The following is a 122294-nucleotide window of genomic DNA, read 5'->3' as shown; positions in this document are numbered from 1 at the left end:
GGCACGAAGCGCGTGCTTAGCGTCTTGCTGCTGCTCGTAGTTCTCTCTCTTTACTCTTTTTCGAAGATGAGGAGGCCGGCCATCGTTTCTTCCTGATTGTGGCGCGTTGGGCAGTCAGTTGGGACCCGCCAGTACTTTAGGTTGGTATGTCAGTTTGTGCTACCACCCTCAGGCGGTTGGTCATGCTCTGCCACCTCCCTCAACCAGGACCCGAGTAGGCCAAGCAGACGTGGCTGTGCGTCAGCATGGTCGTCGGAGCCACTCCTGAGCCCTGCCCAGGTGCCTACTCTGGTGACCGCCTGCCTCAGCGGCGAGGCCCAGGCTCCTATAAAAATAGGCTTTACTGAAAGTTGAGTACTGCCCAGATATGCATATCCCAGCCTCCTGAGAATTAAAAACAAACAAAAACAAGTCCTAATGATTCTATTCAATAGATACTTGTTCAGGGCATGGTTTACACCAGCTTCTGGTTTGGGTTGTGGGAATACAAAATAGAGATGAACGAGACAGCTCTGGTCTGAAGGAATTCACAGTATTCGGGAGGAGGAGACCGAGCAATAGTTACATAACCGTTACCTTGTTCACTTAGTCCTGCCCAGGAATGTCGGGGTAAGTTGCAGACAGGAAATGACTTTTGAACTGGATCGTGAAAGAAGACTAGGCATTTACAAGGCAGACACCAAAGGATATTTCTAGAAAGAGGAAAAACATGAATCTGTAAAGGTAAACTGGCCAATGTTGCAAAGGGTCTCATCAAACTAAAGGGTTTGGTGCCACCGCAGGTGTTAACCAGGAGAGTGAAGTCAGATTTGCTGTCATTTAGGAGTGAAGGGAATGGGTGGGAAGGGAGAAGGTTGAAGGCAGAGAGACTAGTAAGGGTCATTTGCAATAGTGGAGGTGGGATAGGTTAAGGTTCAGAAATAGGACAAAATTAGAAGAAAGGTTGGAATTCACAAGACTTGGTGAACAAATGGATGTGAAATGAGAATAAATTACATAACACGTTGTGAGGGACTTAGCACCATGTTAACCATTGTATATGTTCAATAAATGTGTATGTATAAAATGGTCATCAAAAATCATAGGATCCAATCATGGGCAACCAGTTTGCATAGAAATTTTGAAAGAAAGTCGAATGTGTGTGTGGGGTATTTGGGGGAGGTTCGGAAAAATTTTTTTTGAATTTGCCCTAGTAAGTTAAAATGAGCTACATAGGGGCACCTGGTGTCTCAGTTGGTTAAACGTTCGGCTTCTTTTTCTTTAAGTTTATATTGAGAGAGGGAGAAAGTGTGAGTGGGGGAGGGGCAGAGAAAATCCCAAGCAGGCTCCACGCCATCAGGACAGAGCCCAGTGTGGGGCTAGAACTCAGGAACCATGATATTAACACCTAAGCCTAAAATGAGAGTCCATGCTCAACCGACTGAGCCATCCAGGCACCCCAAGTATCTGACTCTTGATTTTGGCTCAGGTCATGATCTTATTTATGGTGATGAGATCGACCCCCATGGAACCTGCTTACGATTCTCTCTCTCCTTCTAACCTCAGTCCCCACCCCCCCTTGCAAAAGGACATGTGTGCTTGCTCTCTTTCAAAAAAAAAAATGAGCTACATAGACAAATGATTGAAGAGGAGGGGAAAATTATGAGCTGGTTAAAGAAGGCTTCATGTAGGAAGTGGAACCAGTTAAGCTGTGGAAGAAAGAACACTTTTTTAAGAGTTTATTTATTTTGAGAGAAAGAACAAGCGGGGGAGGGGCAGAGAGAGGGAGAGAGAATCCCAGGCAGGCCCCATGCTGAGCATGGAGCTTGATTCTGGGCTCAGTCTCACAATTGTGAGATCATGACCTGAGCTGAAATCAAGAGTTGGATGCTTAAACTGACTGAGCCACCCAGATACCCTGGGAGAAAGAACATTTTAGGTGGAGAACAAATGAAACAGAAGTGGGAACAATTCATGACAGTTTGGGGAGACTGAAAACCATCTTGGTTGGAGGGAGTTCTCAAAACACTACTTAGTAAGACAGTTTTAATCCCTGGTAGGGGAGAGTCTTGCAAATCAAACTTAAGAATTTTCTGTTTTGTCCTGTACTCAATAAGGAGCTGTTAAGAGTTTTTTTATAACCCTTTATAAGACATTTAGACTTTTTAAATTATTCACTTCTGAATATGTAAAAGCTTTGGGTACACCTAGTTAGTATGATTAATCAGGAATGACTTTATAGTCATAGTTTTGAAGTAGGTTTTGGAAAAAGTGACAGAAGAGGATTGGTTGGAGAGGGAAGTATCAGTCCTTTGCTATGAATTGTAATAATTCCGTGCAATGTAATAATTGTCTCAGTGCTTCCTTTTAGTAGTGCCCTGGTCCCAATTATTTTAAAATTTGATTATATTCTTAGCTTCAGGACCCTGACAACAAACTACACAAATAAGCCAGGTATAATTGTCCGTATTTGGGAAGTTATAAAATCCCACAGTTGAAACTGATGTGGAAAATCAAGAGGCTCACCCTGGGTATTGTATAGAGGTAGGGAGGAAGAAACAAGTCATGTTAAATGAGTGTGCCCTCATTAACTCATGTTAAGTGAGTGTCACGTGACTCAGTGTAGCACCTGGAGTAAGGAAAAAAGTACCATCTGCTAAAGGCAACTAATAAATATCAATCTTTTTTCTACATCATCAAGCCAGAGTCCCCAGTCTCCTTGATTTCTTTGCTATTCCTTATATACACAAGGCATATTCCTGCCTCAGGGCCTTTGTACTAGCTTTCTCCCTCTAAAACACTTTTCTTTAAGATATTCACATGGCTGAGTCCTTAACTTCCCTAAGTCTTGGCTCAAACTTCCTAAGATCTACCCTGACCATCCTTTAAGAAATTGCTCCTTCCTCCTTTCTTTCCTCCTTTCCTCCTTGCTCCATGCTCCTCCTTGCTTTCTATCTCCCTTCTGTCTTTTTTCTCCATAGCACTTTTTAGCTTACTAATATACAATATAATTTGCTTATTTTTCTTATCTGCTTCCCATGAGGGCTGGATTTGTCTTTGTTTTTGACTGTTTAGGTTAGCTACTACAGCCCCCTGTCTGGCATAGGTGGGCGCTCAGTAAATAATTGTTCAGTGAATAAATCAATCAATGAGAAACTATTCCATGGTTATCTCTCAAAATTCCATTGGCCTTTACTACGTTCTTTCCTTAGACCTCATACTGTTCTTCAGAGATATGCCATTCCTTAGAGGTAATTGTTCTGCTCTTGTGAATTTTTGTTGGTGTTAACACTAGTTCCTTTGACATAGATGAACACTATAATTGTCTAGTGAACACAAAGCAGATTTCATCTGTTAAAAATTGTTATTGAAGGAATGGTTTTCTTCAAGCCCTGTCCTCCTTTAAGAATTCTTTCAGTATTGGGGCACCTGGATGGCTCAGTTGGTTAAGCATCCAACTTCAGCTCAGGTCATGATCTCGTGGTCCATGAGTTCGAGCCCTGCATCAGGCTCTATGTGGACAGCTCAGAGCCTGGAGCCTGTTTCAGATTCTGTGTGTCTCTCTCTCTCTCTGCCCCTCCCCTGCTCACGCCCTGTCTCCCTGTCTCTGAGAAATGAATAAACCTTAAAAAAATTTTTTTTGATGGAAATGATGGAAGACTTCTTAAGAATGATCAGAAAAATTATGTATTCTGTCCTAGATTTTATCCAAGGTATAGAGAAGAGATAATCCACAAAGCAGGTTTGCAGGGGCAATATTAATAATTTTAAAAGTTGGTTCATTAGCATGGATAAGTCCCCCCCGTTTTACCCAACAGTTACACGTATAATACCCATTTACCCAGCTAAAGTCTGTAATAGTCTGTTTCTTTCAGGTTGCAAAGAGGAGGTGTGCCGAAATCTCCTTAGCCATTATGGACTTACTCTAACAATACACATGGAATTCAGGAAGATAGTTCATGGAACTATCTGAACAGGCATACAGTCCTTTAGATCACCAACATTAGAATGTAGAACAGCCTCAAGGAACTGAAACCTGGACACTTCCAATTGCTTGAGACACAATGGTAACTCCTGTTGTCCCAGGCATCTTGTGTTACTCTAGAATGGACCATCTTGCTACTCCTCTCTTCTCTGTGGGCATCTTACATTTGATAGGCTCAGCTTGTCACCATTCAATATGGAGCACCCCATTGGGCATTTTCACACCACACCATTTCCTAGGCACCTGACTGGACTTCCCCTTGCTCAAGGACTAATCATTTGGGGCTAGAGTAGGGAATTCTGTGGCTCAGACATGGCATATATATGAAGACAGAACTGCTTGTACTCACATCATGAGATGAGGTCTGTGGGCATAGCAGGTATCAAGGTCTGATGGAGTTTTCCACCAAACACCATCTCTCCTTCACCACATTTCCATAAACAATCGTTGGGTGGCAAATCAGTTATTCTTTTCGGTACATTGCTTCTTGTGTTTTTTTTTTATTGTTTTTATTTTTTATTTTTTTTTAAATATGAAATTTGTTGTCAGATTGGTTTCCATACAACACCCAGTGCTCATCCCAACAGGTGCCCTCCTCAATACCCATCACCCACCCTACCCTCCCTCCCACCCCCCATCAACCCTCAATTTGTTCTCAGTTTTTAAGAGTCTCTTATGTTTTGGCTCCCTCCCTCTCTAACCTCTTTTTTTTTTTTCCTCCCCTCCCCCGTGGTCTTCTGTTAAGTTTCTCAGGATCCACATAAGAGTGCAAACATATGGTATCTGTCCTTCTCTGTATGACATATTTCACTTAGCATAACACTTTCCAGTTCCATCCACGTTGCTACAAAAGGCCATATTTCATTCTTTCTCATTGCCACGTAGTATTCCATTGTGTATATAAACCACAATTTCTTTATCCATTCATCAGTAAAAAAAATTTTTTTTAAGAAGAATTCTTTCAATATTTAGGAGCATCCAACTTTGGCTCAGGTCATGATCTCGTGGTTCATGAGTTTGAGCCCCGTGTTGGGCTCTGCGCTGGCAGTTGGAGCCTGCTTGGGATTCTCTCTGTCCCTCCCTCTCTGTACTTCCCCCTACTTGCACTGTCTCTCTCAAAATAATATATTTTTTAAAAATATGTTAAAAATATTTTTAAAAAGAATTATTTAAATATTAAAAAAAAGAATTCTTTCAGTATTAACTGTTTACAGCTTTCATGTGCCATACACTCTTTTGAGGATAAGGGTTACACTGGTGAACAAGATAGATGTGCTCCCTGCAGACCTAGTTGGGGAGACCAACATTAAATAACCACACAAATAAATGTATAATTACAGGGGCGCCTGGGTGGCGCAGTCGGTTAAGCGTCCGACTTCAGCCAGGTCACGATCTCGCGGTCCGTGAGTTCGAGCCCCGCGTCGGGCTCTGGGCTGATGGCCCGGAGCCTGGAGCCTGTTTCCGATTCTGTGTCTCCCTCTCTCTCTGCCCCTCCCCCGTTCATGCTCTGTCTCTCTCTGTCCCAAAAATAAATAAACGTTGAAAAAAAAATTAAAAAAAAAATAAATAAATGTATAATTACAAATTGTGATAACTCTAGAAAGAAAAGTTGAGGGCCTAAGAGAAAATATGATGGGGGATCAATTGGGATTGGAGTTCGTGGAAAACGTCTACAATCAAGTACATGTGAGCTAAGACCTAAAGGATGGAAAAAAAAAAAAAAAAAGACCTAAAGGATGGATAGGATTCAGCTGTCAAGGAACTTAAACTTGTGTGATAAGAAAGACCGTAAATAATTATGAATAAATATGAAACTACAGATTGTGTGTTAGGAAACATTTTAGGAAAAGAAAACAGCATGTGCAAAGGTTCTAGGGTGAGAACTTAAAATATTTGAGAACTAAAAGAATTCTACTCTGGAACCTATCCCATAGTAACAAAATCAGCAGAGAAGGAGGTGATACATACAGAGGTTAGGAATGTTTATTGCAGCATTGTTTGCAGAAGCAAAGAAGAAGAAGAGGAGGAGGAGAGGGAGGGGGAGGGGGGGAGGAAGAGGAGGAGGAGGAGGAAGAAGAAAACAACTGCATGTCTATGACAGGAAGTGTTGAATAAATGATCTTTTTTTTTTAATTTTTTTTTCCAACGTTTTTTATTTATTTTTGGGACAGAGAGAGACAGAGCATGAACGGGGGAGGGGCAGAGAGAGAGGGAGACACAGAATCGGAAACAGGCTCCAGGCTCCAGGCTCCGAGCCATCAGCCCAGAGCCCGACGTGGGGCTCGAACTCACGGACCGCGAGATCGTGACCTGGCTGATGTCGGACGCTTAACCGACTGCGCCACCCAGGCGCCCCTAAATGATCTTTTTTAAGTAGGCTCCCTGCCCAACGTGGGGCGTGAACCCAAGACCCCAAGATCCAGAGTCGCATGCTCTACTGACTGAGTCAGCTAGGAGCCCCTGGGTAAATGATCTTATGTAGAATATTACACAGCTATCAGAATGAGTTAGAACTATTTCTTTGAGGTACTAGATGAGAAAAGAAATGTATACAGAAATATATCATCCCATTTTTAAAACCCTACAACCATAACAACAGCCCTATACACATATATATATGTATACACACATGTATGTATGTATTTGGGTATGGTTTTGTTTCTTTTGTTTTTGCACAAAGTAATCTTATTTGCAGCAAATAAGGAGATCATGGAAATAGCTTTCAAAGCTGTGACTTCCTAAGACAGGGTAAATGGGTACCTTTTTTTTTTTTTTCTTTTCCTGATTTAGAAAGTATTTGCAATTTATTTTACTTTTATTTTTTATTTTTTAAAATTTACATCCAAATTAGTTAGCATATAGTGAAACAGTCATTTCAGGAGTAGATTCTTTAATGCCCCTTACCCATTTAGCCCATCCCCCCTCCCACAACCCCTCCAATAACCGTCAGTTTGTTCTCCATATTTGAGTCTCTTCTGTTTTGTCCCCCTCCCTGTTTTTATATTATTTTTGTTTCCCCTCCCTCATGTTCATCTGTTTTGTCTCTTAAAGTCCTCCTATGAATGAAGTCATATGATTTTTGTCTTTCTCTGACTAATTTCACTTAGCATAATACCCTCCAGTTCCAGTTACATAGTTGCAAATGGCAAGATTTCATTCTTTTTGAGAGCGGAGTAACACTCCATTGTGTGTGTGTGTGTGTGTGTGTGTGTGTGTGTGTGTGTGTGTGTGGACATTTGGGCTCTTTCCATACTTTGGCTATTGTTGATAGTGTTACTGTAAACATGGGGGTGCATGCACACCTGTGTCTCATGGATAAATGCCTAGTAGTGCAATTGCTGGGTGGTAGGGTAGTTCTAGTTTTAGTTTTTTGAGGAACCTCCATACTGTTTTCCAGAGTGGCTGCACCAGTTTGCATTCCCATAAATGGGTACCTTTTGTTTAGGGTTAGGATGTATGTATGTATATTTTGTTTGGTTGGTTTTTTTGTTTATTATTTATTTATTTGGTTTTTATTTTTTTTAGTAATCTGTACACTCAACACGGGGCTTGAACTCATGAACCCAAGATCAAGAGCCACATACTCTTCCAACTGAGCCAGCCAGGCACCCCAGGATGAATAAATAGGGAAACCTTATAATTTGTAGAGGTGGGCATAAAATGGTGCATACACCTTAATGAAAAATGCCTGTACATATATTGTATATTATGTAAATAAGGCTGAGGCACCTTTTTGGGCAGAGATTTTAGTACTATAATGAGGTAAAGGCAAATGTGGGTCACTCCATAGTCCATCGGGTTTAGCTCAAATGATGTGGGGGTTTCGGACTGGTGAGAGGTCTTATCAGGGCAGTTGCTGTCACCTGAGGGGTGGTTTTGGATTTCATTTGCCTTTCCTTGGTGCATGCTTCCAGTGACCCAAAGAGCTGCTGCCTCCCTTTTCCCTGTTTGGATATATTTTAACAAGTATAGTGAAAAATGTAGAAAAATATTTTAGGCTTTTAGCATTTGTCATAGTCCCAATGGAATGGAAAGAAAATAAGACAAAAGGAAAAAAATTACTATGGAATAATGTTCAGAAAAACGTAGAATATAAAATACTAGCTGTAGAATTACTACTAATATGTAGAAATTGAATATAGGGACAAGGACTTAAAGGAGATTGTAGGAAACTTTATTTTGGATTTCTATTATTTTAATACTGTTTTTTTCAATGAAGTAACATTAAAAAAATCATAGAGATTTTAACATCCATGGATCACATCATTTCAAAAAAGATGTTTTGTTCTTTTGTCCCACTTTGAATTCATGTTATTTTGTTTTATGTACTCCTGTAAGCCACCTGAAATGTTCTCTGTGTCAAAGTGGGATATAAATAAGTAAATAAAGGTATCCTAGCTCTTGCCAGTTTCTTCCCCTTTTTAATCTTTCCCACACACTGCCAACATGTTATTACTTAACAATATTAGCATGTAAAATAGGAATGATAATAATAATACTTCATAGGATTAGGAGTGGATAAAATTAGTTAGTACATGTAAAGAATTTACAATGGTACCTGCTATAAGGTATATATTTACTTAAAGAGTAGCTACTAATAGTTATTATATCATATTTTTTTTCTTGGAAATTTGCTTGATCATGGAAGCTTATAGTGGCATTTCTGTAGGATAAAATCCAAATCCAAGAGCCTGCAAAATCTAGTTCTAAATCAGAGTCTAAATAAAAATGCCATTTATAATATCACATGTAGCTACTAAGCTCTTGAAATGTGGCTACTCTGAATTGAGATGTTGTTTTGAGAGTAAAATACACACTGAATTTCAAAGTACAAAGTTATGAATGTAAACTATCTCAGTGATTTTTTTATATGGATTGCAGGTCGAAATGGTGAAATTTGGATATTTAAGTTAAGTAAAATTTATTAAAATTAATTTCATCTCCTTTTGTTTTTTTAATGTGGTCTCTAGAAACTTTTAAATCACATATATGACTTATATTTTTACTAGATAGAACCACTCAAGATTTTTAAAGCAAAATGTTTTGCTACCTTTTCATCCTGATCTTTGTCCAATTGGTGTTTTAGATGCAAGGACAGTATACTTAAATTTATTTCTATTAACTTTTATTAAATAAAACTCATTATTTTAAAGTATTCAGATCTTATTAGATCTTAAATCTGTCATCTATCTCTCACAACTTGAGTACATTCATTTAATAAATACTGAGTGCCTGTTGTAGGCACGCTTTTAGGTATGTGAGATATTGGGGTGAATGAGACAACATCAGTTGCCTGTGCCCAAAGACATAGTCTGCTAGGGTGAAACAGCACAAGTAAACAAGATATTGTGGAATTTGATAAATATTACATCTCTGAGGTAATGACATTTAAGCCGATACTTGAAGGATGAGAAGGAGCCAGTCATGTGATTATTTAGGGGAAGAACATTTCAGACAGGGGGAATAGCTTTTACAAATGATCTGAATTGGAAAAGTACTAGACATATTGGATGGATACATGTGGCAAACCCTAAGATAGACTCCAATAGTCCCTGCCTTTTGGTATTCACACTCTCATCTAATCCTTTCTCTTGACTGTTGGCAAGATCTGTGGTCAGTAGACTATAGGAAAGGTGATGGAATGTCACTTCAGTGACTTCATTACAGAAAGTTCTGACTTCCATCTTGCTGGGAGGGCATCTTGCAGAAATCCACATGGCAAAGAACTGAGTGAAGCATTTAGCCAACAACAATTAGTTTGGAATTTAGGCCCTCAGACCAACAACCCTCAAGAAACTGAATTAGACCAACTTTGTAAACTTGAAAACAGATCCTTCCCCATTTGAGCCTTCAGATGAGACCCAGCCCTGGTTGATATCTTGATTACAGCCTTGTGACAGATACTGAAACAGAGGACCCAACTAAGCTATACTTGGACTCCTGACCTACAGAAGCTATGAGATGATAAATGTGTGCTTTAAGCCACTAATTTTGTGGAAATTTGTTATGCAACAGTGATTAGCACACCCACACAACTTGATAAATATGCCCGCTATATTTCCTTTGAAGTTATTGATGAAAGTGTTTTACAGAACTGTGCCAAGTCAGAATGCTGATTCACTCCACTAGAAGTCTTTTTTTTTTTTAGAGAGAGCATGAATGGGGAAGGAGCAGAGAGGGGGAGGGGAGAGAGAGAATCCCAAGCAGACTCCGTGCTGTCAGCACACAGCCTGATGCAGGGCTCAATCTCTGGAAGCTGAGCCAAAATCAAGAGTTGGACACTTAAACCAACTGACCACTCAAGAGCCCCAGAAGTCATTTCTAAATTGATATTGATCAATTAGTTAACACTCCCTGAGGCTTATTTGTGCAACAAATGCCATTAATTATGCTTCCATTTTATCTATATTTCCTTATTTTTGTATCATGAAATTTTTTCATCAAAAGCTTTGTCAAAATCCCATATATACTATGGTAATTGTATCCAAAGGGGATAGGGTGAGTCTGGCATGATTTTTTTTATAAATCCATTCTGTTTTAGTGGTTACTTTTTAAAAAATTGTTTAAAAAGCACACATTTTGAATAGTTCATTCTAGAATCTTACTTGGGTTCAGTACTGAGATCTTTTTTTTTTTTTTAAGTTTATTTATTTTGAGGGAGAGAGCAAGCGAGCAGGGGAGGGGCAGAGACAGGGGGAGAGAGAATCCCAAACAGGCTCTGTGCTGTTAGAGCCTGATGTGGGGCTCGAGCTCATGAACTGTGAGATCATGACCTGAGCTGAAACCAAGAGTCAGACACTTAACTAACGGAGTCACTCAGGCGCCCCAATGCTGAGATTTTTGACTTAGGGTTTGCAGATTCCACCATCCTTTCTCCTTGTAAAAATTAAAAACAGAGTTATCACCAGTTTTCTACAATTCCTAGCAATTTCCCCATTTTTACGCAAACTCAGATTTCATTCAGTGGTTTATTGGGTTAACCTGAAAGTTTCTTTATTCAAGGTTTATTTATTTTTGAGAGAGAGGGAGCACAAGTGGGGAAGGGGCAGAGGTGGGGGGGATAGAGGATCCAAAAAAGGCTCTGCACTGACAGCAGCAAGCCTGATGTGGGGCTGGAACTCACAGACTGAAAGATTATGACCTGAGCCGAAGTTGGATACTCAACCGACTGAGCCACCCAGGCACCCCAGGGTTTTTGTTGTTGTTGTTAATTTAAATTCAAGTTAGCTAGCATATAGTGTAGTATTGGTTTCAAGGGTAGAATTTAGTGATTCATCTTTTACGTATAATACCCAGTGCTTATCCCAACAAGTGCCCTCCTTAATGTCCAACACCCATTTAGCCCATCCCCCCCCCCACCTCATCTCCAGCAATCCTGTTTGTTCTCTGTATTTAAGAATCTCTTATGGCTTGCCTCTGTCTCTGTTTTTTTATCGTACTTTATTTTTCTTTTCCTTTCTGTATGTGCATCTGTTTTGTTTCTTAAATTCCACATATGAGTGAAATCATATGATGCTTGTGTTTCTCTGACTTATCTCGTTTAGCATAATACACTCTAGTTCCCATCCATGTTGTTGCAAATGGCAAGATTTCATTCTTTTTGATTGCTGAATAATATTCCTTTGTGTTTATATAGCACATCTTCTTTATCCATTGATCAGTGGATGTTTGGGCTCTTTTCCATAATTGGGCTATTGTTGATTGTGCTGCTGTAAACATTAGGATGCATGTACCCCTTCGAATCAGCATTTTTGTATCCTTTGGGTAAATACTTAGTAGTGCAATTGCTGAGTTGTGGGGTATTTCTATTTTTATTTGTTTTTTTGAGGAATCTTCATACTGTTTTCCAGAGTGGCTGCACCAGTTTGCATTCCCACCAACAGTGCAAAAGGGCTACCCTTTCTCCACATCCTCACCAATATCTGTTGTTGCATGAGTTGTTAATTTTAGCTATTCTGACAGGTGTGAGGTGGTATCTCATTGTAGTTTTGATTTGTATTTCCCTGAAGATGAGTGACGTTGAGCATCTTTTCATGTGTGTGTTATCCATCTGGATGTCTTCTTTGGAAACATGTCTATTCATGTCTTCTGCTCATTTCTTCACAGGATTATTTGTTTTTTGGGTGTTGAGTTCGACAAATTCTTTATAAATTTTGGATACTAACACTTTATCCATTATGTCATTTGCAAATATCTTCTTTCATTCCATCTGTTGCCTTTTAGTTTTGTTGATTATTTCCTTCATTGGGCGGAAGCTTTTTATCTTGATGAGGTCCCAGTAGTTCATTTTTGCTTTTGTTTCCCTTGTCTCAAGAGACACATCTAGTAAGAAGTTTCTGTGGCCAGTTCAAAGCGGCTGCTGCCTGTTTTCTCCTCCAGGATTTTGATGGTTTCCTGTCTTATGTTTAGGTCTTTCATCAATTTTGAATTTATTTTTGTGTATGGTGTAAGAAAGTGGTCCAGTTCCATTCTTCTGCATGTCATTGGCCAGTTTTCCCAGCACCATTTGCTGAAGAGACTGCTTTTTTTTTCCATTTAACCAGCAAGTTTTATCAGAGTCCTGGAGTATAACTTGTTCAAACCAGGAGTGGTGGATTCATGTAGAGTAGTCAGGTGCTCTCTTATAATCTTTATCGTCAGTTCCCTCTTACAATGTTTGTTTTACACTTTTTGTTCTAAATATTTTTCTTTTCAGTAGGAAAGACAGAAACATGTTATCCGTTAATCATTACACAATGAATTTCAGTAATGGGATATTTACTGTGTCCCTCTAAAATTCGCCTATTTACAATTCATCCTTTTAAAGTATACAATTCAGGGGTGTCTGGGTGGCTGAGTCAGTTGAGCATCCAACTCTTGATTTTGACTCAGGTCTTGATCTCACGGTTTGTGGGTTTGAACCCCATGTCAGGCTCTGCACTGTCAGTGCAGAGCCTTCTTGGGATTCTCTCTCTTCCTCTCTCTTTCTCTGCCCCAACCCCACTCATGTGCGCGTGTGTGCTCACGCTCTCTCTCTCTCCCTCTCAAGATAAATAAACTTTAAAGTGTACAATTCACTGGGTTTTAGTATATTCATAAAGTGTGCAACCATCACCACTATCTTAATTTTAGAATATTTTTGTCACCCTAAAAAGTCTCGTGCCCATCAGCAGTTGCTTCCCATTTTCTCTCAAATTACCTTCTTAGCCCTAGGCAACTACTAATGTACTTTGTGTCTGTAAATTTGCTTATTTTGGACATTTCATACGAGTGGAATCATACAATTTGTGGTCTTTTGTGATTGGCTTCTTTCATTTAGCATAATGTTTTCAAGGTTCATCATGTTGTAGAATGCATCAGTACTTCTTTTAATTGCTGACTAACATTTCATTATATGGATATACTATATTTTATCCATTTACCAGTTGATGGAACATTTGTGTTGTTTCTACCTTTTGTCTTTTATGAATAACACTGTTATGAATATTTGTGTCCAAGTTTTTGTGTGGACATATGTTTAATTTCTCTTGGGTGTATACCTAGACGTAGAACTGAGTTTATACCTAGGAGCTGAGTAATATAGTATATGTTTAACCTTTTGAGGAACAGCCAAAGTGGCTGCAGTACTTTACATTCTCTCCAGCAGTGTATAAGGGTTTCTCTTCCTCCACATTTTCATCAACATTTGCTATTCTCTATCTTTTTTATTATAGCTATCCTGGTAGGTGTGAAATAGCATCTCATTGTGATTTTTTTTTTTCAAGTAGGCTTCACTCCCTGCGTGGAGCCCAACAAAGACTTGAACTCATGACCCTGAGATCAAGACCTGAGCTGAGATCAGGAGTCAGACGTTTAACCAGCTGAGCCACCCAGGCACCCCAGCATCTCATTGTGATTTTAATTTTTACTTCTTTTTTTTTTTAAAGTTCTTTTTAATGTTTATTTATTTTTGAGAGAGAGAGAGACAGAATCTGAAGCAGGTTCCAGGCTCTGAGCTGTCAGCACAGAGTCTGATGTGGGGCTCAAACCCACGAACCATGAGATTGTGACCTGAGTCGAAGTCAGATGCTTACTGACTGAGCCACCCAGGTGCCTCTTAATTTGTATTTCCCTGATGGTTTATGGTGTTAATCATCTTTTCATGTGATTTTAGTCATTTTTTTATTTTGGGGGAGAAATGTCTATTTAAAACCTTTGCCCTTTTTTAAATTGGGTTGTATTTTTATTATTGAATTGTAGGAGTTGTTTTTTATATTCTCAGTGTAAGTCCCTTATCAGATACGTGCTTTATAAATATTTTTTTTTCCTGTGGATTGTCTTTTCACTTTCTTGATGGTATCCTTTGAAGCACAAACATTTTTAAACAATTTTAATAAAGACCAAAAGACCAATGTATTATTTCTTTTGTTCCTTATGCATTTGTAGTCATATCTAAGAAGCAATTGCCTAATAAAAGAGCTTCCTCAATGTCACAATAATTTTTTGAAATTATCTTTTCCTGCCTTCTTATTAACCAGGTCTCCGTTAGAATATTGTATGGGTTATGTGAGAACTATGAAGTCAGAATAACTGAATTTGAATATTGGTATTACCACATGATAACTTTGTAACCATTGGGAAGTGACTTTTTTTTTTTTTTAGGAGATAAAAGTTCATTGAATACACTGCAAGGAAGTGGCAGGCAGGATAGCAAAGCACAGACTATTGTCAACCTTTTTTTTTTTTTAAGTTTATTTTGTTGGGGGGAGGGGTATAGAAAGAAGGAGAGACTGAATCACAAGCAGGGTCTGCACTGTCAGGGCAGAGCCGAATGTGGGGCTTGATCCCATGAAACTTGAGATGATGACCTAAGCCAAAATCAAGAGTCAGACACACAACTGACTGAGCCACCCAAGCACCCCCAAAGGGAAGTGACTTCTTTAAGCCTCAGTTTCTTCATCTGAAAAATGGGAATATTACTCGGGTGCCTGGCTAGCTCATTTGGTAGAGCTTGTGAGTCTTGATCTTGCTGTTGTAAGTTCAAGCCCCACATTGGGAGTAGAGCCTACTAAAAAAAATTTTTTTCATGGGACTATTACTTACCTCAAAGGTTGTGTTGAGGATTAAAATGCTTAGCATAGAGGGGCGCCTGGGTGGCTCAGTTAGTTAAATGTTCAATTTCGGCTCAAGTCATGATCTTACGGTTCGTGGGTTCAAGGCCCGCATCAGGCTCTCTGCTCTCAGTGCAAAGCCCGCTTTGAATCATCTGTCCTCCTCTCTTTCTGCCCCTCCCTCTCTCTCTCTCTCTCTAAAAAATAAACATTTGAAAAAAAAATAAAATGCTTAGCATAGAGCCTTACCCATAGAAAGTACTTGATAATTGGTAGCTATTAATACTAGAAATCTTTAAATACAGTTTTTTAAACTATATTTAAAATAAAAATATTTTACTAGGTGTTTTTCTTGACTTTGTATCCACAGTAGTAACTTGCTCATGGTAGAGGTTTAATGAATATCTGTTAATTTGGTTTATAAAGTGTAGCAGCCCATTACATTAAGTGAGCTGTGATGTATTTTTTTAAAAAATGCTTATTTATTTTGAGAGAGAGAGTGCATGAAGGTGTGCACACGTGCAATCAGGGTAGGGGTAGAGAGAGAATCTGAAGCAGGCTCCGACACTGGGCTCAGTCCCATGAACTGTGAAATCATGACCTGAGCCAAAATCAAGAGTTGGAAGCTTAACTGACTGAGCCACCCAGGCTCCCTGAGCTGTGATATATTTGAACTTACTAAGAAACTAAGTAAAAAGAGAAAACTAAAAATAAGTACCACCCACTTCATTTGTGCGTGGATTAGCCCTTGCAGAAAAGGAAGATGGGAAGATTATATTTCCAAAGACATTTCAAGGGGGAACACTGCTTAATATACAAAAAGCAGGGGGCTAATTTAGAGAGAAAAATGGAAAAGTAAATCCCTGAATGGGAATTTGGTCAGTGGCATAAGACATTTTAGAAGAAATGCCAAAAGAGAAAAATTGTTATGTCAAGAGCAACAGACTGATTTGGCATGGCTGTTTCCCAAACAATTTGAGATTTGTTCTTGATTGAGACAAGAGTCCTTTGTCTAAAAGCATTCTCTTATCACTTGGTGAGACTGTCATTAGTTCCCTCACCCTTATTAGATAGATGTATGATTAGAGGCCTCAGAACACTCTCTGAGACCTTATGGTAGGGATTTTTGATACAGAAATTTACTTGTATTTTTTTATTTGTTTATCTAATAATTTAAGCAAAGTGGTTAGAGCGTACCTCCACTTAACAGTTTCCCATCAGAACCTATTTAATGATATCCCTTCTTCTACTCCACACTAGATTCTTAACCTCACTTGAATAAAAGAATCACGTTTAAATTACTGAACCCATGCAAATGATCCAATTTATGTTATCAGTTAATATTTGTAGAATGTATGAAAGTATGGTTAGATGAAATGTAAATGGTTACATAAATGAAATGGTCTTCCTTCTCTGCTTTCTCCGTACTCTAGTCTTTGTCCAAATTTCACCAGTTCTTCCAAATTGGTTCAAACAACAGTGTATTTTTTTATCAGATAATTTGAGATATTGGTACAAAGGCCATTTTTCCTACTGTATTATAAGCTCCTGGAAGTCTTAGTCTGTCTCTTGTCTTTATAGCTTCTGTAGCATAATGTTTTGCACAGAGTTGATATGTAAATATAAGTATATTAAATGAATCATGTAATTTAATGTATTTCCGGTGGGAATTTTTGGTATAGAATATTTAAGATGTTACTATTAACTATGAGATATTAACAACAACTTCTCTTCACAGCTTTTCTTGGTATCACTAAAAATTTATTGGTCGCTTCAATATACAGTCTCCCTTTTCTGCCACAGGCTTTTGTCCCTAAACATGGCAAGCTTTAAGCAGATCTCTCTTCTTCCTTATTTTTCTGTCTCTTTGTTCTGTTCCATTTCTCTCTTGCAGCTCTATTTATCTTTTCATTATGACTCATTCTATTTTTTATCATTCCTGCCTCTTGCCCCTTCTTACAATTCCTAATGCTTTTTAGAACTTTGTTTCCTTGTCACCTGCTCTTTCTATTTTTGTTCTTTCTGCTTGGCTTTCTCCTCCACTTGTCGCCACCTTCTCTCCTTGTCCTCAAGATACAGGGCTGGATTGGGTAGGGAGGAGCCCAGCTGGGCTAGGGGTGGAGCCACCAGTTCAGTGTTTAGGGACTCAGAACCTGAGAAGGATCACGCTCGTTAAGCATAGCTGGGGCTGAAGTCCCTATGGCCTTCCGGCTGGAGGCTAGCATTCTGGAGGACAGTTGGGACTTGGTAAGCCTAGAAGTTGTCCCTTTCCTTTTTTTGCTTCCCGTTTCTTCCTCCTTGTTTTGTATTTCTCACTCACAGTATCTCTTGACTATTAACTTTTTTCTTCCCATTTTTTATTGCTTACTATTCTATTTTCTCTCTGTGTAGCTGTCCATCAACTCTATTTAGTATTTGTTTGCTTTTCCTATTACCCATTCTTTTCGCACATGTATCTCTTCTCTCTCAAAATTTAACCTTATCTACCTCTTCTCCATTTTGTTCTTTCCTTTGTAGATTTTCTCATCCAGTTCTCTTTACATTTAGTCATTTTGTATCCACCTCTCTATTCTTTTTATCTTACTGGTTCCCAGAGATGGAGCAATAAGAGAGTAAATAAGGAGTCACCCTGCCTTTCCAGGGGCCTTTCTACTCATTCTCAGACCCGTAGGGTATTTTGATAGGCACTGAAGAGTTTGCTCTGCACAGATATTTAATAAACAGTGAAAATGGAGTGAGGTTGAATCTTAAATGTAAAAGACTTAATTTTATTCTCACTTTGTTTTTATTTAGGTTTTCTCTGCAATACAGTGGATACAATTTGTTATGGCTACTCTGAGGTAGGTTTATTTAATCTCATGTACTATAACTTTATTGTAAGCAAAACTGTAGAATTCTTAAGTTTTCTACTTTTTCCCCCTAGGTATTTGTTTATACTCTTAAGAGAGAAATGCTGTTCTTTACCATGTTGACATTTTCTTAATGTTTTATGTATTTACTTTTTATGAGAGAGAGCGTGCATATGTGTGCATGCAGGGAAGGGGCAGAGAGAGAGTGGGACAGAGGATCCAAAGCGGGCCTACGCTGACAGCAGAGAGACTGACACTGGGCTTGAACTCATGAACTGTGAGATCACAATCTGAGCCAAAGTTGGATGCTCAACCAACTGAGCCGCACAGGTGCCCCACCATGTTGACATTTTCTGATTCATAAAATGTAGCATCAACAACAATAAAAAAAGCAGATTGAGAGAGAACATCTGAAAATCAAAGGACTTAGGATTGATTTGCAAAGTCAGTAGCAAAGTGCTTGCTTTGGCAGCACATATACTAAGAATTGGAATGAAACAGAAGAGAGTAGCATGGCCCCTACACAAGGATGACACACAAATTCATGAAGTGTTTCATATTTTAGAAAAATGTGCAGCTTATTTTGCACCTATTATATATCAATAAAGCTGTAAAAAATTATTAGCAAAAATGAAGGTGCCCCAGTAGTCCTGTTTTAATGATCACCTTCTATCTGTCAGTGTTATAGGTTCAAGTTCACTTATTGCCTCTGCTGTATTCCAGAATACACAGAAATCTCCTGAGGTGAGCAGTCTCTTTTTTGTGGTGGATTTGAACTTTTAGTGACTTAGCCTTTGATGTTCGTTGTTTTTTTTTTTTTTCAACGTTTATTTATTTTTTTTTGGAACAGAGAGAGACAGAGCATGAACGGGGGAGGGGCAGAGAGAGAGGGAGACACAGAATCGGAAACAGGCTCCAGGCTCCGAGCCATCAGCCCAGAGCCCGACGCGGGGCTCGAACTCACGGACCGCGAGATCGTGACCTGGCTGAAGTCGGACGCTTAACCGACTGCGCCACCCAGGCGCCCCGATGTTCGTTGTTTTTTTGAGAGAGAAAGAGAGACAGAGCGTGAGTTGGGGAGGGGCAGAGAAAGAGGGAGACACAGAACCTGAGGCAGGCTCCAGGCTCTGAGCTGTCAGCACAGAGCCTGATGCGGAGCTGGAACTCACAGACCACAAGATCATGACCTGAGCTGAAGTCTGACGCTTAACCAACTGAGCCATCGAGGCACTCTGGGAGTTAAGACTTTGAAATAAATAAGAGAAATGTCACCTGTAAATAATGGAATAATTCTATGAATTACTTGTAAATTTGTCATTATGATACATTGAGATATTTTACTTTTTTAAAAAGTTTTATTTATTTATTTTGAGAGAGAGAGAGAGAGAGAGCCCCCTGCACGTGCAAATTGGGGAAGGGCAGAGAGAGAGGGAGAGAAAGAGAGAATTCACGCAGGTTCTGCACTGTCAGCATGAACACAGCCCCCAAATTCACAAACTGTGAGATCATGACCTGAGCCAAAATCAGGAGTTAGACGCTCAACCGCCTGAGCCACCCATTGATATTTTAGGCACAGTCAATAGTTTTCCCTTTTCTTCTAAGTAATTGTTTTTAACTGTAACTGACTGTGGAGAGATTGCCTACTAAATGTGCATTTTTTTTCTTTGCTATGCATTGATTATTAAAGTTAAGGAAACAGAGTGCTGTTTGAAGCCTGTATTAACTCTAAGCACAGTAGGGTCCTGCCAAGAGGGGAGTTTTCTGATATTGATATCTTGGTAAAATTGTTAATGGAGCTAGGAAATAGTTCAGAGACTTTGTTGTACAAAAGATACTAGTTTTGCTGTTCAGGCCTTCTAGGAAATTACGATACATCTTATGTAAAATTATTTATACCAAAAAGATCAAGTAAAAAATCTTCCTGTTATTGAGGTACAACTGACAAACAAAAAACCTTCATGATTGAGAGAGGACTAGGAAGAGTGATGTATTTCCTAGCTACAAAAAGATTTTAAGAGGGGCGCCTGGGTGGCTCAGTCGGTTGAGCGTCCGACTTCAGCTCAGGTCATGATCTCACGGTTCGTGAGTTTGAGCCCCGCGTCGGACTCTGTGCTGACAGCTCAGAGCCTGGAGCCTATTTCACATTCTGTCTCCCTCTCTCTCTGACCCTCCCCCATTCATGCTCTGTCTTTCTCTGTCTCAAAAATAAAAATAAACGTTAAAAAAAAAAGATTTTAAGAAAAATGTGAATACTGTTTCTCTACCCAGGCCAAATGGCAGAAAATTAGACAAAATGTAGTTCAGGACATATATGGGAGAGCTTTTGTATGTGGAAAATGTCAGGTTTTATTGGTCCACTTTAATAATCAAAATAGCTTTGTATGTTGAACACTTTCTGAGTTCTAAGCTGGGTGCTTCACAAACTTTATCTTATTGGCCCTCACCACTCTCCCATGAGAATAATGGTAATAGCTCCATTTTACCGATGAAGGAATTGAGGCTCAAAGTTATGAAATAATTTGTTCATGTTTCACAGTAAGTAGCAGAACAGAGATTTTCAAAAGTCCCAACTTTTTTTTTAAATGTTTGTTTATTTTTGAGAGAGCATGAGTGGGGGAGGGGCACAGAGAGAGGGGGACAGAGAATCCAAAGCGGGCTGCAAGCCCAATGCAGGGTTTGAACTCGTGAACCATGATATCATGACCTGAGCCAAAGTTGGATGCTCAACCAACTGAGCCACCCAGGTGCCCCTCAGAAGCCCAACTCTTAACTATAGTCCCCTTTCAAAGTAAACATTATGTTTATTATTTATTATATTCTAGACAGATATGCAATTTTAAATACATTTTCCATTCAATCCTTAAAACAACTTTGTGAGGTACATATTATTAATCTGATTTTATAGTGAGGAAATGGAATCCTAGTAAGGTTGAGGGACTTTCCTAAGGTCTTAAAGCCAGGAAGTTGTTAAAGCCAGAATTTGAGTACAGGATTGCCTTCTTCCAAAGCCTTTCACCATATATTCTTTTTAAACCACTGAAGTATGATACCTAATGAAGATAGAGTTTTAAATTTCAGATGTAGAATGTGACTCTGTAAGTAAAACTAGAAAATGGAAGTCTTGATACTATATTGTCATTGCCTGCCAAAGTAATTTTAGGCCACACATCTTCCCATGATTCAGATTTCCCTAATGTTTGTCTCCTTTGCTGAAATTTGAATTGATATGTGTTTAAATCAATAACGTATTAGTTACATAGTAGAGAGAGCTAAACAGAGATTCTCAGTCTCTGCATTATTGATCTGTTTGGCTGGATGAATATTTTTTATGGGAGGTTGTTCTGCAAATTAGGATGTTTACCAAACTTTACCCACTAGCTAGAAGCTAATCTCCTCCCCCCACCCCTGGGATTGTAAAAACCAAAATATCTTCAAATATTGCCAGATGTCTCCTGGAGGAGGCACAATAGCTCCTGGCTGAGAACCACTGCTCTAAAGGTGACCTCTCATATGATAGTGGGTTGGAGCTTTATAAAGATATGACCTGTAGTTTGGCCTAGGATGTGACCTTTAGTTTCTCTGGCTTTAGTTCTTATACCTTTCACACAACCTGAGCCTAAAGGACTTTAGCAATCACTAGTTCACTGGTTCCCACACATTCTGTTTTCTTGGTGTAGGAAACATTCCAATTTTTCCAGGTTAAGAATGTTAGTCATCTTCCACTGTATTCCTTTATTCTTCACCAAAGAACATTTTTAACAGCATAAAATGAAAGGCTAATATGAAAAAGACAAAAATAGTCTATTAAGTTAAAAACAAATATAGTAAACTGGAAAAATCCATGGGGAATCTTTGAGGGAACTAGCTGATAAAACAGTGACTCAAGAGAGGCAACCTGAAGAGAGAAGAAAGTGGCCCAGGCCAGCCAATGTTAAAAAACACTCAAGGGACTCCAGGGTGGCTGAGTTGGTTAGGCATCCACACAGGCCCAGTGAGGAGCCCAATGCAGGCCTCGAATTCGCTAACCATGAGATCATGACCCAAGCCAAAATCTAGAGTCAGACGCTTAAATGACTGAGCCACCCAGGCACCCCTAAGGATCACTTTTGATATTCTGTTGATTTCACTTGAATAGAAATATTGGGAAGCAGTTTTAGAAGAGTGTTAATAAGAACTGTTTTAAGTCTTTGATCTCACCAGGGAAAGCCTTTCATACAGAGCATTTCCTCCCCTCTTCACCTCTTATCCTGCTCTTGATTTAATTAGGTTCAAATTAGGCATGTTTTCTTAAAAGAGTTTTTGCTTTCATATTTAGGACTATGTCTTATGCTTTTTTGTGTCTTCTGTATTACCACACATTGTGCTGATTGTACTTTTCCTTAAACCATGGGTTACACCGTACTTTTCTTTGTATTACCTTTGACATGAAACACAAGCAGGGTGAAATTTTTCTTGATTTCAACAATGGGTACTCAGTTAATTTTTGTTGTTTGTGACTGATTTTATCTCCTGTTACTAGAACTCATGGTTTTGTAATCATGAGTGAAAATATATAAACCTCTTTTTATCCATTTCCCTGCCAAAGACCTGAGGTATGCTTTAATGGCAAACAGTTCTCTCTATATAAGGCTATTTATTGCATCAATAACCATAAATAAAATTACATTCTTGCTCACAAAAGCCTGTTGGCTGCTTTTCTCTTCCAGAGTTTGTGTTCAGTTTTAATTTTTTACCCATTAACAGTTATAACCTTGTGGGAGGTCATGGGCCAGTAGAATCTATGAATATGCCATCTGGATACAATTTTAGCAGGCTTACCCAGAGCAAAGGCTATATATGGTTAAAATAATAATCATATCTGATATTTATTAAATATAATTTAAAATGTTATTTCACTTGTTTTTGTTTCTGTTTGCCAAAGCAACTTGACCATTTACCTCTCTTTCCAGCGTATTAGTATCTTAGCTTTCCTCTCGTTTGGAAGAGGGTTATGAGAAAAATTCCCTTTTGTACAGCTGAGATTGGTTTTTATATTGAGTAGTATATGATGATAACTTTAAAAAATTTTTTATTTACTTTTTATTTTGATATATATCAGATGTAAATTAGAATGCATAAAACATGTATGTATTGTTTAAAGAATGATTATAACCACTAAGGAGAAGAAATAGAAATTGCCTATACCCCAAAACAAAGCTGTGCACCTTACTGGTTATAATTTTCTTCCTCACCTCTGGAGGTAACCGCTATCCAGACTTTTGGGATCTTAATTTCTTTGTTTTTATTTACAGTTTTGTCAGTAATGTATGTATTTCTAAACAATTTAGTTCAGCTTGTTTTTGAACTTCTTATAAATGGATTAATACTGTATATGTTTTTTAATATATATATTGTTTTGTGATTTGCTGTTTTTTGTCAATATTATTTGTGAGATTTACCCATGTTATGTATAGTTCTGGTTCATTTCATTTTCATTGGTGTTTAGCATTTTGTATTATGAATTTACCACAATTTATGTATCTAGGTTGCTATAAACAATCTTGTATATGTCTTCTGGTGCATACATGCACACATTTCTCTAGTGTATTTACCTAATAGTGGAATTGTTATAGGAGATGCATGTCTCCTAGATAAACCAAACTTTTTCCAAATGGTTCTGCTAGAAGGGTCTTTACCCGGTTGCTTCATGTTTCCATTAATACTTAACATTGTCAGACCTAAAAGATTTTTGCCATGAATGTATAATTTTTTTCTTACTGTGAATTTAATTTTCATTTCCTTGATTACTAATGAGGTTAGGCATATTTTCATATATTTATGGCCATTCGGACTTCCTGTTAAGCACCTGTCCAAATCTTTTGCCCATTTTTTTCTATGTATATATTTTTTATTGCTTTCTAAGAGGTTTTGTTTTGTTTTTGTTTTTCATATTGTTTTGATGCTGGTCCTTTGTCAGTTTTATGTGTTGCAAATATTTTCTCCCATTTTGTGTCATGTCTTTTCACTTTCTTTTTCTTAAGTAGGCTCCACACTAGGCACCCCTCTTTTTACTTTCTTTATAGTGTCCTTTGATACATTTTTCTTTTTTTTTAATTTTTTTATAATTTTTTTTAACATTTATTTATTTTTGAGACAGAGAGAGAGAATGAACAGCGTAGGGTCAGAGATAGAGGGAGACACAGAATCTGAAACAGGCTCCAGGCTCTGAGCTGTCAGCACAGAGTCCGACGCGGGGCTCGAACCCACGAACCGTGAGATCATGACCTGAGCCGAAGTTGGACACTCAACCGACTGAGCCACCCAGGCGCCCCGATACATTTTTCTTTTTAGCCGGTTGGATTTTTATCCTTTAGAGCCTTTTTGTTTTGTGTAGGAAAACTTTCTGGCCAGAAATTAAAGACATTCTCCTCTGTTATCTAAAAAAAATTTTTTTATGGTTTTTGCCTTTCATATTTAGGTGTTTAATCCAGTTGGAACTTACTTTTTGAGTATGTGAGATAGAAAGTAGGGGTTTGGGGCACCTGGGTGGCTCAGTCAGTTAAGTGTCCAACTCTTGATTTCAGCTTAGGTCATGATCTCATGGTTCATGAGTTCAAGCCCTATGTCGGGCTCTATGCTGTCAATGTGGAGCCTGCTTGGGATTCTCTCTTTCCTTTTCTGTCTCTGCCCCTCCCCTGCTCATGTGCTCACTCTTTCTCAAGAATAAATACATTAAAAAAAAAAGAAAGTAGGGGTCCAGTGTTATTTTTATCTATATAGATTCCCAGTTGTTCCAACATCATATTTTGAAAACATATCCTTTCTCCATTGATCCAAAAACCATCTCATGGGGTGTATGGCTGGCTCAGTTGGTAGACTTTGTGACTCTTGATCTCAGGGTTATGAGTTCAAGTCTCTACACCATTGGGTGTAGAGATTACTAAAATAATAATAATAATAATAATAATAATAATAATAATAAAGTGTTTTAAAAAAGCTATCTCCATCATGTATCAAAAATCTGCATATATGCTTAGATTTGTTTGAGCTCTATATTCTGTTCCATTTGTCTATTTGTCTATCCTTGTGCTAGTGCCACAGTATCTGCACTCTAGATTTATATTAAATTTTGACGTGTAGGACAAGTCGTCTTTCTCCTTTTTCGTCAAGAATGTCATAGTTATCTTGATAGTTTGTATTTCTGTATCAGATGTAGAGCCAACTTGTCAAGTTCCATGAGAAGATATGTTGAGGTACAACTGAGATTGCATTTAATCTGTATATCAATTTAGGGAGAACCAACATTTTTGTAATTTTCCATCTTAAAATCCATGAGCATGGTATATTTCTTCACTGTTGTAGATCTTCTTTGGTGTCTCTCAATGAACATTTTACAATTTTATCTGTAGGAGAACCAAATGTTTTTTTTAGAAAAGTGGGAGTAGGGAGGCGAAAAGGGAAAGGATACTAGAAAGTGACAAAGAGGGGCACCTGGGTGGCTTTGTTGGTTAAGCATCCAACTTCAGCTAAGGTCATGATCTCTGGTTTGTGGGTTTGAGCCCCACATCAGGCTCTGCACTGACAGCTCAGAGCCTGTAGCCTGCTTCAGATTCTGTGTCTTCCTCTTTCTCTCTGCCCCCTCCATGTATGTTCTCTCTCTCTTTCTCAAAAATAAATAGATAAAACATTAAAAAAAAAGTGACAAAGACAGACTTCACTGAGGGGGACAGAAATTGAGAGACAGCATACACAATTCATACTGGTATTTTTTTCCACTCTGAGTTTTCATTGATGAAATAAGGTGAATAAGGCCTGAGGATCTAATGTGTAGTGTGGTGACTATCGTTGTTATATAATTGAAATTTGCTAAGAGAATAGAACTTAAATGTTCTCACCAAAAAAAAAAAAAAAGGAAATATGTGTGGTGATGGAGATGTTAACTTGGGGAAATGCTTTCACAATGTACACATATATGAACAAAAATCACACTGCATGCTTTAAATATCTTATAAGTTTTCAGTAAAGAATAAAACAAATGTAAATTAAACTTAAGATTTAAAAAACCCTGTTTTTATTTTCTTTAAGTCCTCAACAATATCCCTAGACACTCAGCTGATGATCTCATTTCCTACTGTTAGAAGATGTTGGCTATGCAACTAGAGCACTTTTAATTTTCTATTTGTGGTGTGTCTCCATTGCAGAATTTTTCATCTGTCCATTCTTTCCTTTGACCCTAAATCTGAGGAAGGAATATGTATTCCTTGTGAGGAAGAAGTTCCCATGCTAATCTATCCATGAGTACTCTGATTCCAGGGCATTTGGGATAGTTGCAATTACAGATTCCTTCCTGCCTGGAGTATTCCTTTACACTCTCCACAGTCAGCCAATGGGCAGAGGCCCCAGATAAATGATGCCCACGTTTCTACTAGAAAGGTGTAACACAAAAATAATTGATTGTTACATGCTCTTGGCTACATCATTTATGAAACGAAGCTCTTGTTGCTTTGACAGATAAGGCCACTCTTTTATATGAGCTTTTCTGACCTCCTCCTGGGGATATGCCGGCTCATTGAGGCACTTCTCTATGGAACTTCAGCAGCCAATAAGGACATTGTTTGCTATAACCTGCAAGCAGTTGGACAGGTGAGTGGTACTACACTGTGATTGTATCTTGTAAGACAAGAATACTCATACCTAAATAAAAAGCAAAGATAGTTCATCTTGGGAAGTAGGACCCCTCTGTTTACTGTTAGACTTTGAAACAATAGCTCTTATTGTTTTCCGTATTAAAAAAAGAAACCACTACTTATCATAGAAAATGTGGAAAATTCAGAGAAGCAAAAAGATAATTAAAATCACCCAGACATAATCACTCTTTAATATTTTAGTATAGATCTTTCCAATCTTTTTCTCTGTAGGTATATGCATTTTAAAACAAAAGAAGACATTAATACTTTCTGTAATTTGCTTTTGTTATCCAACATACTGTGAATGTATTTCCATGTAATGAAACATTCTTTAACAGCATCTTTTGAGATTAATGCATGTTTTTTTATTAAAGGAATAGAGTAAACATTGGCTTTGGGAAATATTACAGATCATGATGTTTGGGTTATAGATCTTTCACAGATTTTATCAGTGGATTAACCCACGCAGTACCATCTGTATATATAATGTTTCTTCTGTATTTCTCAGACTTGCTATATGAAAAAGTAGAGGTTAAAAAGTCTGTACTCATTGCTAGGTATTCCCTTTAGGATTTGTAACTAGAGGGAAAATTTCTTTCAATTTAGTAGGAAATAACATGTAATTGGTGGTATGAAATCCAGGTACTAATATATGTTAACTATCTCATATGAATTTCAGTGTCATAGAAACATACTTTATTCAATCCTCCTAATACATCATAAATTGAGTAACATTGTATTGTTTCCTCAGATAAGGAAATGATGTAGTTTTGGAAGTAAAAAAAATCTGCATAGAATTCATGACCTGAGCCGAAATCAAGAGTCAGCCACTCAACCAACTGAGCCACCCAGCTGCTTCTGAACAGCATATATTTAAAATTTTTTTTTTCAACATTTATTTATTTTTGGGACAGAGAGAGACAGAGCATGAACGGGGGAGGGGCAGAGAGAGAGGGAGACACAGAATCGGAAACAGGCTCCAGGCTCTGAGCCATCAGCCCAGAGCCCGACGCGGGGCTCGAACTCACGGACCGCGAGATCGTGACCTGGCTGAAGTCGGACGCTTAACCGACTGCGCCACCCAGGCGCCCCTGAACAGCATATATTTAAAGTGTACAATTTGATCTTTTTTATGTATACCCCTGTCAATTCATTACCATAATCAAGATAACAAACATTTCTATTTCCATCATCCCCCAAAATCATTTCAAGTGTATTTTCCTTTACCTCATGGAGCATACGAATAATAATAATAGTTGCTTTTTAAAATACTTGTTGGGTATTTCCAGTATCTGGCTCATTTCTGAGTTGGTGTTTATTGATTGTCTTCTCCCATGATAATGGGTGACAAATTTCTCGTATGTCAAGTAATTTAGGATTTCATCTTGGACATTGTGAATGCTATTTAGCATAGGCTCTTGTGGTTCAAATCTTAGTCTAGTTCTGTAAACTTTAACTATGCTGGTTTTGGGCTGTCATGTGCATGCACATTGTAGGGGTTAGGTTGAGACTTATATGGCATCATACACAGAATTAGGACATCTGCTTTTCTGGCTCTGTCACTTTTGGGATTCCCCCCACACTTTCCTGCCTGAAGGGGGACCTTCTCTGGTGGCCTAAAAGATAGGTTTCTGTTAGAGTTTTAGGTTTCTTCATTGAGAAGCATCATGATTGGGGTGCACACTTAAGGAAAAGCTATAAGAGAGCGAGAGAAAAAAAATTTGGAAAGCTCACTTTTGTGAAGTTTACTTCTCCATGTATGACTCCCATGTTTGATTTTGTTTACTTTTCAGAGTCTTCCAGAAGTTGATTTTTATAATTTTCCCAGAGTTTTTGTTTGTAATCAATGGGAGGGATGGGCTGTAGAGGGCTAAAACACACTAGCTATTGTGATAAAATATGCATAACATAAAACTTACCATTTTGATCATTAATTTTTTTAAAAATTGTGGTAAAAAACACAGCATAAAATTTACCATCCTGAACATTTAAAAATGTACAGTTCAGTGGTACATTCACATTGTTGTGTAATATCACCTCCATCTCCTGAAATTTTCGTCATTCCAAACTGAAACTCTCTTTCTAGTGATTCCACTTCTCTCACCAAGCCCCAACCATTTTACTTTCTCTAGTAATTTGACCATTCTAGTTACCTCATATCAGTGAAATCATACAATATTTGTCCTTTTGTGTCTAGCTTATGTCACTTAGCCTAATGTCTTCAGTGCTCATCCATGTTGTAGCATGTGTCAGAATTCCATTACTTTGTAAGGCTGAATAATATGCTGTTGCATGAATGTACCACATTTTATTTATTTATTCATCCATCAGTGGAACCTTGAGTTGCTTCCATCTTTTGGCTATTCTACGTAATGTTCCTGTGAACATGGGTATACAAATACATGTTTCAGTCTTTGCTCTTCTTTTGAGTATGTGAAGTAGAATTGCTGGGTCAAATGGTAATTCTATGTTTAATTTTTTGAAGAACCACTGTATTATGGTGTCATCATTTTATAGTTCCACTGCATAACTGTCCTAATTTCTCCACATCCACATTAACACTTGTTTTCTGGTCTTTCTTTCTTTCTTTCTTTCTTTCTTTCTTTCATAGCCATCCTAATGAGAGTAAAGTGGCATATCATTTTGGTTTTGGTGTGTATTTAAAGATTAGTGATATTAATGATGTTAAATATCTTGTCATGTGCTTATTGGCCATTTATATATCGTCTTTGGAGAAATGTGTGTTTAAGTTCTGTGTCCATTTTTATTTTATTTATTTTTTTTTGTGTCCATTTTTAAAATGGGTGGGTTTTTTTGTTGAATTATAGGAGTTCTTTATATATAATGAGTATTAACTCTTTATCAAATGTATGATTTGCAAATATTTTCTCCCATTCTCTCATAGGTTGCCTTTTCACTCTGTAGATTGTATCTTTTCATGCGCAGAAAAGTTTAATTTTGATGTAATCCAATTTATTATTTCTTTGGTTCCTGTGCTTTTGATGTTTTATTCAAGAAATCATTACCAAGCCCAGCGTCAGGAAGCTTTTGCCCTATGTCTTCTTCTGGGAGTTTTATAGTTTTACCTCTTAGGTTTAGGTCTTTGATCTATTTTGAATACATCTTCGTATATGGTAAGATGAGGGTACGTCTTCATTCGTGTGCATGTGGAAATGACTGTCCTTTCCACATTAAATCATCTTGCCACTCTGCTTTAAAATCTTTTGGCTTACACGTGACAGTTTATTCCAGGCTCTCTATTCAGATTCATTAATTCTGTATGTCTTTTTTTTTTTAAGTTTATTTATTTTGAGAGAGACAGAGCATGAGTTGGGGAGGGATAGAGAGAGGGAGAGAAAGAATCCCAAGCAGGATTCAGTGCTGACACTGTTGGCACAGAGCCCAGTGTGGGGCTTGAACTCACAAAGCCATGAGATCATGAGCTGAGACAAAACCAAGAGTTGGATGCTTAACTGACTGAGCCACCCAGGCACCCCTATATGTTTGTCTTTAAGCCAGTCCCACATTGTTCTGATTACTGTCACTTTATACTAAGTTTTGAAATTAGGAAGTGTCAGTCTACCAACTTTGTTCTTGGGGTTCTTGGGTGACTTAGTTAAGTGTCCGATTCTTTATTTCAGCTCAGGTCATGATCTCATGGTCATGAGGCTGCTCAAAATTCTCTCTCTCCCTCTTCCTCTCCCCCACTCACACGCACACATACTCTCTCTCTCTCTCAAAGAAAAAAAAGGGGCGCCTGGGTGGCTCAGTCGGTTGAGCATCAGACTTCGGCTCAGGTCATGATCTCATGGTCCATGAGTTTGAGCCCCGCGTCGGGCTCTGTGCTGACAGCTGAGAGCCTGGAGCCTGCTTCAGATTCTGTGTCTCCCTCTCTCTCTCACCCTCCCCCGTTTATGCTCTCTCTCTGTCTCAAAAATAAATAAACATTAAAAAAATTTTTTTTTTCAAAGAAAAAAAATGTTAACGATTGTTTTAGCTAAAACAATCTCAGGGCCCCTGGAGTTTACATACGGATTTTAGGATGTATTCTACTGTTCAATGCAATGTTCTATACATGTTGATTATGTCAGGTTGGTTGATAATGTTGTTGAGTCCACTAAATTCGTAGTGATTTTCTTTCTACTTATTGTATTCATTACTGAGTGATAGTGATATTTCTGATAATAATTGTGGGTTTGTCTATTTCTCATTCCAGTTCTGTTAGTTTTTGCTTCATGTATTTTGAAGTTCTCTTATAGAGGCATAAACATTTAAGATTTTTATGCTCTCTTAATTAAATGAACCAGATGTCATGATGAAATGACCTTTATCCTTGGTAATATTCTTTGCTATGAAGTCTACTTTTTTTCTGATACGTATGTAGTCATTTCACTTTTCTTTTCAATTATCATTAGTATGGTGTATCTTCTTCCTTGTAAATTATAATTATTTATGTATTTATATTTAACATACACTTTTTATAGACAGCATATATTTAGTTCTTACTGTTTTATCCAGTTCAACAGTGTCTACCTTTTATTTGTGTTTTTTAGGCCACTTACATTTAATTTGATTTATACTGTTGTGTTTGAAGCTATCATTTTGCTGTTTGTTTTCTGTTCTTTGTTCCCTTTTCTTTCTTTTTCTGCCTTTTTTGGATTAATATACTATATTTTATTATTACCTTTTATCTCCTTTATTGGCCTATTAGCTAAAACTTTTTGTTGTGTTACTTTAGTGGTTATGTTACACGGTTCATAGTACACATTTTAACTTACCATAGTTTAACTTCAAGTGCTATGTCTTCTCACATATTGGGTGAGAATCTTACACTAGAATACTTTCATTTCTCCTCTCCTGGCCTTTAAGCTATTGTCTCGTATTTTTTTATATGTATATTATAAAGCCCACAATTACAATTATAATATAAATTATTATATTTTCTCAGTTAATTATCATTAGAGATTTAAGTAGTAAGAAAAAAATCTTTTCTGCTTTTTATTTCCAGTATTCTTCATTCTTTTGTCTAGATTCAGATTTTTGTGTGATACCATTTTTCTTCTGCCTGAAGCAAACTCTTTAACATTTCTTGTGTCGTGAGTCTGCTTTTGTATGTTTGAATGTGTCTGTTTTGCCTTTGTTTCCTTTAAGAAATATGATACTATTATTATCTTTGTTTCTCTGTGCATCTTTTTTTCTCTGGTTGCTTTTAAGATTTTCTATTAAAAATGAACAATTTGATCATTACGGGTCTTGGCATCATTTTCCTCATATTTCTTTTTCCTGGGATTAATTAAGTTTTGAATCTATGAGTTTATGGTCTTTGTCAAATTTGGAAAGCTTTTGTTCATTACCTTCAAGTATGTTTTCTGTTTCCCTTTTGCCCACCACTTCCATTACTTTTCAGGCATCCTCTTACCTATGTATTAAGCTGCTTAAAGCTTTCCCACAGTTCATTGATGCTTTTTTTAATTTTTGGATTCTTTTTTTGCTTTTTTTTCATTTTGGGTATTTTCTACTGTTACACCTTAAAATTCATTAGTCATTTCTTCTGCAGTGTTTAATCTGTATATTTTTAAGTTTCATCCATTATAGTTTTTATCTTTGGCATCTCAAATTAGGTCTTTTAAAAAATATCTTTCATGTTTCTACTTATTAAAAATATGGAATACAGGCCCCTGGGTGGCTCAGTTGGTTAAGCGTCTGACTCTTGATTTTGGTTCAGGTCATGATCTCACAGTCATGAGATAGAACCCCGTGTGGGGCTCTGCGTTGGCGGTGTGAAGCCGGCTTGGGATTCTCTCTCCTGTTCCTCTCTCTGTGTCCCTCCGCCATGCGCGCGCATGTGTGTGCGCTCTCTCTCTCTCAAAATAAAAAAAAGACTCTAATAAAAGGGGGAGGCACCTGGGTGGCTCAGTCAGTTAAGAGTTAGATGACTCTTTTTTTGTTGTTGTTTTAATGTTTATTTTTGAGAGAGAGGAGAGAAGAGAGCACGAGCAGGGGTAGGACAGAGAGAGAGGGAGACACAGAATCTGAAGCAGACTCCAGGCTCTAAGCTGTCAGCACATCATCATGACCTGAACCAAAGTCAAAGGCTCAACTGACTGAGCCAGCCAGGCACTCCATGAATCAGATGATTCTTAATTTTGGCTTGGGTCATGACCTCACAGTTCATGAGTTCAAACCCCATGTTTATTTATTTTATTTTGAGAGAGAGAGAGAGAGAGAAAGGGAAGGGCAGAGAGAGAGGGAGAGAGAAAATCCAAAATCTCTGCACTGTCAGTCAGTGTGGAGTCCAAGGTGGGGGTAGAATTCATGAACCATGAGATTATGACCTGAGCTGAAATCAAGAGTTGGACACTTAACTCACTGAGCCACTCAGGTGCCCCTAACTTGGGTCTTTTCTTTAAATTGAGGGCCACAATTCAGATGAAATATTTCAATTGGTCCTTTTATTCAGCTTTAGGAGAGAATGAAATACAAGTATCGCCCACTTCTCAAAAATTTGTGTTAAACCATTTTGCTTTTACGAAAGATCTACATGAATACCTGTTTTTGATAACCAAAAGGAAATAAAAGAAATCCAAAGGAGGAATTTTGCTTTTGTGAAAAAAGGCAAAAAGTGAAAATAGCATTCAGTGTTGTTTTGCAGCAAGCCATTATAGAGGCTGTGTATACTCCAACCAGAGAGAGTGACACCACCAAGCTCTTTCCCTGGGAATACATTCAGCAGGTCAGCATCAAGCTGCCCTAACTTTGAACTGTGTATGTGAGCATTTGTGCTTTAATCTCAGTTTATTTTGTACATCCATTAGCAAGATATGTTCATTAGCAAGGGTATCGAAAGATCTTAAGTGTGCCTGGGAACACTAAAAGTTTTTTCCATATAAATTAATGGTAATTATTTCTTCACTTTACACTATTTCAGCTTACAAAAGTTTTCATAGGAACACTGTACTTTGGGTACCAGGTTAAACCTGTAGACCCAAAGTTAGGAGACCTGATTTTTCATTTTGCTGTTGAGAATCCATACGACTTTGAGGAAGTCCTTTGGTTAGTATCCTTTGTTTTGTTTTGTTTCTGTAAAATGACCATCATTTTTGCTAATTGAATCTATTTCATAGAAGTTTTTGAAGTATTAAATAAGTGTACATATTTAAGTAAAATTTTGAAGTATTAAATAAGTGTACATATTTAAGTAAAATTAAAAGTTCTGTATGAATGTATGCTGGTTTTATGAATTTTTCTGTTTGAGCAAGGGAATTAAGATCATTAAACTAAGTACTGTATCAAGAGTGGTTGCTTCTTCCCAGTCCTGAAAGTAGATTCAATTTATTACTCAGTTTTGAAAGGTTTCAAAAATCTTGTTTTTTGGATAGTTTCTTAGGGAGAGAAATTTTTGAAACTTCTGTCTGACAAGATTGGTTGACTGTGCTGATCTGTTAATACATTAGAGCCTCCTTCTCCCAAAATTGGTTTGGAAATAGCCAAGATACTCTAGATGTTTTGGCTAGATACAGGATACTCAGAGCTGGTTAGGAAGGAGAATTGGCTCAGTACAGCTGCAGCACCTTTATGTCATTTCACTGAACTGGAACAGAAGGAATCAGTCATTTATTAAAAGCTCATAGGCCCTGGGGCGCCTGGGTGGCGCAGTCAATTAAACCTCTGACTGTTGATCTCAGCTCATGTCAAGATCTTACAGTTTGTGAGTTTGAGCCCCACACTGGGCTCTGCGCTGATGGTGCTTGGGATTCTGTCTTTCCTTTTCTGCCCCTTCCCTGCTTGTGCTTGTTCCCTCTCTCTCTCTCTCAAAATAAATAAATAAACTTAAAAAAAAAATCTCATAGGCCCAAGATAGGTTATGAGAAGAAAAAATATGCTCTAACTGTAGAAGCAGTCAAAATAAAGAAAAGAACCAGGTTAAGGGCACCTAGGTGGCTCAGTCAGTTAAGCGTCCAATTTTTCATTTCAGCTCAGGCCATAATCTCATGGTTTGTGAGTTCGAGCCCCACATCTGGCTCCATGCTGACAGCATGAAGCCTGCTTAGGATTCATTCATATTCTCTCTCCCTCCCTCCCTCCCTCTCTCTCTCTCTCTCTCTCTCTTTTTCTCTTCCTTCCCCTCCCTGGCTCATTGTCTGTCTGTCTGTCTCTCTCTCTCTCTCTCTCTCTTTCCCTCTCAAAATAAACAAACTTTAAAAATAAAAATAAAAATTGTAGAAATTACCCTGAACTAGAGATTAGGTGATCTTAGCCAATGCCAAACTAGAACTGCATTTTATGTAGTTCCACACCTCTTCTAAGAGTTAAGGTGCTAAGCATACAGCAAGACTCTTGTCTCTGAATTCTCCGTTTTAAAACTAATACCAAAGCCTGAAACTTTTTAAGTCTTGCTTAAATACAGTTTTTCACTAGCCCTAGATAAATATGCAGAGCCATTTTAAAATATAGCCTGTATTGATCTTCTGATAATCCATTTCTGTTGATCTCTTTAACTTGACAGCACATCCAGGCATCAGTTTTATAGAATCAAAGGTTCCTAGAGTTAGTTTCTAAGTCCCTGAAGAGATCACTTTCAGTCTGGTACCATAAGCTAAATTTCTTTTTAGACAAATTAAGATGAGAACATTTTTTTTTTTTAATTTTTTTTTCAACGTTTATTTCTTTTGGGGACAGAGAGAGACAGAACATGAACGGGGGAGGGGCAGAGAGAGGGAGACACAGAATCGGAAACAGGCTCCAGGCTCCGAGCCATCAGCCCAGAGCCTGACGCGGGGCTCGAACTCACGGACCGCGAGATCGTGACCTGGCTGAAGTCGGACGCTCAACCAACTGCGCCACCCAGGCGCCCCAAGATGAGAACATTTTTAAATAGATCTTCAGGGCCGACCTTTACCTTTTCCCTTATTGAGTTGGTAGGAATTATTTTCTATTTTCTCTTGCTTTAGAGCTGGGAATGAGATGTCATAATTGATTATTCTATTATTTTACTGAAAAGATTAAGGAAAATTGTTTCTTTACTCATAATACTCTGACACCAAATGTATTGTTCTGACACCAGCGAATTCCCCAACTTCCTAGACACCAACTAGGTGTCCTATGATTTAATTCTGACACCACCTGAAGTTAGCACAGATCCCATAGGTTAAGTGGTCAGTTCCACAAGACTACCCACCACTTCAGAAACAAACTGTAAGTATTGGGTCCCCACATTACCCACACTTCTGTCTGGCTTGACCATCAGTGGGAGTTCCCATGACCTCCTCCTCAGGTTTGATAATTTGCTATAACAGCTCAGAACTCAGTGAAATGCTTACATTTACCAGTTTATTATAAAGGATATAATTAAGGATACAGATGAATAGCCAGATCAGCCAGGTAAAGAAATACATAAGTCCAAAAGGGTCCTGAGTGCAAGAGCTTCTGTCCCTGTGGAGTTGGGGTGTGCCACCATCCTAGTACATGAATATATTCATCAGCCCAGAAGATGAGTCCTGTAGTTTTTATGGAGGCTTCATCCTGTAGGCATGACCATTTTTTTAAATGTTTATTTATTTATTTATTTTTGAGAGAGAGCACAAGTGGGGGAGGGACAAAGAGAGAGGGAGACACAGAATTTGAAGTAGGCTCCAGGCTCTGAGCTGTCAGTGCAGAGCCTTATGCAGGGTTCGATCCTACCAACCATGAGATCATGACCTGACCTGAAGTTGGATGCTTAACCGACTGAACCACCCAGGCAACCCTCGCATGATCAATTATTAATTGGACCTTTAGCCCCTCTCCTCACCCTAGGGGATGGAGGTGGGTAGGGCTAAACTTGTAAGCCTCAAGTCATGGTTTGATCTCCCTGGCAACCAGTCTCTATCCTAAAGCTATCCAGGAGCTCACTAAGAATCACCTTATTAGAACAAAAGATGCTCCTATGACCCGGGAAATTTCAAGGGATTTAGGAGCTCTGTTTAAGATGCTTCTTCTATCACTGCCATCACTCAGGAAATTCCAAGGGTTTTGGGAGCTCTGTGTCGGGAACCAGGGGGCAGATACCAAACATGTATTTATTATGTCACAAGAACAAACCCAAACTTGACTCTTTTTTTTCTTTCTCTCTCCATGTTACTAGCGCATCTTGGTACCTAGTTTAATACTTTTTAGGGACCTGGAGACTAAGACAGAAATACATACTTTCCTTAAAAATGGAACATTTTCATTTTTTAGTTTTTCTACATTCAAATTTTTTATAATTTATAAAATGAATACATGTTCTTAATAAAAATTAAAATACATGTTTTTTGTATACATAGGGTATACAAGTGAAAAGTAAAAGTTTACCTCTCTTTTCTACCCCTGATTTTCACAGTTCTTCCACTTCAGGTTAAATATCTCTACTTTTCCAAATTCTCCTCTAGCTGGTTCTTGAGAAAAAAGTTGGGAGTGGGAGAAGGTGGGACACTCCTTATTTGCACGAACAGATGAAGAGGTCCTAGATTTTCCAAGAGTCATAGTAAGGAAAGGATTAGTCACCTGATCTAAATAAATAAGATATACAACTTCCTGAATCTAGATTTCCAGTTTCATTCTTTGAGCAGGGAGACGCTTTTAGAAAAAATCCTTATGAAAACTGATGCCAAGATTTCTAGAACATAGTAGTTATTTCCACGGAAGCAGAATGAAAGAAAATGGACTTGGGCAGTAGTAGGAAAAAAAATTAGTTTGGGTGGAAACCTTAAGGATAATTATGCAGGAATAAATCATTAGGATCAGTTTGGTGTTTCCCCATCAAATGTGGTAAAATTTTCATCTGTGTGAAAAGAATTTGCTACTTTTTACGAAGGCCAGGTGATAGACGAGATAAGTGGTTCAGTGGCTTTAGACTTAAGGATTTTACAGATGAGTAAAACTAAAGAGAGATGTGTGAGTTGTCATACTGTTGCTAACCTTCTATTTTTGCTAAATTAAGAATACTTTAAAAACAACTACTACTACTTAATTTTATAAAAGAAATAATTCATACTAAAAAAACTAGGCAAAATATTATCTCCAACTAGAGGACGGACTCTTTAAATTAGTAGATTTAGCCATATGAAAAGATTATGTCACCTATGTTTTTCTCAGTATTTCTTAGGCCAATGACTATTTTGTCAGGGATCAGCATTAATTTCTAAACTAGCATTTGGAAATTATTGTACTATATAGGATTTCAAAGTCCTTTCCAGGTTTAGGATGTTAAAGCTTTAAGGACACGAGGATTTTTTGTTTTGTTTTGAGCTTTTCCTTCTCTACTGGGGTGGGTGTGGAATGCATGCTAGAGTCAGTATTCATCTCTTATAATATTACTTGATTATGTTCCTGCAGTTACTGAGTTCCTGCCTGATTTAGATAATGAAAAGAGTAGGAGACCCAGAGCTGGTCAGGGGTGAGAACTGGCTCAGTAAAGCTCTGGCACATTTATGTGTCTTCAGTGAACTGGAACAGAAGTAATCAATCATTTACCAAGAGCTAGTCATTTGTTCTGGAACTTACCTGAGAAGCAAAGTGAGTTTGAGAATTAGGCCATCAGAAATGTATTTCATTCTTTTATTAATAAATTGAGATATGGGACTTTCCAAATGCTGTGTGTGTGTGTGTGTGTGTGTGTGTGTGTGTGTGTGTGAACTCTGCCAGCCAATAGATAGATATCAGAGTGCCAGAACAACATTGGAATCAGAAGGCTTTGTCTAGCCTACAGCATCTGGCTCTGAAAGATGGAATCTGATCTGTAGCCCAAGATGCTGAGAATTTTTAATTCTGTTTGATGATTAGATATTTACCAAAAGGATTAATTTGGTTGTGTATGATTGTCCTCCAGATCAATCCTGGGATCAGGAACAAATTCCATGCTTTTTCCAGAAGGGTCTAGGAGTATTGCTGTACAGAGTATCTCTGTACAGTTTATCAGAGATAACTGCTTTGGAGAAGTAAGGGGAAAATGACAATGCCAGACACTGCCCTAGTCTGCTTCCCTATTTACTCTTGGCTATCCTAGTGTTTATTTTGACACAGGTTGAAGGGTCAGCAGTCATCATTTCTCAGTGAAAGAACCAAGTTTCATTTCCTAGAAGAATATGCTAGTCAGGGACTTTATACCAGTTTGGATTGCAAATGACATGAAGTTTGTGGCTTGGAGTTAAAACATAGAGCTTGGAGTCAAAAATATCTGGGTTTAAATCCCAGCTCTGGTACCTGTTAACTGTGTGATTTTTTAAGCAAGTTAACTTTTCTTTTCTTTTTAAAAATTTTTGTAATGTTTGTTTATTTTTGAGAGAGAGAGACAGACAGAGCACAAGCAGGGGAGGGGCAGAGAGAGAGGGAGACACAGAATGCAAAACAGGCTCCAGGCTCTGAGCTGTCAGCACAAAGCCCGATATGGGGCTTGAACTCACAAATCTCAAGATCATGACCTGAGCTTAACCGACAGAGCCACCCAGGCACCCCAGCAAGTTAACTTTTCTAAGTCTTTGTTTTCCCATGTAAGATAGGAATAAGGATAGGGTTATCAGGGTTGTCATGAAGATTAAATTAAGTAACAAATGCAAAGTTCTTGCCCATAGAATATTACTGTTCTTATTGTCATTATCTTTGGAGGTAAAACAGGATATCTCCTTATCTCCTTAAGAACAGAATTTACCTGCAGTCCTTGTGTTTCCACCCCATACTTACTGATCTATTACTTTCTGAATTTGTCTGGTAGGAAGTAGTCTATGAAACAAATTCTTTTATCTAAGATTAGACTTCATGGTATTTGCTTGTTAATATATTCTCACTGCCTTTCTGACCTTTTGGACTTAGCTTGCCTAACTCCAAGACCTAAATTGTACAGTGGTTGGGCTTTTATATAACATTATTATTGTGATTTTTAGGGTCTTTTATTGGTTTAAATATAAAAGGAGCTCAAATAAACTTTTGCTAATTGATAGCTGACCTCCCTGGATTTAATTCTATGCTTAGAGGCACTAAGGCCTTCTCCATGGGTAGATTTCTGATGCTAGCCCACTTTGGCTAGCATTTACCTCTTTTAGCCGTGGTGTACTAACCAACATCTGATTAATGCCATGGCACCATGTCTGATCTGTGACAGGGCAGATTTGTGTCATGACACATCCCCTTTGTTAGGGATAAGTATTCTTTTTTTTTTTTAATTTTTTAAATGTTTATTTATATTAGAGAGAGAGTGACAGAGCCTGAGCAGGGGGAAGGGTAGAGAGAGCCGGAGACAGAATCTGAAGCAGGCTGCAGGCTCTGAGCTGAAAGCACAGAGCCCGAAGCAGGGCTTGAATTCACGAGCTGTGAGATCATGACCTGAGCCAAAGTCAGACAGATGGTTAGCCGACTGAGCTACCCAGGCACCCCAAGGTAAGTATTCGTAACAACAATAGCAAAAATCCCTTGTACCCCAGCTGCATGGAATAGAAATAGCTTTATCAGTCGTTTTAAGTGTTTTAGGACGTCTTGACTCTACTTTAGAGTGGAGTTCTCTCATCTTATTTTCTGCTGCTCAGAAAATGGATTCTGTCTACATAGAGCCAAGAATGAGTTTGTTCAAAAAATGTCATCTGAGAGTATTAAAAAATTTTTTTAAATGTATATTTATTTTTGAGAGGGAGAGACAGAGTGCAAGCAGGGGAGGGACCAAGAGAGAGGGATACCCAGAATCCAAAGCAGGCTCCAGGCTCTGAGCTGTCAGTACAGAGCCTGACATGGGACTCGAACTCACGAACCACGAGATCATGACCTGAGCCGAAGTCAGATGCTCAACCAACTGAGCCACCCACGTGCCCCATCTGAGAGTATTTTTATACTAGATTGTACTCTGTTTCTGTTTCTATGGTAAGCTTGAGCTGCCATCTTTTCAAGACAATTTTACAAAGAAGTAGAAAACCACATTTGAGATTTAGGCATCCTCATTTTGTATAAGAATGAACTAATAAGTTATTGACATCATGTAGTCTCAGGACTCAACAAAAATAAATAAGGGGCCCCTGGGTATCTCAGTCAGTTGAGCGTCTGACTTCGGCTCAGGTCATCATCTTGCAGTTTGTGAGTTTGAGCCCCATGTCGGTCTCTGTGCTGACAGCTCAGAGCCTGGAGTCTGCTTCAGATTCTATGTGTGTGTCTCTCTCTCTGCCCCTCCTCCGCTCATGCTCTGTCTCTCTCTCCTTCGGAAATAAATAAAACTTTAATAAAGAAATAAAGGAAGGAAAGAAGGAAGGAAGGAAGGAAGTCGGTCTGGTTGAAAACCAAGACTTTGGAGTTACCTTTTGGATCTGTTTCGGCTGGTGTACAGGATTTTTCGGGCAAATAATTTCTTACGTTAATTTTTTACTAACTTAATAATAGAAGCAAATTGTTTCTGACACTTAACAGACTATAAATAAGTCACGTTAAAATACTAGTTTTGGGGGCGCCTGGGTGGCTCAGTTGGTTAAGCATCTGACTTTGGCTCAGGTCATGATCTTGTGGTTCGGAGGTTCGAGCCCCGTGTCAAGCTCTGTGCTGACAGCTCAGGGCTTGGCCCCTGTTTCAGATTCTGTGTCTCCCTCTCTCTCTTTGCTCCTCCCCTGCTCGCACTCTGTCTCTCTCTGTCTCAAAAATAAATAAACATTAAAAGAAATTAAAATACTAGTTTTGGTTTTTTCATCACAAATATAGGATGAAATGTCAGTATATATGTAAAAGTTCTTTTAGTTATAAAGTATTCTACAAATATAAGATTGAGTAGAAGGTTATTAGTCGTCTTTCCTGTTACAGATACGGTAACATGGTACCATGGTAGTCATTCAATAACTGTTTGCCTGACTGAGATTTTAGGAGAATAAAGATGATGGATTTGATGAGTTGCAAGTTTCTCAAAAGAATACAAAGTAGTTAAAATGATAAATTTATAGTCACCTCTGTTTGATATTGAATAATGTTAACATTAGTCATAATTGTCAAGGTTATTAACAGCAATACTCTCAGGCTTTAGCAAATTTTTAAATCTGAAAGCTCCAAGAAAGGTCTGATTTAGAATGTTTACATATCTAGTGTGAGGGTGGAGGAGTCTGTCAGATATAACGACATCCTGGTTCCCCCTACTGGGCTTAAATGAAATGACCTGTTCCTTCTTTTTTTGTTTTTGAGTTTTTATTTAAGTTAGTTAACATACAGTGTTATATTAGTTTCAGGTATACAACGTAGTGATTCAATGCTTCCATACATCACTCTGTGCTCATCCATCACAAGTGCACTCCTTAACCCTCATCACTTACTTCATCCCTTCCTTTACCCCCTCCCCTCTGGTAACCAACCATCAGTTTATTCTCTATAGTTTAAAGAGTCTATTTCTGGCCAACTAATCTTTGACAAAGCAGGAAAGAACATCCAATGGAAAAAAGACAGTCTCTTTAACAAATGGTGCTGGGAGAACTGGACAGCAACATGCAGAAGGCTGAAACTAGAACACTTTCTCACACCATTCACAAAAATAAACTCAAAATGGCTAAAGGACCTGAATGTGAGACAGGAAACCATCAAAACCCTAGAGGAGAAAGCAGGAAAAGACCTCTCTGACCTCAGCCGTAGCAATCTCTTACTCGACACATCCCCAAAGGCAAGGGAATTAAAAGCAAAAATGAATTACTGGGACCTTATGATGATAAAAAGCTTCTGCACAGCAAAGGAAACAACCAACAAAACTAAAAGGCAACCAACAGAATGGGAAAAGATATTTGCAAATGACATATCGGACAAAGGGCTAGTATCTAAAATCTATAAAGAGCTCACCAAACTCCACACCCGAAAAACAAATAACCCAGCGAAGAAATGGGCAGAAAACATGAATAGACACTTCTCTAAAGAAGACATCCGGATGGCCAACAGGCACATGAAAAGATGCTCAACGTCGCTCCTTATCAGGAAAATACAAATCAAAACCACACTCAGATATCACCTCATGCCAGTCAGAGTGGCCGAAATGAACAAATCAGGAGACTATAGATGCTGGCGAGGATGTGGAGAAACGGGAACCCTCTTGCACTGTTGGTGGGAATGCAAATTGGTGCAGCCGCTCTGGAAAACAGTATGGAGGTTCCTCAGAAAATTAAAAATAGACCTAAACCTATGACCCCGCAATAGCACTGCTAGGAATTTACCCAAACAATACAGGAGTACTGATGCATAGGGGCACTTGTACCCCAATGTTTATAGCAGCACTCTCAACAATAGCCAAATTATGGAAAGAGCCTAAATGTCCATCAACTGATGAATGGATAAAGAAACTGTGGTTTATATACACAATGGAGTACTACAAGGCAATGAGAAAGAACGAAATATGGCCCTTTGTAGCAACGTGGATGGAACTGGAGAGTGTGATGCTAAGTGAAATAAGCCATACAGAGAAAGACAGATACCATATGGTTTCACTCTTATGTGGATCCTGAGAAACTTAACAGAAACCCATGGGGGAGGGGAAGGAAAAAAAAAAAAAGGTTAGAGTGGGAGAGAGCCAAAGCATAAGAGACTGTTAAAAACTGAGAACAAACTGAGGGTTGATGGGGGGTGGGAGGGAGGGGAGGGTGGGTGATGGGTATTGAGGAGGGCACCTTTTGGGATGAGCACTGGGTGTTGTATGGAAACCATTTTGACAATAAATTTCATATATTGAAAAAAAAAATAAAGAGTCTATTTCTTAGTTTCTCTCTCTCTCTCTCTCTCTCTCTCTCTCCCTCTCTCCCTCTCTCCCTCTCTCTCCTTCCCCCCCTCTCCCTTTCCCTTTCTCTTTCCTTTCCCTCTCCCCCTCTTTGCCTTTTTGTTTTGATCTCATATGGTATTTGTCTTTCTCTGACTGACTTATTTCACTTAGCATAGTAGTCTCTAGATCCATCCATGTCATTACAAATGACAAGGTTTCGGTTTTTTTTATGGTTCCATTGTATATAATGGATACCTATTGCTTCTTAAAACTTGTTTCCTTGGCATGGAATTGTCAGTCTCTTTAAGTGGCAACAAGAGGAGAGAGAAGACAAAGGAATCAGATTGAGTTTCAAATTTTGCTGCCAATGTTGGAGAGCCATGTAATTAGAGGATACTACTCCCTACTATAGACCACCACTTCTCTCACATGTTCACTTTAGTAATGGTGGGAAAGTTCTGGGGATTTTTCTCTACAGATTAAAAAAAATTTTTTTTACTGTTTATTTATTTTTGAGAGAGAGATGGGGCGCCTGGGTGGCGCAGTCGGTTAAGCGTCCGACTTCAGCCAGGTCACAATCTCGCGGTCCGTGAGTTCGAGCCCCGCGTCGGGCTCTGTGCTGACGGCTCAGAGCCTGGAGCCTGTTTCCGATTCTGTGTCTCCCTCTCTCTCTGCCCCTTCCCCGTTCATGCTCTGTCTCTCTCTGTCCCAAAAATAAATAAACGTTGAAAAAAAAATTATTTTTGAGAGAGAGAGAGAGAGAGCAAGCAGGGGAGGGGCAGAGAGAGAGAGAGAGAGAGAGAGACACAGAATCCGAAGCAGACCCCAGGCTCTGAGCCTGTCAGACAGAGCCTGATGTGGGGCTCGAACTCCTGAACCACGAGATCATGACCTGAGGAGCCAAAGTTGGACGTTTAGCTGCCTGAGCCATACAGGTGCCGCTCTACAGATTTTTTCTAAAAAATAAACTTGCATGTATCTATGGCCTTGGAAGGAACTCAGTTATTAGATGAAAATTTTTTGAGTGTTTATGATGTGCCAGTCATTATACTATAATCTGGAGCACACATCCTTTAAAGTTTGATCATGAGAATCCAGAAATTCAGTCACATCTTCAGGCCCCACTTCTGGTTCTTTTGCAGTACACATCTGCAGTACTTCCTCCACTGCAGTCTTAAACACCTCAAAGCTGTACATGAGGGTTGGAATCAGCTTCTTTCAAACTCCTGTTAACTTGATATTTTGACCTCTTCCCATGCATCACAGATGTTTTTAATGTTATCTAGAATGGTGGATCCTTTCCAAAGGGTTTCATTGTACTTTGCCCAGATCTGACAGAGAAGTCACCAGCTGTGGCAGCTATAACTTTATGAAATATATTTCTTAAATAATAAAACTTAAAAGTCTAAGTTGCTCCTTGATTCATAGGCTGCAGAATGGATATTGTGTTACTAGGCATGAAAACAGTGTTAGTTTCATCGTACATTCCTATCAGAACTCTTGAGTGACCCAGTACATTGTCAATGAGCAGTAATATTTTGAAAGGAGTCTTATTTTTCTGAGCGGGAGGTCTCAGCCTCAGCAGTGGGCCCAAAATATGCAGTAAACCATGTTGTAAACAGATGTGCTGTCATCCAGGCTCTGTTTTTCCATTTCTAGAGCACAAGCAGAGTAGACTTAGCATGATTCTTCAGGGTCGTAGGATTTTTTCTGAATGATAAATAAACGTTGGCTTCAACTTAAAGTCACCAGCTGCTTTAGCCCTTAACAAGAAAGTTAACCTGTCCTTCGAAGCTTTAAAGCCAGGGATTGACTTCTTCTCTTTATGAAAGTCCTAGATGGCATCTTCTTCCAATATAAGGCTATTTCATCTATATTGAAAATTTGTAATTTAGTATAACCATCTTTATTAATTATCCTAGCTGGATCTTATGGATAACATGCTACAGCTTATAATCAGCACTCACTGTTTCACCTTGCACTTTTATGTTCTGGAGGTGGCTTCTTTTGCTGGCTTTAAAGTTTTCTGCTATAGCTTCTTCACCTGTCTCAGCCTTCATAGAATTGAAGAGAGTTAGGGCCTTGCTGCAGATTAGGTTTTATCATACGGCATTGTTGTGGTTGGTTTAATCTTCTGTCTAGATCACTGAAACTCTTTCTGTATTAGCAATAAGATTGTTTCACTTTCTTATCATTTGTGTGTTCACTGGTATAGCACTTCTAATTTCCTTCAAGATTTTTTCCTTTTCATTCACAACTTGGCTAATTGGTATGAGAGGCCTAGCTTTTGGCCTGTCTTGGCTTTCGCCATGCCTTCCTCACTAAGCTTAATCATTTCTAGCTTTTGGTTTAAAGTGAGAGACATACTACTCTTTCTTTCAGTTGAACACTTAGAGGCCATTGTAGGGTTATTGATGGGCCTAATTTCAAAATTTTTGTGTCTCAGAGAATAGGGAGGACTAAGGAAAGGGAGAGAGACCAGGGAATTGCCAGTTGCTACAGCAGTCAGCATACAGAGTTTATCAATTAAGTTCACTATCTTTATGGGTATGTTTTTTGGGGCCCCAAAACAATTGCAGTAGTAACATCAAAAATCATAGATCACCATAACAAATATGGTAATAATGAACAAGTTTGAAATCTTGAGAGAATTACCAGAATGTAATGGAGACACATGAAGTACACAAATGATATTGGAAAAATGGTGTCAATAGACTTGCTTGACACAGGGTTTCCACAAACCTTCAATTTTTAAAAGATGAAATATTTGTAAAGAGCTGTAAGCTAAAGCACAATAAAATGAGGTATACCTATATTTTTAATTATATTTAATATTTATTACTTTATATCTAAATAGCCACATGCATACAGTAACTCTTCTGTTGGACAGTGCAAATCTAGATAATGACTTTATGGTTAGCCACTGAAAGATGGGGACCTGGCATTTTACTGTGATCCTGTGCAGGCTGTTTTTATGTGAACTCTTACATCAGTCACCCAAATTCTTGCCACTGATCTGTTTTATAACACTGAGACAACATCCCAAATTTTTGTGACTTACTGATGTCTGTTGCCTTCTCTGTTATTTTTAAAAATAGCTTCTCTGTTAGTATTATTTAAATGTTACTGTAGGGCTTTGCAAACTCCTGTAAATAATGACTATTTTTTGAATGCTTAAACTATGTGCTGTGGACTACAAAAAGTACTTTATATGTATTATTTAATGTAATTTTTATAGTAATTCTGTGAAGGTAGAAATTTTCATTTTTGTTTTATATATGAGGAAACTGAGGCTTAGAGAGGTGTGGGTAAAGTGTTAAGAAAAATTCCTTTCTCTGTCTCTGGGGTCAAATTTCACTTTGGATTAACTTTCTACTCTATTCTTATGGAAACCCAGTAAGATGGAACATCAGTTGTGTTACCAGGCAACACTGCTTATAGTAAAAAATGACCTTTGATAGATGAAATATACCTAAACTAGGAAGAGTGTAAATGAAGTGTAAATACTTTTTTGGAAGTTATACTTTTATGCTTCTCTGGATATGGTGAATCTCGGAATTAGGCATGTTCCTAATAGAGATAATGGAAGCTAAATTAATGGACTGTATTTGTTCCTGCCTGGGACATAAGCCAAGGTGGCTGTCACATTTTGATAATGACAATGTAATCATGTCCCCGCATACTTAAGCTGTTACTTTTGAGAAGTCTGTGACTAGTTCTTGAAGTGCAGGAACTTTTAATGGAGAGAAATGCCTGATGCTGCCCAGTTGGTACACTGTCTCCTGGTCTGTACCCTTTCAGTGCAAAACATGGCTTACAGTAATCATGTGAGTTTGATTGGTTGAGCTTGGTGGGCTTTGCAAGAGATCAAGTAACTTGATCCACAAAATAAGTAGATGGGAAATTTCCAGAAGAAATACAAAGGCCAATAAATGAACATATGCTCAATTCCCCTAATAATTAAAGTATAAATTAAAATAATAAGATGGCAAAAATTTAAAAGATAATGCGAGTTGTTGACAATGTGAAAAAAACAGGCATAGTTGCTGGTAATATCAACTGGCAAAAAATTTTGGTAGGCAATTTGGCAGTATCTCTCAAAATGATAAATTTTGGGGGCACCTGGCTGGCTCAGTCAGTTGAGCATCCAACTTTGGCTCAGGTCATGATCTTGAAGTTCATGAGCTCAAGCCCCACCTCCGGCTCACTGCTATCAGCAAAGAGCCAACTTCGAATCCTCTGTCTCCCTGTCTCTGCCCCTCCTGTACTTGCACACTCTCAAAAATAAATAAGCATTTTTTAAAAAAATAGTAAGTTTTCATATCTTGTAGCTTTTTTACTTCCAGGAATCTGTTCTACAGAAATATGTGCACATCTGGGCAAAGAATTGCAAGGATGTTCATATATAATTTTTTTTAATAGCAGAAAGTTGGAACTCAAATATCTGCCAGTTAAGGAATAATTAAATAAATAATGGTGCATGCAAATAGTGGGAAAGTATCCATTCTTTCAAAGTAATGATCCCCAAGGGTATAAGTATTGAACATTGAGAGCTTGTTTATATTATATGCAGGAAAGCTGTTTGATACTATGTGTTCTTTGAAGGAAGAACAGACCAAAAACTATGAAGTATTACTGGCCAGAACAAAACAAAAAAGACAAAACCTGAGTTTGATCTAATGAGGTGGTGATATATATCTAACCATCAATATACAGGAAATACAGAGACAGAAATATATGATAAACTGTACCATACAGATGGAATCAGAAAAATCCAGAATGTGGAAGATTATGGGATTAAAAAAATATGACTTCTGTAAATAAATAATTAAAAAAATCCAAAAAGATGGAAGGGGAAACTGACAGTTAAAAGAGATTTAAGGGGCGCCTGGATGGCTCAGTTGTTTAAGTGTCCAGGTCTTGATTTTGGTTCAGATCACAATCTCCCGGTTCGTGAGTTTGAGTCTTGCATCCGGCTCTGTGCTGACAGTGCGGAGCCTGCTTGGGATTCTCTCCCTCTCTCTCTGACCCTCCCCTGCTTGTGCTCTGCTCTGTCTCTCTCTCAAAATAAATAAATGAATTTTAAAAAGAGAGAGATTTAAAAATACGCATATTGCAAAGGCAGGACTTCTGGAAAGGTGAAGTTGAAACACCCTCTGCCCAGTGAAACAGCTATTTAAGTCTGAAAATTATTAAAAAACAACCATGTAAAGTCCCTGGAAATTGTCCTATGGACGTATAACAAATAGACAAATATTCAAGAAAATTTACTAAGTCTTAATAAGAACAGTGAGTCATTGGCATTTGACACATGACTTGTTTCCATCCTCCTCTCAGATTTGTGTGATGAAAGCTCTACTCTAGGTGTTTTATTGTGAGTGGGTGTGGCCAAGAAGGTGGAAACTTGCTTCCCACCCAGCTCCTGGTGTGGGGCTACAGTTTCTCTCCAGGAGGGGCATGGGAAGACTGCCAACATCTTTCATCCTTTCCAGCCCAGTGCTCTGTTTCAGACAAGTGCAGCTAAGAGAACAGAGGTTTATTTTTCCTACTCAGCCACTAATAATAGAGCAAAGGTTCTGCCTCAGATGCAACATTTATACTAACTTAATTCCAGTGAAATTAGTCCTATATAGTTCCACCCACTCTCCTTTTCCTTTTTGTGCTATTTTTTACACATACTACATCTCTATATATTAGAACCTAACAATGCACTGTTACAATTAATGTTTCTGTAATGTCTTAATGAAAGCTAAGAGAAGAAACGGGGAAACAAACATTTCTAGAGTTATATTAACCTTCTACCATTTCGGTTCCGTTTATTAACCTTCTTACCATTTGTGGTTCTGTTTATTCATATGATTTAAGTTACCACCTATTAAAATTTTCTTACTGCAGTATAGCCTTATTCCCACCCTATCCTTTGTACTATTGCCAAATATAATAAAGTAAAAAAATAGTAAAAAAAAAAAAAAAAGATTCTCTCTCCCTTGCCCCTTTACCCCACTCGCACACACACTCTAAAATTAAAATAATTATTAAAAAAAACTAGTTTCTCTTGCCTGTGTTGGGCTCTGTGCTGACAGCATGGGGCATGCTTGGGATTCTCTCTCTCCCTTGCTCTATTCCTCTCTCTCTCTCAAAAATAAATAAACATTAAAAAAACTACAAAGTTTTATTAAGACAGTGTAGTACTGGTATAAAGATTGACATATATGTCAGTGGAATAGAGCTGAGAGTCCAGAAATAAACCTTAACACTTTGGAACAATTGATTTTTGACAAAGTGGCTAAAACAATTCAATGGGGAACCATAGCCCTTTTATTAAGTTGTGTTTAGTCAACTGGATATCTACATGCAAAAGATTGAATTTACCTTAGAGTATACAGAAGAATTAACTCAAAGTGGATTACAGGCCTAAAATGTAGGAGCTAAAACAATAAAACTCTTAGAGAAAACATAGAAGTAAATTTTTGTGGTCTTGGATTAGGCCATGATTTCTTAGATATTATACTAAAAACACAATAAAAGAAGGCTGATAAGTTGGACTTTATAAAAATCAAAGCCTTTGTGCTTCAAATAACATGATTAAGAAATGAATGAAAAGTCAGCTCACAAACCAAGAGAAGATATTTGCAAATTGTATGTGTGATAAGGGACTTGTATATACAATATATAAAGAATTCTTGTAATTCAATAAAAAAAACCTAATTTTTAAAATGGGCAAATGATTTGATAGAGACATTTCTCTGAAGAAAATAAGATGGCTGATAAGCACATAAAAAGATGTTCAATGTGATACAACAGAGAAGATGTAACAGTTTTACAGTAATTAACTTCAAATATTTGAAGGTTCATCTTACATTCATGCATATAATTAAGTCCAGTGGTTAGAAATTACTTGTGTCTTAGTTCAATAAAAGGAGGATATTCTGACAGTTATTTTTCCTTTTGAGGAAATAGGAAACTATTTGTCCAAAGGGTTTTAGGACCAATTCCCTCTCTGTTGGAAGCATAGGATTATGTATTAGGGTTACTCGTTGTAACAAAGAGAAAGAGACTCTGGCTATCTTAAAGAGAGAATTTACTGGAAAGATGCAAATTAGAATACAGAATCTAAGGAACACTATAGAACCTGGCACAGGAGGGGCAGAAACAGGATAGTTTCAGGGATGTAGGTAGCCTAAATTAATTCACAGTTTCTTCAGGTTACCCTAGCTGAAATAAATGGGCATTGCCTGTGCCCATGCTCCTCAAGATTGAGAAGTCCTAGGAGAAAGATTCCAGTTTGTTTGGTTGTTTATTTAAATGTTTATTTATTTTTGAGAGAGAGACAGAGTGTTGAGCAAGGGAGGGGCAGAGAGAGAGGGAGACACAGAATCTGAAGCAGGCTCCAGGCTCCGAGCTGTCAGCACAGAGCCCAGTGCAGGGCTCGGACTCACGATCCATAAGACCATGACCTGAGCCCAAGTCAGATGCTTAACCAACTGAGCCACCCAGGTGCCCCTCTAATTGGTCTGTTTAGGTTTTGAGTCCATCCTTGACTTAGGGAACTAAGGGACAGGCTTGGTGACAGGCTCACCAAGACTACACATAATCTAGGTGACATAATTCCACATAATGAAATTAACATGCTGTTATTGGAAGAAAGGGGAAATGGTATTTGGCAGACAAAAAACCCACACAAAAAACCCAAAGTCCATTTTAGAATGGATAACTTCCTATTTTTTAAATATTAGATATGAAAAAGGAGACTATTAACTGTCATATGCAGTGTGATGGCATTTCCCCCCGTATTTTTTATTGTAGAAAACTATGTAAAATTTACCACCACAACCATTTTTAAGTGTACAGTTCAGTGGTGTCAAATATATTAATAATGTTGTACAACCACCATCACCACCCATCTCCATAACTCTCTTCATCTTTTTTCATCTTGTAAAACTGAAACTGTGTACCCATTAAGCATTAACTCTGCATTTTCCTTTCTTCAGCCTCTGGCAGCCACTACTATTCTACTTTCTGTCTCTGTGATTGTGAATACTCTGCATACCTCATATAAGTGGAATCATGTAGTATTTGTCTTTTTGTGACTGGCTTATTTCACTTAGTCTAATGTCTCCGAGGCTCATCCATGATGTAGCATATTGCAGAATTTCCTTCTTTTTTAAGGCTGAATAATATTCCATTGTGTGTGTGTGTGTGTGTGTGTGTGTGTGTGTGTGTACCACATTTTGCTTATCTATTCATCCATTGATGGTCACTTGGGTTGCTTCCATGTTTTAGTTCTTGTGAATAATGCTGCTCTGAATGTGAGTGTACAGATACCTCTTTGAGTCACTGCTTTCAATACTTTTCTGTATATATCCAGAAATGGAATTGTGTATGTATCCAGGAACACTTTCACACCTGCCTGCCCACAGGGCTGATGTTAGTGGATGGATTGCTGTTATTGTGGTAGGGGTTGAAAATGATGGAAACAAACCACAATTTGCCATCCATGCCTTCCCTGGAAAGCGGCAAGCCTTCAGTAGGTTCCAGTGTTTCAAAGTAGTTGTATCGGACAGATTCTGCCAGTGCAATTATTGTTTAGGTGGGATGACAGATTCCTGGTGCTTCCTATTCCACCATCTTCTCTGAATCCTCCCTAGGATGGCAATTATTTAAAAATGCATGTGAGCACTCGCTTCAGTAGCACATACACTAAAAATGTGTATGTATGTGGACAAGGATTGGAAAATAAGATGAAAAAGAACATAGTTTACTTAGGAGTTAAAGATTTGGATACAGGGAGTTGTGCAGGGGGAAGCTTTATTTAATAATGTTTCTTTGCCTTACAACTTTGAAACTTTGAAATATACATAAGAAAGTGCATAACACTTAGAGTACGAGTTAACTGATAATTGTGAAATAGTATTTATGTAGCTGCTATACAGGTCAAGAAATACAACATTGACTACACCTCGAAAGCTTTCTTTGTGCTCCTTTGCACAAAGGAGCCAAGTAACAAACCAGGGACAGATGGTTCCCTCTTTCCAGAAGTAACCCAAACCCACTACCCTGATGTGATGATATCCTTACTTTCTTTGTGGTTTTACCTTCTGTGTTTGCATCTCTAAAATATATAGTTTAATTTTGTCTATTTTTAAGCTTAATATAAATGGAATTATACTATTTATATTCTTTTGTCTTGATTCTGTTATATGCAGCATCATATTTGTGTAATTCATGTTGTTTGTAGCTCTAGTTTTATTACTAATTTCCATTGTTATATTCCTTAGTCTGACTCTATCATAAGTTATTTGTGCATTCTACTGAGGATGGACATTTGTGTTGTTGTTTTTTTAATTAGTTTTTCTTTTTCACTTCGTTAATATGATTAATTAGACTGATTGATTTTCAAATGTTAAAGCAACCTTGTATTCCTGGAATTAACCCTACTTGATCTTGACGTTTTGTTCTTTTTTTATGTTGTTGGATGTGAGTTGCTAAAATTTTATAAAGAATTTTTTTACATCAGTATTCATGATAAATATTAGTCTAGTTTTCCTTGTTTGACAAGTCTTTGGTTTTCTTATCAGTGTATTTGTAGCCTTTTAGAATGAGTTTGGAAGCATTTCTTTCTCTTCAATTTTCTGGAAGTGTTTGAATAGGATTGTTATTATTTCTTTCTTCCTTAAATATTTGGTAGAATTCACTAGCGAAGCCATCTGGAACTTGAGTTTATTTTGTGGGAATTTTATACCAAGAATTTAATTTCTATATTAAATATAGAGCTATTCTTGGTTATCTATTTCTTCTTGATTAAAATTTGGTAGTTTGCATCTTTCAAGGAATTGCAAGTTCTTTCAATGAACTTCTATTTCATCTGAGTTGTAGAATTTATTAGCATAAAGTTGTTAATTACATTCCCGTATCATTTAAAAATTTTTTTTTTCAACGTTTATTTATTTGGGACAGAGAGAGACAGAGCATGAACGGGGGAGGGGCAGAGAGAGAGGGAGACACAGAATCGGAAACAGGCTCCAGGCTCTGAGCCATCAGCCCAGAGCCCGACGCGGGGCTCGAACTCATGGACCACGAGATCGTGACCTGGCTGAAGTCGGACGCTTAACCGACTGCGCCACCCAGGCGCCCCTCCCGTATCATTTTTAAAAAATTTATTTCTTTATTCTGAGATAGAGAGGGAGAGAGAAGGGCAGAAAGAGAGAATCCCAAGCAGGCTCCGCGCTGTCAGGACAGAGTCCAGTGTGGGGCTGGATCTCACGAACTGTGAGATCATGACCTGAGCCACAATCAAGAGTTGGTTGATTGACTGAGCCCCCCAGGCACCCCTCCCTATAATTGTTAAAAATAGCTGTAAGATATGTACTGATACCACCTCTCTCACTTTTGATATTGGCAATCTGTTTTCCTTCTGCCTTTTCTGGAGCAATCTGGATAAAGTTTATCAATCTTATTGATAAAACAACTTATTGATATGTAACTTACACATTTAACGTGTGCAATTCAGTGGCTTTTAGTATATTCACAGAGTTGTGAAACTATCATCACAATTAATTTTTGAATATTTTTATTACCTCAAAACCCCACACTTCTTATTCATCACCATTCAGTCCCCTTGTTCTTCCAGCAGTAGGTAACCACTACTATACTTCCTGTCTTTAAAATTTTGCCTATCCTGGACATTTCATGTAAATGGAACCATACATTTCATATAAATGAAGTCCTACAATATGTGGTCCTTTGTGACTGACTTCTTTCACTGAGAATAATGTCCTCAAGGTTCATAATATTTCAATATTCAAAGTTCGTAATGTGTGTTGTGGCACGTATTAATACTTAATTCCTTTTTATTGCTGGATAATCCCTTGAATGGTGATGGACTTTTGAGTTGTTTGCACTTTTTGGCTATTATAAACAGTGCTGCTCTGAATGTTTGTGTATAAGTTTTTGTGTGGACATGTTTTCATTTCTCTTGGATATATACCTAAGAGTGCATTTGCAAGGTCATATGGTAACCCTGTGTTGAACCTTTTGAGGAACTGCCAAGTTTCCAAAGGGACTAATTGTCTTATATCCTGATCAGTAGTGTATGAGAGTTCCAATGACTCCATCCTTGCCAACTCTTGTTATTACATCTGTCTTTCTGATTATACCCATTCTAGTAGGTGTGAAGTAGTAACTTACTGTTATTTCATTGATTGACTTTGAATTTCAATTTATCCTTCATTACTCAGACTAACTAACTTGTTCCTTATGTATTCCTTTTTATTTATTGATGTGTTCAGTTGGTAGTGCTTTGTATCTATGTTCATATTGCTCTGTAGTTTTCTTTCTTTGTCTTTGATACTATCTCTGTTAGGTTTTGTAATCAGGATAATTCTCTGTTCATGAAGATAAGCTGTGTAGTGTTGCCTCCTCTTTTTTTCTTCTGAAAGCATTTATGCAATACTTTGTAATCTCTTCTTTAAATGTTTGCTATAGTTTACCAGTGAAGCTATCTGCACCTGGGCCTTTCTTTGTGGAAAGATGTTTACTTATGAAAAGTGTATTATTTCCTCTTGTGTAATTTTTTGTAATTTGTTTTATTTAAGATATTTTCCAGTTTCATTTACAATGTAGAATTTACTGGCATAAACTTATTAATAACATTAAAAAATTTTAATGTCTTTAGGATCTGTGGTGGTAGCTTCTTTATCATTCTTAATATTGGTAATCCAATTCTACTGTATTTCTTTCTTGATCTTAGTTTAAATGATTACCAGTTTTACTGATATTTCTAAAGAACCATGTTTTGGTTTCACCGATTATTGCAGTTGTTTGTTTATTTTCTATTTTATTGATTCCCACTTTGTTATTTTCTTTCTACTTGATTTGGGTTCTTTTATTTTAGCTTCTTAAGGTGGAAACTTAGCATATTGATTTTAAACTCTTTAAAATTTTATATGTAAACATTTAAAGTTACAATTTTCCCTGTAAACATTATGATAGCTGCATCTCACAAATTTTGGTGTCCAGTACTTTCATTTTTATTCAACTCAACATATTTTCTGATTTATCTTATAATTTCCTCTTTGATCCACGGGTTATTTAGAAGAGTGTTTGTAGCCTCCAAATATTTGTTGATTTTCCAGATTTATTTTTGTTACTAATTTGTAATATAATTTTATTGTTCTCAGAGAACATAAATTATAAAATTTTAATCCTAAATTCATTGAGAATTGTTTTGTGGCCTGATATGTGATCCATCTTGTAAAGTGTTCCATGTATACTTGAAAAGAATGTGTAATCTGATTATGTAATGTTATTTAACCTACAGATTTTATTCATTGTCTCCTGATTACCGCCCCCCCCCCCATTAATGTCTTTTTTGGTCCAGGATCCCATCCAGAACCTCACATTACGTTTAGTTTTCATATTTCCTTAATCTCATTTAATCTGGGACAGTTCCTCAGTTTTTCTTCTTAACATTGATGTTTTTAAAAAAAATATTTTTGATGTTTATTTTATTTTATTTTTTTTCAACGTTTATTTATTTTTGGGACAGAGAGAGACAGAGCATGAACGGGGGAGGGGCAGAGAGAGAGGGAGACACAGAATCGGAAACAGGCTCCGGGCTCTGAGCCATCAGCCCAGAGCCTGACGCGGGGCTCGAATTCCCGGACCGCGAGATCGTGACCTGGCTGAAGTCGGACGCTTAACCGACTGCGCCACCCAGGCGCCCTATAGTAACCATTCTAACAGGTATGAGGTGATGTCTGTGGTTTTATTTGCATTTCCATGATGATTAGTGAGGTTGAGTACTTTTTCATACACCTGGTAGCCATTTGTATGCCTGCTTTGGAAAAATGTCTGTTTAGGTCCTTTGCCCATTTTTAAATCAGGTTATGTTATGTTATGTTATGTTGTTATGTTATGTTATGTTATGTTATGTTATGTTATGTTATGTTATGTTATTGCTGTTGTGTTGTATGAGTTCTTACATATTTTGGTTGTTAACCCCTTATTAGATACAGGTTTTACAAATATTTAATTCCATTATGTAGGTTGCTTTTTTATTTTGTTGGTTTCCTTTGTTGTGCAGAAGCTTTTTAGTTTGATGTAGTCTCACTTGTTTATCTTTGTTTTATTGCCTGTGCTTCCAGTGTCATATGCAAAATTCATTGCCAAAACTAATCTCAAACATTTTCCCTTGTGTTTTCTTCTGGGAGCTTAGAATTTTAGGTCATACATTTAAGTCTTTAATCCATTTTGAGTTGACTTTTGTGTATAGTATAAGGATCCAATTTCTTTCTTTTTTTTTTAATGTGGATATCTCGTTTTGCCATCACCCTATATTGAAGAGATTATCTTTTCTGCATTGTTTCCTTTGTCAAAGATTAGTTGACTATGTATGGTTAAGTTTATTTCTGGATTCACAATTCTGGTTTTTTTTGTCTTATATGTCTTTTTTTTTTTAACGTTTATTTATTATTGAGAGACAGAGAGACACAGAACGTGAGCAGGGGAGGGGCAGAGAGAGGGGGAGACATAGAATCTGAAGTAGGCTCCAGGCTCTGAGCTGTCAGCACAAAGCTCGACGCAGGGCTCGAACTCAGAAACTGCGAGATCATGACCTGAGCTGAAGTCGGTTGCTTAACCAACTGAGCCACCCAGGCCCCCCTTATATGTCTGTTTTTATTCCATATTATTTTGCTTACTATACCATACTTTAGCAATTGCAATAAGCATTATTTTGCTTACCATACCATATTATTTTGCCTACTATAGCTTTGTGACATAATATGAAATCAAGAAATGTGATGCATCCATTTTTGTTCTTGCTTGAGATTGCTGTTGCTATTCAAGGACTTTTGTGTTTCCATTTTTCTCAAAAAAAAAAAAATGCCATTGGAAGGGCGCCTGGGTGGCTTAGTCGGTTTAGTATCCAAAACTCTGGATTTTGACTCAGGTCATGATCCCAAGGTCATGGGATCGAGCTCTGCATTAGGCTCTGCACTGAGCACAGAGTCTGCTTAAGATTCTCTCTCTCTCTCTCTCTCTCTCTCTCTCTCTCTCTCTCAATCTCTCTCCTTCTGCCCCTCTTCCCAGCTTGTGCTCTCTCTCTAAAAAAAAAAAAAAAAAAATGCCATTGGAATTTTGATAGGGATTGGACCTGTAGTTTGTTTTGGGTAGTATGGACATTTGAACAACCTTAATTCTTCCAATCCATGAACACAGGATATCTTTCCATTTATGTGTGTCTTCAGTTTATTTATTTAATCAATGTTTTGAAGTTTTTGGTGCACAGATCTTTCATCTCCTTGGGTAAATTTATTCCTTTATTATTATTATTATTATTATTATTATTATTATTATTTTAATAGCAATTCCTTTCTTTTTTTAATGTTTCTTTTAATTTTGAGAGAGAGAGTGGGAGACAAAGGATCTGAAGCAGGCTTTAGGCTGATAGCAGAGTCCAGCATGGGGCTCGAACTCACAAATAGATCATGACTTGAACCAAAGTCGGATGCTTAACCAAATGAGCCCCCCAGGTACCCCTAACTATTTTATTATTTTTGATGCTATTGTAAATTACGTTGTTTTTTAAACTTCTTTTCATATAGTTTGTTGTTTGTATTTAGAAACACAGCTGATTTTTGTAGGTTGGTTTTGTATCCTGTAGCTTTACTGAACTTGTTTATTCTAAAAGTTTTTTATGGAGTTCTTGACATTTTCTATGTAAGAGATCATGTCATCTGCAAACAGAGACAATTTTACTTCTTCCTTTCCAATTTGGATGTCTTTTATTTCTTTTTCTTGCCTAACTGCTCTGGCTAGGACTTCCAGTGCAGTGTTGAATAGGAGTGGCAAGAGGCAACATCCTTGTCTTATTCCGATTTTAGAAGAAAAGCTTTCAGATTTTCACTGCTAAGTAATGATGTTAGCTGTGGGCTTGTCATATATGGTTTTTATTGTTTTGATTGTTTTGAAGTACATTTCTTTTATATCTAATTTGTTGAGAGTTTTTATTATGAAAGGATGCTGAATTCTGTTAAATGTTTTTAATGTAGTTGTTGAGGCGATCATGTGATTACTTTGTTCTGTTTATGTACTTGTTATAACTTTGTTAAATTTGTGAAGTGGAGCACAGTGGAAGTGTACATCCCTCTTTAAGGGGCCACATGGCAAGGTCAAGGACAGACTGTAGACAGAGAGGCAGGATCTGGGTCTGTGGGTGGAATGCTTTGGGGTGCCTAGGCTAGGGCCAGATCAACCAATTCAAACCAAAGGAGCAGAATTTTCATAAGCCCATGGAGGTATTATCCAAGGAGCACATAAAGCACACTGGTGCTGGGAGGCAGGGGATACTGTTGGTCACAAGGGCTACTGGGGAGATCATATCAGGAACTTACATTTACTGTTACTCGGTGGACTACTGTCAAGGACATGCACTCACCTGAGGGGCTAGTGTCAGTTTAAGGATATTGCAGACGCATTGGTTCAACAAAATGGAGGCCAAGGCAGCAGTGCCATGGAGTAGCTTAGGTAAGCTCTCAGCAGTGGTGTATCACATTTATTGATTTGCATATGTTGAAACATCCTTGCATTCCAGGAATAAATCCCACATGGTAATGGCATATGATCCTTTTAATGTTCTGTTGAATTTTGTTTGCTGGTATTTTGTTGAAGATTTTTGCATCTCTGTTCATCAGGGATATTGGCCTGGGATTTTCTTCTCTAGTAGTGTTTTTGTCTGGCTTTCAACAGGATAATATTGGCCTCCTAAAAGTATTCCATCCTCTTGAAATTTTTTGGAAGAGTTTGAGAAGATTTCACATTATTTTCTTTTCAAATGTTTGGTAGAATTCAACAGTGAAACTGAATGGTCTTGAACTTTTCTTTGTTGGGAGGTTGATAGTTACGGATTCTGTGTCTTACTCATTATTGTTCTGTTCAGGTTCAGTCATGATAATTTGTATATTTCTAGGAATTTATCCATTTCTTCTATGCTACTCAATTTGTAGGTGTATAATTGTTTATAATAGCCTTTTAGGATCTTTTGTATTTCTGTGGTATTGGTTGTAATGTCTTTCCTTTCTTTTTCTTTTTTTGACAGTAAAAAAATGGTAATTAAATGTTATTGGATCAATGATCCTTTTGTCCTATTACCCAGTTCATTATCTGTTAGTAACATTAAAAAATTGAAAGAAAATTTTTTTAATGTTTATTTTTGAGAGAGAGAAAGAGACAGAATCTGAAACAGGCTCCAGGCTCTGAGCTGTCAGCACAGAGCACATGTGGGGCTTGAACTCACGAACTGTGATATCATGACCTGAGCCAAAGGTGGATGCTTAACCAACTGAGCCATCCAGGCACCCCTAATTTTTTTTTAATTTTAAAGAGAGAGGGCGAGAAAGCTAGCATGAGTTGGGGAGAGGGGCAGAGGCAGGGAGAAAGAGAGAATCTCAAGCAGTCTCCACACTCAGTGCAGAGCCTGATATGGGGCTTGATCCCACGACCTTAGGACCCTAGCTGAAGTCAAGAGTTGGACACCCAACCAACTGAGCCACCGAGGCACTCCATGTTAATAATATTTTTATCAAATAATGTATAGTTGCCAAAACTTCCATAATATTTTCCAATAAAGCTGGTCAAAATCACTGAAGAAAATGTTTTTGACTGTAGTTGACACACAGTGTTACATTGGATTCAGGTATACATCATAGTGACTCAACATCTCTATACATTATGCTGTGCTTACTGTAAGTATAGCTACTATCTGTCACCATACAATGCTGTTACAATATCATTGACTGTATTTCTTGTACCATGCCTTTTATTCTTGTGTAATGTCTCCTCTTAAGTTTCAGATTTTATTTACTTGAATCTTTTCTCCTTTTGTCTTAGTCTAGGTAAAAGTTTGTCCATTTTGTTTAGATTCATAAAAAGCTCAGTTTTGTTGATATTTTTATTGTTTTTCATCCTCTATTTATTTATTTATTTTTTTATTTTTTTTAACATTTATTTATTTTTGAGACAGAGAGAGACAGAGCATGAACGGGGGAGGGGCACAGAGAGAGGGAGACTCAGAATCGGAAGCAGGCTCCAGGCTCTGGGCCATCAGCCCAGAGCCCGACGCGGGGCTCGAACTCACGGACCGCAAGATCGTGACCTGAGCTGAAGTCGGACGCTCAACCGACTGAGCCACCCAGGCGCCCCTCATCCTCTATTTAATTTATTTCTGCTCAAATCTTGTTATTTCCTTCCTTCTACTATTGGGCTTGGTTTGTTCTTTTTCTAGTTTCTTGAGGTGTAAACTTAGGTTGAGATATTCATTTTTCTTTATGTAGGCGTTTATTGCTCTAAACTTCTTAGAACTGTTTTTACTGTATCCCATAAGTTTTGATATGTTGTGTTTCTTTTTGCATTGGTCTCAAGATATTTTTAAATTTGTCTTTTGACGTTTTCTTTGCTGCATTGGTTGTTCAGTAGTGTGTTGTTCAGTTTCCACATATTTGGGAATTTTACGGTTTCCCTCTTGTTACTGATTTCTAGTTTCATATCATTGTGATTGGAAAAGATACTTGATATGATTTCAGTCTTCTTAAATTTGTTAAGACTTGTTTTGTGACCTAATATTTGATCCATTCTGGAGAATATTCCAAGTGCACTTGAAAAGGATGTATATTCTGCTACTGTTGGATGGAATGTTCTGTATATGTCTGTTAGGTCCATTTGGACTAAAGTGTAATTCAAGTCCAGTGTTTCCTCATTGATCCTCTGTTTGTATTATCTCTCCATTGTTGAAAGTGGGGTATTGGAGTCCCCTTTATTATTCTGTTGGTCCTTATTTCTCCTTTAGGATCTTTTAATAATTGCTTTATATATTTAGGCATTCCTCAGTATATTTTGGTAGTTCTTCACTCCTTTCTTCATCTCTTGCTTTCTTCCTTTGTGATTTGATGTTTTTCTTTAGTGTTAGGTTTGGATTCCTTTCTCTATATTTTCTTTGTGTCTATTCTAGGGTTTGGTTTGTGGTTACCTTAAGATTCATATATAATATCCTATGTATTATAGCAGTTTATTTTAAGTTAATGATCACTTAAGTTCAAACACATTCTAAAAGTACTACGTTTTTACTTGCCTCCCTGTTTTATGTATTTGATGTCACATTTTATATCTTTTTATTTTGTGTATCCCTTAACTATTTTAGGTATAGTTGATTTTACTGCTTTAGTGTTTTAACCTTCATATTAGGCTTATAAGTGATTGATCCACTACCTTTACTATGTTTGCTTTTAGCAATAAGATTTTTTTCTTTCATAATTTCCTTCCAGTTATGGCCTTTTCTTTTCCCCTTAAAGAAGGTCCTATAACATTTCTTTGAAAGGTTGGTTTCATGGTGATGAACTACTTTTTTTGTGAAATTCTTTATTTTTCAATTCTGAATGATAATCTTGCTAGATGGAGTATTCTTGGTTGTAGTTTTTTTTTCCTTTTAGCACTTTGAATATACATATCATGTCACTCTCTTCTGGCCTACAAAGTTATTGCTTGAAAAGTCAGCTAATAGTCTTATGAGTTGTCCCTTTTATGTAACTAACTAGTTGGTTTTTTCTTACTGCTTTTAAGATTCTGCTTAATTCTCTGTTTAAATTATTATGTGTCTTGATGTGGACTTCTTTGGATTCATTTTGCTTGGGGTGCTCTTTGCTTCCTGGACTTGGATGTTTGTTTCCTTCCTCAGGTGAGGGAAGTCTTTAAGTTTTCTGCTTCTTTCTCTATTTTTCTGAGACCACTATAATGTGAATGTTAGTATACTCAGTGTTACCCAGAGGTCCCTTAAACTATCCTCATTTTTCTTTTTCTTTGTAATGTTTTTTAAAACTATCCTCATTTTTCTTTTTTCTTTTTGTTCAGCTAGGATGATTTCTGCTACCCTCTAACAGATTGTTGATACATTCTGCATGTTCTTATCTGCTGTTGATTCCCTCTAGTTTTCATTTCAGTTATTGTATTCTTCATCTTTGATTGTTTTTTTAATATTTTCTATAAATTATCACTGTGTTTATTCTCTCAAGTTCAGTGAGCATCTTAATGACCATTACTTTGAACTTTTTATCATGTGGAGTGCTTATTTCCATTTCATTTAGTTGTTTTGCTGAGGTTTTGTCTTGTTCTTTCATTTAGAACATATTCTTCTGTCTCCTCATTTTACCTGGTTCTCAGTGTTTGTTTCTCTGTATTATGTAGACCTGCTGTGCCTCCTGGTCTTGATGCAGTGGCCTTATGTAGAGGGCATCCTTTGGGGCCCAGAAACACATTCCTCTCTGGTCACCAGAACCAGGTGCTCCAGGGATGTCTTTTGTATAGGCTGTATGTGCCCTTCTGTTGTAGCTGGCCCATTACTGCTATGGGTGCATGGTATGCAGGACTGGTCCCTGGCACAACTGGCTTAAAGGCCTGGCTGTGGCTGCTGTGGGTATGCTGGTGGTTGAGGCTAGCCCCAGGTGTAGCTGCATGCAGGGCCCAGCCACAGCTGTTGTGAGTAACTGGTAGGTGGAGCCAGTCCCATCCCTGGCAGGAGCTGCTTTGGAGGGGGCACCTGCTATGGCAGGTGGGTTGGGTGGGGCATGTCCACAGGGGAATGTTGAGGTTGGTTGAGCAGTGCTTGCAAGGTAGGTGGAGAGTGTCAGAACAGGTGCCCACCGGAGTTGGGCTAGCTAGATCGAAGGAGGGCAAGAATAATGACATTTACCAGCATTTCCATTCCTAGAGAAAGTTCCTATAGATTCCATCCTTCCATCACCTGCCCTAAAATTAGTCAATAAATCTTCATATATGGCCCAGGTTCTTTTAAAACTGCAGCCCTGGGGTGCTTGGGTGGCTCAGTCAGTTAAGTGTCTGACTCTCTCTCTCTCTTTATTTGAGAGAGCATGAGTGCAAGGTTGGGGGAGGAGCAGAGAGAGGGAATCCTAAGCAGGCTCCTTGCTCAAAACAGAGCCTGACACAGGGCTCCATCCCACAATACTGGGATCATGACCTAAGCCAAAATCAAGAGTCAGATGCTCAACTGACTGAGCCACTCAGGTGCTCCTAAGCATCTGATTCTTGATCTCAGCTCAGGTCTTGATCTCAGGGCCATAGAGTTCATGCCTAGCTTTGGGCTCTGCACTGGGGTCTTGTCTTCCTGGTGCTGGTCCCCAGGGCAGGCAGTGCCCAATGTGGTGTTTAAACCCCTTACTCCTCAGGGAGGACCTCCATACCTGTGACATCCTTCCTACTGTGAGTCAGTATGCTGAGGGTGTGAGTCCTGACCAGTCCATGTCTCTTCCCCTCCAACTTTTATTGATATGGCTTTTTCTTTATATCTTCAGGTATGGAAGAACTGTTCTAATCTTCAGATTGTTCTCAGACAGTTGCTTTGTTTGTAGAGTAGCTTTGGTGTGTCAGTGAGAGGGGAGCTCAGGATCCTCCTATTCTACCATCTTCATCAGGATCCTCTCATGCCCAAAAAAATTTTTAAGCAATTTATTGAGATGCAGTTCATGTAAGATAAAATTGACCATTTTTTAAAATTAATTAACTAATTAATTAATTTTAATGTCTATTTTTGAGAGGGAGGCAGAGCATCAGTGGGGGAGAGACAAAGAGAGAGGGGGAGACACAGATTCCAAAGCAGGCTCCAGATTCTGAGCTGTCAGCACAGAGCCCAATGCAGGGCTTGAACCCGTGGAGGTAAAAGATCATGACCTGAGCCGAAGTCGAATGCTTAACCGACTGAGCCACCCAGGTGCCCCTAAAATTGACCATTTTAAAGTGAACAGTTCAGTGGTAATAGTACATTCAACAATGTGGTGAAACCCCCATCTTTATATAGTTCCAAAACATTTGTCATTCCAGTATAAAACCCCTTTCTTGTTAAGCAATTTCTCCCCATTTTGCCTATCTGGAAACCACCAATCTGAGTTTAGTCTCTATGGGTATATCTATTCTGGATGCTTTGTATTAATAGAATCATTCAAAATGTGACCTTTTGGGGCGCCTGGGTGGCTCAGTCGGTTAAGTGGCCGACTTGAGCTCAGGTCATGATCTCGCGGTCCATGAGTTCGAGCCCCGCGTCGGGCTCTGTGCTGACAGCTCGGAGCCTGGAGCCTGTTTCGGATTCTGTGTCTCCCTCTCTCTGACCCTCCCCTGTTCATGCTCTGTCTCTCTCTGTCTCAAAAATAAATAAATGTTAAAAAAAATTTTTTAAAAAACAAACAAAATGTGACCTTTTGTCTGGTTTTATTCACTTAGCATAATGTTTTGAAGGGTCATCCATGCAGCATGTATCAGTCTTTCACTCCTTTTTATGGCTGAATAGTATTTCATTGTATGGATATATCACAGTTTATTTATCCATTCATATGTTTATGGACATTTGGGCTATTTCCACTTTTTGGCTATTATTCTCAGTGCTTTTATGATCACAGGTATACATGTAGTTGTTTATTTGTTTACAGTTCTTTGAGTTGTGTACCTACGAATGAAATTGCTGAATTGTATGGTAATTCTGTTTAATTATTTAAGGAAGCACCAAACTATTCCCATTTTTGGTACTCTTAATTTCTTTGTATAGATTCAAATTTCTGTTATCACATTTTTTCCGGAATGACTTCCTTTAACACTTCTTATAGTAATGGTCTGCTTCAGTGTATTCTCTCAGCTTTTGTCTGTCTGCAGAAGCCCTTAACTTTTGTCCGTGTTTTTTTTTTTTTAATTTATTTAAATTTATTTTTTATTTTTTTATTTTTTAAAATTTACATCCAAATTAGTTAGCATATAGTGCTACAATGATTTCAGGAGTAGATTCCTTAGTGCCTCTTACCCATTTAGCCCATCCCCCCTCCCACAACTACTCCAGTAACCCTCCGTTTGTTCTCCATATTCATGAGTGTCTTCTGTTTTGTCCCCCTCCCTGTTTTTATATGATTTTTGTTTCCCCTCCCTTATGTTCATCTGTTTTGTCTCTTAAAGTCCTCATATGAGTGAAGTCATATGATTTTTGTCTTTCTCTGACTAATTTCACTTAGCATAATACCCTCCAGTTCCATCCGCGTAGTTGCAAATGGCAAGATTTCATTCTTTTTGATTGGTAATACTGCACTGTGTATATATATACACCACATTTTCTTTATCCACTCATCCATGGATGGACATTTGGGCTCTTTCCACACGTTGGCTATTGTTGGTAGTGCTGCTATAAACATGGGGGTGCATGTGTCCCTTCAAAACAGCACACTTGTATCCTGTGGATAAATGCCTAGTAGTGCAATTGCTGGGTGGTAGGGTAGTTCTATTTTTAGTTTTTTGAGGAACCTCTATGCTGTTTTCCAGAGTGGCTGCATCGGCTTGCATTCCCATGTCCTTGGTTTTTAAAGGTGTTTTTGACGTGTATAGAATTCGAGGTTGACATTTTTTTTTCTTATTAAAGTTACCTTAAAGATATGCCTGTGTTTTCTGGATTGTATTATTTCTTATAAGAAGTGTGATGTCATTATTATCTTTGGTTCTGTGTACATAATATGGCTTTTTACCCTGAATGCTTTTGTTGTTTTCTGTTTATCACGGATTTTCATTAATTTGATGATAATGTATCTTGGTATGTTTTTTTCCATGTTTCTTATGCTTTATATTTTCATTAAATTTGAAAAAAAATGGTTATTTATTCAAACATATTTTGTTTCTCCTTGCCTCTCTACTCCTGGAATTCCAGTTCTATGTATATTAATTAGCCTTCTTGATATTGTCTCACAGCAAACTGAGGGTTTGTTCATTTTTTTAAGTGTGTTTTTCTCTCAGTGTTTCATTTTAGATATTTTCTATTTCTGTATCTTTAAGTTTGCTAATCTTTTCTTTTGCAGTTTCTACTTTGTCATAATTAAACTTCATATATTTTTCATCTCTGGAATTTCAAATTGGGTCTTTTTTATCTCTTCTATTTCTCTACTTGTCATGCTCACACTTTCTTTTTGGACATATAAAGTATATCATTAACATTTTTTATCTACTTATTTTCATAATTTGTCATTTCTGTGTCCGTTTCCATTGATTAATTTTTCTCTTGGTTGTGGGCCATATTTTCCTGCTTCATTGCATCATTTATAATATTTTTTTTAAGAAGGCAAGGTAAACAAATAGCTTAAGTATTTTATTTGTTTGAAAGTAAGCTCATTAACATTATATAATGAAAATGTACAAAGAATAATGGTGCAGTTTTTGGTTACATTTAAGTTAGACATTCATTAATAAGGAATCTTAGAATATGAATAGTCCAGAAATTTCTCTAAACCATATGGTCAGAACAGCTGTCTCTGAGTATTACCTTACTTTGAAAGGTACTGGCATACATCTGAATTGAACTCAGAATTTTTCAAAATAAGCCCTAATTAATAAAACTATTCTATATTCAGACAATTTTAATAAAACTTATTTTCCAGAAACAATAATAAAGGACAAAGCGACCACATTTTACAAAATGTGGTCCTGAACAAATAAAAAACGTATACTTCCACCTCCTCAAAACAGAGACTGCTTTCTTTTCCTCAACCTTGGAAACAAGGTGAAGAATAGTCTGCAAGCAAGTTTGGGCAGGGGTTTGCTAAAACAAAGCTCAAGCAGTTGAACATGGCACCTCTTAAAAAGAATTTGGGGAAACTTGAGCAGAAAATCCAAATTCTGTTTTTAATGACAGATACAGAGGTGAACTGGCTTCTCCCAAGCAGCAGTGCAGGACGAGGGGAGGGTGGTGGGTGGGAGTGGCTGGCCCAGACCTAAGGGAGACTTTTTCTTCTTTTTTTTATTTTGAAAAATTTTTAATGTTTATTATTTGTTTTTGAGAGGGAAAGAGAGAGAGTGCAAGCGAGGGAGGGGCAGAGAGAGGGGAGGACACAGAATCTGAAACAGGCTCCAGGCTCTGAGCTGTCAGCACACATGGGTCTCGAACTCACCAGCCATGAGATCATGACCTGAGCCGAAGTCAGATGCTTAACCGACTGAGCCACCCAAGCGCCCTGAGACCTTTTGTTTTTAGAGGTTCAGTGTTCAGGGAGCTCTTTGTGTGAATGAGAGGAGCACAGATTCCACATGGGTATTTTAAGGCATGGAGGCAAAGTATTTTTCAACACAACTAGGCAGAGTCCACGTGTTAAATGGTCCATCTCCATCCAGTTTGTCCTAATTCCTGACCATGCATTTGTAGAATTAGGACCACAGACCTTTGCTATGTGATTATAATTGTATCTAATATCCATCCTAACTTATGATTCATATTCTGTGCCTGGAAACAGTCCCTCTATTTAACAATAATACCTACACATAGAACAACCCACCGTTACAACTTATATGGTCACAAAACATTAGTGATTTTCTGTAGACCAGCAAATATTTTTGACCACAATTATTGTGCATCAAGTTCACAGCCAGAATCCCTGATATCAAAAATTTTTTTACAATATTAAATAATAATTTAAAATACACACTCACACAAACACACACATACTTCTTACAGAATTGTGCTTGGGGAAACTCCATTTGTTGAGTGCCACAGAGGGCCTACTTTGCTAAACTGCTAAACGTTTTGTTTGGAAAATCTATCACAGTAGGTCACAGATGTTTACTGATGAGTAGAAAAGAAAGATACACTTATGGCAACCAGAAAGTTTTAAGGTCTTTCAAGTTCTATAAAATAGACCTGCAAAAATGTTTAAGTGTTCTTAGGATGCAAAGTTGGAGCTGAAATGTGATATAAAACCAGCTGCAAAATATACAGCAGCCATCTCTTCAGGTCAAACCTGGTACCTAGATATGCAAGAAAGCTTCATGACACCTAGCTTGTTGGCTTTGTCCCATATTCTTGCATAATCTGATCTTATGTGGAGCCAGGCAGAGGGCCAGGCATGCTGCCACCTCAGGGAACCAGGGCTCAGCAGTGCTGGTGCGATCTCCATGGGCCGACTAAACGTTGCCCACCACTGAGGAGCCAGGACCAGGAGCTGATGGCAGGCAGCAGTGGCCCAACCTCAGGCTCTTCAGTGGAGCTCACAAGCCAACCATGATTTATAATATTTTATTAGATGTTAGACATTACAGATTTTACATTGTTGATTATTAGATATATATATATATTCCTTTAAATTTGGTTTTGTTCTTGGATGTAGCTAACTCTGAATCTGTGGGATCCTTTCCAAGGATTATTTTTGTAAGGCTTCCTTTAAACTTTCATTAGAGCAGTCTCTCATGTACAACTAATTTGGTGCCATTAGTGAGGCAATACGCCTCCTCCTCCTCTTCCTCCTCCTCTTCTTCTTCTTCTTCTTCTTCTTCTTCTTCTTCTTCTTCTTCTACTTCTTCTTCTTCTTCTTCTTCTTCTTTGAAGTTTATTTATTCAGAGAGAAAGAGCAGGGGAAAGGCAGAGAAAAAGGGAGAGAGACAGTCCCAAACAGGCTCTCCACAGCCCAGTGCAGGGCTTGAACTCACAAATCGTGAGATCATGACTTGAGCCAAAATCAAGAGTCAGATACTTACTGACTGAGCCACCCAAGTGCCCCAGGAAATACTCATCTTATGATTCTACCTTATTCTATAGTACTTTCATTTTCTGCTTATGTCTTAGGAAGTCTTTCTACTCTGGCTGATAAAAACACAAACTTATTCCTTTGAAGACTGTTCCACCTATTTCTCTAGGGTGGGTTTTTGTTTTTGTTTTTAGTAGGCTCCACACCCAGCGCACAGCCCAACACAGGGCTTGAACTTACAACCCTGAGATCATGACCTGAGCTGAGATCAAAAGTCAGATGCCTAACAGGCTGAGCCACCCAGGCACCCTGCTCTTTGGTGGTTTTGTTCCTGATCTTCATGGTTTTCGATCTCACATGCGTATATAAATACTTAATCAAGGACTTGAGGGTACCTCTGCAAATTTCCAGAGCACTGTATCTCTGTGTGGGTACCTCTTCTCTGATAATCTGCTTCATGTACTGTAGCTGCTTAGGCCTGTCCAACTCTGAACTGTCTCTTCACTCACCAAGACAGCCCATCCATTTGGATTCTCCCTCATTGCACGTGTTCCCCTCACCACCACCCCCTACCTTGCCAGTGAGCTGGGGCACTTGTTTGTTTTTCTTCTTTCAGGGATTACACTTCTGTACTGATTATTACCTAATGTTTGAAAACCAAGTGTTTCATATATTTTTCCCAACTTTTAGTTTTTAGGATGCAAGGAAAATTCTGTTACTTCATCAGAGATGGGAGCAGAAATTTTTACTCTTGGATTTTGTCCTGTTGATTCCTTGCTATATCTTCCCAGTTCTTTGATGCTTTTAAGAATTTAAAAACTCTTTTATCCAGCATGTTTAAAGTTTTTAATGGGAAATTTGGTTCAAATAGCCTAGGCTATCATTATTAGAAATGGAAATCAGTATGGTCTTTCCAATTAAAGAATAAAATAGAAAAAGTATTCTAAGATATCTTCATAAAAGTGGAACCGTTGGGTGAGAGGGTGTGGATAATGCTGTGGTTCCTCTAAACAGTCAAAAGGATAAAATAAGGAATCTGGGACATATATTAGGCAGGCCTGGGTAGAATTCCCAGACATGGCCCAGTTTTGCATGTAATGGATATTAGATGGTAAGTTACTAATAGACCATTAAGGTAGGATTTTTATAATAGAAAATAATGTAATAAACTGAAAGAAATCAGAGTGGGACAGTTATGATGAGTTGTTTTGATTTCCACCTAGATATTCTACATTTCCTCATCTTTTTACACTGTCAGTTACATCTGGTATCTGTACAAAGAGCTGAGGATGAGACACAACCAGAGTGGACAGAACACATTTGCACTGGTGAGTTTTATTCAGAGCTAACAGTTAACAATATGCTAAAATAAACCTATATATCCTTGATAAACAGTGTAAGAAATCTGCACTGGCTAGGTGAATTCATGGAGGTTAATAAAAGAAAAATCATGTTCTCACAGAGTTTCCATTCTGTTGACAAGATTTTTTTCTTCTCTCTTGCTACCAAAAAAATAAAAAGGTTTTGATTATAGGAAACATTATTTACAGTACTGTCATTATTGCCTGGTTCCATCAAGTAAGGGAAATCCTTATTGGCTCTATGCTAATCCATCATTGTTGTTAGAGTAGAGAATAAGATCTTAGGTAGAGTCAGGGAAAGTGCTTAGTTTGCTAACATGGGATTTGGGCTACAGGTACTGGAAAGGGAGAGTGTTCTGCTTGGCTGTATTGCTTCAGTATGTGTGGATAACAGATACAGTTTGCAGAAGGGCAGAGGAGTTAATGTGTGGCCATCAGAAAACAAGGTAGATCCAGGGAATAGTTTTCCTCCTTTGGTTCAGAGGGAGTTTGGGGCATTGTCTAGTATTACACTTACAAAAGAGAGGAGAACTCTAAGTCAGTGCATCTGGATTTTGTGTGTGTGTGTGTGCATGTATGCATGCATATTTTTACCTATCAGATAATTTATTATTTCAAGTGTACAATCCAATGACTTTTAAAGCAGACTTACCAGCTTGTATAATAGTGATCATAAATAAGTTCTAGAATATTTTCTTCACCCCAAATTCTTCATGACCATTTATTGTTAATTTCCTGCCCGCCCCCTGCACTAGACAACAGTTAATGTACTTTCTGACTCTATACATTTTCCTTTTCTGGACATTTCATATAGGTAGAATCATCCAATATATAGTCTGTTGTATCTGGTTTATTTCACTTAGCATACTTTTGAAGTTTACCCATCATAGCATACATAAGTAATTCATTCTTTTTTTAGTGTTGAATAGTATTCCATTGTATAGTACACTCAGTTTCTTATTTTTGATTCTATCAGTATATCACTAAGTGATCTTAGAAGACATTTTTATGATGTTAGCCATTTTCATTTCATTTTTTTTTTCTTTTGAGAAAGAGCAGGGGAAGGGCAGAGGGAGAGGGAGAGAGAGAATCTTAAGCAGGCTCCACACTCAGCATGGAGTCCATCACAAGACTCAATCTCACAACTGTGAGATGATAACTTGAGCCAAAATCAAGAGTTGGACCCTTAACTGACTGAACCACCCAGGCGCCCTAGCCATTTTCATTTCTTTGACTGTCATTATACATTTTAATCTTCCTATACAAATCTTACTAAGTATTCCAGTTTTCTTATTTCTTACAGTATCCATTATGCTGTGTGTTTTTTTTAAGATTTTATTTTTTGGTAATCTCTACACCCAGCATGGGGCTTGAACCTACAACCCCAAAGTTAAGAGTCTCACACTCCACCAATGAGACAGATGGGTGCCCCTGTTGTGGTTTTTTTTTTGTTGTTTTTTTTTTTTTTGTTTTGTTTTTTTGAAGAGGAATTTTTGTTTAAGAGCATCATGGAGTAATTGAATCTGGAAAACCTCCCTACATACCTTTCTCTAGCTCCTACAGATCAGTTGTAGACTAAATGAAAGTTGGTATACTGTCATGCACATGATGAAACTCAATAAAAATTTGTTGAATGAGTAAATGGTACTATTCCATTGTCAAAAGAGATTTGAGGGTGAATCAGGAAATCTGTCTTCTAGATGCAGTTCTATCATTTATCTCCTTTCTGATCTTGAGCACATCATCTCCTTTTCTTGGGTCTCAGTTTTCCATAAAATGAAGCATTGGTCTCTGTGATCTTTAATGTCACTTATAGCTCCAAAATGCTGTGATACTCTAAATCCTCATCTGAGTGGTTTCTTTTTTTTTTTTTTAATATATGAAATTTATTGTCAAATTGGTTTCCATACAACACCCAGTGCTCATCCCAAAAGGTGCCCTCCTCAATACCCATCACCCACCCTCCCCTCCCTCCCACCCCTCATCAACCCTCAGTTTGTTCTCAGTTTTTAAGAGTCTCTTATGCTTTGGCTCTCTCCCACTCTAACCTCTTTTTTTTTTTTTTCCTTCCCCTCCCCCATGGGTTTCTGTTAAGTTTCTCAGAATCCACATAAGAGTGAAACCATATGGTATCTGTCTTTCTCTGTATGGCTTATTTCACTTAGCATCACACTCTCCAGTTCCATCCACGTTGCTACAAAAGGCCATATTTCATTTTTTCTCATTGCCACGTAGTATTCCATTGTGTATGTAAACCACAATTTCTTTATCCATTCATCAGTTGATGGACATTTAGGCTCTTTCCATAATTTGGCTTTATTGAAAGTGCTGCTATAAACATTGGGGTACAAGTGCCCCTATGCATCAGCACTCCTGTATCCCTTGGATAAATTCCTAGCAGTGCTATTGCTGGGTCATAGGGTAGGTCCATTTTTAATTTTCTGAGGAACCTCCACACTGCTTTCCAGAGCGGCTGCACCAATTTGCATTCCCACCAACAGTGCAAGAGGGTTCCCGTTTCTCCACATCCTCTCCAGCATCTATAGTCTCCTGATTTGTTCATTTTGGCCACTCTGACTGGCGTGAGGTGATATCTGAGTGTGGTTTTTATTTGTATTTTCCTGATAAGGAGAGACGTTGAACATCTTTTCATGTGCCTGTTGGCCATCCGGATGTCTTCTTTAGAGAAGTGTCTATTCATGTTTTCTGCCCATTTCTTCACTGGGTTATTTGTTTTTCAGATGTGGAGTTTGGTGAGCTCTTTATAGATTTTGGATACTAGCCCTTTGTCCGATATGTCATTTGCAAATATCTTTTCCTATTCCATTGGTTGCCTTTTAGTTTTGTTGGTTGTTTCCTTTGCTGTGCAGAAGCTTTTTATCTTCATAAGGTCCCAGTAATTCACTTTTGCTTTTAATTCCCTTGCCTTTGGGGATGTTCATCTGACTGGTTTCTAAAGAAGATATGTTTCTTGCATTTTTCTAGCCTTGTCCTAGATATATGTTGTTGGAGAAGATTGAGAGCATAGAATGCTTTGAAAACTTTTCTCTTTTTTCTTTTTTGCTGGAAGGAGAATGGGCAGTGAGGAAATCATTGAAAACTTACTGTGAAGAGACCTTAGTTAGCATCCTGAACAAGATATTATAGTCTATCCAAGCCCTGTTCAATAGAACTTTCTGCAGTGATCAAAATATTTCATGCACTGTCCAGTTCAGTAGCCATTAACCAGTGGCTGTTGAGCACTTGAAATGTGGCTGGTGTGATTGAGGAACTGAATTATTTAATTTTAATTTTAACCACATGTGGTTAGTGTTTACCATATTGTGTAACACAGTACTCTGTTCTGGTGTTTTTTTCTCTTGTTTACATCTGGTAAGTCAATGCTTATAATTGATCTTCTGTATTTTAAACTTGTATAGTTTCTCAGCTCCCTACAATTTAGTAATGGCTATGGATATTATGTCCTTTTACGTGTTTGTCTACATAATCCTAGAATCCTAGAGCTGGAAGATACTGCAAAAAAATAATTCATTTCTCTCCCTCAAGCACATGAATGCCTAAAAAGTTCTACAGCCTTATATGGGTAGTATTTCAAGTTTGGTATGTGAGGTTCATTCACTCACAAGCTAAGAGACTGCAGTTTGGGAAAAGTTATTTGGCTAAAGAGGAATTCTCTAAAAAAGTTATCATAATGAGACCAGAAGCCGAGAATGGGAACAAGGAGAGATATTTTTCTGAGGCTTGGGTTCCTGTCAGGAGAACAAATTAATCTTTGAAAGAAAGGGAGGGAGAGACATAAAATTAGCTCATATATATATATATATATATATATATATATATATATATATATATATATAGCATTCTACCGTTTTTTGTCCATGGAAATGCACATACTGTACTTTATAACTCATGCCATGGCATGAGAAGACAAACCCTAGCCCCAAATTTTAACCCCACTGCCTTTTATTCTGTCATAGCTTTATATCAGGAGCCTTGAAAATGTTTTTTTCATTTTGAATTCTCTTTTAAATATCCTAGCAAGACTTGTGCCCTAAACTGTTATCAGTAAGGTTTTTTTTTTTAATGTATATTTATTTTGAGTGAGAGAGAGAGAGTGTGTGTGTGTGTGTTTGTGTGCGCACATGAGCAGGGGAGGGGCAGAGAGGAAGGGAGAGAATCCAAAGCAAGTTCAGCGCTGTCAGCACAGAGCCCTGCGGGGTTTGATCTTACACACCGTGAGATCATGACCTGAGCCAGAATCAAGAATCAGATACTTAACCTTCATGAGATGGAGCCCCAAGCTGAGATCAAGAGTTGGATACTCAACTGACTGAGCCACCCACGTACCCCATATCAGTAAGTTTTTTTTTATCAGAGATTCATTAACAGAAATATAAGAACAAGAATTAAACACAGGTTAGTCTGATTCATAGAGGATAGAATAAAAAGAGAAGGGACGTGGGTGGAAAAGGTCACCAAAGACTAATTTTACTTATTTCTCCTTTTACTTAAAGTCAGTATTGGCTGTCTTACTTGAAATCATTTGCTGTTCCTGATCTATAGTTTTTAGGGCACATCAATTACCCATCTCTGATTACTGATTAATTGCTCACTTAATGTTTATTGATCCCTAACAATGCCATTCTAGAAGATAATATGATCTCTTACCTCAGAACAGAAAAAAGCTTGTTTTCTATTCTGGTCTCACTTTAAGGTGATCTGTTCAAAGTCTTCTACCATAAACTTCTAGTGGGTAGATACCATTCTTCTGTTAAGTTATTTTTCAGTGTCTAACACAACTGGGGGTTTTTGAAATGCTCTTTCTTTTAGAGTGTGACAGGTATTATATCTAAGGGGCTTATTTGACCCCCCTCTATTATGCTAATCATGGCTTATTAAGTTTTCTGCTGGTGATCTTATACACGGATTTCTGCTCCACCCATAAGGTCTGAAAAGTCCACACCTCCCTGGATCTAAAGAGAAGAGGATTGAACTATTATTAGAAGATGGAGGAGTACTGTGTGATTTCTTATTTACCTTTCTTCTTAAGAGAATTTGTTGTATCCAAGTCTTATATCAAGCTACTTCCCTCAGGCTCTCTTTGTGGCTATTGTTGTTATGCTTTTTAGAATATAGTAATACAAACACAATTCTCTTATTGCCAATGCTAAGGAACTATCTATTTAATTGAATTTTGTAGCAAATATTGCTTGACACAACCAAGGTAGCTCTTGGGAATTTTTGCTCTATCAAGTGGTAAGTGATGACCTGATATTTAGTATATTATGATCAACAATATTCTTTTTTTTTTAATGTTTATTTATTTTTGAGAGAGACAGAGACAGAATGCAAGTGGGTTAGGGGCAGAGAGAGAGAGAGAGACAGAAGCAGAAGCAGGCTCCAGGCTCTGAGCTGTCAGCACAGAGCCCGATGCGGGGCTTGAACTCACGAGCTGTGAGAACATGACCTGAGCTGAAGTCAGATGCTCAACCGACTGAGCCACCCAGGCGCCCCATGATTGGCAATATTCTAAAACTTTACTCACATTTATTCTTTTCACAGGTTGTAGATTATACTTGTCATGTTGGTCAAATAGCCATCATTTTGTCAAGGTAAGGTTTTTGCTTTACTTTCTGGCTAGGTATAGACTCTCATTATTCTGTGGTCCAGGTTGGAGCAAATTGGAGGACAGTGCCCTTTATTTCCATTGACTGTATAACTCCTAGGTCCTCATAGAACTTTACTGACTTGGAAGCAACAAATATATTATCATTGGTACCATATTCCCAGATAGAATAGGCAAGCAGTTTGAGGTTACAGTTTTGAATTTTAGCCTCAGTTTTGCCATCAACTCTATGTGACTGTCAACAAATATTTGCCTTTAAGTCTTTAGACTTCTAATTCCTTTTTATATCATAAAGAGTTGTAATAGAAGGCTGTCAAAATCTTACCCACCTTTATAACATTGGATGAGAGTCTTACAACTATTAACCCCAGGAAAGGTCTGGATTTTACCTAAAACAGTGGTCATATCAGAGTTGATGTTAGAATTTTTAACTTTTATTTTTGGGTCTTTTCCTCTTACAGAGAGCTGGCTATAATTAGCTGGATAGGAAATTGGTTATTTAAATGTATGCTTTCAAAAAGCTCCCAGGAAGAGGCTGATGAGAATGAAGTTATTCCTGGTTGTCATAGAAAGTGAGCACAGAACTCCTTGTTAGATTTTTCCTTTCACTTTGACCCATTCCCAGAGACTCTCTGACAATGTTAGATTTCATTAATTTAGGTATGAAATGCATTCTCCACTCCACTTAGCAATTGGTTAAGGAGTATTTGTAAGGCTTTTGAGGTATTTTTCTTGAATAATTTATATGTGTATGTATGTATATATATATATATATATATATATATATATATATATATTTGTGGAGAGTGGTGGAGTGATAGAGTTAGGAGAAGAACAGAGTATTTTGCAAAGGGGAAAGGGAATAAAAATGTCTGAATATTAGGGTGATAAGTTTTTTTTTTCCTCCCAGCCTGATACCTCTGCTGTTGATGATACCTGTATTCTGTCTGGGCAATGTCAGTGAATGTTTCCGCAACTTCAGTCAGAGCCACAGGTAAGCAAGGACCAGATCTATCATTTTCATGGTAGACTACACCTTTTCTTTTCCATATATAGAGATGGAAAAGACTTTCTACCTATACTCTGGTCAAGTTGTTTGTATTTGGAACAAGGTTCTATGGTACCTTGGTGTAGTCTATAGAGCAAGGTATAGTCAAGGCAAAAAATACATAAGTAGAAATATAACACAAAGTTACTAGAAGATAATGTGTCTATCAGAAAGAATAAGGGGTTATGGGAAAGGGTTAGCAAAATGATAAGTAAAATTGCATACTTAGTAAATTTTGTTGCACCAAATGTGGGTATCTCTCTGTATCTTTAGCAGTGTTCCTGTCCATTGATTCTCTTCCTAGGTGTATTCTGATGTATTCACCACCGTCAGCCATGGCTGAACTGCCTTCTGTCAACACATCAGTCTGTACCACACTTTATTTTTATGGGATCACCATTTTCCTGACCAGCTTTCTCCTCAGCCTCCTTGCTATTGTGGTACGGTGCTACCTGCCTTTATGGACAGAAAGGGAAGATTGGGAGGGATGCAGCAGTATTCCTAGGGACTGGGAAAAATGGGATGGAGAGGCATTTCCTAAAGTTCTAGATCTAAGAAAGTAGCTAAGAGATATTGATACTTTAATTACTACCTCAGTTTTTGGATTTCTCAAGATTAAATGATTAATGGGGAAAGAGCCTGTATTAATTATGTGATAATTATGCTCACCCTAGAACTAATATATGTTCCTGTGGATCCTCATGGAAAGCCAAACCAGAAGATTAGTATGTGTCAAGTATATCCTTTATACAGGATAACACTCCAGAAATAGGAAATATGCTTTGATTTAATTTGATAATTTTCCAAATAACAAAGGAGTTTTCTTTTCTCAATTATTTATTGGGTGTAAATGCATATATGCTGTGTCTGGGGTTAAAGTGCTAAGTGTCTTAAGCAGTTACTAAATACTCATTTGACATCACCAGAATGATGTACAATTAAAATAATTAGCTATGGGACAATATGTTATTTACACGTAACTGCCTAGTATAAAATCAGTACACAAGTGAATATGCCTTTGTATTTGCCATATCTACTTTTCAGTATCATTTTTTCCTTTCTTCATATGCTAATTCAAGGATTACAAACTATCTGCCTGCAGACCAAATTTATCCTACAGAGATGTTTTATTTTGCTAGCACAGCTGGAACATGTGAACCAAATATAATTGCAGAGAATTTCCTTTGACAATTTAAAAATAAGTTAGGGGGATAGCTTAGTTCAAATCAGCAACTATGTAAAGAGGGCAAAATGGTTACTTTATATTAAGATGGTTTTGATAATCTACATTTAGAACTAATTGACAAGAGAGTCAGGTATCCCAGAGCCTGGCATCCTGGAGAATCTTGCTTCTTTAGAATAGCCTAAGCTTCAGTGGGCATTCAGAATCAGAACTGATTCTAGTAGATGAAAATATTCCTAAATAAGTAAAAGCCGCCTTTTGATTCCAGTGTCTGTGGGGAAAGGAAACTACATGGCTAAACTTAATTAAATAATTGACTTGTTCACTTAGAGAGTGGGTCTGGATTATTTGGGAAAATTTTAGATTTGGTCAGATTTGTTACCAAGATTATTACTTAATTTACTCCCCACAAAAAGCACTTTGGAAATCTAAACTGATTTGTATTCCATGAGCTTAACCTTATTCAGATAACCCCCCAAAAGAAGGGGGAAATGGTATTTTCCATCTAAGGACAATAAGACTTCCTAAATTTTTTTTTTTTCTTAGAGTTGAGAATTTAAGCCCAGCCACAGTGCTCAAGTATTTATTTTAAGGGTATTAAGTACAGAATGCTTTCTTTTTTTTTTTTTTTAAATTTTTTTTTAACGTTTATTTATTTTTTTGAGACAGAGAGACAGAGCATGAACGGGGGAGGGGCAGAGAGAGAGGGAGACACAGAATCGGAAACAGGCTCCAGGCTCCGAGCCATCAGCCCAGAGCCTGACGCGGGGCTCAAACTCACGGACCGCGAGATCGTGACCTGAGCCGAAGTCGGATGCCCAACCGACTGAGCCACCCAGGCGCCCCAGTACAGAATGCTTTCTAACATAATCTCTAGTAAAGTGTTTTAAGAGGGTCTGGGTAGATCTTAACTTTAACTTCCCGTGCATATATGGTGATTAGCCTCAGTCAGGAAAAAAAAAAAAAAAAAGCCTGAGTGTTGATGTAATGTTTATATATGGAATATGATAAACACAGGTTTATTTGTCCATTTCCTGGCCAAGCAGAAGTTCACTCTGAAGATAATTTTCTCTCAGAAGAAGCCAGGTCTCTAAGACACGTCTCTAATGGTAAAGACAGGAGAATGAGTTTTCTTGCTGTCAGATCCCAAGGGAAGTGATGCCTCTACAATGATAGGAGGCCACACCTGGGAAGTTTTACCAAGCCTCAGGCAAAGCTACTCAACTGCTGTACCCATGTTTAGGTCTTACTCATCCAAACCCAGACCCTATATAAGAAGTTTGTGAAATCGACTGGCTTTCTGGGGACCGAACAGTGGGCAGTGATTCACATCATGGAACAGCGAGTGCGCTTCTATCCAGTGGCCTTCTTTTGCTGCTGGGGCCCAGGTGGGTATCTTAATGGAAAAAGCTGGGTAATGATGAGGGCAGCTATTGGGTTCTGATCAAGCAAAGTGGTCTTACCAGTAAGGGTGACTGCAACTTGTAAAATTCCTGTCCAACTGTAGAACTTATGTTTGTCCCACTCATATATCAAGTTTCCCCAACTTTCTTGTTTTTCTTCTTATGTTTTAGAAATTATGGTAATTAGACATGAGATGCAATCCAGTAAGAGAGAAAATGTCCTGACAGAGCTCAGAGATCTTAACACCTGCCCTTCCTACTACACGAAGTGTAGTGAGGATCAGATTGGATAATGTTTATAAAAAAGCTTGGTAAATTCTGAAATGCTAAGAAGTGTAACTTATCTTCCTGTAGTGTGCCTTACCATCATTGCTACACTAATAACCTGCAAAGGTTAGTCAATGAGGAATAGAAGTTGGAGATTGGAGGCCCAGTGGTTTATGGAACTGGTTAATCTCAGTCCTAGTCTTCATTATGCCTGTGGCTTTATTTCTCACAGTGCTTAGGCATGTATACTGGACAATTATATGCTTAGAGGGCAGGGTTGTCAACAAGATTCATACTTTGTGTTTTCACAGCCGTCATTCTGATAATCATGAAGTTGACTAAGCCACAGAACACGAAGCTTCACATGGCCCTCTGTGTTCTCCAGGTAACACCTTCCACATCTGTTTTTATACCCTCTTACTCTGTTCTCTTACACTGCCATTACTCAGTAAGCACAATTTTTTTTTTGCCTTAGCATATTTATTTCAACATTGCAAAAGAGAAAATGTATTCTTTATATTTATGAAGAATGTGAAATTTTCCTCACAGCTGAGGTAGATACTTTGGTGAAAGTGCTGCCATGCATTTCAGAGCATATGTATCTCTGGTCAGCTTCATTTTATTGATAGTTTTTAAGGGATACGTAACAAAAAAACAAGATCTACTAGATAATGTTTTTGTGAAACACTGATAGTGACATGATTCTGTCCCATCCAGAGTGAACTGAATGGGGTAAATTAGCTATTCTAGGTAAATGGGGAAAGACGAATGCAGAAATAGAATGATTCTCTCTTTTCCTCTTTTATCAGATTTAAGAAGGCTTTTTGGGCTATCTGACTATACTGATAGGGCAGTTTTCTCAAGCCTAACCTGGGAAATGGAAGTAACAAGGAAGGGCATTGAAACCAGTTCATTTTCCTTATGTTTATGCCAAGAAATCTGACCAACTCTGTCATCCATGAAGAGTGAGTTTATTAGGAAGAGCTAGAAAAATATAAAAAACTGACACCAGATCTTGATGTTTGAGATAGAGGAAATGTAACAATGCTTTATAAATAAGGGGAATGGGGACTACTCCCTGGATCTCTGAAAACCTGAAGGATGGGCTCCATCACCCCTTCATCTCCTCCAGGCTCTAACAGCATCATCCCAGGGTCTGCTCAACTGTGGAGTATATGGCTGGACACAGTACAAGTTCTACCAACTAAAGCAAGAGACTCGGCGTGATGCAGACACCCAAACACCATTGTTATGCTCACAGAAGAGATTCTATAGCAGGGGCCTAGATACAGTGGAGTCTACCCTTGCTTTTGCTACCAGCCCTCCACCATTCTTTGAAACTGTAATACTGGAACATCCAGGAACCGGAGTTATTCCACACTAATGGATTGGGAAGCGTGTGGGGGAACATCTCCAGTCTTTTCCAACCATGCCTTGAACTATGGAAGGGAAAGAGGATGTAGTGCGTGGTTAGTGGCTTTTCTCATTGAATTGGGCAGGATCTCTCCAGTATTCTCAGATTCACTTGTGATTCTTAAAGTCTTATTCAGAGAGGTGAAGCCACTGTCCTATGAAATAGACTCCTATTACCTCAGTGAATATTAGATTTGTTTAAATCTCTTGTAGATAAATTCTAGGTTATTATTTATATGTGCCCTTTCCAGGCTCTCTACTCTGTGATTGTGGGGGAAGTAGGGTGACATACAACAACTTGCTCAGATTTTGCCAGTATTGTTACTCTAAGACCAGACAAAGAAAATCCTGGGTTTCTGTTCTTTGAAGGTTTCTGAGACTCAGAAGAAACAAAGACAATAACTACCAAAAAAGTGACCGTGGGATCCTCAGGCACATCCTACTCTGTTATTTGCTCAGTGCTGTTTCAAGTCTCAACAGTAGGGACCATCTGCTCTAGAAAATTAAGGCCAGGGGCGCCTGGGTGGCGCAGTCGGTTAAGCGTCCGACTTCAGCCAGGTCACGATCTCGCGGTCTGGGAGTTCGAGCCCCGCGTCAGGCTCTGGGCTGATGGCTCGGAGCCTGGAGCCTGTTTCCGATTCTGTGTCTGCCTCTCTCTCTGCCCCTCCCCCGTTCATGCTCTGTCTCTCTCTGTCCCAAAAATAAATAAACGTTGAAAAAAAAAAATTAAAAAAAAAAAAAAAAAAAAAGAAAATTAAGGCCAATCTTACGAAGTTACAGAAGATAATAAGATTTAAGAGAAATCAGGATTAAAAGAAACTTTAGATATCAAAAACTCTCAACTCCATTTACAAGCAGAAGTCCAAAGATAGGTTTCATAGTGCCTGAACATAGAATTAGGTTGAACCATGTGAACTTGCCATTTTTATAGGTGAAGAAGGCCTAATATCAATTTTACATGGTTTGACCTACTGCTAAGTGCTAAATGTATGTTTATAGAAAAAAAAATGAACGAACAAGTGAATGAATGGTTGGTAAGGAGAATTTGAACCTTTTGGGAAAGAAAAGATTTCCAGCCTGCAGAGTCACATTCATAGTAGGAATGTCTAATCCGTTTCTTTAACTATACAAGTGATGTTTGGTCTCTCCAGTTGAGTCATGAACAAGTCTGAGGCCAGGGCATCATATACTATGATGCCCAAAGAAAGAGGAAAGCCAAGTGGACAAAGTGGCTGGAATGAGAATCAACTACAACACCTAGAGTTAATAATCAGATGCTTCTCACCTGATATACTCCTTTGGTTTGTCCAAGGAAAAATCCTTAAGATTAGAGAAAATTTACAGAGTAGATTACAGTGGGGGATTAGACAGGATGCTCTGAAACATAAGTTCCAGAGATCGTTCCAAAGGAACTCTCTACAGAAATGTTAGGGAGCTCACAGTAACAGCTTAAACATTAAAAAAAAAAAAAAAATCACATCTTGAGGCCTCTCATTGCCCCAGAGCTCTGGAGACCTGATTTCTGGATAGCACAGAACAGGAAAGATTGCTTCACCAAGGGAACTGCTTTAACCTCTTTTAATTTAAAAATGAATAAGTATTTGACATTTGAAGAGACAGATGGAAAAAAGAAAGAATTCCTATTTCTATAGACCTTGAGGGACACCAGAACTACAGAGTCCAATTGTTAAAAAGTCCTTTTAGTGTCACTTCATATTTGGCTTTATTACCAGAAAGAGGGTAATTATCAAATGTTTGTCAAGTTTGTTCATCTTGCTTCTCTGATGCATTTTTAAATTGACACCGGTCTTACATCTTCTATAGATGTAAGCAAATAAATAGATAGTAGGAATGAGGAATTGTAAAAGGCTAGGCAAGATCCAGATTAGTATTATCAGCTTTTTATCATACTGAGAATCAGAGGGGACACGTAGAACTGGGCCACTATTCAAACTGTCCCCATAACCTTCAGATTCACATGTAGGAAGGGTATAGACAGATATAGTGGCAGTTCTTAAAATTGTTGCAAATACCCCTCCATGACACTTGTCCAGGCTGTAGTCATAATGGAGTATAGTGGTTTTATCTAAGCAGGTTTGATTAATATAGATTTTCTGTGGACCACTTTGGGTACCATCCTTCATCTCCCTGTCATCAATTCTGTCTGTGGCTTCAAAAAACTGTGCATTCCAATACCACATGTCCCACATGGGGAACTGGGTGTTTGATGTTTTTCAGTTCAGTCAACAGCTTTTCACATTTTGCCTCTTTGGCCTTGCAGTTAATGAACATCTTAACCATCCCTTTAGATTCACTGCCACAGTTTCTAAACCTGCCACTCTTGGTATTCGGGTAATGATATCAACTTTCTAGGCAACCTTTGTGCCCTTTCCAAAGATTTTAACACACTGATTTGCTGTGCTTTAACACCAGGCCTGCTAACGGTAACCTTGTTCTTTTTAAGATATGCTGTCTTGCTGGTAGATATCTGTCTGGCACCACCTTGAGGTGCCATTACTGTGTTCTGGGAGGTCACACTCATCTACACTGAGGCAGCACTTTCTACCTTTAGAAATATGCAGGTTTTGGAGAAGGATCCAAGTTGCAGTCTGAACCTTTCTTCAGCTGGCATGAGGGCAGACAACAATGATCCTTTTAACAGTCACTGCCACAGTCACATTCTTTTCCTTTATCTATTGTCTTTTTTTTTTTTTTTATTACAATATGGCTTTCCAAAGGAGCTTTGGAGCTCAGGTTTATTAAACAGACAGTTCCCTCAGTGCTTGTACAACAGCTGGTGGAAGTTGTCAAAGCTGCAGTTGCTGAAGCCCATATCTACAGTAAGAAATTCATGCATATGGCAGAGGTTCTGGTTATGACACTTGCAGGCCACATGGTCATGCTTCATTCCCAAGTTTTGGCCAAGCTCATGAGCCACAAAAGCTGTGAAATGTGGTATATTTTCATGAGATAAGGATTCAGTACTGGTTGCATTCTCAGCACTGCAGATAACATTAAGAAATGCATGGTCCTCGTAGTTCCCAAGACTTTGGCTTAATGATCATATGAGTAACATTATGCTTCACCCTTCTCAAAAGATGCCAGTCTGTCTAGCAGTTAAAAATTTGAAGTGTTTCTTACAAATTCAGGGAGATTTTCTGGTTTCTCTGTGTCCATATCTTTAACCCAGTAAGTAATACTGTCACGTTTACTTCCTTCATGTACCAGTTAACCATAGATGAACATCCATTACCATCTGTGTTGTCTTGGTAACATTATCCTACATTTGGAACTGCTTGTTGTCAACCACAGTAAACATTTCTGCATACTTGAGAAGTGACTACATTTAGGACATTGGAAACGAGGAGGGTTCTATTTTGCTGTGAAATTGTGAAGTGGTTAAGAGCTCCTCCTGTTCATCTCCACTGACTACATAAGACTAACCTGATTTTAAAGATATGCTGAAAACCATATGCTCAAAATTCTTTGAAGTGTATATAGGTTTGATGCCAAAGGCAATGTCATGTAAGGTCAGGATTCCCTTTATAGCCCAGCAAGTGCTGATAATAACAAGATAATGCAGGTCACCCTCTGAATACCCAGTCGTCCTGAATAAAAGGCATGATCCAAGCTTAGTTTTTCATTTTGATGTTTATAAACAGAGAAGTTCTTGACAAATATCCCTAAACCTTATCAATGACCATTTGATTTCATAGAGGAAAGGGCAGAAGGGAGGCAAAATAACTAGGGTTGTCATTGTCATGGCCCAGTTGAAGCAACTAATGATCCTGCACTTCTGTCTCAGTTGCGTTCCCCAAGATCCAGATCTTTGTCCACGACACAGTTGTTTGGCCAAAGCTCAAAGCTTTGCTGCCTGTCAGAAGGATAGCTGCCCCAAGCCTGAACATCACATGATGACATCTGCTATTTGATTGTGCCTCCTCCTACTCTTGTTTTGCTCTGTCTTCTCAGTAGTGTCCTTACTTTGTAACCCTCATCAAAGCACAACAATTGTGCTGCTTAGCTGAACTCCTGCTGTCTTTATAGAGGAGTATACCAAGGAGAGGAAACTTTCAGAGATCCTGCCAATACTGTTACTCAGCATCAAGCCCCAAGGAAAGAAAAAGATACAACCTTCTTCCTTTAGTCCTAGTCGTAGTCCTCATGGGACAGTCTTCCCCTCCTGTCATTCATTGTTCTTTTGAGTCATTGAAACCAGAGGTTTCAGGAGCAGGGGTTTGTGGATCTCTGGGTAGGTCACAGGCCTCTGCTGTTGAATGCATTTTACATCATTCCCTACTCTGTACTCTACAGCCCTTTTCAAACCCTCAGTCCTTTTCTTTTTCTTTCTTTCTTTCTTTCTTTCTTTCTTTCTTTCTTTCTTTCTTTCTTTTTCTTTCTTTCTTTCTTTCTTTCTTTCTTTCTTTCTTTCTTTCTTTTTTCTCTTTTTCTTTCTGTCTTTCTCATGATATGTTTATTGGTTTCTTCCTAGAATACATGAAAAGTGTTTTTAGAATAACTAATCCATGCCTCTCTGAAAAGCAGATATATGGGGGTGCCTGGGTGGCTCAGTCAGTTGAGCATCCGACTTCAACTCAGGTCATGATCTCGCGGTTTGTGGGTTCAAGCCCCATGTCGGGTTCTGTGCTGACAGCTCAGAGCCTGGAGCCTGCTTCGTATTCTGTGTCTCCTCTTCCCCTCCCATGTTCATGCTCTGTCTCTCTCTCTCTCTCAATAATAAATAAATGTTAAAAAAAATTTTTTTTTAAAAAGAAAAGAAAAACAGATATATGAACTGGAGAATGGTATGAGGTCAAAATAATGTTTTCCAAAATTATTTCAGTTAGTACTTCTGTATCTAGACCTATCCTGTCTGATGATATTATTCCTTTTGGATACAGTTAAGTTCATATGTTACTATTTGTATTTCACTTTGGGTTTGCCCTCACATTTTGGATGATGATGAGTATTTGGGGAACATGTGAAATATTACCATGATTCTAAAACTCACTACTATCCCAAAAATGTACCCAAAAGTATACCTCCTTGAGCTTTTAATCTGTTCCTGTATCCTACTTCTTTCCATCCAGTTACCAACCACCAATATTAATAGTACTCAAGTTTATTTTTCCTGTATTTCTTCCTGCACAAATTAACAGATACATGTATATTTTCTTATAGCCTCTTCTTTATTATGTAAAGGTAGCATAACATTTTCCACTTTCCTTTTTAAAGTTACATCCTATAAATTATTTCCATAGCAGGTCAATGAAATCTTCCTCATTCTCTCTCTCTCTTTTACTGGTGCATAGTATCCATATTGTGGATATAATTTATTTAATCACTCTCCTATGTGTGGGCTTTTCAGTTGTTTACATTATTTTGAAATTACACCAATACATCAACAAATAATCTTACACATATGTATTTTTGTGGAGGCAAGTTCCTCCAAAATGGGAAGGCAGCGCCCAAAGCTAACTGCATATGTAGCTTTGTTTGATATTGCCAAAGTCCCCTTCAGAAGGGTTTTGCCAGTTGCATTCCCACTAGCAATGTATTAGAGTGCCTATTTTCCCACATTGTAAGTAACAGAGTTATGTTACCATTTCATAAATTTTAATTTTCACCAAATAGGTAAGAAGTGGCATCTTACTGTTGTTTAAGTTGTATTTTTCTAATTTTGAATGAATTTGAACATGTTTGAATATGTTTAAGGCTGTTTTTATATCTTTTAATAGTTATCTCTTCATGTCCTTCCCCCTTTTTCTATCAAGGTTTTGGTCTTTTTTCTCCCTAACCTTTTTCCCCAGCTTTATTAAGGTATAATTCATGAATAAAATCACATATATATTAAACTGTACAACATGCTGACTTATGTATGTACGTATAAAATATATATTAAATATATTTATGTAAATATAAATTTTCTAAAAGGCAAAGGAGCTAGAAGAGTTAAAATAATTTCCAAGAAGTGGCGCCTGGGTGGTTCATTCGGGTAAGCATTCAACTCTTGATTTCAGCTTAGGTCATGATCTCACGGTTCGTGAGTTTGAGCCCCTCATCAGGTTCTGAGTTGATGGCACAGAGCCTGCTTGGGATTTTCTGTCCCTTCTCTCTGCCCCTCTCCCACTCATGTTCTCTATCTAAAAATAAATAAATTTTAAAAAAATTAAAAAATATAATTTTGGAGAATAACATGAAAGGAACCAGTATATTCAATTTGAAGACTGTGTGGTATTGGTGATGAGACAGATACACAGATCAATCAAACAGAAAAGAGAACTCACACATGTATGGCCAACTAATTTTTGACAGAGAGGCAAAAGCAATTGCATAGATGAAAGACAGTCTTTTCAACATATGATGCTGGAAAATTAGACATACATAGACAAAAAAATGACCTCAAGCTAAACCTCACATTTTATACAAAAATCACTCCTAAATGGGTCATAGACTTAAATATAAAATATAAAACCATGAAACTTTTTTGGAGAAAATATAGAACATCTTTAGGACTTGGGGAGGAATTCTTAAACGTGATACCAAAAGTGTGATCCATAAAAGAAATCCATAAATTGGACCTCATCAAAGCTAAAAAAAAAAAAAAAATTCTTAATTTAAAAGATCCTGTTAAGAGTATGAAAAGACATGCTATAAACTGGGAGAAAATATTTATAGACCGTATATCTGATAAAAGACTCATCTAGAATATATAAAGAACTCTAATTACTCAACAATCCAGTTAGAGAATGGGCAAAAGATGAAGAGACATTTCACTGAACAGGATATATGAATAGCAGATAAGCCCATGAAAAGATGTTTAACATTAGTAGGCATTAGAGGAATGCAAATTAAGACCCCCAAGAGATCATTACAGACCTATCAGAACAGCTAAAATTTGAAAAATAGGGACCATGCCAAATGTTGATGAGGACGCAGAGAAACTAGATCTTTCATACATTTCTGATAGGAGTGTAAAATTGTATAGCAACTCTGGAAAACAAGTAGTTTCTTTAAAAAACTAAGCAAATGGCATGACTTAGCAATTATGGTTCTGGATATTTATCCCAGAGAAATGAAAATGTATGTCTGCATAAAAATCTGAACATAAATAATTACAGAAGCTTTATTTCTAATAGCCAAAAACTGGAAGCAACCAAAGTGTTCCTCAATAGGTGAAAGGTTAAACTGTGTTAAGTTCATATTATGTATTAGCATCAAAAAGGGACGAAACATTGAGCCACAAAACAACTTAGCAGGATCTCAAGGACATTAAGGTGAGTGAAAAAAGCAATATCAAAAGGTTAGAGACCATATGATTCTGTTTGTGTAACATTTTTGAAATGACAGTATTAGAGATGGAAAAGATATTAGTGGTTGCCCGGGGTTAGGAATGGTGGAGTGACTATATAGAGGGGTGGTATGAATGAGATCTTTGTGGTGATAGCATAGTCCTCTATCTTGATTGTGGTGGTGGTTACAGAAATCTACACATGATAAAATGGCATAGAACTCTTCACACTGTTTCAGTGTCGATGTCCTGGTTGTGACACTCTTCTGTACCAAAGGGGAGAAACTCAGTGAAAAGTATATATGACCTTTTTATGTTATATTTGCAATTTCCTATGAATTATTTCAATACTTTTTTTTCTAATACCAACATGACTGCCAAACACATTTAAACTATTAGAAATATAAGGAGGGACGCCTGAGTGGCTCAGTAGGTTAAGCGTCTGACTCTTGATTTTGGCTCAGGTCATGATCTGAGGGTTGTGGAATTGAGTCCCACAACAAGCTCCATGCTGAGTGAGGAGTCTGCTTGGGATTCTCTCTCTTCTTCTTCCTCTCTCTCTCTCACTCCCTTTCTCTCTCTCTCCCCACCACCCTGTCTTCCCCACCCCTGCTCACGTGCATACTCTGTGTCTCTAAAATAAAAACAAAAATTAAAAAAGAACTGTAACAAACAGCTGATAAAAACATAATTTAAGAGGAAGTTTTATTTATTAAAACAATTTTTTTTTAGAAAGAGGGCTCAAGTGAGCAAGAGGCAGAGAAAGAGAGAGAAAGAGGAGGTGGGGCTCACCCGGGGCTTGTGTCTTACCTTAAGTGGGGCTTGTGCTCACCCGAAGTGAGGTTCGTGGGGTTCGTGCTCACCAGAAGCGGGGCTTGTGCTCACCCAAAGCAGGGCACAAGCTCACCTGAAGTGGGGCTCGAGCTCACCTGATGTGCGACTCAAACTCATGAACTGTGAGATCATGACCTGAGATCAAGCAGACAAGTGAACTCAAAAAGAAATCATTGGAAATAATTCAGTCAGAGGAGCAAAAAGAAAAAAAGAAAAGAAAATGAAAGTTCAGGGACTTAAAGGATATCATAAAGCAGAGCAATATACACATTATAGGAGTCCCAGAAGGACAGAAAAAAAAAGTAAATAAAAGGACTAGAAAGCTTACTCAAAGAAATAGAGGCTGGAAAACTCACAGATCTGGGGAAGGAAATGGATGTGTACAGATCCGTGAAGACTCTAGAGAACACCAAACAGGAGGACTCCAAAAACAGCCACATTGAGACATGTTATAATCAAATTGTCAAAAGCCAAAGACAGAAAATTTTGAAATCAGAGAAAAGCAACTTGTCATATAAGAGGGAACATTTATGACTCTCATTGGCTTTTTTCAGCAGAAAGTTTGTAGGCTAGAACAGAATTGCATGATATATTCAAACTGAAAGAAAAAAACCCCTGCCAACCAAGGCTACTTTACCTGGCAAAATTATCCCCCCAAAATGAAGAGATAAAGAATTTTCTAAACAAAGGTTGAAGGAGTTAATCACTACTATAACTGCCTTGAAAAAAATGATAAAGGGAGTTCTTCAAGTTGAAATGATGCTAAAAATCAACACAATGGCTTAAGAAAATATGAAACTCATTGGTAAAGGCAAATATATAGACAAATAGAGAATACTGTATTACTTTAATGGTGGTAAATAAATTGCTTTTAATTCTAACATAAAAATTGAAAGACAAAAGTATTGAAAGTAACAAAATATATTACAAAAGACACAATATGAATAGATGCTAATTATGACAATAATAACAAAGTAGCAAGTGGGGTAGAAGTTAAAATGTTGATTTTTTTAATGTGATTAAGCTTAAGTTGTTATCAGCTTAAAATAGACCCTTATAACTATATTTTGTGTGAGCCCCAAGGTAACCACAAAAATTACCAATAGAAGTTACAAAAGAAAAAAGAAAGTAGTTAAAGCATATCAATACCAAAAAAATCAATAAAATGGAAAGGAAGACAAGAAAGGAAAAAGGCAGACGAAATAACCATAAAACTACCAGAAAACAGCAAAATGGCAATACTAAATCCTTCCCTATCAATAATTACATTAAATGTAAGTAGATTAAATTTCCCAACCAGAAGATGTAAAGTGGCTGGATAGATTAAAAAAACAAGACTCTGTAAGAAACTCACTTCAGATTTATGGACACACATAGGCTGAAAGTGAAGGGATGGGAAAAGATTCTATGCAAATGATAATTCAAAGAGAACAAAGGTGACTATACTTAGGTCAGACAAAATAGACTTTAAGTCAGGATAGCCACAAGAGACAAGGACATTATATAATGATAAAAGGAGTAATCCACCAGGAAGAGAGAACAATTATATATGCACCTGACATTTCATGGGAATACAAAGATACTACAAAAACATAGTAAAGACTGTTTACCAAAATCTAATAGCCCCTAAATATATAAAGCAATATGGGCAGAACTGAATGGAGCAGATAACAATATACAGTAAAACCTTGGATTGCAGTTAACTTGTTCAGTGAGTGTCCCACAAGATGAGCAAACATTTCTAATAAATTTCAACTTGATAACCGAGTGATGTCTTGCAATACAAGTAGTACGTAACGCCACATGTGACGTGATCACCACTGAGCCAAAGGTTGTTCTCTCTGTCTCTCTCATTTGCTGAGAGATTGTGGGAGATTGTCTCCCATGCTCAGATGCTTGGTCTCAAGCCATGGTGTTTGGCAGAAATCAATGATTTTTCAGAACATTGGAAGGTGCCCACAACCAGCATTAGTGTATTTTTTTTTGTCCCTTCAAAGCACCTATAGACATTCCTTTGCTTTTCCATACAAGAGTAAGCTTAGGAATGCTTGGCTTCATTGTAGGTCAGGCTGCCTGCAGTTATTGACCCTTTCCTATGCTGCCTTATTGCCACTTACATTAAATACAGTATATGACAAGTTTATTAATACTGTACTGTAGTCAATATCCATTAGTGGTAGTGAAAGTCATACTACACAATAACCCTGCTCTCTCTTGTCTCCCTCACACCAGCCAAGAAGGTTTTCAAAGGTAAGTGCAGGTTAATCTGTTTATTTTTCCTTACATTTTATATTTTCTTTATCATTTTGTATTATATTACAGAATTGTAATCATTTTTATATGAATATTTTGGGGTTGTGGAATGAATCATCTCAGTTTCCATTATTTCTTATGGGGAAATTTGCTTTGATATACAAGTGCTTTGGATTACAAGCATGCTTCCAGAATGAATTTTGCTTGCAAACCAAGGTTTTACTGTACTAATAATAGGGGACTTCAATATCTCACTTTCTTTTTTTTTTAATGTTTATTTTTGAGAGAGACAGAGAGAGAGAGAGAGAGAGAGAGAGAGAGTGTGTGTGTGTGTGTGTGTGTGTGTGAACAAGGGAGGGCCAGGGAGAGAGGGAGACACAGAATCTGAAGCAGGCTCCAGGCTCTGAGCTGTCAGCACAGAGCCCAATGTGGGGCTCGAACTCACGAATTGTGAGGTCACGGCCTGAGCCCAAGTCGGACGTTTAACCAACTGAGCCACCCAGGCGCCCCATTATATTCCACTTTCAATAATGGGTAGGACATCCAGGTAGAGTATCAATAAAGAAACAGAGGACTTAATATAGACCAAATGGACCTAATAGACATATCAGAGCATTGAACCTAACGGGGGGCAGAATATACATTCTTCTCAAGTGCACCATACACAAAAATCAACTCAAAATGAATTAAAGACTTAAATCTAATACCTGAAACTGTACACCTCCTAGAAAAAGCTTCACGACATTGAAATGATTTCATGGATATGCTATCAAAAGCACAAACAACAAAAATAAAAATTAGTGGGACTACATCAAGCTAAAAAGCTTCTGTACAGCAAACAATCAACAGAATGAAAAGTCAGGTTTCAGAGTGGGAGAGATTATTTGCAAACCTGATACCTGTTAAGGAGTTCATCTCCAAAATATATAAGGAACTCCTACAACTCAGTAGCAAAGTTAATATCCCAATTATAAAATGGGCTAAGGACTTGGATAGACATACTTCAAAGAAGACATACAGATGGCCAACGAATGTATGAAAAAATGTTCAACATTATAATTATCAGGGAAACGTAAATCAGAACTACAGTGAGATATCCCCTCACAGCTGTTGGGATGGCTATTATCAAAAAAACAGTATTAGGATTTGTTGAAATTAGCCGCCTTGCACACTGTTGGTGGGAATGCAAAACAGTGTGACCACTATAAAAAACAATATCGAGATTCCTCAAAACAACTAAAAAGGAACTATCCTACAATCCAGCAATCCCATTTATAGCACTTATTTAAACAATTGAAATAAGGATCACAAAGAGACACTAGCATTCCCATGTTCATTGTAGCCAAGTTTACCATAGCCAAGATGTAGAAACAATGTTGAACAGATAAAATCTGCATGTATGTACCACAGAATACTATTCAATCTTAAAAAATAAGGAAGTCCTGCAATATGTGAAAACATAGATGAACCTTGAGGACATTATGCCAAATAAAATAGGGAAATCACAGAAAGATACTGCATAATTCCACTTATATGAGGTATCTAAGCCAAATGCATAGAATCAAAAAAGTAGAATGGTGATTGTCACAGGCTGGGGAATGGGGATTTATTAATAAAGTTTCAGTTAAGCAGGGTGAATAAGTTCTGGAAATCTGTACATTATATCTATAGTCAACAATAATGTAAAGTACTTAAAATTTTATTAAAAAGGTAGATTTCATGTGTTGTTACCACAATAAAAAAATGAGTAATTTAGGAATGTATGATATGCGTACAGAAGAGATTTGAAACTACAAATATATTTGTGCAAATTTGTTTTCACTAAATTTGAAAATCTAAAGGAAAATATGGAAGGTTCTGTATGGAATTAATGTAATCATAATACCCCAACTTGATAAAGATGGCATTTTTTAAAGGCAGAGATAATCTCACTTATTCTGAATGTAGACACAAGCAAAAAGATATATCAAAAATAGAATCTTGTATATTGGAGGAAAATACCATGCTCAAAAAGAATTTATGCCACGAAAGCAGACACATAGATCAACGGAACAGAATAGAAAATACAGAAGTAGACCCACAAATGTCTGGCCAACTAATCTTCGACAAAACAGGAAGGAATATCCAGTGGAAAAAAGACCGTCTCTACAGCAAATGGTGTGGGAAAACTGGCCAGCGACATGCAGAAGAATGAACCTGGACAGCACTTCCTTAACACCATACACAAAAATAAATTCAAAATAGATGAAAGATCTAAATGTAAAACAGGAAACCATCAAAGTCTTAGAGGAGAAAATAGGCAGCAACCTCTTTGACCTTGGCCACAGCAACTTCTTACTCAACACATCTGGAGGCAAGGGAAACAAAAGCAAAAATGCACTATTGGGACCTCATCAAGATAAAAAGCTTCTGCACAGTGAAGGAAACAGTCATCAAAATAAAAAGGCAACCAATGGAGTGGGAGAAGACATTTGCAAATGACATATTAGATAAAGGGTTAGTATCTAAAATCTATAAAGAACTTACCAAACTCAACACCCAAAAAACAAATAATCCAGTGAAGAAATGGACAGAAGACATGAATAGACACTTTTCCAAAGAAGACATCCAGATGGCTAACAGACACATGAAAAGATGCTCAACATCATTCACCATCAGGGAAATACAAATCAAAACTACAATGAGATACCACCTCACAGCTGTCAGAATGGCTAAAATTAACAGCTCAGGAAACAACAGACATTGGCAAGGATGCAGAGAAAGGGGAACCCTTTTGCATACTTGCTGGGAATGCAAACTGGTGCAGCCACTCCAGAAAATAGTATAGAGGTTTCTCAAAAAGTTAAAAATAGAACTACCCTGCGACCCAGCAATTACACTACTAGGAAGTTATAGAAAGGATACAAAAATGCTGAGGGGCACATGGCGCTGCCGTGCCTATAGCAGTGCTATCAACTAGCCAAATTATGGAAAGAGCCCAAATGTGCATTGACTGATGAATGGATAAAGAAGATGTGGGGTGTGTGTATGTGTGTGTGTGTGTATGTATAATGGAATATTATGTATTATTATATAATTTGATGATCAAAAAACATGAAATCTTGCCATTTACAACAATGTGGATGGAGCTAGAATGTATTATGCTAGGCAAAATAAGTAAGAGAAGCACAAATATGATTTCATTCATATGTGGAATTCAAGAAACAAAACATGAGTATAGGGAAAGGGAAGGAAAAATAAGATAAAAACAGAAAAGGGGACAAACCATGAAAGACTCTTAAATACAGAGAACTCAGGGTGGCTGGAGGGGATGAGGGGAGGGATGGGCTAAATGGGTGATGGGCATTAAGGGAGGTCACTTGTTGGGATGAGCACTCGGTATTATACGTAAGTGATGAATCACTGAATTCTCTTGAAACAAATACTGCACTATATGTTAACTGACTTGAATTTAAATTTAAAAAGAATTTATGCTAGAAACATAAGCATGAGTTTCACTTTTTAATAAATGCATCATCATAATCCATGACACAAAAGCTTAAAGGAGAAAAAAATGAACCTAAGAGTACCTACCAAAAATTTTGTTAAAATTCACCAACTATTCCTATTTTTAAAATTTTCATGGGAGGGGTGCCTGGGTGGCTCAGTCAGTTGGGTGTCTGGCTCTTGATCTCAGTTCAGGTCATGATCTCACAGACTGTGAGCCCCGCATTGGGCTCCAGCGCTAAGCTTGGAGCCTGCTTAGGATTCTCTCTATGCTCCTCCCTCTCTGCCTTTCACTCTCTCTCTTTCCCTCTCTCTCCAAATAAATAAATGAAATTAGTTTAAAAAAACTTCATGGAATACAAAGATATTACATAAACATAGTAAAGACTGTTTACCAAAATCTAATAGCAAATAGCTTTTTTAATATCAAATCTATTGTCAAATTGGTTTCCATAAAACACCCAGTGCTTATCCCAAAAGGTGCCCTCCTCAATACCCATCACCCACCTTCCCCTCCCTCCCACCCCCCATCAACCCTCAGTTTGTTCTCAGTTTTTAAGAGTCTCTTATGCTTTGGCTCTCTCCCTCTCTAACCTCTTTTTTTTTTTTTTTTCCCTCCGCTCCCCCATGGTCTTCTGCTAAGTTTCTCAGGATCCACATAAGAGTGAAAACATATGGTATCTGTCGTTCTCTGTATGACTTATTTCACTTAGCGTAACACTCTCCAGTTCCATCCACGTTGCTACAAAAGGCCATATTTAATTCTTTCTCATTGCCACGTAGTATTCCATTGTGTATATAAACCACAATTTCTTTATTCATTCGTCAGTTGATGAACATTTAGGCTCTTTCCATAATCTGGCTGCTGTTGAAAGTGCTGCTATAAACATTGGGGTACAAGTGCCCCTATGCATCAGCACTCCTGTATCCCTTGGGTAAATTCCTAGCAGTGCTATTGCTGGGTCATAGGGTAGGTCTATTTTTAATTGCAAATAGCATTTTAATCATTGAAATAGGGAAGGTATTTCCACTTAAAATCTATTTTCTTTGCCTTTTTGTCCTAGTCCGTTTGAATTACTTCCAGTATATTCTCCCCAGTGTGAGACTTTGTCCTGGAAGTTTAATTTTAAAAACTCGTAGTCCTTAGACTTCTCTGGTATGTCCCCACCTTACAGTTGACCTCTTGCATTCTCCCCAAAATTGAGGTGTCAGAAACCCTTTCCAGTTTCAGGTGCTTTTTCTGCAAATTGGCTCACTCTGCTTCCCAGAATATCTGTTTGGTAGTTAGGGTATTTCCTTTTGTGGGGCCCAGTAGACATCTCATTACTCTTCTCTGCTTTCTCTCTGACAGATCCTAATACCACTTGGGTCTTAACAGCTGTCAATAGTTTGTCCTCATCTACCCATACTTGGGGGTTTGTCGATGCCTTATCACCTTTTGTTGCTGTTGTTTGTAGGTTTTGATTTTACCATCCTAGTGCTTTGGCATTTTTTATGTGGTGATTTGAGGAGACTGTGAAAAACTGAAGTGCTGCTGCCACTTTGTGCAAATCTCCCTTCTTTTGTCATATGTAAATTTGTTTCCTAATCATTAAAAAATAGAATGTTACATCCTATGGTAAATAATTTTTTCCATGGACTGTGATACGGAGCCTTGCTCAAAAAGTTGTCTTTTTTTTTAAACCTAGAAAACTTGAATTCAAGTCCCAGTTTGGTTATTTGCAAATTGTTGTTTTTGTCATTTAATCTGAGCATCAGCTTCTTTTTTGTAGTGTGGAAATAACAGTATCTGAGTTTTGTTGATTATTCAACAGCATTTCTAGAAAATGCTTTGCAAAGTAAAAAGTGCAATCAATGCAAATACAAAATATCATTACTTCTTCAGTTTGCCTTAACTGAGAACTTTCCTAGGGTTTCCCCTTTCCCATGCATGTTTTTTTCCAAAAAGTTTTTTTTTTAAATTGCAGGAGAGTATAGCAAAATTCTTAATATGTAATCAAGAATATATGACCCATTATAGAAGCCCAGTGAATTAGCCAGACGTGAAATCCTTTGCAGAAATGATAGTATCTTTCTTCAAATACCATGATGCTGCTTTATTTGAATCACATCAAATACAGTAAGCATTAAAATGCCCAAGATCCCACCAAAGCATTTCCTTTGAAGAGCTCATGGACCCATCTCCAAAACAAAACGAGTTATTTGTTTGTTTGTTTGTTTGTTTGTTTCTTATAGAGCGCAAGCAGGGAAGAGGACGGAGGGAGGGAGGGAGAGAGAGAGAGAGAGAGACAAAGAGAGAGAGAACCTCGAGCAGGCTGCACGCTCAGTGGAGAGCCCAATGAGAGGCTGGATCCCACAACCCTGGGATCAAGGCCAAAGCCGAAATCAAGAGTCAGACACTCAACTGACTGAGCTACCCAGGCACCCCCAAAATGAATTTTTAAAGCATAATACTATTACACATACATTTATGTACATAAAACCTTATGTTTTCTACCTAAAAATAGACCATACTGATAATAATTGTTCCCAATAGGGAGGACTGGGAAGATCAGAAGTAGTGATGAACAGGGATTTAGCCCTATATTTAATGTTTTAAACTTTAAAAAATAGCTTTAGGGGCACGTGGGTGGCTCAGTAATTTAAGCGTCCAACTTCGGCTCAGGTCATGATCTCTTGGTTCATGGGTTCGAGCTCCACTTCGGGCTCTGTGCTGACAGCTCAGAGCTTGGAGCTTGCTTGCTTCAGATTCTTTGTCTCCCTCTCTCTCTGCCCCCTCCCCTGCTCATGCTCTGTCTGTCTCTCTCGCTCTCAAATAAACATTTAAAAAAATTTTTAAATAGCTTTACTGATGTATAATTAATATACTATAAAATTCACCCATTTAAAGCTTATTTACAGATTGTGCAGCCATCATCATAATCTCATTTTAGAACATTTTTATCACCCTAGAAAGAAACCTGTGCTCAGTAGCAGTCACTCCTCATTCTCTTCCATCAGCTTCTTCCTTTCTTTATGGATTTGCCTATTCTAGATGTAAATATAGATGAAATCATGTAATATGTGACCTTCTGTGACTGGCTTTTTTCATTTAGCACAATGTTTTTCAAGGTTCTCCTGTACTATATAGTATGTATCACTATTACTTTCCTTTTTATTACTAAGTAATGGTCCATTGTATGGTGATAGCACATTTTATTTACCACCAAGCTCTAGGCAGAACCACATTGCCTGATGCTAACACAGTTCCTCACTTTCCTCTTTGAAGATTCTTATCCTGCCCACTCTACCAGTTCCCTCTTCTTCCTGACAAGTTTTTTTTTCATGAAATATTTAAGAAAATAAGTATTACACAGAAGAAGACACTTTAAACTAGTTAAATTTAGGTGAATCTTTGTAAAGCATAAGCTGGGTCCTCATTTCAGAGGTATATCCTGAATAGGAATTTCTGGGGTTTATAACTTATAGACATTGAGGGGATGTGGGATAAGAAGGATTTACCCTACAATGGCCTAATTTGCTAATATGAGATGTAACAAAGGAAAACAATGGTAACCTGAACAAATATTTATTGCATATTTTGTTCTGAACAGTAGTCTAAAAGTTTTCCATACTAGCAATCCTCATGGTAACCCTGCAAGGTATGTACGATGTATTCAATTTATGGTTGAAAAAATCCTGACGTTCATAGGGTAAAAATGTTATCCAAACTCAAAGCTAAGAAAGATGAGTAGAGATTCAAACCCACATTTCTATGACTTCAAAGTCCCAAGTGCTTTGGCCAACCTCTCTAATTAGACCTAGAGTTGGACAGTGGTATGGGAAGTGCTATCTCTGTATATGAAGTTTAGATTCATTTTAGTGAATTCAAGGGGCAGTAGGCTTGGGGCAGAAGATCCAAAGCCCCAACAGACTATCCCTAAACCTGTAATGTCATATCTGGGAAAAAACATTGATTTTTTTTTTTTTCATTGAGAGATGTCTTCTGAGGCTACCTCTGCAAGGCCATATAGGAGAGGGGCAGGTTCCCATAAATCTCCTCTGCCTCATCCACTGCTAACAATGAATTCTAGCTGTGGAGTCACTGTTTCTCTGAACCAAGTGAGATCCAAGGAGCCAAAGTTTGAATTAACTCAAGCAAGCAACAGGCTTGCCTGAAGCAGGATACTGGGAGGTGCTTCTCACTTGGTCTAAGTTTCCAGAACTAGCCTGTCAGTTGTTACTGAGAGAAGAATTCTGCCAATAAGAGTGGTGGAAAAGAGAAAGGAATAATGTGAAGACAGCACAGGTAAAGAATAGGACCCAGAAGAAAATCCTGGATGGATTTTGTTGGCAGTATTACTTATAGTGGCTAAAAACAACAACCCTAGGTACAAAATTCATGTCTGTCTATTAAAAATGGTTGAGGGGTACCTGGGTGGCTCAGTCAGTTAAGTGTCCAACTTTGGCTCAGGTCATGATTTCACAGTTCATGGGCTTGAGCCCCATGTTGGGCTCTGTATTGACTGCTCAGAGCCTGGAGCCTGTTTCAGATTCTGTGTCTCCCTCTCGCTCTGTCCCTCCCCTGCTCACGCTCTGTCTCTCTCTGTCTCAAAAATAAATAAATGTAAAAAAAAATTTTAAACGATTGTGTTAACTATAGAATATCGTTAGCAATATACCATGGAATACTGTGCAGTCATGACAAAGAGTGGTTTAGAAATGCACAGAATGACTTGGTGAGCCTGCCACTATGCAGATAAAAGCAAGATTCAAAGGAATGTAGATAACATGAGGTCATTTTAAAAAGATTACCCCTAAAACATTTATATCTAATTATATGACTATGGAAAAGAATGTGGAAAGTTGTACACCAGGTTAGCAGTGATTTCTAAGAATAAAGTGGGGAGAACTTCAGTCAGTCAAGGGGGTGAAAAGAGAATATGGTAAGTGAAATAAATTAAGAGAGCATCTTATTAAAGGGAGGGAGTCCAAAATAAAAGGAGCATATAGGATATGGTTTCATTTTGTAAAAGTATTTGGTCTAAGCTTTCTGAAAATAGCAGGGATTACAGTTCAGAAATCAGGGGATAATGGATGCTTGACATCAATGCTTCAAGACTTCACAGAGGCTACCCCTCCGGGGTGGGGGTTGGGGGTACCTTCAGACATTCTCATGCCTCAGTCTTTTACCTGCACCCTTTTATACAAAGCCCAAGTCCCCAACTTCCAACTTTTCTCTCACAAAATCCTTCCTTCTCAATGATCAACATTACAATGAATTCTATAAGAATGTAACTTTGCCTGCATTGAAGACCACTCATTTATAAGTTTAGTCAAGCTGTATAATCAGTCTTGTCTCAACCACTCTAATGAAGAACAGGCCTTGAGTTTGACCTTTAAAATAAAACCTCACTAAAAGGTTCTCCTACAAAGGCAAATTTTGCATCCCCCTCTGATTAAACAAAAACTGATAATTTGAAATGTCTATAATTACAGTTATGTCATAGGTTTCAAAGATACAGGATCTATTTCAGAGGTAAGATCAAGGTCAAACTGTTTAGCTTCTCTCCCCAGCAGTCTCTGGAATAGAATGATTTTTTCATAACAGGACATAAGGTGGTAGATTGTGCATATTTATGGGGAAAAGTAATGGAAGATTCATTTTCCCATTACAGAGTAATCACCTAGAGCCATAAGACATATATAATGAAGGGATTGATAAAGAAGCTCAGGGGTGCCTGGATGGCTCAGTCGGTTAAGCGTCCAACTTTGGCCTAGGTCATGATCTTGCCGTTCCTGAGTTCGAGCCCTGTGTCAGGCTCTGTGCGGGCAGCTCAGAGCCTGGAGCCTGTTTCAGATTCTGTGCCTCCCTCTCTCTCTCTTCCCCTCACCCACTCACACTCTGTCTCTCTCTCAAAAATAAGTAAACATTAAAATTTTTTTTTAAGTTTAAAAATTTTGATAGCTGTATGTCTAGAAGCAGGGTGAAAACTTATTTTAAAGTTGTTAAGCATTTTCATTGGTGGAGGAAGATTGCTTTTTTTAAATTTCACTTTATGAAAACATTTTAGTGAGACTTTTGATCAATACCCCACCCTAAATGACAAAATTCTACTCAGGAATGTAGTTTCAGCCCACAGCTAATAACATCATACACAGTGATAAAAATCTGAACGCTTTTCCTCTAAGATCAGGAACAAGACAAGGATACCGACTCTAACCACTTTTATTCAACATAGTATTGGAAATCCTAGCCAGAGAAATTGGGCAAGAAAAATAAAAGGCATCCAGAGAGGAAGAAGTAAAGCCTCACTACTTGCAGATGACATATAAAGACTCCACTAGGGTGCCTGGCTGGCTCAGTCAGTAAAGCATGAGACTCTTGATCTCAGGGTTGTGAGTTCAAGCCCCATGTTGGCTGTAAAGTTTAAACATTATTAATAATAAGTAATAAAGACTCCAACAGAAAATTTAGAACTAGTAAGTGAATTCAGTCAAGTTGCAGGATGCAAAATCAATATACAAAATCAGTTGTGTTTCTATACACTAATAATGAACTATCAGAAAAATTAAGAGCCCCATTTACAATTGCCTCAAAAAGAATATAATACCTAGGAATAAATTAACCAAGGAGGTGAAAGACCTGTAATTGAAAACTGTAAGACGCTGATGGAAGACATTGAGGAAGACACAAAGAAATGGAAAGATACTTCATGCTTATGGGTTGGAAGAATTCATATTGTTTATTTTTTTAATGTTTATTTTTGAGAGAAGCAGAACAGGCAGAGAGAGAGGGAGACACAGAATCTGAAGCAGGCTCCAGGCTCCGAGCTGTCAGCACAGAGCCCGACGCGGGACTGAACCCACGAACCGCGAGATCATGACCTGAGCCAAAGTTGGATGCTTAACTGACTGAGCCACCCAGGCACCCCAAGAATTAATATTGTTAAAATGCCCATACTATCCAAAGAAATCTACAGATTCAGTTCAGTTCCTACAAAAATTTCACAGTATTTTTATGTAGAAATAGAATAAATACCCTAAAATTTGTGTGGAACCACAAAAGTAACCAAAACAATCTTAAGAAAGAAGAAAAAGTTGGAAGCATCACACTTTCTGATTTCAAACTATATTACAAAAGCTTAGTAATCAAAACAGTATGGCATTGGCATAAAAACAGACACATAGGTCAATGGAACAGAATAGAAAGCCCAGATAAACTCACACATATAGGCAATTAATTTAGGACAGTAAAGCCACAAATAGGCAATGGGGAAAGGACAGTCTCTTAAATGATGTTGGGACAACTGTACAGCCACATGCAAAAGAATGAAGCTGGACCACTATCATACCCATACACAAAAATTAACTTAAAATTGATGAAAGATTTGAACATAAGACCTGAAACCATACAACTAGAAGAAAACATAGGCAATAAGCTTCTTGACATTGGTCTTGGTAGTGCTTTTTTGGATCTGACACCAAAAGCAAAGGCAACAAAAGCAAAAATAAACAACTGAAACTACATCAAACTGAAAGTTTCCATAGCAAAGGAAATCATCAACAGAATGAAATCATCAACTACTGAATGGGAGAAAATACTTGCAAATCATGTATTTAATAAGGAGTTAATATCCAAAACATGTAAAGAACTCATATGACTAAAAAGCAGTAAAACAACCCAATCAAAAAATGGGAAGAGGATCTGAATAGACATTTTTCCAAAGAAGACCTACCAGGGCACATCTGGGTGACTTAGTTGGTTAAGCGTCTGACTCTTGATTTTGCTCAGGTCATGATCTCCATGTTTGTGGAATTGGGGCTCTGTGCTGACTGTGTGGTGCCTGCTTTGAATTCTCTCTCCCATTCTCTCTGCCCCTCCCCTGCTCGTGTGCATGCAGGTGCACGTGCACACACACTCTCTCTATATATGTATGTATATTTGTATATGTATTTATATATATTTATTTATATATATATGTTTATATATATAAAAACATAGGAGCACCTGGGTGGGTCAGTCGGTTAAGCATCCGGCTTTGGCTCAGGTCATGGTCTCCTGGCTCTTGATTTAGAGCCCTGCTTCCAGCTCTGTGCTGACAGCTTGGAGCCTGGGGTCTGCTTTGGATTCTGTGTCTGTCTCCTTTTCTCTGCCACTCTCCCGCTCATGTTCTTTCTCCCTCTTTCAAAAGTGAATAAACGTTAAAATTTTTTTAAAGGCCATACAGATGGCCAACAGGTTCATGAAAAGGAGCTCAGTATCACTCATCATCAGGGAAATGCAAATCAAAGCTACACTGAGATATCAACCTACACCTGTTAGAATGGTTATTATCAAAAATGCATGAACTAACAAGTGTTGGTGAGGATGTGGACAAAAGGGACCCCTTGTGCGCTATTGGTGGGAATGTAAATTGGTGCATCCACTATGGAAAACACTATGGCGTTTTCTCAAAAAAGTTAAAAATAGAACTACTATATGATTTAGTAATTCCACTATTGGCTATCCAAAGGAAACAAAACACTAACTTGAAAAGATACCTGTACCTTCATGTTCACTGCAGCATTATTGACAATAGCCAAGACATGGAAGCTACCTAAGTGTTATCAGTGGATGAATGGATAAAGAAAATATGAAAATATATATGTATGTTTATCTACTATATATAAAGGAGTATTTTATATATAGGTGTGTGTGTATATATATATATATATATATATATATATATTCATTCAACAAGAAAAAGAAATTTGCCATGTGTAACAACATGGATGGACCTTGACAGAATTTGAAATAAGTCCATAGAGAAAGACCAATATCATATATTCTCAAATACATGTGGAATCTAAAAACAAACAAAAGCAGAAATACCTCATAGATACAAAGAACAAATGAAAAGTTTCCAGAGGCAGGGGATGAAGGGATTGGTGAAATGGGTGAAGGCAGTCAAGAGATACAGACTTTTCAATCATAGAATAAATAAGTCCTGGGGATATAATATACAGTATGACGACTAATACTGTGTTATATATTTGAAAGTTGCTAAGAAAGTAGAACTTACAGGTTCTCATAAGAAAAAAAATTATGTGTGGTGATGTATGTTAGCTTATCGTGATAATCATTTCGAAATATATCCAAATACAAATTACTGTGTTGTACACCTGAAACTAATGTTATGTCAATTATATATCAATAAAAATAAAAAATAAGCTTAAGAAATGAAGTTTGAACATATAAAAAAGCTAAATTTTTGTCAAACTAATTTCATGCTTTGTCTCTGTTGTGTGTTCATGTGAGGTTATGATGACGTGATCTAGGTTTTCAGTTGTCATTAAAAAAAAATTTTTTCCCCTTCTCACTGGACGCCAGAGAATGTGGTGGAATCTGATTCCAAGTAATGAGGATATTATCACAAGCACTCCTACAGGAACCATAAAGGATATTAGGTCAGGTCAAAAAGGGGAGAGATGGCCTATCCAGGTCACCAGTTGGGCATGACCCCTGGACTCTTAGAAACATTAATACATATCTGCAGCATCCAAATGTTTTTCTTTTCCATATTATAATTTCTCTTTGTTCCCCTCAACCACAAATGTAGATAAAAATGTAGAGCCTGGATGGAGCTGTGCTTTGAGGAACTAAGGGAAGGGCCTGGGTCTCCGCTCGCCTAAGGCAGCACAGAAAGGACAATAGTTGACCAGGAAAGATGGGCAAAATATAGAAGCGGGTCACCATCAGAAGTTTTAGGAAAGCAGCTGTCTGTTGACTACTGACACAGATTATTGGATAGTGTTACAAGTATTCGTCAGAATCCCTCAGATGGGGAGGGGAGTCAGGTGAAAAGGTGTGCTTTCTAGAGTACACACAATGTGGAATTGTCACCTGAGCTTTACAAGAAACTCGGACCCTTGGAACACGGAGATTTCATAGCCCAAGTTACATCTGCTTTCTCCTGCCCACATTAAAACTGGTCACCTGCCCTACCATAGACTATCATAATCTGGTTCAAACTTCATTTGCTGGAATTTGAGATTTTATAAACTTTTGATTACTTGACAATTTATAAATGTTTAGCAGTCGATATTGCGTCTAGATTTCACTTGTGTTAAGGAGTAGCAAGAGACCTTCTGCCCAGGGAATGAATCTGGCCCTATATTTTATGGTTAGCACCATTTAATTATTCACTGGATAAACATTTATTAAGCATCTACAATCAACACTAAATAAGATGACCATTCCATGATGTCAGGATGTAATAGGAGAAAAGACATTTTCATCAATAATGATTACACAATTTTGGAATTCATAATAGAGGTCAATTAGGGGCATATACCTATTGAGTGTCTTCCCCATCACTTTTTACCACAGGAAAAAGCTCATGAAGAAATGGAAAATGGAGACTGAGTCATACCTGAGGAAAGATACAGGTTCTACTACTTAACCAGATCTAGAGCAAATTTTCTTTGCTTCCTCATGAACAAGATGGAGGTTTCATAGGGAAGTTGGGAGGATTAAGTTGAGACAATGAATGCAAAGTATTTAATACAGTTCCTAGCACAGAATGAATAGCATTAATATTACACTGCTTTGTGCTGTCTTCACCAAGTAATATCTACCACCTCTAAGCTCCATTACCTGTAATTGGAGAGATTGCTTCAGATGTCAGTCAACAAGTTATTAGTTTCAATAAATTTTAAAAATAGACAAAATTTTAGTTTTGTACATATACTTAGCACTGTGGTAGGAGCCTGTATACTATTATAAAATTAGTATAAATAGAGTTTGCTAAGTCTACATAATGTTCATCAGACATGAGATATTTGGAGATCTGAAATTCATCCCATGAAGATTAGTACAGAGGAAATGCTATGAAAGCTTCTCTAAAAGAAAAAGAAATGAAACCTTTTCGATAAAGAGTGAGGATGGCTATAGGAAGGTCTTGGAAATACCAGGAAGTAATAAATTGTATATACATATGTCATATTAAACATCTGCCAGATTTGATAAGGTACATGACTTCAACACTTGCCCCTTGACAATCAGGGTCTTCTGGTTTACCAGGTATAGTACATCCCACAGAGTCCCAGAACAAAGTAGACTCAATAACTATGCCAAGTGGAATCTGAAGAGATGTATAATCTGAATAAAGTTTTATTTATTTTTGGATTTAAACACTCCTCATTTTCTGAATGCACATTTATAGGGCAAATTGCTCACATTAAAAACTGTCCTCATAATATGTAGTGGTATTGCAATGAAAAAACAAGTGAAAATAATAAATGCAGGTACATGTGGTAATGTATGTCAAACAGCTTACATGAAAGATGACGTGTCCTAAAAAAGTTCCTGGTGAATGGAAAAAAATGGCCCAAGGCAGACAACGATGTCTATAGATGCATATGAAGAGTTCAAATGAAACGTGGAAAAGTAAGAAGTAGTAAAACATTTACTATATTAAATAAATAAAACCTCAGTTACTAAAATGAATAATAAAAGCAGATGAATCCCTGCTCCTACATTAGTATATTTTTATGGACTGAATAATTCTAGTTAGAGCCACTGGAGCTATCAATTCCCACTTCACCTGTACATCCCTGAGCCTTTCATTCCCACTCAGTGCTTGAGATGTTTGATATATTTGACTTCTTCCTCCCTCTTATGGCTCTGATTCTTCCTCTTCCTCTTCCTCCTCTTCCTCTTTCTCTTCCTCTTCCTCTTCCTCTTCCTCTTCCTCTTTCTCTTTCTCTTCTGATGGAGGCTCTTCAGCTGCCTCTTCTGCAGCAGGTATTTCAGGCTCTGGGGCCTTTACCACAGCCTTTTCTGGACCCTTTTCTGTGGGTTCTGGATGAGCTTCTTTTGTACATTTACAAAGGATGATGACACAAACAATTATCAATACTGTGCCCAAAAGTATCAGGAGTAATATGAGCAAATAGTCTGAGAAATTTTCTTTATCTTTGTGAACAGTGGTAGTGTTTTGAGTTTCACCTGGGTGTGGTGCACTAGGAGAGCCACTGTCCACACTACCCCCATTTCCTGCAGTTTTGCAGTCAGGGGGTGCATAGCCAGCCTCACAATGGCAGTGCTTTAAATTGTTGCAAACTCCTCTCCCATTACACATTTCTTTCGGTTCACAGTCGTAGTTGAGCACAGCATGATCAGTGCAGGAGCGATTCATACAGATTTTCTCTGGGGCACAAAGAGTGCCAATGTGCACATATCCATTATCAGGGATATCAGTAATGTCATAGACATCCATGCTCCAGCAGAAATCATCTTTATGAGGGACCTGAATCATTGTTTGATTAGGTTTAATTTCTGGTACATGTTTAATATTTGTACATATGATTTTCCCACAATATATGTTTTCATCCTCACATTTAATGTATTCTGACCTAGGTGATGTGGGAAAGCCACAGTTTCCAAATCGGTCTCCTTTGGTGTTCATGGAAATGTAACAGTCTTCTGGGGCAGACCTTGCAGGGTACCCAAAAACATGTAGACATTGAATATCCGGGGTCCTGCACACACCCTGAACACAATAGTGAACTCTTTCACAAGTTGTACCATCTTGCTTGTATGTGTCGTGGGGGCATATTGCAGTCGTACCATCACAATATTCAGGAAGGTCACACTCTCCAAGAGCAGGACGACATATGAATCCCTTTTCTGCAAATCCACATGTTTCATTACAGCAGGGTCCAGGACTACACTTTGCATTTTCCTTCAGCCTACATGTTTGGTCACAGCACCGGTTATTACCACAGTCAGGTCCACAGTCACACTCCTCATTGTCCTCCAACACACCATTTCCACACTCTGCATTCCTACGCAGGCGATGTTGGGGCCGAGGCTTGTTAAATAGGCAGCCCCCTTTGTGTTCCCGGAGGAACTGGTAGAAGTAATCAGAGCTGCAGTTGCTGAAGCCACCTTCTTTGGTGATATTTTCACGCATGAGGCACAAGCGTTTATCTCTACAAGCGCAGGCCGAGTGGTCGTGCCGAATACCCAAGTTGTGCCCAAGCTCATGGGCCATGAGCGCTGCAAACAGGAGGACGTCTTCATGATGGAAGGACTCAACGGCTGCCGCAAAGCCACTTGAACAGGCACCACTGAGAAATGCCTGTCCCACGTCTCCTTCAGGACGATGCCCGACGATCATGTGGGCAACATCGTGCTTCACACGACGGGAGAGCTTCTCCTGTCTCCAGCTGTTGAAATTCCCGAGTGTAACTTGCAAGTCCGCCGCGACTTCTATGAGGTCCCCCTCGGTCCAAATCTCCATTCCAGCCAGCACCACCTCTGTGTTTATCCCCCTGGTGAAGCTGTTGGCCAGAGCGGTGATGTCCATGACCCTCTGGACTGTCTCACTGACGTCACTGCCCCACATTTGGAACCGCTGGTTGTTGACCACGACAAACATCTCCACGTACTTGGTGTGTGACCAAAAGGAGGACGGTGCCCGTGGACTGTGAGGCTTCCTGCTCCCCTGCTGCCGGCTGGCAGGCGCCACTTGGCTGCCTTTGGAAGTGACCCCACAGGAGACTCGAGCTTGGTGTGCCATCGTGTACAACACATGTTCAGAGCGTTTCGAAGTGTCCTTGGGCTTAATGCCATAGGGTTTCCCCTCCTTAATCAGGATGCCCCTGAGGCCTGAACAGGTGTTGAGAGAAACAAAAGAACCCGGGACTCCTTCTATGTAGCCTTCATAGTGACAGTCATGTGAGATGAAAGGCATTTCTTGCCCCAGGACGCCACCGTGGTAGCTGAAGACTGGAAAGTTCTTCACAAAACAGTCTCTCTTCGCCTTCAGGTGAATCATCCATTTCTGGCCCTGCATTAAGAGCATATAGGATGCCTTTTCCACTGGGTCTTCCCTTCCCTTGACTGTCAGGCTCTTGGGGATGACTGTTTCATAAGAAGAGTAATATACAGATCCCAGGTCACAGTACAAGGTTGGCAGGAAAATCAGCGCCAACACTAGCATGATCCCCAACCTGACACACGGAGGTCCCGGCACCACTAGTGCCCACCTCGAGCCCTTAATTTGGGGAGCCCGAGTCAGAAGCGCTCTGCCAGCCTCATGTGTAACCACTTGGTATTTCTGTAGAGAAGACAAGGAGGAGGCAGAGTGTCTCACAGAGGCTGCCACTGGCATGGCCATTGTGAATCGGTTGATGGTGTGCGGCCTGTGTCCATTAGCAGCAGCCCTCCCTGACATGCCGACCCTCACATGGGAGTCTGGCATTATGGAGTCAAGGCATTAGCTCCAGATCTATGCTGGCGGTAGGAAGGGTGGCTGGCTGCTGCCTACTTCTGAGAGGCACAGCCTCTGGCTGAGTCCTTTCCAGTCTCTCTGATCTCTCTGTAATCCTTCAGATAGTGTCCTTTCTCTGTGACTTCCTTCCACAGCATCAGCTTCGGTGCTCTGTGGCTACGGTCCTTTTGACACCGTGGAGTGATGTAATCACGAAGGGCTGTGAGCTCTAAAACGCAAGACCACCCCTTGGGAGTGGAAACAAAACCTGCATGCCTCCTTCAACTGTGCCACACGGAACGCCCCGCCCCCGCCCCTCCTGTTGTCCGTTGCTTGACTAACTCCAAGTGTTCCAGACCAGGGGGCTTAGACATCTTTGGTGGGCACCCTCTGTTGCTCACTTCCCCTCTTCTAAACTCTTGCTCTGTAACACATGGACATCATAACTCAGAGTGTCCTTTATCCCTCAGTGAGGCATTATAGTGACATGCACATCTCCCAGGCCAGTCTGTTCGCTGAGGCAAATGGGGTGGTGGGCCTGTGCCGCAGGACAGACCCAAGTGGGCTGGCGACCCATGGGGCGCGAGTCAATACGCCTATGTTTTAACATCTTCAAAGCTCGGTTCCTCAAGTTCTGTTTATGACACTGTCCAAAAGTGTGTATGGGAGACGCCAACAGAGCAGCCTCCTCTTATGTGCGAGTATGAGTATCATGGGCATGTCAGTGGGTGAGTCCAGGCCCACACCCTTCTCAGGATGGCCCTGACATATGGCATGATGCTAAGGTTATGCCCGCTGTGAACTAGGTATCCTAAAAGTCTCCCCTGTGTTAGAATGTGGCCTCTACATGTCCAGTGACCACTTCTGTTTGTTCACCTTTATACCGTCAGGTCTAGAAGAGTGCTTGTCCAAGAGTAGATGAACAAGAATTATTTACTGAGTGAATCAATGACTCCCAGGTATGGGTGCTGTGATTGATGTCTCATCTGTTGCATGTATTCGTTTGTACTTGCTGAACACCTGCCCTGAATGGCTGAAAGTGTCTTCAGGAAAACTCACAACCATGCTGACTAATGGCACATTTGTGATCTCAATGTGTACGTCTTCCTACATTTCACCAGTCAGGTCACCCTAATTTCTTCTTGCCTCACATTTCACTGAGAAAATGGAAGCAATCGAAAGGGAACTTCCACATGTAGAAACCAGGTGAGCCCACCTGTACCTAGATTTTCCTCCTACTGTAGTGGATAAATTGTCCATGCTCCACTCTGAGGCCTATCCCTCTGTTTGTATCTAGAGTCACCTTCGCATTCTGTTTCTCATGGGCTTCACTTTTCCAGTGGTCCCTTCTCTCTTTTACACCTTAAACATCTGTTTGCCCATTGTATCCTATCTCATTATGTGCTGAAATATCTCACTTTTATGAAACCATCCTTCTCAGTTCATATCACTGCCCAGTCACATCCAGGTTCTCTTCTCTGTTTCACAAGGAAACTTTTTTGAAAGGGTGTGTAAACATTCTGTTCCAACTTGCATCACTAGTTTTCTTTTCTGAAATGTTTTCCTTTGAATTACAGCACAAACACTACACGTGCATGAAACATGAATGTATTTTACTGCGAGTTACTAAAAAGAGAACAGCTGAGCCAGATACAAAAGGACAACTATGTAATGATTACATTTATATGAGGTTCCTCAAAGAGTCAAGTTCAAGAGACAGAAAGTAGAATAGAGGTGACCGGGAGCTGGGGAAAAGAGTAATGGGGGAGTTCTTGTTTAATGGGTGCAGAGCTGCAGCTTGGGATGATGAAAAGTTCTGTAAATGGGTGGTGGTGACAGTTGTCCAACAGTGTGGATGTATTTAATGCCACCAAACTGTACACTGAAAAACAGTTAAGATGGTTGATGTTACATATATTTCACTCAGGGAGAGAAATAGCTGTGTGTGTACAACTCCACTGAAGTAATCAACAGTTTTAGCTCCACAGAAGTCGCCCATTTACCCTTCATTGCCAATCACAAACCCTCCTGCTCCAGAGAGAACCATGATCCTCTCTCTTTTGGTAACTCCTTTCTCACTTCTTAAAAAATTGTTTTGCTTCCTAAATAGGCATCCCAGAATTGTGTGATTTTAGTTTACTTGTCTTTTAGTGACACCTTTATTGAGCTACAACTCACATAGTTTAAAGAGTACAATTCAGTGGTTTGTAGTATGTTCAGAAAATTATTCAGGCATCACCACAGTCAAGTTTGGAACATTTTCCTCACCCTCCAAGGAAAGCTCTCGTATTCATTATCAGTCCCTCCCCACTCTCCCTTCCCCTGAGCCCCTGGCCACCACTAGTGTACTTTCCAGCTCTATGTCTGTTCTGGGCATTTCATAGCAATGGACTTTCTACCCGTGTGGTTTTCTGTGACTCCCTTGTTTCACCTCGTATCTTGTCAAGGATGAGCCATGTTGTAATATGTGTCCATACCTCATTGCGTTTTGGCCAAATAACGCATGCTTTTTGAGTAAGTGAGTATACTGCATTTTATTTTTTGACCCATCAGTCGATGACCATTTTGATTGTGTCCACTTTTTGGCTATTGTGAATAATCCTGCTGCTATGGTCATTTGAGTACAAGTTTTTGCATGGACAAATGTTTTCATTTGCCTTGGGTAGGTTCTTGGGAGTGGAAGTGCTCGGTCATATGTTAAGTCTGTGTTTAGCCTTTTGAGGAATGGCCCAACTGTTTTCTGAAGCAGCTACACAATTTTACATTCCTGGCAGCAGTAAGTGAGGATTCCAGTTTCTCCACATCCTCTGACATTCATTCCTGCCTGTCCTTTTGATTTTAGCCATCCTAGTGGATGTAAACTGGTATCTCGTTGTAGTTTTGATTTGCACTTTTCTGATAATTAGTAATATTGCACAACCCCCTTCGTATTCTTATTGGTCATTTATTTCTTCTTTGGAGAAATGTCTCTTCACATCCCATGCCCTTTTAAAATTGTGTGTCTTTCTCCTTGACTTGTGAGAGTTCTTAATATTGTCTGGGCATTAGTCCCTATCACGTAGATGATCTGCAAGTATTCTCTCCCATCCCGTGGGCTGTCTTTTCACTTCCTCAGTGCTGTGTTTCTCTCCGAGCGGACGGCTATTTCATTTTTCTTCTTCTTTTTTTCCTAATGCATTAAAACACACAGAACATGAATTTTACCGGTTTTAAGGACACACTTCACTGGTTTTAAATGCATCCATAATGTTGTGCTGCCGCCACCACTATCGATCTCCGGGACTCTTTTCGTCTTTTGACTGAAACTCCATAGTCAATAAACTGTACATCCCCAGGGTCTCCTTGCCTCCATCCCCTCGCAACCACCATTCTACTTTCTGTGTCTGTGATTGTGACTACTCTGAGTAATTCCTGTGAGTGGAATCATAACAGTATTTGTCTTTGGGGGACTGGCTTATTGCACTTAGCGTAATGTCCCCAAGGTCCATCTGTGTTGTAGCATGCGTCAGAATATTTTTTCTTTCTAATGGTGAGTAGAAATATTTTTTCTTTCTAAGGGTGTTACATTGTATATGTGTATACCACATTTTGCTTATCCGTTCGTCGCCCGTCGGTGGACACTTAAGTTACTTCCGTGTTTTAGCCACTGTGAATAGTGCTGCTAAGCACATGGCATACAAATATCTCTTCCAGACCCTGCTTTCAGCTCTTTTGGGTATATGCCCAGAAGTGGAATTGCCGGATCGTACAGCAATTCTATTTCCGATCTTTTGAGGAACCGCGACACTGTGTTCCGCAGTGGCTGTATCATTTTACGTTGTCACCGATAGCACACGTGGGTTCCAATTTGCTCCACATCCTCTCCAGCACTTGCTCTTTTCTGGGTTTTTTGACAGTAGCCATCCTCATGGGTATGAGGTGGTAACTCAGTGGACTTTTGATTTGCATTTCCCTAATGATTGGCGATGTAGGCCATTGGTGGATCTTCTTTGCAGACATGTCTTTTCAAGTCCTTGGCCCATTCTTTGAATCAGGTTGTTGATTTTGTAGTTGTTGAGTTTTAGGAGCTTCTCTGTATATTCTGGATGTTAATCCCTTCTCAGATACTTGACTTGCAAATATTTCCTTCCATTCTGTGAGTAGCCTTTTTACTGTGTTAATAGTGTTTTTTGATGCACAAGATCTAAAAATTTTCTTGAAGTCCATTTTGTCTTTTTTTGTTCTTGTTTTCTGTGCCTTTGGTGTCATTAGTTGGGGAAATCTTTGCCAAATCCAGTGCCGTGAAACTTTTGCCTTCTGTTTTCTTCTAAGAGTTGATAGCAAGACAGGTCCTGTGAATGGGGATTTTCTGGGGAAGTGCCAGATGTGTAAGTTAGTAACAGTTCTATGGCCATGGGGCCTTTGAAGAAGCTCCAAACTGTTCTGCCCCTTACACTGGGTGCTAGGCCGCCTGTTTTCACAGCTACTGCTGTTGATAGGATGTGGTTTTTCAAGGCTAGTGGGGACCTGAGGGAGAAGGGGGATATGGGACTAGGGCAATTAAAACTTCACAGAGTTCACTGCTCTAACCAAGATTCGGCTGCTTTACTGTTTCTGTTTTTGAACAAACCGGCTTCACATGGTTCTGTCTTGGATTAATTTTCATACTGGCGAAAAATTGATTTTGACTGTTTTTGCCTGTGTTGTGACTACCTTTATGGAGGAGGGGATTTGGGGGGGACCCTGCTTTAACCTTTTGGAAATCTTCCCGTTTTACCTCTTAACTTCCTGTGAATTCATAGGAATGCAGTGTGGCCGGCCTCTTTTGCTCCACATGGTATTTGAGTTTACACTTACTCTTTTTGGGTGCCGCCATAGCTCATTCCTTTCCACGTTGTTCTACACTTGCATTTCTCTGTGTGGATCAGTCACACATTCACTGTATTATCTGTGAACACAGGGTTCTTTTCTTTGGGAATACTATGAAGAGTGCTTCTATGACCATTTTTGTCCAGTAACATGATGCAAATAAGCAGCAAGTTCTAGGGTATTTGCCTAGGGGTAAAATAGCTAAGTTACAGGGTACTTGAGACAATGAATGTAACTAGACAATAAAAAGTGCTATTTAAAAGCAGCACGGCTGTGTACATTTCTGAAGCAGTTTATGAGTGTTTCCACTGTTCCGCGGCAATACTTGGAGTTTTCAGTTTTATATAGTCAATCTTGGGTGTGTGGTGATATCTCTTTGTGGCTATCTAATCTGTATTTCTCTGAATACTGATGACATTGAACACTTCCACGGATGTTTGTTTGACTCATCCTTTACATCTTGACTCCAGTAGAATGAGCTTTCATTCCCACCCATCCATCCAAACTGCTCTGCTCCCGGATACCAATGGGAACTCTCCGTTGTCAAATCAAAGGATCACCACTCCGTCCTCACCTTACGGGCCTATTGACAGCATTTAAAAGATGATGGGTATGTTCTGCCTTGCCTTTTAAAACAATCACCCTGCCCGCTGGGTGGAAAGTAGGCTATTGAGGGGAACCAGGGTGGAAGCAGAGAGACCAGCTAGAGACTCTACAGTTGGCCAAGAGGGAGTAGATGATGGCTTGCAGTGCACTGGAGAGTGGGGTGGGGGCGGTGGTGATAAGAGGTCACATTCTGGATATATGTTGATGATAGAGCCAAGAGAATTTGCGGGTGGACTGGGTTTGAAGTGTAAAACTCTCCCAGAAACACGTTCTTGCTTGGTTTTCAGGACAGTGCTCTCTCCTGGTGGTAGCCCTACCATACCAGCCACTTCTCCCACTTCTTTCCTGAATCCTCATCTTATCAACACCTACACATGGAATGTCCTGGAGCTAAGTCCTCACCCAGTCCTCAGATCTGTTCCTGTCTCTAGCTGCTGTCTCCCTAGTGCACTCCCAGGACAGTGTCAGCCTGTCCCTAGCTTGGATATCATCTCCATACTGACAACTCTCAAATATACATCTGTAGCTGACTTCTCTCCTGACTTCTAGACTCAGTCCTCTCGCTGTCGGCCTGGCATGCCCGCTTAGGTGTGTAATAGGCATCTCAAACTAAACATGTGCAACGGCTGCTCTTTCTACACTCCTCTGCCCCTCAGTAAATGGCAACTCTGTTCTTGCAGTTGCTCAGGGCGGAGCCACTGGGGTTGTCCTTCCCGCCTTGGTCTCACACTCTACATCTGCTCCCACGGCAAATCCTTTGAGCTCTACCTCATAATCCTCCCAGACTCTAGCCTCTTCTCACCACTGACACTTCAACCACCATCCTCAAAGCCTCTGATATCTCCCACTTGGCAAATCCCAAGGTCTGTAAGGATTCTCTGCTCACACAGTGGCTCATCGCCCTACCCCTGCCTGTTCCTTGATCATGTAGCATATGGAGTGATCCTTCAGTACTTCTCCGCTCTGGTCACTCCTTTGCTGAAGCCCCTCCATGCTTCCCATCTCCACTGAATAGAAAACATAACTCCTTACCAATGCTTACCAAGTCTTCATGTGATCTGTCTCCACCCACAGCCCTCAACTGCTACTCTCCACCATGCTCATTGTGTCCAGATAATGCTGACCTCCCTGCTATTCTTCAAACATGCCAAGCATGCTGCCATCTCAGGACCTTTCCACCTAGACTTCCCTCTGCCAGGTTTGTTCTTCCCCTGATACCTGCTGAGCTTCTGCTGTCACCTTCTTTTTTGAAAAAGTTGTGTTCATTTTTGAGAGAGAGAGACTGAGAGCGAGCAGGGGAGGGGCAGAGAGAGGGAGACACAGAATCCGAAGCAGGCTCCAGGGTCCAAGCTGTCAGCACAGAGCCCGGCAGGGGGCTTGAACGCACAGACTATAAGATGATGACTTGAGCTGAAGTCGGATGCTTAACCGACTGAGCCACCCAGGCGCCCTTGCCCTTACTTTCTACCTGTCTCTCCTCAAATGTCACCTTCTCACACAGGTCTTCTCTGACCACTGCCTTCATATAACGGTCCACCCTGACATCACTCTACTTCCCCTTGCCCTGCTTCATTTTGTTCCATCACACAGATTATAACCTGGCACTTCATGTCGTTATCCTTTTGTTTGTGCTGGGTTCATAATTTTTTAAAATTTTCATGGGATCTGGGGCTTTGTCTTATTTACTACCATGTCTATTGTACTGGTAGTACAGTTCATAGGTAAAGACTCACTAGTGGTGGAACGAATGAACAAGTGAGACAATGAATGAATGAATGGATGGATGGGGAGAAGTGACACGTGTCAGTTTAATAGTAAAATTAGAGTTCTATAAAAAGCCTTGGGCTTGGACAGCAAGGCTCAAATGTGCCAATTTGGTCCATCCCGAGCCATTTGCACCTTAAGGATTGAGGATACAGTCAGAAGAAGGAGAAGGCTAGAATCCGTGACTTAGGATCCAAGAAGCAAGACTGTTTTAATGCCACTATGGTCTTGAGAGGGGTCTAAGGAAAAGAATAAAGTCCTTACCAGTCTTACGTGGGTAAGGACTGGGCCCAAGGCAGTGATTGCCACATTAGCCAAATCTTATTCCTCCTCATCCCCAGAGATTTTCAGTTTAGTAGAGGAAGTAGAATATGTTTGCAAATGACCATATATAGGGTAGGTCAGAATGCCATAGGTATAAAGGAAATTCAGTATTATGACTCAGGAGTGGACAGACCTTACCGTTGTGGAACAACGTACAATTAATAGAGTCTTACAGCCATTGTCACAGTTGATGTTAGATCTTCTCGGTGTTTATTCGAGCACCCACTGTATGCCAAGCACTGCACTGGATACCAGCACACACACACATTACTGAACTTAATCTCTCAACCGTTCTGTGAGAGGTAGCCTTTGTGGGTCATCATACTGAGGCAGAAACCCAGGCCCAAGGAAGTGAGGTTTCCTGTTCAAGACCAGTGAGCTAGAATGTAACGCTTAGGATTTAGGGACACGGAATGTGAAAGCCCCCTCGATAAGAAGAAAGGTGACTTTCTTCTTTTATTTATTTATTTAAAAAATTTTTAATGTTTATTTATTTTTGAGAGAGACAGAGACAGAGAGTAAGCGGGGAAGAGGCAGAGAGAGACAGAGATGCAGAAACTGAAGCATGCTCCAGACTCTGAGCGGTCAGCACAGAGCCCAACAAGGGGCTCAAACTCACGGACCGTGAGATCATGACCTGAGCCAAAGTCAGATGCTTAGTTAAGCCACTGAGCCAACCAGGTGCCCCGACTTTCTTCTTTTTTAAAAAAAGTTACTGTTTACCCTCAGAAAGTTCTTCCTGGTTGGATTTATTAGGCTAGGAGAACACAGGACTCAATGCTTACACGGCACTCATGCTCTTAGCATCCAAGGAGGAGAAGAGAACTCTCACAGTGCTTAGGAAAGGTAGCCTATTGTTTTCTCTTATGCTTAAATTGTTTTGTAAAACACTACTAGACATTTACATTGGTCATCAAAATGGCGAACATGACAAGAAAGATGATGAAAAATTCTATCTGTTTTGGGGGCGCCCAAGTGGCTCATTCGGTTAAGTGTCCGACGTTGGCTCAGGTCACAACCTCACAGTTTGTGAGATGGAGCCCCACATCAGGCTCTGTGCTGACAGCGCGGAGCCTGGAGCCCGCTTCAGATTCTGTGTCTCCCTCTCTCTGTGCCCCTCCCCTGCTCTCACTCTGTCTCTTTCTCTCTCTCAAAAATAAACAAACATTTTTTTTTTTTAATAATTTTTTTTTCAACGTTTATTTATTTTTGGGACAGAGAGAGACAGAGCATGAACGGGGGAGGGGCAGAGAGAGAGGGAGACACAGAATCGGAAACAGGCTCCAGGCTCTGAGCCATCAGCCCAGAGCCCGACGCGGGGCTCGAACTCACAGACCGCGAGATCGTGACCTGGCTGAAGTCGGACGCTTAACCGACTGCGCCACCCAGGCGCCCCTAAACAAACATTTTTAAAAAATTGTATCTGTTTTGGAAAAAATCATGAATAAAACTAATGGTTTCTTTTTCTAGGTTCATATTGTGATAGAAAATGTAAATACTTCAGGAGAGACTCTGAATAGTTGGGGGATCTGATGTACTGGTATCATTTTGTTGCAAAAGTTTTATAGATTCCTGTCTGTGGGCTTTTCTTAAATCCTGACAGATCAGTTACCTCCAAGTTGGGGTCTATTCTTATTTTTACAAAGCACTGAATTGGTAGCCTTTGCTTTATTTCACATACTTAATTGCATAGCTGTATTTTTCTACTGGCCTAGCTTACCTATGGACCATAAAGGAAGGCTTTGGGTGGAAAAGGAGTCAGTGGATGGCATGAGGGAGGGCCTTCTCTCCTGCACCTTTTTCATGCGAAATTGTCTGCACTGACACCCTGCTTGTGATTATTCGGCCACTGGAAACGCGTTACTAGAAGAAATGTTGCGGCTTCGAAGCTCACTCCTTTTGTGTCTCACACGGCTTTTTTTCCGTTTCTCTACTAATGCATGAATACCTCCAGAATTTGAGATTCTGAGAACATGTCACCTGAGTAAACACATTTCTTGTGCTCAAAGTACTCATCGGAGATTTCACTCAAGGAAGGACAAGGATGGGTACTGCTGTTCTGTAGAAAATCATCACTTGATGGTCTGTTTCATACCGACTCCCCTCTTAGTTCTTTCCATGAGTATCCTCAAAGAGAACCCATGTTTTCTTCAGAAAAGTAGAGAAAGGTTTGCTGGAGCAATTTCAAAAGCCTGTCCGGAGCTGTGATGGTTGAACCAAGCAGGGGTGGGGAAGAGTAAGGTCATTTGGTGGAATCAAAAGCCCAGAGTGGGAAGTGGCCATGGCATGTAGTGAGGACACGGGTCCTTCCTGTCAGACATACTGAGGTGAGGAAGGAGGGCCTGCATGTTTTCAAAAGTCATAGGAGACAAAGGACAGGAGGACCCAATTGTCACGGCCCTTTAATGCCACACCAGGTTTACATCTTCTGCTCTAGAAAACGAGAGAGCAGTGGAAGTTCCTGAACTCCAGACTGTGGTGACGAGATCAGTGTCTGTAGAAGCTTAGGAAGGCCTTAAGAAGCCTGGTTAGGTAGTTTACAGCAGTAAAACGGGCAGGTGCTTGTAAACACTTGGTCAGCCATGATTCCATCTCTGCTGTTTCTTTTGTAGCTATGTTAAATATAGTTTTCTAACTGTGAGAAGAGTCCCCATGGCTTTGTCATTCACATACTAACCCAACACCTTGCTTACCCTCATTCATTTCCTTGCAGCATAACCTCCTCACGTAAAACTTGCATAATTTTATTAAATAGCAGAAGTGGTATGGACCTTTTTTCCTTTCCTTTCCTAGTCCAAAACTTTTTAAAGATAAATGCCCAGAAGCAGGGGGAGTATTAATTTTAAAAAGTCAGCATTTTGCAAACATTCTTGGAAGAAGAAGTCTACCTTGGTTTTGAGAAAACATTTCAATGAGCATATTTGCCCAAAGGAAACAGCAACATTCTGTTCTGAAATTAAGTTTGGAAACACTGGAAGTTTTTATTTCCATCTTTAATATGTTGTCAAGAAACATTGCAAACCAGGGCAAAACGTTACTTAGTGCAGCACTGCATCCCTGTGAGGTTGATAATGTCACCTGTGTTGAAGGTAAATCTTTTATTTTTCCTTCAGCTGAGCCCCAGAGGAGAGGTTGGTGTTTGAGTCCAAGTTATGAGGATATTCCCCAGAGTACTCCTGCATGGACAAAGAAAGATGTCAGGTTGGGGGCATCCAAAGAAAGAGAGCACCTATCCAAGTCACCCAGGGAGGAAGAGATATGACCTCTGGACTCCACGAACATTAATGCCACATCCGAGTGCGTTCTTTTCCATATTAAGTTTCCTTTTGCTCCCTCTAAGTCTGGATAAAAATCTAGAGCCTGGACTTAGCTGTGCTTTGGGAAACTAAGGGAAGGGTCTTGGTCTCCACCAGTCTTAGGGAGCACAGAGAGGACAATAGCCACCCAGGGAAGGCAGGTGAAGGACGGCAAGGAATCACTGTCAGAATCTCTTGGGGCTGCAGCTGGCTGGGTCATGAGTGACTACCAACAGAGATCACTGGAACACGTAATCAAGCCTTCCTCAGAATCCCCCAAACATGCTGGGGGAGGGAATCTGGTGAAAGAGTGGGCTTTGTAGAAACAATCACACAAAATGCAGAAGGCTGAACCTCAAACCCGAGTGCCCCTACCTCCTCTCTTAAAATTGGTCACCTCCCTTCTACAGCAGATCCTAAAGAACCCCAACCTTTAATCCCTAGAATTTGGGGGTTCCACACTTCTTAAGATCTACCTGGCGGTTAGAAACATGTCCCATTTTCTATCAGTTTTTCAGAGGAAGTTCATTCGAATAGCCTGTCCTAACCTTTGTTCCCTGCCTTCAACCTCGTCTTGCAATCATAAGGACAGCAACTAAAAATAGCCTATTCTACCTGCCACTTCCGTACTGCTAATTTTTTGTACATTTTGTTGTCAAACATTGTGAAGTTTTAAATAGGTTTTATTGATTGATTCTCGATTTTCCATCTGACTTTTGGTCTTTTAAGAACACCATTTAATTAGCTAAGTGTAATCACCCCATACGTAAATCATGATTCCCTTATACTTGAAAAGCTAGCAAAAATATGTGATGCTTTTTAGCTTTTATCATAGTCCCCATCACATGTGCAGTTAGGAATGTCATCCCTCCGGTTCTCCACTGAAGTGCTTTTCAGCAGAAATCCTCCACATCTTTTTCAAAAGTCTCTAACCACAAGTTTACATGTGGGGGCCTTCATTTACCCAGTCTGCCCTTGTTCCCAAAGCTCTCAGCTCACTACTAATTAATGGTACGTTTTCACCGCAAATCCTGATCTGTCATAAAACACTCTGAGATTCGGTTACCAGCAAATCTCATGACCTAGAATCTTACATACCTGAAGTCGTGATTTTGAATTTTACCCTGACGTTTAGTTTTGTTCCACCAAAAGTAATTAATGTAAGCTTCTAAAAAAAGCAGAAATCAGGTCCTATCCTTCCCTTGTCTGCTCTTTCCTGCTCACGTAGGTCAAGCAGTTAGAAGAGGGACTCAGCAAAAGTGTCGGCAGGGACTGATGCTCAGGAACTTCCCTGAGGCTCAGAATGCTAGACCTGTAGCAGCAACACTGCACCTGAGCAAGGTTTTGGCCAGTGCCATCCATAGAAGTTACCCTCCTATTTTAAGGTTGGTTCTGGCTAAGTCCTTCACTTGGCCAACATTTACTGAGCACCTACAATGAGCTGAGACCTCAAGCTGAGTAGGATATGAACCTGCCACTCCAGGAGGTCAGGATGTAATGGGGTAAAGGCACTTTTCATCAGTAATGACTACACAACGTGGTAGGTTCGTGACAGCAATCAGCATCCATCCCGTAAAGGTTTTGTTTCGTTAGAGTCACTGAGGAAGAAGCCATGTTCTGGGCAATTGAGGACATACCGATGGTTGTTCTGGTCACTTTTTTTACTGAAGGCCAGGCTCATGAAGCAGGGGGGAATATAGATTCCGTCGTACCTGAGGCAGGACACAGGTTCCACCCGAACTCTGTGATGTCTGTTTCCTCATGTAGCAGATGGAGGTCTCAGAGTGTAGATGGGAAGATAAAATTAAGGCAAGGAATGCAAAGTGTTTTACACAGTGTCTTGTGCTATTGGATTATGTAGTTATTAAATGTGTTTGTGCTGTCTTTACAATTAAGTACCACTTAAAGCTCTGTTCCTTTCTACACTCACTCAACAGGTATTAACTTAATAAAGGAATTGAGAAACAAATATTTTTAATAAAGCAGAAAATAGAAAAAGGTAAAACGGGTATTTTAACTGAGCACTGGTCAAGATTGCTTCTTGGCTAGGTTGCCCACCTCTGGCCCATTTACAACAACCAGAGTAATCATACCATCCTGAATTAATGGAGCTCTTTCAAGAAACTGCAAAACTAAAGGACATCCAGGTTATAGGCCATATAAAGCCTAAAGTGATGTGTTGTTTGAACACATATATTTATTTACTTACTAATTTAAAATCGTTTCATTTCATGTATAAACTTCAGGGCAAATT

The 122294-nt window shown here is 38.7% G+C and overlaps 2 protein-coding genes and 1 non-coding gene across 3 annotated transcripts; 2 read left to right on the top strand and 1 right to left on the bottom strand.

Moving 5' to 3' along the window:
* Nucleotides 1-17842: 17842 nt before the first annotated feature.
* On the top strand, nucleotides 17843-81658 carry TMEM116 (transmembrane protein 116). Its single transcript, XM_047088436.1, has 10 exons — nucleotides 17843-17873; nucleotides 18563-18626; nucleotides 26373-26504; nucleotides 70021-70125; nucleotides 75721-75770; nucleotides 76695-76778; nucleotides 77137-77272; nucleotides 79259-79403; nucleotides 79997-80070; nucleotides 80818-81658. The coding sequence occupies exons 1-10, from the start codon at nucleotides 17860-17862 to the stop codon at nucleotides 81067-81069; spliced, it is 1056 nt and encodes a 351-aa protein (XP_046944392.1). The 5' UTR covers nucleotides 17843-17859; the 3' UTR covers nucleotides 81070-81658.
* Nucleotides 18339-18446, top strand: LOC124518554 (U6 spliceosomal RNA). Its single transcript, XR_006963684.1, has one exon. It is a non-coding gene; the product is annotated as a U6 spliceosomal RNA (small nuclear RNA).
* Nucleotides 81659-103063: 21405 nt separating the features above from the next.
* LOC124518156 (disintegrin and metalloproteinase domain-containing protein 1a-like) lies at nucleotides 103064-109144 on the bottom strand (the record flags this gene model as incomplete). Its single annotated transcript, XM_047087961.1, is given in 3 exon segments — nucleotides 103064-103124; nucleotides 106609-109117; nucleotides 109120-109144. Coding segments are annotated over 3 exon segments (2595 nt in total), but the record flags the coding sequence as incomplete, so codon positions are not given.
* Between the last annotated feature and the right edge of the window lie 13150 nt (nucleotides 109145-122294).

The sequence above is a fragment of the Lynx rufus genome, unplaced genomic scaffold, assembly GCF_022079265.1.
Source record: "Lynx rufus isolate CCGP_SWC_20201006 ecotype Redwood Valley unplaced genomic scaffold, mLynRuf1.p SCAF_24, whole genome shotgun sequence".
In the NCBI taxonomy this organism is placed as follows: Eukaryota; Metazoa; Chordata; class Mammalia; order Carnivora; family Felidae; genus Lynx; species Lynx rufus.
Note: the sequence above shows the minus strand (reverse complement) of the source record. Positions and strands in the feature narration are given on the sequence as shown.

Bases quoted from the DNA above. Each gene is read 5' to 3' on its own strand.
- TMEM116 (XM_047088436.1), top strand. The intron at 70,126-75,720 runs GTGAGTTTTATT...TTCTTTTCACAG, and splicing joins GACAGAACACATTTGCACTG to GTTGTAGATTATACTTGTCA. The intron at 77,273-79,258 runs GTACGGTGCTAC...ACCCATGTTTAG, and splicing joins TCAGCCTCCTTGCTATTGTG to GTCTTACTCATCCAAACCCA.